This window comes from Chionomys nivalis, chromosome 11 (assembly GCF_950005125.1).
Source record: "Chionomys nivalis chromosome 11, mChiNiv1.1, whole genome shotgun sequence".
NCBI lineage: Eukaryota > Metazoa > Chordata > Mammalia > Rodentia > Cricetidae > Chionomys > Chionomys nivalis.
Genome location: NC_080096.1, coordinates 14,054,315 through 14,197,467, shown reverse-complemented (window position 1 = coordinate 14,197,467; position 143,153 = coordinate 14,054,315). Strand labels below are relative to the sequence as shown.

The window sequence follows — 143,153 nt, the reverse complement described above, 5'->3', positions numbered from 1 at the left end:
ATCTGGCCAGCTCTGCCTTTATATCCTTGAGCACCAACCTCCGTCTCTGTAGAAAGGGTCCAAGGCCCGTTTCCTGGAGGAGTGAGTTCATAAGGCCATGGAGCAACAGAACCAGCTTGAATTCTAGTTCTGCTCAGTCGAGCTGTGTAACTCCAGGCTAGTGATGTAACCTCTCTGAATTTTAGCTCCCTCGTCTGCAAACTGAGGGAGATGGAGCTTAGTGGCATGGGGGTAACTGTGAAGACCAAGTGTGAGGATAGTCACAAACCACAGAATAGGGGCTTTCCCAAACACCTGCTGTGATGACGGAAGATGGGGTGGGGGCTGTGATATGGGCATGCATCTGCAGCCGGGACCTCAGCATTGGCGAGAATGATGGACGGGAACTTTGCCTTCGTAACTGGAGCCTCACACTGCCAGAAGAGCTGAGGGTCCCCCGGTGTCTGTTTGCCCGATTCTTGTTGAGTTGGAGGGAGCTGGAGGCTGGGAAAGTGATGATCTGTGGCAGCCACGGGACACATGGGATGCATTCTTTGCTGAACAGCAGTTTCCATCTTGTTATCTTAATGCTATCTCACAACAGCTCTGGTGATTGTTGACTCTCTGTTTGGAGGGGGAGATGAGAGCCCAGAGATGTCAGCTGACTCCAGGTCACTCAGCACAGTAGCTGCTAGGGGGAGGCCAGGCAGAGGGTATCTATTTCTAACAGACGGATGGTGACAAGCCTTCCCAGCACCTGCCCATCTCTTGTCTCCCTTTTTGCAATCTCTGTCTATTGGTCCCGAAGACCTCAGACTATGAGCCAGATACGTAGGTTCAAATCCTGGTCTTGCCACTTCCCAAGTCTGCATGTTTAACCTCCTGGGGTCTGGGTTCTTTGTGGGTCAAATGGAAGTGATGCTTGAGTCTGTTCTCAGGTGCTGTTTTGGGGAGTTGTACAATCAGTCCATCAGTGTGTGCCCCTACCTGGGCCTCAGTTTTTCCATATGCGAAATGGATGCTGTTGACTGATCACTGATTTGGACAGGATACTTGGTGGTAAAAATTTTGTTTAGTATCCATAGCAACCAATGAGTTTGGACTTTTTAGCTCCATTCTCTAGATGCTGAAACTGAGGCTAAGTGAATTGACATACCGAAAGCGACCTGGCTACTGGGTCCAGCTCACACTCATCCCCCAGGTCTGCAATCTACAACTTCCAATCTTCTCACCTCCCCTGCCTTTGCAGGGACCCCGTTAGGGGCATTCCACTAGCCTCGGCCTTTGGAGTCCCCGCCCTCTGCTGAAGAGGTAAACCCACTCTCATGTGTGGGGTTCCAGTCCTTCTCATCTTCAGGCTGTGGCAGGACCTTTACTGGCCCCCAGACCCTGAGTGCTAGGGACCAAGTCTGTTTCCTATGTGAGGCCTGTGCCCAGCCCTGCTCATTTCTGGAACCTCCACGTCAGGCGGCAAGAGCCGCGGGTTACATAACGAGCAGCCGGTTATGTAAGAGTGAAGTAGGCCCTGGGGGGGCTGGGAATAGAGTGGTCCTTAGCTTCCAGCTGAGGCCCAGCAGTGAGCCTGGCTTCCACACCCACGGTGCTCAGCTGTCCACCCGGGCCTGGAACTGGGAGTGGGCCTGGTGCGAATAGGAAGCCCAAGCTGCTTGGTGTCAGGTGGCCTGGTCAGGAGCCTAGAGCCCTAGTTTCGGCCTTGCTCTTCATGACTTTCCTTTCTGGGCCTCTGTTAGGTGGCCTGGAACCCTCCACTACCCCTCCCCACTCTAGGGGTACAGCACTTTTATCTTGGAGAAGAGGTTTTCATCCATAGATTCTGGCTCCCTCTCTGGGCATTGTCTTCTCCAGGGCCCACTTACCCAGAAAATAATTCAATGCTAGCTTCTCTGAAACTGGGGTGCCTGGACTTTGGGGTTCTGGAGGTTGGCAAGAGAGTGGATGTGGCACCTCATCTCCTCACCTCCAGTCACACCTGGATAAGTTTTAGCAACAAAGACTGCCAATGGCTAAGTACTTCCCCCAGCCAGGTGCTGCAGGCACTAGCCCAGCTCTCCCGAAAACCCTACAAATCCATATGGTCCCTGTCCTTATTTTACAAGTAGGGACTGATGCTCAGAGCGGGAAGGTGGCCAACCCAGACTCACACAGTCAGTTCATGGCCTTGCCACGGTGTGTTTTCGGACTTGTTAGGCTCCGGGACCTATGACAGAAGCTAAGAACAGACTCTGCCTGGTTCTGTCTAGGGACAGAAGTGGGGATGGCCAGATGGCCTAAGCACACTGTTCTGTGGTCTGAGCTCTGAGGAGTGTCCATCCCCCTCTGGACTCACCCTCCCCTGTGTTCCCTTTGTGCTGCCCACAGTGGCCCGAGAGCATCTGTGGAGTGGGCAGCACAGCCTGTGGGCTGAGTGGGCAGCTGGCAAGAAGGTCCTCAGACACTTGTATTTTAAACCCAGTCTCTGTCAACCCCTGCAGTTGGCTCAGGCAGGTGGAGGCTTCTCCTTTGAGCCTCTCTGAGAAAAGGCTGGGCCATCTCAGATGCTGGAGCCCCCCAACATGCATCCATTTGTGTGGGGGTCTTGGGGGAGTGGACTGCTCAGTATTGGGCTGGAAAGGGTACTGGGGGTGCTGGGGGACCTAGCAGCCCAAGCTAAACTCATACAAGCTATGTGCAGGTCTGGGGCTACAACTCAGGAGGTGAAAACCGGGGTGTAATTAGCATCGGGTGGCAGAGGAGCTTGGGAGGGAGGACTGGGCAGAGGCAGAGGCAGAGGTGCCCTGGACTGGTGGTGGGAGGCCCTTAGGAAGCAGAGAAGCCATTCTTAGATCAGGGAGAGGAAGTGAGTTAGTGGCAGAATGAGCACCCCGAGTTCCTTGTTCCAGGGAGCCATTGCAGACCACCTTTCTTTCCAGCCTGGCCCCAGGGCAGTGTTGTTTGTGGGGGCTCTACTCTTGGATAGGGGCTTTACCTGTCCTGTAGGAAGGCTGAGGAGGAGGGAGGAGGAAGCAGCAGAAGGGGAACAGGAAGGGGAGGAGAGAGAGGAAGAGGGAGGGGAAGCAAGGGGAGATGGAGATAGGGAGAGATAGGGCCCTGTGTTCTATGCCACCACAGGAGACTCCAAGAAGGAACGGGATCAGGTTTCATCGTCAAGGCTACCTAACTGTGTGGGGAGAGTGGAGTCTTGGGGTAACAGTGGGAGTGCTCCCTTCTAAACTGGGCCCATTCGCCAATTACCCTGCTCAGTCTCTAGCTCTGGGAGATGTACGCAGGAGAAACACCCTGAAAGATAGGGGTGACTGTCAGGAGAACTTTTGGGTCTCGTTTTCTTTACTTACCACACTGGGGAAGTCATTAGCTGAAGCACCATTAATAAAAACTCAGAGACTGATATTGGGGTTCAACCTGAAGACCAGAAAAACAAGGCCTTATCCTCAGGCAAGCTTTATTTACTAAAATACAAATGAAATGCCACTACATCATCACTTAAAAGTCCTCATTTCAGACTGGGAACAGGGAGCAAACATACCCTTTCAATGTTATTTTGTTACCTTCACAACGGGCCATTTTTTTTAAGGACTTACCTTTAATCATATATAGGTGTGCATCTGTGTGTGGGTATGTCCATGTGCGTGCAGATACCCTGGGAGTCCAGCAGTGGTCACCTGATGCCCCGGATCTAGAACCATAGGTGGTTGTGAGCCTCCTGATGTGGAAATGCAACTTGGGTCTTCCGCTAGAGGTGCACACCCTTAGCCTGGCCACTGAGCCGTTTCTCCCAGCCTCACGTTGACCCATTTTTCTGATGAGGATGTGGAGACTCAGGGGATGAAATGTGATTCAGCTGATAAGTGGCAGAACCTGGGTGTCTTCAGAGCCCAGCACTTAGCCTGGTGCTGGTGCCTCCACCTAGGGTGCTAGGGCTTTGATGAACCTTAAATAATAGGAAGAGAAGATGACTGAGTCCGTGCACAAGCAAAGTTGTCAGTGTCCTTCCGTGTTCTCCTCCCAGGACCTCCCTGAGGGAGCTCCAGAAACTTCCAAGCCCCCCACTTCCACTCGTCCTAGCCTTCACAGACAGAGGCAATCACCCTGCTCCTAACTTGAAATTCTTCCATTTCCCCTTCGGCCTTTGGGTCAAGCCCAAGCTTCACATCTTAGACTGAGGGTCGGCCTCCCTCCCTCCCTCCCTCCCTCCCTCCCTCCCTCCCTCCCTCCCTCCCTCCCTTCCTCTCTCCTTCCCTCCCTCTCTCCATCCTTTCTTCCTTTCCTCCCCATGGTTTTAGATTTTAGGAACAGCACTCCCCAAAAAGGGGAGAGAGGAGAAGAGAGAGGAGAGAGAAGAGAGGAGAGAGGAGAGAGAGGAGAGAGAGAGAGAAAGAGAGTTGAAAGAGGTCCAAAAATGACTTGATAACAGAAAAAGGAGATTTAAAAACTGATGCATGGATGTAATGATATTTAGACTTTTTGCTTGGATAAATATTTAGTTCCATTTTATTATTCAGTAGCATTCCATAGGATGTCAATGTCCTTCTGTGTTCTCCTCCCAGGACCTCCCTGAGGGAGCATCCAGAAATAGGATAGGATATACAATTTACTTAACTAACTGCCTATCAGAAAATATTTTACTTTTAGTTTGGTATCCACCCCAAAAAACCTCCTATATTACTTTTACATAGCCATTCCTACTTCTTTTTGATAACTATAGACATATATTTTCTTCAATATTTTCTCTCATCATGCCTTTATTATTAATCACTATATTGATCTGTATTTTATTTCACATTGCTGTAGATTAAGCTCAAGGCTGAAAACATGCTATGTCAGGGCGCTACTGTGGAGCCACATACCCTTCCTTACTGTTTTAGTTAAAGTGAATTTCTTGTATACAGTATATAGTTGGATCATTTTTATTAATAAACTACTTTGCAAATTCCTGTCTTTTAGTGAATGCATTTAGACCATTTACATTTATTGTAATTGGTTTGGTTGGGTTTACCTGCCACTTTAATTTTTTACTTTCTGCTTATTCTCTGTATTTAATTCCTGCTCTCTCCTTTTTGCTTTCTTGTGGGTTATTTGGGCATTTCCTAGAATTCTCTTTTGGTATCTGTACAGTGTATTTGAGTACATCTCTTTGTACACTTTCCTAGGTATTACTTTTTGTGTGCATAACTTATTGTCTGCTATGGTTGCCATGTTACCAGTATGAGTGAGGTGTCAAAGCTTCTTCCTTTGAAGTCTCTTTCCTTCCTAATTGAGAATTACAGTTATCCTCAGTATTTCATTGCATCTATTGAGACAATGTTACACTGTTTGCTTTAGTTACCCTATAACTGAGAAAACCCATGAGGAAAAGGTGTTCATAATGCATACCTATATTTCTACTTTTTAGGTTTTTCCTTCATGATGTATCAATATTGTTTTCTCTCCCTATTAGTCTAAGAAGGCTCTTCTCAGTCTCCTATTTTTCTTTTGCCTGATAATGTCTTTTTTTTAAATGATACTAAATATTGATACTAAATATTTACCTTGTTCATACTAGGTAAATACTCTACCGGTGAGCTGTACCCCAAGCCTAGTCTGATGTCTTGACTTTTCCTTGATTCCTGAAGGGCAATTTCACCAGGCATAGAATTTAGGGTTGAAAGGCTGTCCCCCCGCTACCAGCATTTGAAAATGCTGTACCATGTTCATCTGGACTCTGTGGTTCCTAAAAAGCCAGGATCATCCACACCACAGCACCCAATACCACTAGGATGAATAAGAGGTGTTGGAAAGATGAGGAACAAGGTGGTTTTTTTTTTGTTTTGTTTTTAATTGATTTTGGGGGGAGGGATGTTTAGGGGGATGATACAGAAGTGAGGGGAGGATATAGAAGGACAGGGAGGCGAGTGGGATTGGGGGTACATGATGTGAAATTCACAAAAAATCAATAAAGAATTGTGTTATAAAAAACCATGGCCATCTGGACTATCTTTTCCTAGTTATTTCATCTTTTTGCTTTCAATATCTTCCCTTTTTCTCTCTTTTCTCCCTCCCTCATTTTCTCCCTCCATTTTTTGCGGTGCTAGGGATCAAGCCTGGGACCTGGGATTCACTAGAATGGTGCTGCTCTACACATTCAGAACTCAGCATCTTCTCCATTGTCTCTCGTTTATTGAAGTTGGATTTGTGGTTTGTCTTAATATGATTTCCTTAAGCTTTTGATATCCTAGCTTTTGAAACTATAGGTTTTATTTTTGACCAAACTTGGGAAATTTTCAGTCAATCTTTTGTTTCTGTCACTGTCTTTCTCCGTCACTGGCTCTGTGAAGGTCTGCTGTAGCTCTACAGACCCACGAAGCTCTCAAAATGTTTCTGAGTTTGGATGTTTTGCCTGCGCGTGTATCTGTGCTCTGTATGAATGCCTGGTGCTTATGGAGGCCAGAAGAGGGCATCAGATCTCCTAGGACTGAAGTTACAAACAGTTGTGGGTGCTGGACATTGAACCTGGGTCCTCTGGAAGAACATCTGTCTCTACAGTCCCGATCTTATTTTTGAAGCCAGTTTTTCTCTTGCTCAGATTGGGCCAACTCCATTGTTGTGTTCGAATTCATTGATTATTTCACTTCTTTGTCCATTTTTCTATAGAGCTCATTGTGTGTGTGTGTGTGTATGTGTGTGTGTGTAGGGTGTGGGGGAAGTTGGGATGCATATGGTCAAGATACAATGTGTACATGTGTAAAATTATCAAAGGATAAAGAAAGGATATTTTAAATATTTTCTTATTTTTTTCTGAGACTCTCAGCCCCCCCCCCCATCTGTCTCAGGTGTGTTTGACAGAGCTTTGTTAAAGGATGTTTTTAAAAGAATAACATAATTCTTTATTAATTCTTTGGGAATTTCACATCATGCACCCTAATCCCACTCACCTCCCTGCCCCTCCATATTAGCCCCTCACTCCTGTAGCATCCCCCCCATAGGAACCCCCTCCCAAAATAATTAAAAATCCAACTTGCTCCCCCATCTCTCATATGTCTTTGGCCCTGTGTCTCTATGTTCATCACGAGGGATTCCTGCTTGCATTTGCAGTGTTTGGTGCTCGGTGGTGCCTAGCAAACTCATGAGCGGGCAAATTCCATTTGTCAGTAAGCACTCATTGAGGGCCTGCTTTATGCCAGGGACTATTCTGGCAGCTTTGTGTACTCCAGTAGATGAGACACATTCTCCATCACAGGAGCTTGACTTAGTATTTCTTGTGTTTAGAAGCATGCCAGCGAGCCAGGAATCCCACCATATGCACACTGAGGGCCTGGTAGGTGGGAGGGTCTGGAGTCTCTGGGTGATGCCAGCGATCCAGGAATCCCACTGTACACACATTGAGGGCCTGGGAGGTGGTAAGGGCCGGGACTCTGAGTGATGGTGTCTTGGGAATAGGGCTGAAGAGAGAACAGTACTTAAGAGAGGTACCAACTGCAGTGGAGATCCCAACCGCCAGTTACCAAGTCCTTGTCCCAGCCAGCGCATCCGTGGTCTGATCCCCTCACCCACAGGTCTTATGTCTAAGGATTCATAGGAAAAATATTTGGAAAAGTTGGTGCCAGTATTGAACATCATGTGAACTTTGAGCCTTTCGTGATTCTCTGAACGATGCAGTTTGACACCTGCTTGCATAGCTTTCCCAGTGCAGCAAGGCATTATAAGTAACCGAGATAATTTAAAGCACACAGTGGGATGCGTGTGGGTCATAAGCGAATACTGCACCATTTTGTATACCTGCCATCTGCAGATTTGGAGGTCTTTAGGGACTCCGAAACCATCAGCAGATATTCAAGGCTGAATATGTTTTCCACTGACACTGTGTACCCCAAGCATCCTACGATATAGTTTTATTTTTTAAAGATTTAATTTTTAATTTTGTGTGTATGTATGTGTTTGGCAACGTATACATGTGAATGCAGTACCCAAGGAGACCAGAAGAGGGAGTCAGATCTCCCGGAGCTGGAAAGTTAATTCCCAGCCACCTCCCATGATGCTGAGCAAGGGAACTTGGATCCTCTGCAAGAGCAGCGTACTCTGAACTGCTGACCCATTTCTCCAGCCCCCAACACTGGCTTTTTTTTTTTTTTTTTTTTCCCCGAGACAGGGTTTCTCCATAGTTTTTTGGTTCCTGTCCTGGAACTAGCTCTTTTAGACCAGACTGACCTCGAACTCACAGAGATCCGCCTGCCTCTGCTTTCTGAGTGCTGGGATTAAAGGCGCACGCCACCACCGCCCGGCTCCAACATGGGCTTTTAATTGGCTCGGTTTCACAGAAGAGAAAAGATACCGAGGCCCCAGAGGAGATGATGAACACATGATTTGACCTTGAGCACTTGGCTCCACTGCTGGAGGAGGGGAGAGAGGAAGGCACAAGGGTCTGCAGGAGCTAGTCCTCTTTGGAGGGCTCTGGAGCTGTCCTGGTGGCCGTCTTGTCTCTAACACCCTGCGGTCCCTGAATGTGGGGCTGTTGTCCCTGCCTTTAGAGAGGCATGCCACACCAGGCCTCTGGTGCCCTTTCCCCAGAAGGAGACCGAGCAGCACGAATTAGAGCTGCCCACACCCAGTATGGATCCTATGAGTTTACACAACCCCCTAAATGAAAATTACATATCACTGCAATTTATAATCAGCAGATGGCCATTTGTAGCTGCAGGGGGAGGTGCCGAGTGCTCTGGGAAGCTGTCAACAGTGCTGGGCCTGCTGGGCTCGGAAAGGGAGGCAGTCACTCAGCACTGACACTGTCACAGCTACAGGGCAGGAGGGGGACCTGGCTACGCGGAGGAGTCAAGCCTTGATTCCATCAAGCCTGCCCATCTGGAGGCCCCTCCAGAACCATACCCCAGGGGTGCTGACTGGCAGAAAGCCACTGTCACAGCTGTCTCCAACATAGCTTTCTCTTCAGTCAGAAGCCAGGCGCCAGGGCTCGGTTCCTCCTTTGCACAGCCACCCTGAGACAGCTACCTTCTTGCCCTCGATTTAGGAAGGCAAAAACAGGCTCAGTGAAGTGAAGCAACTCACTCAAGGTCCTCCCGCTGGGAATCAGTAAACACCAGGCTGAGAGCCACAGTGCTGTCCTGCCTGGACCTGCTTCCTTCTCCCAGACTCTTGAAAGGAAGCTTCTGAGGAGACACCATCAGCAGACTCCTGCAGAATCCCCGAGAACACCCTCAGGAAACAAAGATGTGAGAAAAGCCCCGAGAACACATAGCCGATGGTGGGCTCACTTGCATGTCCGTACGTGCATGTACCATGTGTTCTGCATGCTTGCAGCCTTACCCATATGTGTGCAAGTGGCCGGCCGAGGGCTTTTGTATTATTGCTGCTATTCATCACAGGCACGCGTGTGCTCGTGTTGAGTGTCTGTCTGGTTTTTGTTGGGTTCCTCCCGTGTTCTGAGAACAGTCCTGTGTGCTTTGCCAGGACCAGCTGATTTTATCAGCAGGGTACACTCATCTCCCCACACCAGGGGTAGGGGATAGAGGCAAAAGGAAGGCATCAGGTTACTCAGCATCCCTTCTTAGGATAACAGAGCTGTCATCTCCAATTATACCCATTCTCTCTTCCTTTTTGGTCCACATGGTTAAGGGGTTGGTTCTATGGCTTTGTCACACCAGGGTTAGCAGTAGGGCAAAGGTGTGGCAAGTCAGAGTCACGGGGTTGGTTGCAGCAGTTGAGGGTAACCCAGTGCCACCAGTGCCATTCAAAGTGCTGTGGAGTCCCGTCACTGGCTCCGCCCCAGATCTCAGACGCAGGGTCCCTGATGCTGAGATCCAGGAATCTGGGCTTCCACAGCCTCTAGGGTCTGGAAGAGGGCCCGAAATCCAGCTCTTCCATTCAGTAGCTATGGGTACTTCCGTCCGTGGTATGCCTCAATTTCCATGCCTCCAAAGTGGGACAATGGCAGTCTTGGGTTAGTCCCTATTAAATGCCTAGAGCAGCCTGGGGCTCTGCCACTGTCGTAATGCGGGACAGACATGTGACCCACTCCTACTTAATGACTATAAGCCCTGGGACTTAGTTGGTAAAAAGAGTGTCTCTCTTCATTGGGACAGGATGTGTGCCCCAGCTGCTGCTGACCAAATGCCACTTGGGGGGGGGGGAGGCAGTGAGCTTGCCTGACTGAGTATAAAGCTATAGGAAAGAAGCCACCGGGAGACTTGTTTGTTTTGTTTTGAACCAAGGTTACACATATCCCAAACTGGCCTGGAACTTGCTCTGGGGTTACAGGTGTGCTCCACCACAGCTGGCTTTTATTTGGTGATGGGGGATGGGGCTCATGGCTTGGTGCATGACAGGCAAGCACTCGGCAAACTGAAGCACACCCCCAGCTCCACCATAGACGCTTTCGGAGCACTTGGATCCAAGCCTGAAGCCAGCAGACTTGTTCAAACACAGGCAAGGGCATCTCACCCGAGTGGGCTCCTTCTGCCAGAAGTGAGGCGTTCTGCTGACGGTCCATTCTGTTCCTGTTTATTATGAGAGTGACTGCCAAGGACCCCAAGACTGGTCATTGACTCTGGACAGTGCTCCAACTCCTCAATACCAGACTGGCACCTTTTCCTGCTGTCATGTCCTGACGAGGGGACTTGGGACCTCGATGCCACCACCGGTGCTGGTCCTTGTATAGGTGTCTGGAGATGGCCCTGCTCCACTGCCATAGCTGTAAAGTGGTAGTGATATGCACCCTGTAGTCTCATCATTGGTTGCGGTCCTGAAGCTGTGTGGGGACTTTTTGAAGGCTCCATCACTGACCAGGCTAAGACCCTCAGCTGCCCCTTGGGAGTGGATTGCGATCAGACATTGAAGGCCTCAGGGACAGCGATTGTCCTCTTTCTTATTAAATTAAGATGTGTACTAGCATGAGGTAGAGCCACTTTCTGCCTCAGTTTCTCCAGCTTGCAATCTCTGGCTTCCTGCTTCTTTACCTAGACTAACCAGGTACCCCCTACCTGTCCTTAGGACTTGCCCAGTATCTGCTCTTATTCCTCACCACTCCCCGCACCTTCCCTCCTTGCCTTGCCATTTCCGCCAAGTTCCTTCTTCCTATAACCCTCGTCTGCACCCATCTGACTCCCTCTCAGGCTCACAGCTCACCCCTATCCATGTGCCTCTCTCTCCCCAGGTCTCCTGCCTCTGGCAGCAACCTCATACCTGTCTCTGTTTCTCCCTCCCTCTCCTGCAGGTGGCCTATGCCTGTCGGGTACCAGCCAGGTTGCCATAAGAACCAATGAGCTGCTTAGGAAGCTGCCATAGATCTAATCACAGGCTGTGAGGCTTCAAGGAACAGCTCCCTTTCTGTAAGAAGCACCACCGAGAGCCAATTAGGTGGGGACTGAGGGTGGGGTGGGGGGATGTGTGGAGGCTGGGAAGGGGAAGGAGCCATAGAAGATGCCAACCAAGGAAGAGCCAGGCCTCCTAGTTGCCTGGGGCCAGGTGACCCAGCCCACACTGTCAGTGCTTCCTTGTCATCCTCAAGCCCCCTGAGAAGGTATCAGTGACGTCTTCTGGTACCCCTGTCATTCCACTGAGTCACCGATTTTCTCCTTTAGTCACTCATAAGCCAGGCATTCCTATGGGTCATGGTCCCCAGAGACCTGCCAGACAGATGCTTATGTGGAAAGATGCTCTGAGCAGCCCCAGCATCACCGGTTGGAGGCACACAGGCTTGGGGATGACCTGAGATGGGCAGGAGACCCTGCTGGCTGGAGAGAATAAAGGACCTGGGGTAGTTAAACAGGGTGTCCTTGAATTGTCTCTAGGAGAAATAGGAGCATGTTAGTCAAGTCCCAAGGGGCCTAGGCTCCATTCTGCAGGTGGGCATGGCATCTGTCTTTGAGGGTGCATCCCAGGGGATTTGAACAAAATGGGGTGAGGCCTAAAGAAGCCACTGTGGGTAGAGACTCTTTATGGCACCCATGGTCCCTGGAGTCAGGAGAGCAAGAGTGGGGGAGAGGATATGGGCTTCCACCTGGGAACACTTCCTCCACTGCAGGGACACAGACAGCTTCCTAGGCCAGAAGGGGCTACAGCTTGGACCCTTCCCAGAGGGCTCTCCCTGAGACCAGGCTTTTAGTTTCTCCCATCCCAACCAGAGAATGTGTTTACATATAATTTGCATACATTTGCATGCAGTGTCACAGGCCCCAGCAGAACGCCTGGAAAGCACATTCTTCTCACCAGGTTGCTTTCATTCTGAATCAGAGTCCTGGTGCAAAGAGACCAAGGCTCTCCACCCTTCCCTGACCTGGCCTCCTGCTCCTGAATTCCTCCCCTCACCTCAGAGGCCCCTGCTCCCACCCAGCAGTCAGCAAGGAAGCCAGGATCCCTCTGCCCCTGGAACTTCGTGTCTCAGTGTGACTTGGGCAGGTTGCTTTTCCTCTGTGCCTGCACCCATCCTCAGTGAGTCTCGTGTTTATCACAGGAGCAGGATGGAGGGTATCATCCAAGTCTATTCAGCCTATGAGTATGGCATCCCAGGCCCCAGCATTTCAAGAAGACTGGCTTTTATCAAATGATCACGCGAGCTGAAGTACAACTGCAACCTGGTCAGTGCTCCAGAGTGGCATCTGTGCCACGGGGGAGCTCAGAATGACCCTAGAAGGTCATGGGGGACTCCCTGGAGAAAGTGTCATTCGGTTAGATATCATCTAAGTGAAGAGGGGCTAGAAAGGCCCTGGGGTAGGCAAAGCAGGTGGCTGCAGAAGGGAGAGGAAGGCAGCGTGGCTGGATGGATAGGGAGTGAGGGTAGAGCAGATAGGAAGGGCTGCAAATCCCCAGGACCTTTCTGGATGGTTGTAGGGTTTCTTTCCTTTTCCTCCCCTTCCTTCTCCCCCACATTTCCGTTCTAGAGATGGGGTCTTTCTCCATAGCCCAATCAAGCTATGGACTTGTGATTCTCCTGCTTCAGCCTCCCAAGTGCTGGGACTGTAGGCATGGATCACGGTATCTTGTCCTTGGAAGATGCTCTTTAACCCAGACACCTTTGTTCTGGGAGCAGTGGGGCTATGAAGCAATGACGTGATGAAGAGCTTGCGGATAGTGGGTGACGAGCAGGGGCTGAGGGGCGGTGGGGTCACAAGGAGGGAGGAGCAAAGGCTTGACAGGCCACATCATGGAGCTAGAGGGACAGAAAGAGGTGAATCAAGTGGTGACCTACTTAAACAGTGCATGACAGGCCACCAAGAATGTGTGTGTGTGTGTGTGTGAATAAGCCTGGATCTTGAATAGGAAGGTGAGCCTCCAAGTGGAGTGGCAGATAATGGGCCAGGGAAGCTCAGATTGGGGCAGAAGAACTGAGATTTAATTATGATTCTGTTGGGTTGGCACAGCCTCAGAGGTAGCCTTACAGCAGCTGGGCAAGAGTTTGGATGACAAGAAAGGGCAGATATGGGTGTTGGGTCCTATTTACTTATTACAACGACCACCACCACTACCACCACCACCAATACCACCACCACCAATACCACCACCACCACTACCACCACCACCACCATCACCACCACCACCGCCATCTCTACCACCACCACTGCTGCTGCCACCACTACCACCATCACCACTGCCAACACTATCATCACTGATACCAATACCAGGGCCTCTGCCATTATCACCATCATCATCACCACAGTCACCACAAATACCATTACCAACCAACCATTGCCATCATTACTGGGACAGCCCCTACCACCGCTGCTGCCAGCACCCTGTTTAATGCCGTCACCACCACCTGCCACAGAAACCGCTCTCATCCGGTACTCTCTAGAAGTGTCTGGCCTCGCTTGTCTGTAGTTAAGACCTGAGGCTGATTTCCAACCCCAGGGCAGGCAGGATGTTGGTGATGTCACCATTGTTCTTGGGGTGTTTAACCGTCTCCCTCCCCCAGGCTGTAAGCACCTGAATGACTGTCCTCTCTCGGTGCTGACCCCAGGCCTAAGACATTAGCTGGAGTCTTGAGCGAGTGGCCGGGTGTCAGCATTTTGCATTAAATATTTTGCTTTACCACCCTACACTGTATTTGGCTTGGGTTTCCCATGCACCTGGGCCCTTCACAGAGTCTAGTCTGCACACAGTCGGTGCTTAATAAACACCGTGGTTTACTCCTGTACACAGCCCTGTCTCCCACAAGAAGAATCCAGGCTAGCATTCCGGTGTGGGGCTGCCGGCCTGTCTGGTGTAATGGATATGTATTGCTCACTGCCCACGTGTCTCCCCTTCCCTGCTAAGCACCGTATTAAATGACTGTTCGGCAGCTTGAGTGCACACATATCCCTTTCAAAATTATTACGTTCACCTTTTGTTGGCAGAACATGCCACACGAAACATCCCAGCCTCTTATTGAGTGTGGGTGTCTGCTTCCTGCTGTTGCCTCCACCACCGTGCGGAGGCCCAGAATCCTTGTCAGGTTCCAAGTGCCTACTAGGCCAAGGACGGGATGGACCCAAAGACTGTGAGGGAGTCGTCTGGATTAACTGGCGCTGACCCAGGCAGAGAAGTCATCGCTGTCGGCATCACGGTCTCCACCACCAACACCAGCATAACCACCACGGTCATACCATGGCTATCACCAACTCCGTTACCTCTGCCATCAACACCAGTACCATCATCATCACCGCTGTGACCACCATCACTGTTGGGTAGCAGTTTCATTCCAGAAGAAAACCTTCCATCTTAGAGGAAAGCTCCTTAAGACACAGGACATCCAGCAGGGTGGTGGTGGCGCACACCTTTAATCTCAGCACTCGGGAGGCAGAGGCAGGCAGATCTCTGTGAGTTCGAGGCCAGTCACGTTTACAAGAGCTAGTTCCAGGACAGACTCCAAAGCCACTTAGAGAAACATTTCACCCTGCAAGGAAGTTCCTTAAGCTCAGGAAGGAAACAACTCAATGACTTCAGGGAGTTCCTGAAACTGACCAGATGTACTAGGTAGTAAGAACTGTGCTTGTGGAGAGACTCTCAGACAAACTGAGCGACCTGAGAAAGACATGCTCCAACCGATTGAGCTGCCTGCAGGCTGTGCAGTGAGCTATAAAGGTTTCCAGTTTCAGGGTCTGTTACCCTTGCCCAGGGTAGGCTTTGGTGATGTAGCCCTTGAGTCATTTCTGTCCCTGGGAGTAACTCCTCACCCGTACTTCTCTAAGTAACTCCAGTAAAACTCACCGGATCACCAAGCTGGACTTTGGTGGTGTCCATACTTTGGTGTGCTGTGATGGAGGAGGGTCATCTTTCTATCTGTTGCTTTCATTGGTTAATTAATAAAGAAATTGCTTGACCTCTGATAGGGTAGAATTAAGATAGGCAGAGTAAACAGAACAGAATGCTGGGAGAAAGAAGTTGAATCAGGCAGTCGCCATGATTCTCCCACCTGACACAGACGCAAGTTAAGATCTCCCTGGTAAGCCACCTCGTGGGGCTACACAGAATATCAGAAATGGGTTAGATCAATATGTAAGAGCTAGCCAATAAGAGGTTAAAACTAATGGGCCAAGCAGTGTTTAAAAGAATACAGTTTCCGTGTAATTATTTCAGGTAAAGCCATGCAGGTGGCCAGGTGCCGGGGATGCAGCCCCGCCGCTCTTATTACAACAGTGCTGTCAGTTCCTTACCTGGAGCAAGTTGGCATTTGTTCATGTCTCCTCAGGAAGAGCATCACACAGCCCCACCATTTTCACCTTCCCCCCACTCCGTCCACCCTATCACCGCCACCAACTTGACTGTAGTGATTATCACTGCTACCTGCCACGATCACTACTACCACCATTGCTAACTGTCATCGTCATCATCATCACCACCACCACCACCATCATCATCATCGTCATCAACGTCGTCATCATGGTTGTACCACCCATCACAGCCGCAGAGTGCTGCCAGCAATTATTAGTGTCGCTGCTGCCATCTTTATCTGTGGTAGGCGTGATGTCGAGTGCCTCCTGTGCACACTTTGATGGAATCTTCAAATGACCACAGAAGCGGATCACTCTCTAGCAGCATTGACTTTTGCTTTGCTTTCTTCTGTTTGGGGCAGCCTCGTTGCTGCGTAGCTCAGACTGGATGTGCTACCCTCCCAAATGCTGAGGTTATGGAATGCTGGGGTTACAGGAGTGTACTGCTGCGCCCAGCCTTTTGTTCTTGCTTTCCGGGAGAACAAAATCATAGAAGTTACAAAGTTTGAGCATCTTGGTACTTTTGAGCACTGGCTGAGGTTAGTCTGAAAACGAAACAAAGTAAAACCAAATGAACAAACAACCTCTCCCTGCTCCCCAAGAAACTCCATCACCGCCAAGTCTCAAGCCAGCAGCCGTCTAGAGAGAGCTTACTAAGAGGTGCAGTGCCTTCTGTTACCAGGAACACAGAAATGAGAGTCTCTCTCGGCTATGAGGATCTTGACAGCTCTCTGAGGGACATCAGACAATGCAATCAACACAGAACAGCCTAGAGGAGCATGTCCTATAAGAGTTATAAAGTGAGGTAACCCCAGGGCCAGGAGAAGGACATCATTTGTGGAGAAGGAGGAGGCCCTGTACACATAATTTTGGAAGGAACATTGTTCCAACTTTCGGTTACCTAACAACCTTCTTGCTTTCCACTGTCCGAGTCCAGTCAGCTGAGGGGAAGCCAGGCAGCAGTTCTAACTCTGCACACCCTAGCCCAGGTGGTCTTTTGCATGTATTTCCCAGTCCAGCATCTTGGTATCCTCTGGGAAAGGGAAACAGGATGGTGGGATCCCGTGAGGGGCAGATCAGTTGTGGGCTGAGAGTTCCTCTCAGTTCCTGACAGGCCCTCCATTGTCAAGAGTGGGAGGAGGCCTTGTTAGCTGGATGGTGTAGTAGACTGTGGCAGTTGCGGAGGCCTGACTCCATGCTGTCTCTTCTCCCCTGATGCCTCTCAAGGCAACTTCAGGGTAGATGCGTGGACCAGAGAAGGAAGAGGCCTAGACTCTTGGTTTACTAGTCTATCAGGTGTCTACCCGCCTCGAGGCTGACTAGGTGATCCTCTCTTTAGTGGGTGAGGGTCCCAAGCACACATCTGGGCACCCAGGTCAGAAACATGGGCCAGCAGTTTCAGCCCAGCCTCCTGCCCAGAGCAGCAGCTGGCCTGCTTCCTGAGAGCCCGCGGCAGGCAAGAGGGAGAGCTGCAGGGCTGGAAGCTGTTTGGTCTGAGTGACGAGCGTAACTCCCACCTTTTGGCGTACTCTCAAGAGACCACAGCACAGCAGTTAATGTGCCTTTTGAAGGTTTCTTTCCGAGACTGAGGTTCTTCTGCTGTGAGTCATGCCCAGGTTGTCTTCAAGGAGGAGGCGAGATGGCCTAGCTCCAAGCTCTTATGCTTGACTCGTTCCTTTACTCATTTGACAAAAGCTTTCTGACCTCCTCTGGAAGGACCAGGGCCTGTGCTGGGAAGGGACCCTTGGGAGAGGACAAAACAGAGGCAGATTCTGTCATCACGACAGTGAGGGGCGGTCCCTTGGATGCTGGAATTATGGACAATTTGGGGCCCTCCTCCATAGAAGCAGGGGCTGCTAGGAGAACATGAAAGTGACTTGGGGTATCACAATGGCAGTGCTTAAGGACAGCTACCTGGTGCTGGATGGGCTGAGCTCTACCCTGAGAATGACTTGCCGGCTTGATAACTGGTACCCATGTTCTCTCAGTTATTCCTCTTGGATCACCTCCAAGTCCACACCCCCTTTAAGTGCTGTCTTTTTGCTTACAGACTCATCCGTTTCACCCTTACCCCGAGGAGATAAGAACCACCATTATTTCATGGACCGGGAAACTTAGGCCCAGAAAGACTGAGTGAATTCATCTGATGATATACAGTTGGTAAATAGTGGGGTGAGGGCTGGAACCTAAACATGTCGGGAAGTGGGTAAGTTCCCAGTGGACAGAACAGGGGTGCATGGACCCTGCCTGATGACTAGAAGGAGGCTGAGCATTCACAGAACCAGATGAGGCATACAGCTGGTCACAGGCTCTAGGAACAGCAAGGTAAAGGCAAGCCATTAGCAGGGCACATGTGTTGAGATTTTTATTGGTTTAGGATCTTGTAGGGGCAAATTCTGGGTCCATTCTTCCTCCTGTGTATACCCAGCCCTGGGTACGTGGCCTGGCACAGGATAGGGGGTATCCAGCTATCACCTGCCGACTTCCTCAGTTCCCACTGGGAAACCAGTGGTAATAGCATGGGGTTGGGGTTCTGGCCCTCAGGCACTTCCGGGAGCACATTGCTTCTGGTCTGTCTCAGTGTGGCCAGCACTGAAAGACAGTGTCCTGGGCTTGTTCATTGCACCGTCTCCTGACTTGAGGCTGTTGGCATCAGTTCCTGGACTGCATCTGGCCACCCCTAAACACAGACTGGATCATAATTAATCTTGAGTTTTGCGTGTTCTGTAGACTGCCTAGAAATCTGTTAAAAATCAATCAACCAATCAATTAATCATTACTTTACCAATTAGCTAACCCAGAGAAGGGAGGGGGAAGTGGTGGGGGATGATGGGAGGAGGAGAATCAAGAGAAGAGATGGAGGGATTCTGGTGGTATGGCTGGGGTGTAGTGTGGGGGCAGGGCAAGGGGATAGAGCAGAGCACCAGACAGAGGCTAAGGGGGAGGATGAGGCCCACAGAAGGAATGCGATGGTCCTCAGGCCTGAGAAGTAACAGCGCTGGGTGTCTGACAGGAAGACGAGGCAGGCACCATACACCTGCTTTCCCAGTACTTGGGAGGATTCAGAGCTTGAGCGCAGCCTGGGGCTGCTACATGGTGAGACTCTGTTTTAATAAAAGAGAAGGAAGGAAGGAAGGTAGGAAGGAAGAAAGGAGGGAGGGAGGGAGGGAGGGAAAGAATGGACTGGCCCTATGCCAGCCATTCTTGATGAGTTACAGGAGAACGATATAGCTTACAGGTGCGGAGGGAGGGGGCAGCAAGCCTTCCTCTCGCTCCTTCAGGGTTCAGGGTTCAATTTCTCTGAGACCCCTGAGCTGTTTCTCACAGTCAAGGGGTGTGAGGATGGCTACAAGAGCCATTTGCATCTAGATGTGAGTCCTACTTCTGCCATGTCCTGGCAGGGTACCGTTAGGCAAGGGACATACCTCCTAAAGCCTCAGTTTCCCCAACCTTAAAGTGGAAGTTACCAATGTGCCTGAAAGCAGCGCCAACAGCAAGTACTCCTGACATGATAAGGCCATCCATCCCTTTACCCCAGGCACTCCAGGCCAGTGCCTGCTCACACGCTTGTCTTCTGCCTGGATGCCGCTCCCAGCCGTGCCCACTGCCCAGAGCTCTCAATCTTTACCCGACAGGTTTCTCCTTCAGGAGGGAAGCCTACTCTCTCAGAGGGAGGCCGAACCTGGATCTGCTCCTCTCTGCGTGGCTAGAGGGAGGAGAGGAGCTTTGTCATGGCCAGAGTGTGGACCAAGGTCCTCGTACAGCGTGGGACTCAGCATGGAACAAGAACCAAAAGGAAATCATTTAAAACAGTAGGTTAAAAAAGGAATGGATAATGGGAATAAACCAGTGAGGGGGATAAAGAGAGAAGGGAGAGGGTAGGAGGGAGGAAGGAAAAATGAAAGAAAAAGAGGGAAAAAAGGAGGGAAGGAGAAATTCAAAGAGACGGGTGGGGCAAGAGGGTAAGGGAGGCTAGCCTTGACTCATGCCTTCATGGTGCCCCCCACTTCATAGTACTGGTATCCTTCAAGCCTGCTTCCTCTCCCCTCTCTTCTTTCTCCCCCTTCAACATCACTCTGCCAGGTAGCTCTTAACAAAAAAATATTCATTGTTCTCTTGCCTACTCTGCTCTTCTCTGCGTCTTAGGTGCCAAGAACAGTGGAACTATCAAGGGAAAGCATGTCTGACACCAGGCCTGGCGGGGCTGACTCATTCGAGGACGCTCTTCACCCTCAGGCTGGGGTGCAGAGCCTGCTGAACGGGCTGAGTGTGCCCGGATGTTCCTGGCTTCTGGCAGAGGGTAGCAGCCTGACCCAGAAGGCAGCGTAGGTTACACTGGTTTGTAAAATGCAGTGATAGGGGTCAGAGAAGTCTCGGCCAGGGTGGAGGGGACAGAACTCCTGGACATTGAGGGAAGTGAGAGTTGGTTCAGCCGGTAGAACACTGACTCAACTGGGAATTCTGGATCCACTTGTGAGCGGCTCCTTGGGCAAGATCAGGGGATCTCGGATGTGGAGGATGGGCACAGGTGGCAGAGGAGGGAGGGGCAGACATTCCAGATGGAGTGGAGGCTGGCCAGGAAAGAGGAACAGAGACAGACACACAGAAACAGATATACACATAGAGACGGACATACAGGAAGCTATGGACACATAGAAACAGACAGACCAACACACACACACACACACACACACACACACACACACACACAGAGAGAGAGAGAGAGAGAGAGAGAGAGAGAGAGAGAGAGAGAGAGAGAGATCCTTTGCAGACTGAGAGGTAGAACGCCAAGGTCTAGGAGAGCTATGAGGTCTTGACCAGCCCTAATCTCACATGATGGCCAAAAGAATCAGCTAACAGCTGCCTTTTCACTCCTATGTGTCAGGGCCCATGCTAAGTACCTACTGTATGTCTGTCCAGGGTCCATGCTGAGTACCTACTGTCTGTCAGAGTTCATGCTGAGTACCTACTGTGTGTCAGGGCTCATGCTGAGTACCTACTGTGTGTCTGTCAGGGTCCATGCTGAGTACCTACTGTGTGTCAGGGCCATGCTGAGTACCTACTGCATGTCAGAGTTCATGCTAAGTACTCTAAAACCTTGACTCATTCCATTCTCACCCCAGCCTTCTGCTGTAGACATTGATACAACACAGGATGGGGAGGTCCAGGAGATCCTAAAGTCCATGACTGAGGATGAAAGTCAAGATTCGAATGTGGAAGTCAGATCCTCTCTCTCTGTGGCCCATGGGGGCCTTCTGTCCTTCTGTGTAGGCCTTACGAGCTTTTGTAAAATATAATAATACTTAAAAAATGTTAAGTGAGAGTAGTAGAGACGGCTTAGTGTTTAAGGGCACTGACTGCTCTTCCAGAGGACCCATGTTTGGGTCCCAGCACCCACTTGGTGACTCACACACATCTGTAATTACAGTTCTGAGGAGTTCCAATGCCCTCTTCTGGCCTCCGCAGGTACTAGGCACACATGTGGTGCACAGACATACATGTAACAAAACACCCAAACACACAAAATATAAAAAAACTTAAATGTTGGAAAGTAGAGTTCAAGGGGAAAAACAATGTTTAAATGAGTTTTTTTCCCCAGACAAACTTTTGCTTCAGATTTGATTTTTCTATGCTTTTGTGATTCCTGGACATACATAGAGGCTGGGTCAAACCAGGGCTGGATTGAGGAGTGGGCATATGGCAAGATAGCTTGGGGTCCTGCCAGTCCACTCCACAGAGGATGATATCCTTCATAGGAGCTAGCTGATGTTCCTGGCTTCTGGCAAAGGGTCATGATTTAAGCCAGAGCTGCTGAGATGCCCTGTTGACTCTGCCCCCTGCTTAGAAAAGAGGTATTTCTTGAGAGCCTTTCATGCCTTCAGCTTGCTTCTGTTCTTTCGGAAGCATCGCCGACTCTAAGATCCTGCCTGGCACTCAGGTCTCCCGTACCCCAGCTCGCTCAGCAGGTCCGCCATTTAACATGGCGGACCTGCTAAGGCCCAACAAAGGTGTGTGTGTGTGTGTGTGTGTGTGTGTGTATGTGTGTGCACACGCACATGTGTCTTTCTGAGTCCCTCTGTTTTGAGAGCAACTTTGCTCTTTCCATAATGTCAGTTGCTTTGCGTGTTTTAGATTCCAGGTCATATAATTCCGTCCCCTGAGCATAACGAACAGCAATTTCTGGTACCATGGTTGCCATGGCAACACCATCTTCAAATTTCCTCCTAGAGGGGCTAGAGAGGCCTGTGGCGAGGGTGGGGGTTGGTTTAGATGGGTCTGGAGTCCACTGGGTTTAGGACATTGGGATTATATTATCCAGATGCCCTCAAGGAAGTCCCGAGGCCCAGCCCAGAGCTTGAACTGTCACCAGGGATACTCAGTTCTGTCCCTGTACCCATGCTCCCATATGAAGAGAGGCAGAATCCAGTGTTCATTTTTTTTTTTTTTTTTAAACTCAAAGATAGAGGCAGAGCCGAATCCTGTGCAGACGGAGCCATCTGACAGGCGAGGGATGGCTGCGGAGAAATTGTGTCAGGCTCCTTTGAAGTTCCAGGCAGGGGACAGGAGAGTGGAGGCTGCAAGTGGTGGTGACAGGAGCAGTTTGCTTCCCAGCCGACAGCACAGAGAAGTTCCTGACAAGGAGCTGGGCCAGAATGGGGGACCAAGGGAGGGAAGGGCTGTGCTCACAGGCAGGGCCAGTCTCAGAACCATCTCCAGGCACCCCGGAAGAGCCCTGCACTGACGGTCTCACCTGTTGCTGTGAAGGACACTCTTTAGCTGCTCTTGGCTGAGAAAACAAAGCTGGGACAGGAAGCGTCCCGAGTCTCTGTGACTCAAATTCTCTCTTTTTCTTTTGCATTTTCTTTCTCTCTTGCCTCTTCGTTCTCTCTTCATGCATCTTCCTCCCTACTCACATTTCTCTCTTCTTCCTCCTCCATCCCTTCATCTCCCCCCACCCTCTTTTCACTCTTCTTGTGGCTTCTGTCTCTCCTCTCCTTTCTCTGGCCCCCATCGATTGATCGGAAGCACAGCAGTTCTCCGTGTCACGTGCCGCAAAGCCAATCTTAATTAAAATTAATTCATTAGTTCAAAAGCCCACAGGGCTCCTTCTACCTCCCGGTCACCATCTGGTCCTACCTCCATTTGCCCATAATCTCAACATCAACCCAAAGGAAAATTACAGGAAAAGAAAAAAAAATCTATTACTCAAAATACCCAGAGCTAAGCATACATGCATTTAGGCCAACACTTCCCACACTGGCTATTATTCTTCAAGTCCTGGACTTGAGAGAGGCAGTTGAGCCAGGCTGTAGAAAATACAGACACTGGAGCCTGCCCACCTGGGTTCATGTCTCTGCTCTGTAGTTCATGGAATGTGTGACTCTGGGCAAGTCCTTTGTTCTTTTTACCTCAGTTTTCCTCTCTGCAAAATGGGAACAGTGATAGTACCCACTTCCTAGGAGAGTTACAGCGCCTGGACCTTAAGGAAAATTCACTACATGTTATTTATTCCTATAATTATTCTGTGGGAGGAAGATTGGGAACACCAAATACTTCCCACTCATGTCTCAGAAACAATAAACACACAATAGCAACACATCAGAGCGTCTAAAAGTTCTACAGGAAAAAGGCCCCTTTGACTTCATCTACCTCTATAATCCTGACTGATTTTAGCTACAATTCCCTTTTTTTCTTTCTCTGCCTGCATGAAACACCAGTCTTGGATCACTCCTGTCATGGAAGTCACAGTTTGAGGAGGGCAGGTTTGAGATGATTCATTTGTTCGAGATACTGATGAGTGAGGTAGGTGGAAAAAGTGGCTCTTGCTCACTGAGCAGATCCAGGACCAAATATGCTGCATGCCAGTTTTCCCCTCACTGACCACAGGGCCCCCAGAAATGTCATGGGCAGGCCCAGAGAAGGGAAACGAGAACAGCATTCCCAAGACTACACTGTCACAGAACGCGAGAGTGTTCCGGAGGGTGTCCAGGCCGAGGCTAGTTCATCTTATCACTCTTTTCTCCTTTGTTATCAAATAAACACAACTTTCCCCTCTCCTTTGAGACGTGAACCCGAGCAATCATCAAGAATGTATCTTCTTTTCTGCCCACTAGAGAGGGATGTGAGAAGCCCCCACATCTCCCCCACTGTTGGTTTACTTTCTAAAGAATTTAATTAAATGTTTTCGAGAGAGGGTCTCATGTAGCCCAGGCTAGACTCCAGTGTACTGTGTAGCTTAGGGTAACTTTGAACTGATTCTCCCAACTCTACCTCTCAAGTACTAGAATTACCTGTGTGTGCCCCCATGCCCAATTTATATGATTCTGGGCACCAGATCCAGGACCTCTTGTGCATGCTCGGCAAGCACTGTACCAACTGATCTATGCTCCCAGTCCTATTTTTATTTTTTTAAGAGCCCCCTATATTGCCATAGTGATGGTTTGCCCCTACAGCTAAGACCATCTCTCTGTCCATGGTGCTGAAACATCATGGCTCTCTGTGCAGCGGCCTCCAAATCCAGTGCTGACTTGAACAGCTGTAACTTTGGGGTGGGTGGGTCTTGGAGGGGGCATCCAACTTAATGCTTTGCCTCCCAGACTTCACATCTCACCCCATGGATCTGAACCCTAGGGTTCAGTGCCTGTCTCTGGATGCTGAAAATCTTTTATGGGTAGTGGTTTTGAAACCCGCTACCTTGACTGGTGTTTGTGCCTCCCAGCCCTAAGCCACATCTCCCATGGACACTGTTTGCAGGTGATATTTATTTCCTATGAATGGCTAAAGGCACAGATTTATGGGCTCTCCCCTTAGTTTTATAGTAACAGCAACTTATTCGTATGCTGGGAGCTCCCAATTCTGTGAGACTGGTCCTCTGAGGTCCCCGGGAGCTACGTGAGGCAATTCCTGCGCCACTCCTCTCCTTGGCCTCCAGACCTAGCAATTGGGAGCTGAAATGTTCTAGTTTTTCCTCAAGTGTTCCCTGTCCCCACAGTGCACTACCTCATAACTGCACAGGAAGGTGCTAGGTTGGTATTGACCGTAGACTCTTCTTTCCCAGGGGGCATTGAGGAAAATTCTCTTTTGTGGAGAAAGAGCTGTGCTGAGCTGTCTACCAAGAAGGATGCTATGGAATGGGGGAAGCAGGTTTCAAAAGCCTGGAAGGAATCTCCTATCTCTAATGCTGCAGAGAACAGTAAATTCCACTGTTGGGTCCTGTCTCATCTTGCTGTCTGATATCCCAGAGCAGGTACCTTTGAGGTTACAGGTACAAACTTGGAACCAGACCCAGGTTCAAATCCTGGATCTGTCTTTTGCTGATCCTGTGTGGTGGGTTAAATGAGAATGAATGGTCCCCATAGTTTGTCCCCATATTTGAGTGCATTGTCTCTAACTGGTGGAACTGTTTGGTGGAAAGGTTAGGAGGTGTGGTCTTTTTGGAAGAGGTGTGCTGCTGGGTGTGGGCTTTGAAGTTTTTAAAGCCCACATCAGGCGCAGTCTTTCTCTTCCTGACTCCAACTTTTGGATCGCAGCAGTAGCTCTCAGCTACTGCTCCAGCACCATGCCTGTTTGCCTGCTGTCCATGCTCCCACTATGATAGACATGGACCCACCCTCTAAAATTGTAAGCAAACTCCTGGATCAAATGCTTTCTTGTATAAGCTGCCCCAGCTGTGGTGTCTCTCCACAGCAATAGAAAAGTAACTAAGCTTCCCCGTGAGCCTGGAGAAGCTTGTTCCTGCTTCCTGCACCCCGCTTGTCTAACGCACACAATAAAGACAGCACTGTTCATGCCCCCTAAAAGGCTGATGCATGAGAAAAGAGATGGGGAGACAGGAGTGTCTAAGAAAGGGATAGCATGGCTTCTAAGGGCTCAAGGCATAGAAGCTCAGTATTGGTCATAGCTTATTATGGGGTATTAACTCTGCTTCCCACTGCAGGTATGAACTTAGGTTCCCTAGAGCCTCAGACGTCAAACAGGAAGAATGACACAAAGCGTTAACCTATGAACAATCATAGCTGACTATAATCCTATAAGTGAACTTTTACATGATATTCTTGGAGTTCCGCAAACTTTCACAGTGTTTGATGAGAAGGAAAACCAAATTTCTAAGCATGAGCTGAAGCCAGGTGTCTGAAGTAGAGGTAAGGCAAGGCTGTGTGACCAGAAAAGAGTATATTGCTCACTGCTCTATTTATGGCACCTTCCCCGGAAACTGCTAAAGGGTAACTCAGTAATGAGGGGAGGAAACGAGGGGCTGGAGAAGGTGTCTGAGACTCTCTCTGGTACTTGATACACGGATCCTGGACCAGCATGGGCCTTGGAGTTGGCATGAAGGAGTAGAAATGCCTCAGATAGGAAGATGGAAGCCCAAAGTGGTCCAAAGACTTTGCAAATCCAGGGTGTGCTTTTCATTGCCCCATGGGGCTTGCTAGGCACCTGCTACCAGTCCAGCGCTGGCATTAAAAAAAAAAAAAAAGACAAAGGACTCAGGGAGTAGAGGCTCTGGGCTGGCCATAAATAACAATGGGTTTCCACGTTACTCCTTTCTACTCTTATGAACTTAGGCCCCCTAGAGCCTCAGTTTCTCCATCATGCAGTGGGACTAAGTTCTGTGAGACAGTTGTGGTGATATCTGCAATGATATACTTCGGTGTGGTGTCCCTTCCCCTGCTAAGCTGTCCAAGTGAGGAAGTAGAGGGGTCACAGGGAAGTGGGCATAGGCAGATGGTGTGCAGAATTGGACTATATGTAGTCATCCATCCAGTGGTGGAAGGCGCTGTCTGTGTGCCAGTGAGCTCCCTGTCTCTGGAGGTGAGCAAGTCCCTGGTGAAGGTGCTTCTCAGAGGATATGGGCATCAGCAGGAGAAATGGGCCAGCACCTGGATGTCCAACAATGCCCATTGTTTCCCCCTCTCAATGCCCTGGCACCAGCTCGCTGGGGGCCTCTGTTTTCCAAAGCAGCAGGCAGCCTGCCTGGTAATTACTTTTGGACTTATTAAGCCTAATTATCCCCTAATCGCACACAACCAGTAATTACTGTGGCTGTTACCAGGGGCCTACCCATGCAGTGCTGCCGGCAGCACCAGGGTCCAACTCCCAGCTGGGGCCTGAGGTGGAGTTGGGGCTCCATGCCCCAGGGTTGGGGGGGTGTCGGTAGAGATGTTCCATTTCAGATCACCAATCTAGCCCTCTGGAGCCTGGGTACCAGGTTGGTGACAGGATGGCTCACACACTTCAGCCTCGGAGTTATCTCTAACCCCATCGGGTGAGCATCCTTCCTAGCCCTGCTCACATTGGGCACATGCCCAGGCCACCTGGCCTTTGCCCGGTGCTCTTCCCTCCCACCTGGAGTCTCTTATCACCCCCCCCCCAACCTCCATTCTTCTTCTCTTTCCTTCAAATTTGCAAAATGGGGCTTTACTTTGATGCCATCTGGGGAATGTTCCAGAGAGAGGGAACACCCAGTGCCGGCGTGCTAGTGTGGGAACAGGTTTGGCATGGTTGAGGAACAGGGAGGAGGCTGGCTGGGGCGGGGGGGAGGCGCTAGAGCAGGAGAGTGAGGTCAGGCCTGGAGGGTCATTTTAAGGACAATTGCTTTTCCATTGCACTAACCCGCTGAGTGAGGTCTGGTCCCCGGGCTCCTTGTTTTCATAGCTCCACAGAGAACCAGAGAGAGGTCAAGGTGGGAGCAGGGAGCTCAGGGAAGGCCTGTCTTGACTGAAAGAGCTTTACTAATGCCAGGCAACAGAGAAGGAGTAGGGAAGATTCTGGAAACATATCCAAAGCAGAGATGGCTAGTTTATAAGACAGGCTGCAAACCAGGTGAGAGGAGAGGCATCGGTGGTGGCGCACGCCTTTAATCCCAGCACTCGGGAGGCAGAGGCAGGCGGATCTCTGTGAGTTCGAGACCAGCCTGGTCTACAAGAGCTAGTTCCAGGACAGGCTCCAAAACCACAGAGAAACCCTGTCTCGAAAAACAAAAAAAAAAACAAAACAAAAAAACAAACAAACAAAAGAATGAATCTAAGGTTTTGGTCTCAAGGGTAGAAAGGGGGAAGCCACCCATCTACTGAACCCAGAAAGGAAGGTGTTCTTCCTCAAGTCAGAGGACCCAGGTCTGGCTGGAGGTGTACATGGGAGCCCCTTAAACCATGGCATTTAAAGCCGGAAGCCTTTGATGGCTATCCATTGTGTACGACTTGAGAGCAGCCAAGAGCCCCAAAGGCTAGGGCTAAAAGTCTCCTTATGCAGAGTCTAGGCAGATGTCAATCTAGACCGAGGAGGAGGGAAGAGGGGGATGCTGGCCAATGAGAGTCACTGATTCTTGTCCCCTCCAGGCCTTCCTTCCACTCTCCCTTGCACCAGTTCATTCCATTTTTGTTTTGATTTGTTTTGTTTTTGAAACAGGATCTCTCTACGTAGCTCTGGCTGTCCTGGAACTCATTATGTAAACCAGGCTGGCTTCAAACTCACAGAGATTCCCCTGCCTCTGCCTGCTCAGTGCTAAGATTAAAGAAGCGCGCCGTTATCCCTGGCTTATTCGTATTCTTTTTTTCTTCTTCTTTATCTCTGCCTGCTTTATCTTCCTTGGCCTCATTCTCCATCTCTGCTCATGCCCTAGCCGTAGGTCTCAGGCTTTCAGGGTTCGGGTATCCCTGGCAGTCGCAGGCCGGTGCCAGTCTCCAGAGGTGGAGGCGTCGCCACCGGCCTCTGGGTCCTCTTGCCTCGCTGCGCCTCCTGCCCGCATAATGCGCTCTAATATTTATTTACATGCCTTTCTGACTATTATTTATTAAGGTATCGCTGCCAACTGTGCGCGGGCTAATTGCTTTTAATGTGCCCCCTTCTGGTTCCCACGGCGACGTCTTTCGGGCTGCGGGCTGCCGAGCCAGCATTGCTCCAAGCGGGAAAGCCAAGGACAGAGCATGGGGACTTCGAGGGACCAGAGTGCAGGGGTACTCAGAATGCAAAGTCTGGGTGCAGAGGGTGCAGCCTATAGGGTGGGAACTAGGGCAGTGCTGGGTGGGAGTCTCGAAGCTAGTGCTCACATCTGGGGCACGGTTTGCAGTCTTGAGGCAGATCTGGGACAGGGTCTAGATCCCATGGGGGGAGGGGACTTTGGAGTCAGGAGTGGCTTGAGGTGTCAGGTTGGGGTTCAGGAAAGATGGAAACCTGAGAATCAAGAAGTAAATCAAAGAATCAGATTGGTGCCCTGTGGGTTTGGGGTAATTAGCGAGTCAGCAGGAAGTGTGGGGGAACCAGGGCTGGGGACCTAAGGACCTTGTGGGTGACACGGGAGGTCTTATGGGTATGAAGTGCCCCTCCTTCACCAGCGCAAAGCTGGAGGGAATAAGGTTCAGATCAGCCGTGCCTGGGTCTCAGCAGGCTCCGGTGTGGGCAGAGAGGGACAGCAATGCATCCCACATCCCCGCAGCATCCCGGGGAGCAGGCGGCTGCCTCTCCCCGCTCCACCCGCGTAGGCGGCCTCTGCGTTCTGTTTTTCCCCACGTCAGCAACCGCCGCTGGAGCCGGAAGGAACTATTTAATTGGCAGGATTTTGGGTTAAAGACAGCTGTGGATTCTCTGGGTTCTGAAGGGAGCGCAGGCACTGGGGTGGGGACAGGAGGGGGAGAAATATTGAGAAAGAAAACCCTGGCCTGCAGAAACTCTAGATTAGGGGTTCACAACCTTCCTAATGCAGCCACCCTTTAATTCACTTCTTAATATTGTGGTGATGCCCCCCACCATAAAATTATTTTCGTCACTACTTCATAACTGTAATTTTGCAACTGGTAAATATTTGTGTTTTCTGATGGTCTTGGGTGACCTAAGGGGTCTCGACCTACAGGTTGAGAACCACTGTTCTAGAAAGAGGGGGCAGAGCAGGGGTGGGTGACCAACTGGGAGAGAGAAGCAGATGAAGAGGGACAATGATGGACAAATGTCAGCAGGGGCAACTCTGGTGTGAGTGGCCGGTGCAGGTTGGTTCCTGCCCAGATCTTCACCCCCGATGGCGTGTACCGGGGGGAGGCCTTCCACAAAATGGAGACTGACAAGATACATCTGTGTGGTCCAGCCTTTCTTTTGCTGATTTCCAGCTCTTGATCCTGCTGAATCCTCCCACCTGAGCATCTAGCTCCTGCCATGGCTCCTCTGAAACACCCCACTTCTAGCCCTCATGTGTGAGTGCATATCCTCCACGACTGTCCAACACTGTCACCACGGGGTACCTTTGGTTCTTGACCTCAGAGAGAACAGCTGTTTGGGGGGACCTGAGTAGCTTCGGTCCAGGCCCCACCCTTCCTGGGGCCGCAGTATCTCCAGCTATAGTGGTATGGGAACCTGGAGGTTTCTACCCATCATCTCCATTTCTGACAGCTTAAAGCTGCCCACAGTGGGAGCAGCTAGGTTCAGAGTTCCCCAAGCCAGGGCCTGTCTGCTGCTTCCTTTGCTTGGGAAAGCAATGGGAGCAAGCACTGGGTTCCAGGGAGCAGTGTGTGATGACCAGGATGAAGAGGAAGATCATCGCTGATTCTCTTGTGTTCTGAACCTCCTGGTCCCAGATGCCTCCCCGTGGGGGAAGAGGATGGGGTGGGTTCTGTTTGTCTTCCGGGGATAGTATAGGGAGTAGAACCCAGACCACTTGAGACTGAGCCTCCACTCCTAGTGGGCAACTTTTCTTTAATTAAACTTGAGAAAAGGCAAAAAGCCTATTCAAAAGGCCCCCTTCCTAAAAACCCAGCCACTTCCGCCCATTTAGCTGAGCCGAGGAGTGCTCACACATAGGTGGTGTGGAGCAAATGCTTTGGAGGACATGGGCCCCCAGGGATGGACAGACCTGGGTTTGAATCCTTCCCACATAGATTTCTAGCTGGACGACCCTGGACGGAGTATACGATGTCTTTATATTTTTAAGCCCTTAAAAAACAAAATTGAAGAGGACATCAGAAAATGGGACGCTCTCCTGTGCCCTTAGGTAGGTAGAATTAACATAGTAAAAATGGCAATTTTAGCCAGGCAGTGGTGGCACACACCTTTAATCCCAGCACTCAGGAGGCAGAGACAGGAGAATCTCTGTGAGTTAGAGGCCAGCCTGGTCTACAAGAGCTAGTTCTAGGACAGGCTCCAAAGCTACAGAGAAACTCTGTCTCAAAAAAACAAAAACCAAACCAAACCAAACCAAAACAAAACAAAAAAAACCACAAAAGACAATCTTACCAAAAGCAGTCTACAGATTCAATGTAATCCCCATCAAAATCCCAGCACTATTTTTCACAGACCTTGAAAGAACAATATTAAATTTCATATGGAAAAACAAAAAACCAGGATAGCCAAAACAATCCTGAGCAATAAAGGAACTTCCGGAGGCATCACCATCCCTGACTCCAAGTTCTATTACAGAGCTACAGTAATAAAACCAGCTTGGTATTGGCATAAAAACAGTCAGGTGGACCAATGGAATTGAATCAAAGACCCTGATATTAACCCACACACCTATGAACACCTGATTTTTGACAAAGAAGCTAAAATTGTATAATGGAAAAAAATAAAGCATCTTCAACAAATGGTAACTGGATGTCGGCATGTAGAAGAATGCAAACAGAGCTATATCTATCCCCATGCACAAAACTCAAGTCCAAATGGATCAAAGACCTCAATATAAATCCAGTCACACTGAACCTCATAGAAGAGAAAGTGGGAAGTAGCTTTGAACACATTGGCACAGGAGATCATTTCCTAAAGAAAATACCAGTAACAGACACTAAGAGCAACAGTTAATAAATGGAATCTCCTGAAACTGAGAAGCTTCTGTAAAGGAAAGGACACAGTCAATAAAAAAAAACATCTGCCTACAGAATGGGAAAAGATCTTCACCAACCCCACATCAGACAGAGTCTGATCTCCAAAATATATAAAGAACTCAAGAAACTAGACATAAAACTACCAAATAATCCAATTAAAAATGGGGTACGTATCTAAACAGAGAATTCTCATCAGAAAAATCTCAAATGGCTGAAAGACACTTAAGGAATTGCTCAACATCCTTAGCCATCAGAGAAATGCAAATCAAAACAACTCTGAGATACCATCTCACACCTGTCAGAATGACTAAGATCAAAAACACTGATGACAGCTTATGATGGAGAGGATATGGAGTAAGGTGAATACTCCTCCTTTGCTGGTGGAGTGCAAGCTTCTACAGTCACTATGGAAACCAGTATGGAGATCTCTGAGAAAATTAGAAATCAGTCTACCTCAAGACCCAGCAATATTACTTTTGGGCATTTATCTAAAGGATGCATACTCATATCACAAGGACATTTGCTCAACTATGTTCATAGTAGCATTATTCATAATAACCAGAACCTGGAAACAACCTAGATGCCCCTCAACTGAAGAATGGATCAAGAAAATGTGCTACATTTACACAATGGAGTACTTCTCAGCAATAGAAAACAGTGACATCTTGAAATTTGCAGGCAAAGGGACGGAGGTAGAAAAACCCACCCTGAGTGAGGTAACCCAGACTCAGAAAGACAAATATCATATGTACTCATTCATAAGTTGAAATCAGACATAACGCAAAGGATAACCATCCTACGGTCTACAACCCCAGAGAAGTTAGAACCCTCTTCCAGAAACAGATGGAAGCAGATGCCGAGCTAACTAACCTCTGGACTGAGCTCCTGGAACAAAGGTATCAAGACCATGATGGGGAAACCCACAACATCAGCTGCCCCAAGCTAGTGGGAGCCCACTGATTTTGGACTGACAGCTGGGGACCCTGCATAGCACTGAACTAGCCCCCTAATGCAGGTGAATTGCAATGGTGTGGATTGGGCAGTATATGGAGTCACTGGTAGTGGGACCAGGATCTAACCCTAAGGCATGAACTGACTTTGTGGAGCCCGTTCTCTATGGAGAGATACCTTGCTCAGCCTAGGCATGGGGGGTTATTTGGTCTTGCCTCAGCAAGGTGATGGGACAGACTTAGTTGCCTTCCCAGGGGAGGCCTTACCCACTCTGAGGAGCGAATGGGGAGTGGGGAGGGGGGAAAGTGGGGGTAGCGGGAGGAGAGGAGCGAGGGGAAACTGGGATTGGCTTGTAAAAGAACAAAAAAAAGTAAAAAAGAAACACTAGAAAAAAGAGAATATATGATGCCTTTGAACTTCAATGTCCTTGTGTATAGCACCAGATGATACTCCTAGAGCCATGAGGAACAAAGGTGATGAGCTTGGGGCCACACCTGATCTCCTGACATTTAGCATCCCTCAAATGGTACCTTGGTTATTGGTTTTTACTGAGGAAAGATGAGTGGGTTGGCCTTGCACTTGGCCATCAAACAGGTCTGCCTTAGCATTCTGCCACCCTGTTCCTCTCTTACAGTGCTTCCATGAGCTGCCCCCTAGGCTTTGTCCTGAGCTCCAGGTTGCTTTCTGTGGCTGTGACAAGCACCACGACCAAAAGCAACTGGAAGAGGAGAGGGTTTCTTTGGCTTACAGGCTGTAATCCATCCCCAGGGGAAGTCGGGGCAGGAATCTCAAGTCAATAACTGAAGCAGAGATCACGGGGAACTCTGCTGACTGTCTTGCTCCCATGGATGGCTTGGTTTGCTTTCTTGTACTATCCAGGGCCATCGGCCTGGGGCGGCACTTCCCAAGGTAGTCTGGGTCCTTCCACAGCCATCATTAATCAAGAAAACTCCCCACAGGTTTGCCTACGGGCCAGTCTGATGGGGTCATTTCCTCTTCTCAAGCGACACATGCTGTGCCAAGTTGACAAAAACAAACAACACAAAAACCCAACAACAACAACAAAACCCAAAACCTCACTAGGACATGTCGGTATATATTTACTTGATTTTATATTGGTTGTCTGGCTCTCTTTCCTAGAACATCAGCCCCATGGAGACAGTGGACAGGTGCAATGCTGTTCTCAATTCTGACACTAAAATTCTAACTTCCAGAATGAGACCTGATATGGAGATACGTTCTTATGTTTTCCTTCCATTTTTTTGGCATATGTATGTGGTATGTATGTATGTATGTATGTATGTATGTATGTATGTATGTATGTATTCTGCTAGCATATGTATGGGTGCATGTGTGCATGTATGGCTGCATGTATTTGCGCCAGATTGATACCAGGAATCATCCCCAATCATTCTCCCACCTTACTGAGTTTCTCTCAGTCAAACCAAGTCTGATCACTCTTGTGAATCTTGCTAGCCAACTGGCTCTAAGAACCCTCTGTCCCCATGCTTGGAGGTTGGAGGGCCACCACATCTACTCAGCACTCATGTGGGTTCTGGGGATCGAAACTCTGGTTCTCCAGTTTGTAGAACAAGCACTTAGCGACCGAGCCATCTCCTCAGCCCTGAGACAGGGTCTTTAGAGTGACAATGTAGGGCCAGCAAGAGATCTCAGTGGGCAAAGATGCTTGCTGTGCAAACTGGACAATCCAGATTTCATCCCTGGAGCCTGTGTGATGGCGTGTGCATTTTCCTTTATCATGCATGCACACAAACATGTGTGCACACACACGCTACTGTGAAACAACAGCAATACTAGTAAGTTGTAGAGAAGAGGTAATTTAGCTAAAGGGAGGTTGTCTGAGTGGGTCCTGACTCACTGTCTTTATAAAAATGGAGTAGTGGGGATAGGAACTCCTGGGGGCATGCTGTGTGAAGAACGAAGCTGTGATCTTGGACTTAGGGGACTCCAGAGCTGTGGGACAGTAGCCGCCCGTGTTAAACGCCGCTGCGTGGTGCTTCACTGTAACACCCTACCTAGCATGGCAGTGCAGGCGGAGATTTTATTTTGCTTCTAGCTGTATCTCAAAGTTTGTCATGGACCCTGTGGTTTAGAAGCTAGTGTGGCTTATAGATGAAGGGGATGGCACTCGGTATGACGATGCAAGAAGTGACAAAAAAAGTGAGACCCCCTCCAGTCTTTGTGAGAGATCTCGTATGTCAGTCAGTGGATTTCCCCTCCAGAGGCAGTGGGAGCGGGCGGGGGTGTTTGAGGTTCCCCTGGTGGCACTGTGGAGGCTGCATGTAAAATGTCATCTGCGGGCAGGGAGAATAGGTGGCGTAGGAGTACAAGGGACATGAGTGGAGTGTGAGGTGACAGTGTGGTCGGAGGGGGTCTGTTAAGGAAGAGCGAAGGGTGGCGCCTATAAGAGAATCAAGGTCTCCACTCTTAAAATTCGATCTGTCGCTTCCTTTTCTCCCCTGACATTGGTGATATTGTATATGTCTAGATTCGTATACTCAGTGTGCAAAGCTCATGGGACTTGGATCCCTTCTTGAGTGAGTGACAGAGAGGCTGTCCCCAAACGGATCTGTGCAGACCCAGGAGCAGTGGGAGCTACAGAAGCTCTGCCTTGAAGGAGGCACAGTTTGGTGGAGGAGACAGAGAGTGCTGTCTGATGGGAGACACAAAAGCCTTGCCCCTTCCCAGTGGAGACCTGGGAAGCTTGTCAGAAAGAAACAGGCATTGCATGGTGTTGTGGGGTGCAGTGCAAACCTGGTAGAGGAGAAAAGGAGGGGTGGGCCAAGCAGGCAAGGACCACATGGCCACTTTGTCCTTTCCAGGCATAGGTGAGCCAGCCTGGGGTCTGAACACACAGCTGAGTAGGAAGACTGTTAGCAGGATCAGTTTGGGTTGTTGGCCTTCATTCCTGTGCTTGTTCCTCAGTTCCTGCATCCAGGCCATACACAGCCCTGTTCTGGGAAGGCAGTGCACACCCACAGCGCCCTCTGCTGTATATCAAGATGGCAATGCCAACTTGAATGTCACAGGGGCCTGGTTTCCTGCTGTGGAGCCCCAGGTTCAGCCCCAGGTGCTGGGTACAAGGGGGGGGGTAGGGGAGTGGGGGGGTGTTGCGTCAGCCCCTGGGAAGATGCATATCTGCTCTCTGGAAGGTCTGAGAATCTTTCTGAGACTGGTTTGTCTTAGAAAGGCTGAGAAAGCCATAGTAAACCACCTCCCTACTGTCCTCTGAGCTGAGTTTAAGAGTGGGGTCTGGCCAACATCCTAGATATCTGGGATAGGAAAGGACCCCTTTTCGTCACATGTCACTAAGATGACTCAGGCTTCATTGTACAAAAGAGGATGTGCGGCCCTATCTTCTTACAAGGCCCAAGATCTGGGCCAGCTGGAGTTTGGGTGTGGGTGGGCTGGGTGCTCCCAGGAGAGGGGTCACAGTGGGGGAGGGAGTGCCACTGGGGATTCCAGCAGTTTGATGGAGGTTGACAGCGTGGGATTGGAGTCCACTCAGCAGACCAGGGTGATGGTGAACTGAGAGCCCCAGGGCAGCCCAGGTCGTGGAGTGACAGGGCCATAGTGCCCTGCAGGGACAGGCTGTTGCAGGACAGGGGATACAGCAGACCCAGAATCCGGGGTGTGGTCACTTCCTGTCTTACACCGAGTTCCTGGAGCTAGCCCAGGGGTCCCTTTTATCCATCAGCACATCCTTTCCAGTGTGATGGACTAGGAGGTCCCTACTGCCCTCCTGGCTTTTGCAGGAGCGTCCCAAAGGCAGAGGTAGTGTCACAGGGGCCTCTAGTAAGGGCAGGACAGTGACAGGGTTTGTTGGTCACACTGAAAGCTAGCTCTGGGCTGGCCAGCAGGGTGTTGATGCCTGCTTTAGCTCAGCTTGTTGGCATCCCACACTATCTGCAGGGACTGGTAGTGTCTTATAGCGATGTTTTGGGGGCTGATGGGAATTCCTATTTTAGGCAATCATTTCTTCTGTAATCTGCAAAGGCTCATATTGATCACGTTTCCTTGCAACCATGACCAAAATACCTGACAAGAAGCAATGTTAAGTGGGTGGGGGGAGGCATTCTTTTTGGCTTACAGTTACGGTTGATCATGGCAAGCTCAAGGTTTTTTATCACTCTGGCTCCCAGAATTCCTGGTCAGAATGAGGTTCACGGCCACGACAGTAACCTGAGCAACAACATTCTCTTTATCAGGGGTCCTTCACATGTCTCTGTTGGGTGGCTGTTTCCTCTGGGTTGTATGTGGCTGGAATCTTGAAACCATAGCAGCAGCGATCACCCCCCAGGTGGGCCTTGTGTGATCGGGAGGGGTAGGGAGGCGTGGGAGCTCTTCCCAAGGCCCCTCCCTGAGGTTATATAAAAGGGAAACTATTGCCTGGAGAGCATTCAGAAGCTTAAATGTTTCGAGCTTTCCGGGTGCAGGTGGCACTCCTCAGTGGCATAGCTTCCCTGTGAATCACCCAGGGGACTTCCCCATTGTCATCTGTGCATCTGTAAGTAACCCCAATAAATTCCTTGGTTCATTGAGGTGGACTTAGAATCTTTTTTCCCCCTCTTCCCTTTTCTGGGGTGAATAGACATTTCTGTACGTTTCTTGAAAATATACCACAATATCCCATTTCCTTTCTTACCTCTCCCAGGCTGTTTCCTGGGATGCCCCATTAAACTATGTATGTGCACACAATTTATCCATATCTCCAGCTCTGCTTCTGGGGAACCAACTTCTGTTTCACTACAACTGTCCAAGTTTTTCAGTCCTTTCAGTCCCAGGCAAACTTAGACCATTCATTGGTCCCCTTAAGAGGCACCCTCGCTAAGACATACACAGCTCACTAAGGAAGGTGAACCCATCCCTGTCCTGCTAGCTTGGGTTCTGAGAATAAAAACAGCAGACACAAGTATAATCTTGTCACATGGACAGTTTTTATGAGCCAAAAGCCTGGAGGAGGACAGGAGACACCGTGGCAAAGCAGCCATTCCTTTGAAAATAGATACACACACATAATCCCAGGGTAGGCATGGCTAAGTGTGGTTGGAATCAGACAGCTGGTATCTAGGACCTCTGCAAACATTAGTGTAACTGGCTACACCAGGCAAGCTGGCAATGTATTTTCCAAGAAGCAGGAAGTATCCCAGGCACTGTGGGGTCATTTGGGTGAACAGAGAAAAATACAGGGCAGCGTGTGATAGGCACTTGAGGCTTTGACAGGGACAAGCACCGGCCATGCCACATGAGCCAAAGCCACCTGAGCAAACAGTTAAAATGATACCACATCACCACACGAACGCACGGAGACAGGCGCTCTGCCTTAGAAGCGGCTGTAAGCCCCGGACAACTGGACCAAGACTCTGGGCGAACTGCAGCGTCAACAGGAGACATCTCACAAAGGAGTGTCAGGTCATCTGGGGAGGCAGCGCTGGTGTGAGGCTAGAGTCACCAGGTCAGGGCAGAAGTGGACACAAGGGTCAGGGCACTCCCCACTAGGGAACTGTAGTACTGACTGGGCAAGGTCACCAAGTCCACGCCATGGGGACAGATCTCTGTGGATCAGGTTACTCAGCTGCACAATGCCACGCATGGCCCTGTTACCTTGGGTGGCATTGTAAAGAGAGTTACAATGTTCCAGTGGAGGAGCGTGTCTCTTTGTTGCCTCTGCTGTCCTTAGTTCCTGCTGTAAAAAAAAAAGCCTCCTCCCATTGCTGAGGCAATGGACACATACCTTCCCTCCCTGTTGGGGTGGGGGGGCTAAGATTGCAGAATGCACTTCCTCCTGGGGTTACTCTGAGATGTTAATGAGTCAGAGCAAGACAAGATTTAAAACCTCAAATGACAAGTACTGGGGTGTCATGCTTATTCCAGCCAGGCAGGGTGATGGGATAGCCAGTCTCCGGGGAGGAGGCCACTGTGGTCAGGTACAGCAGATTCTTTTCTATAGTCTCTCCTTTAAGAGTCCCTGCCAAGGGAGAGGGTGGGGGCAGTGACCAACCGAGGAATTTTGGCCCTCAAATAAAGATGTTGGTGTGTGTGTGGTTTCTAGGAGCTTCCTCCAAATCCTGCCTGCACCCCCCCCCACACACACACCATCAAACAGAGGCCTGACTGGAAACCAAGACCACAAATTCACAAGTGCAGTGTGAGCCAAGTTACTCAGTGGGAGACTGAGCTTCCTTGGGCTCCAGAGTCAGACTCCTCGACTGAGTGGCCTTAGCGACACAGTCTGCCTAGGGCAGGCGGTAGATCCAAAGGACACTGAGCGGTCCTTTCTGTGTTACTGTGGCCAGTTGTCCTCATGCCAACGAGAATGTCCAAGTGCCCAGAGATCTGCCAGTTAGGGTCAGCAGTGTTCAGACAGTGCAAGGCTGAAGCTACGCTCACACACGGTAAGACCATGGCACTGGAGAATGGTCAGTCAAGACACACCCAGCCCTGGACCAAGGAGTGCCAGAGGGGTCATGGAAGCGCTTCCAATACTCTTTGCTAGACTCCCAAGGGACAGGGATGGCCCCTGGTGTGCCCACAGAGGCACTTCGTATGCATTCCATACAGCAAGCACTCTATAAAAGCGGTTTGGATGTCAGCACCAACCCAGGGAAATGCCCCCCCCCCCAGCATTTTTTCAGCTGGGTACCTTTGAAAGAGTCACCTTCTGGGTGACCTCCTTGGAAAGTGGTGGTGCCATTAACCCCTTAGCTTCCTTGCCTGCATATGTCTGTTTTCTGAGGTGTCCCCTGTGTGTTTGACAGACAGAAGTTTCTCATAGGTGAGTAACAAGCTTGGAAGCGGGTGCGTAGTAGAATCCTATTGTTCTATAAAAAAATAAAACAGGGCCTTGGAGGAAGACAGCAACTTGCCAGAAGTCGCACAGCGCAGCGGTGGCTGGGTTGGGTCCAACCCACAGGCTCCTCAGTTCTTGGCCCATGTTTTTACCACGAAAAGCAGTGTAGAGGTTGGCTAGACAGTTTCAGTGGGCATTTCTTCACACGGCGAGGACATCAGTGTCCCTTTGACATGACCTGGAAAGCGAAGCTGGCTCAGCAAATGAAATGAAATGAGTTCAAGTTCACGTAGCTCGCAGGAACAACAGTGTGCCCCTCCATCTTTGTACCACTTTAGTTTCTCTGCATGTGCTCACTACCTAGGGCTCTGATCTTTCCCTTAAGGTCCAACCCTTTGGCCATCTGCTTGGCAAGCTAAGCAGTGGTTACCGAGGCTGCAAGTCGTCGAAATACCACCGGAGTGGTTTTTACGAATGCCTCTTGTTTGGGCACTCCCTCCCCTAGTCCTTGGGTTACTGGATACCAAGGGATCTGCTCCTTGGTTCTATGGTCCTGGGAGGGTGAGTTCAGGCTGCAGATCAGTGATGACTTCTGTGTCAGACACACTGATGAGCTCTGGCAGCTGATGCATGGATATAGTCTATCTCTCTAGGCAGCCCATAGAGCTAATTCCATGCTGGACGAGAACTGGACTGCTCCAAGCCACGGCCATTGTCTTCTCCAGGTTCTGAGGTTCTGGGATCAAGCTCACGGGCAGGTGCCGGTTAGGTCCAGTTTGCTCATTGCTAGAGGAAGAGGGAAGTTCCAGGGTGCTCAGACATCATCTTCAAAGTTACTGAGAAGTAGAGCAAGTCCAAGCTTACCAAGAGGGAATCTGGAAACGTTAGCAGGAAGAAGTGCATGGACTCTAAAATGCCAAGAGAAGGGAGGGAAGTCTCTCGCTGTCTGAGGGAGCATTGGGATCGAGACCCAACGTTTTGACTCTCAGCCTGACCATTTTCCTCTCATGATGACCAGATAGGGGACACTATTCTTGTCATCCTGGAGAAACAAGGGTTGCTGGCCATGGAGCTGAAGTAGTGGAGTTTTTGATGGAGCAGGGGAGTTGACAAGTCTCTCCCATACCTCCTTGGGACCTCAGGCAAGACAATCTAAATCCCTGTCCCTCTTGGGGACACTGATGCTAAACCAATGCCCAAGATTTCATTCTGCCCCATCTGAGGTCAGGAGCTGTTTCTCACCAGAGGATGAGCTGGCAGCGGAAGCATTCAGTGAAGTAGGGACTAACCTCTTCAAAAGGGTCGCTCAGACAGCGAGGGGCTCTCTGGGAAGCTGCAGCAGTATAGCCGGAGGCAAGGCAGGACCCGAGGGCAGGGAGCAGAGCACCCAGGTCCTGTTGGGCCTGTCTCTTGTCCCTTCACTCAGTGGGTGTTCTGTGGAAGCGTCCCTGCCGCTAGCTCCCGATACAGACTGGAATCTTGGTGGAGCTCTCCGCCAACCCACAGCCCATAGCCCATGGGTTGGCTTAATCAAGATTTGTCTCACTGAAAAGGAAATGCTGTAGGACTTCATATCAGGGACTATTTTTTGGAGACAAATATGACATGTTAAGACCTTAGAAAGAGGTGATTTTATGGGGTCCCAGATTCTGTCTAGGGTCCTGGGCTAGTGTCCTTCCTTGGTGAGATCTAGGCACACTTCTGGGGAAGTGTGAAGGGGAGGGGAGATACTAGACAGTTTGACACCAGTTCAGGGTTATCACATGGTGTTCCCGGATTGGCAGAGGGTGGCCCATAGCTCACGCCTTAAAGTTTCAAGGCCTTTCTATCCCCTTTCATCTCCAGACACATTGCAGCCAAACCTGTTCTGTGGCTGATGTCAAGTTTTCTCTCTGCCTGAGAATGTGGTACGGCCACATCTCACTATCCCAGAATGCAATGCACACAGAGGCACTCTGGCCCCTCTGTACCAATGGATGGAGAAACTTTATCCAACAGTGGAAGGCATGGAAATAAGTCTGGTTTCTTCACTGACTCCTGTGAGCTTGCCTATTCTAGACCAGTTCTGCAGACTGCAATCTACTATTTTGGCTGGACAGGAACTATTACTGGTTGTGCCCTCATCTTCTTAGACAGGAAGCCAAACTTAGTACCTACCATGCAGTACTCAACTACCAGGAAGAATTTCTTGCAAAGTCTTGGGAGGGATGGTTCTTTGGTTGGCTTCCTAGTGGAATTTGGAGCCCCTGGACTGTTACCATGGAGACACAAGCCTATCCCACAATGCAATAAACAGAGGAGGTCTTTTGGTGCCTGGAGCAAGCTTATGGTTCTGGTTGCTTGTCTTTGATGGATTTTCTTATCTACCTTTTATTGGAGAAGGCATTGCTCTCTCTAGTGTGCACCAACATGGTCTTTCTCCAGGGAATACTTTCCCCCAACCCTGTGTGTGTGTGTGTGTGTGTTTCTCTTGCCATTCCCCAGTAGCAACAAGTTCTAGAGCTTGAAAGTCTGAATGGAAGGAATATTGGGGCCATTTAAAAATCTAGTAAACAGCCTTCTCTCACCCTCCTGTTTCGCAGATAGGCAACGAAGGCCCTGATGGGACAGTGACTTATCTAAAGTTAGTAGGTGGTAGCAAGGTTGGAATTGAATTCAGGCCCACCCACTGCCAGTGTGCAAGCCTTTTTCTAGTAACACTATATTGGCTACACTTTCAAAAAGTTCCCCTACCAACCCAAATGCCCCGTCCCTCTCCTCCTCCCTACACATAATTGGGGTTGTAACAGAGCATATTGAACTCCAGGTTCTCATCCCAGTGTCTCAGGAGCACAAACAGCTGGCGGGCAGTGGCCTTGAGTGTGCTCGGCGTGCGGCCCTCGGGCACCTTCTGCTGCTCCAGCCACGAGCTGGCCTTAGCAGCGATCAGCTCCCACTCGATGAAGTAGGAAGCCGAGCTGTGTTCCAGCCATGCGAGTGCCACCACGGTGGCCCACAGCTTTCCCGTGTGCTCCAACAGCAGGCCTGGCTCCAGGTCTGAGCTGCCTTCAGCTTCGGCCTCCAGGGGGTTGTCGTCATCGTAGGGTGGGGACGGAGAGGACAGACTGATGCTGTGCTGTGGACTCTGGCTCTTCGAATCGTGCCGGCGGGTGGTGAGGGACATTCGGAGGGCGATGAAGGGTGAGGTCCACTTGAGTTTCTCCATGGGGATTTGGATGGCATCACAGAAGGCTTGGTTAAGCAGAAAGGCTCCTGAGGCCAGTTGCAGAGACACCTGTGGGCAGAGAAGCGTCTCAGTGGGCTTCAAACCTCTCAGGCCATGGAGCTCCCCGCCACATGAAATCCAGATCCTTATAGTCTGCTCATTCATCTCCTCCTGCCCACTCTGCCTATTTTTGGGATACCCCAAGTCAACAGGGCATGGCTTCATTTTATCCTTCAGCATTGTGGGTCAATCACTCTCTAAGCTAAACTCACTATCCTGGCTCCAAACCTGCCTCTCACCCCGTGGAGGCTCTGCTTGGCCACTGGGATCGTTGAGGCCTGTCCAGCAGACTCCAGTCTGCTCACCCCTTTTCCTGCATGTGTGCTGGTCACTCTCTACGTCCTAACAGGCTGCAGCCCACTGCCTGCCTTCTCACACATTCCCTGCCCCTCTCTCTTTCCTCCTCCACATCTGTCCATCTGTCCTGCACTCAGAGGGCCCTCCCTCCACAAAGCCTAGGAAACATTCTCTGAAGGCCCGGACCAACTTCCCACTTACTCAGTTTTCTATTAGACTAAGTCCAGTGTGTGATTTATAAAGCCCTGCATCACCTGCCCCCCTCTTTTTTTTCCTGCATTTCCACCCCTCAGCTCCATTCTCCAGATACCAAGCTATCTCCTCTCAAGGCCTTTTTCCATGACTCCTCAAGAGTCAGGTCTTGGCTCAACCACTGCCTTCTCCAGGAGTTCATTCTGTCAGCACCCCTGCCTCAGGCTCCAGGGCCTTACCTGTATTTCCCACCAAAGCAACCCCCCACTGCTCCCAAGGGGTCGGATTGCCCGGTTCCTGGTCCACCTTCTACTGGATGCTTCATCCCAGGAACTACATTTATCTCCCCAGGATCTGCACTGAGCAGGCTCAGTTAACCCCTGCACAGCAATCATATATGTAAGTGCTCAGCTGACCTGGACTTTTGGGGATGCCAAATGATGCCACACACACACCTGGGTGTGGAGGGAGGGAGACCTGAAGTGATGTACCCCAAACTGTGCCTCTCCTTCAAGCGCCCCATGAACTCCAAGCTCAGGGACACTCAGAGGTGGTAGGACCTGCTCGTCTTGTTCCTTGACTCAGAGCTGCAGGCTGAAGAGCCAGGCTTCTCTTCCCATCGTGGCACCCTGGGCCACCTACAGACCTGGAGGTGGGCATGTCCTCTGGAAGCGACTTTTACTCACCTGCATGCCATTTCAAGGCTTATTTTTATGTACTGAGAGCAGGCAAGTGGATGAGGTTGTAGGACACTGCCAAAGTCCTGCGAACTTTTCAGGCAAGGACAGTCATGTGTAGAAAAGCCTCCTGACACGGGCACTGACTAATACACACACCCCAAGCGGGAGCTCCTGCCTGCTTCCTCTGCCTTGGTGGCTGCTTGCATGGGGAGTTGAGGAAGCTCAGGATTTCTTTGGATCGGAGTGCTGGGAGGAGAGCCCCTTCCCTTTGAAGAGGGGAAGGCATCAGCTGGGGGCTGAGCCGGGTAGGAGGGGTCTGAGGTCTGGAGCTCACCAGCGGTATGTAGTCCAAGCTCTGGCTGCCCGGATTTGGCTCTGGGGTCTTGGCCATTGATTTGCTGAGAAAGCCTTTGGCGGCTCGGGTTAGCAGCCTGGGTTTGTTGAGATTCAATCTGTGTCGACAGAAACAGGTTCTCTGGTCATGCCAGCCCTCTGGTACCTGCCCAGATGCTGCTGAGCCAGCACAGCCAGAAGGACCTAACATATGGTGTTTCTCAATCTCCTCATTGACAGCCAGGGAAATGGAGGCCTGGAGAAAGGGGGCAGGTCCGTCCCTACCTCCTCTGTTAGCAACAATGGGGCAATGAACGGGTCGGTGTTTCCCATGGCTGTCTATGGGTACCGTGTCCATCTGAGTCCAGGGGTGGGAAGACTCCAAAGATAGTTGTGACAGTTAATACTGTCAACCTGACAGGCTCTACAATCAATGAAGAGACGACTGACTCTCTGGGCTGACTGAGGAGGAAGGACCCGCCCTAAATGTGGGCAGCACCATCCCATGTACTGGAGTCCTGGACTAAAGGAAAAGGAGAAGCGAGCTGAGCCTCAGAGTTTGTCTCTCTCGGGGTCCTTCCTGTAGACGTGATGTGACCAGCCACCTCACGTTCCCGTCTCCATGGCTTCCCCACCGTGATGGACTGCACCCTCAACCAGATAAGCCCAAGATGCACCCTCTGGAATCTGCTTTGCGTGGGTAATATTTTCACAGCGAAGACACAAGTTACTATTTATTGGTCTTCCAAGGTGTAAAGAGACCCAGCCCATGGTGGTGGCTCTAGGTAGCGGGGCTTTGCAGCACCCGTGGGGTGAGGCTGGCTCTGTCTTTGATGGGAAAAGGAAAGAAGCATTTTGTTCCCAGAGGAAATTCCACTTACTTGGATCCAAAGAGAGCCTCAGAGGCCTTCAGGGAGGACAGGTTGTGAGGGGGACCTGGGGAGTCACAGAATGACAGACTTAGGCTTGATGGGGGACCTGTCCACTTAGTCACCTCCCATCTGGGGAAGCAGGCTATGAGTGGGGCAGGAGTTTGCCTATGAATAGATGGCACCAGGATGAGAACTGATTGTTGGGTAGCTGCACCCCAGGTGCATGGGCAAGGGTGGCACAGGCAAGGGGCAGGTGACAGACAAGGGTGACACAGGTGAGGGACAGGTGCACGGACAAGGGTGACACAGGTGAGGGGCAGGTGCACGGACAAGGGTGACACAGGTGAGGGGCAGGTGCACGGACAAGGGTGACACAGGTGAGGGGCAGGTGCACGGACAAGGGTGACACAGGTGAGGGGCAGGTGCACGGACAAGGGTGACACAGGTGAGGGGCAGGTGCACGGACAAGGGTGACACAGGTGAGGGGCAGGTGCACGGACAGGGTGACACAGGTGAGGCGACAGTTTCAGACCAACGGCACCGTTTCTGGGTTAGACACTGAGCTGACAATCCTGTTAGAGGATGTCATGCTGGGTGCAATGGGACAATGGCCTTCAACGGAAACTCTAGGCCCAACTCTGTCACGAACTTGCTAGGTGACATCGGGCAAACTGCTTCCTTCAGTCAAGTCTCTGCTTCTTAGTTCTTAAACTGGGGCAGTCCTCTCCATCTCTTGTGGCTGTCTGAGACATCAGTGACATTCTGGATACTCTGCTGATGCTGAGACACCTCCCTGCCCATGGTACCTCTCCTATTCCGTCAGCGCAGTAAGAGGTTCGACCCCGGCTGCCTGCTTACCTTCTGCGGCTGTGTCCTTCTCATGGGTAGGGGACAGGATCTTATTGAAGGTCGAAGCAGGGCTTTCTTCTAGGGCTGCAACAGAGGATGCCAGGGGGCCTGAGCACCCTTCACCCCTCTTTCCTTCCTACCTTGCTGGGCTCCAAGACCTAACACCCCCACTCACTAAGCAGTGGGCTCTTGGTAAGGTCACTTTATCAGTTTACACTGTAAATCGGGCTAAGGTGTCTTCTAGTGTCATTGGAAGGACTCAGTGAGACACCGCTCAGATAATGCTTACTGCGTCACCAAGTGCTCAGTGAAGCCTCAGACTACAAACCCCACAGGGAATCCGGGGCAAGCCTGGAACGGGGGCTTCAGGATGGGAGTCAGATTCTGGGTGCGGTGGTATCTCCCAGGTCTATGCCCACTGAGATGTTCCTTCTAGGTCCCCAGGAGGCACCAGGACATAGCCCCGACTCATCAGAAGGCTTTGAGCCTCAGTTTCCCTGTCTGTAAAACAGACATGAGAATCATGGTCCATAACCATCCTTGCTGTGATTTAAATAAGAAGTCTCCCTCATGGGCCCATGGATTTGAACACTAGGCCCCCAGTTTGTGGGGGAAGTTTAGGGAAGACTGTGGAGCCTTTAGGAGTCAAGCCTAACTGGAGATGCACGGCATCGGGTCCGGATTTAGAGTTTTGTATTCTTACCCCACTTCCTGTTCTCTTTCTCTTTGGCTGCCTGTGAGTGGACAAAAGCATCACCTGCCGACTTTCTGCCCCACCCCCACCCCCGGCCCCGCCTTGTGTTTTCCTCTGCTCTTCTGACTCCACAACGGGCTCCCTCCCTCTGGAACCACCAACCACAGCGAACCCTTTCCTCCCTCAGTTGCTATTCTCGGGGTCTGTTATCACAGTGACAGGGGAGTCACCAAAACCATGCTGAACCAAGGTGACGACGGTCAGGATTGTCACTTCTGGGGTCAGACTAACGGGACAATCTGACAGAAGGGAGGGCCTAAGCTATAGAAAAGAGGTGCATGAACAAACACGTTCAGCAAAGCCTCAGTTTCCCCAGATGAAAAGGGGCTCTCATTGCCATAGCACTAAGCCGAAGGACAAGCTAGAGATGGAGTGGCTGACTGACTGAAGCAACCAGGAGGTGACCACAGTGCTACTTAATGTCACAGTTCACCACCAAACCCTGAATCCAAACCTCGATTCTACCACACACTGTCACCCTGAGTGAGTCACCTAACTTCTCCGGGACCCATTTTTCTCCTCTCTTGACCAAGGGACAGAAAGTCTCTTGAGGTGCCTGTGAGGGGTTCATAGTAGCGAGGAGAGAGCTGAGCACAAGGGGACCTCTCAGTAAGGCGGCTCACTGCCTTCGGTAGGGGCAGCGGGAGAGTTGAGGGGCTGGGGATGTGGGGCTTGAACAAAGGATGACAGGGAGGAAGAGGCTTGCATTGTCAACGGAAGCCTCTGCCTGCTGAGGGCTGAGACGTAGAGAAGGAGCAGTTGGACTGGAAAGTTCCAGAAACTCAATGGCTGGACTCAGTAGGTCCCCTGGGGCTTGGGACACAAAGAGGCCAAGACCTTGTCCTTAATTCTGAAGAACGGCTCTGGGCATCCGGTACGCTAGTCTTTCTTTTGCTATCTCTTCCCTCTGATGAAGCATTCTTACAGTGTGGGTGGCTGACGAGGCTCAGGGCGTGGCCTCTGGTGTCCTCCCCACGTTCAGTGGAGGGCAGGGTGTGTATAGAGGGTTGCAAGGGAAGGGGCTCGGATGAGCACAGGCTCTCTGTGGAGAGCCAGAAAGCCAGGCATAGATGACAGATGTAGAGTAGCCATCCTGTCAATCAGCTCAAGGTCACTCAAAGGTCATGCCACAATTCTCTGAGCACCAGGCAATCAGGTGAAGGCTGAAAGGGAGCTGCTAGGAATCCAGAAAATGGCAGATGGTGGGCTCCGGACAGATGGAATGGCCTCTTTGCTCATCACTTGCTCCTGTTCGTTAGGTTTCCCAGAACTTGGCGTCTGGGAGAAGCCACAGGCTGGAGGGCCGGCAGCTGAGGGCGAGAGGGGATGCTGCCCAGGAAGGCCTTGGGGAAAGCTGCCTGCCCTTTCCTGTTTCCCACCTCTGTATAAAGCTGTGTACTGAAGTTATATCAAACCCCTGTGCCCACGCTAGTCCCCCAGAACCCGGGAGACTTGGCCTTGCCCTCTCCTTGCTTAGGGGTCCAGGACTGCAGACTCAGGGAGGGGCCCTTGAGGCCTTGGACATAGGGGTGCCTGCGCTTCTGGGCACAGGAAATGGCATTTACCTAGGGTCTGGAATTTGCTGTCTCCTGCAGCCGAGGCGTGTTCTCTGAGCATGGTCTGGGACCTTCCAACACCAGAAGACGAGCCTTTCCACTGTCGGGTCAGGTTCCGGAAGCTGACCATTCGGAGCATGGCACCTTTGCAGAGGACAAGGAAGGTCAAGGCATCAGATGGGCATGAACCTGTTGGTTCCTGCCCTTTTCCCAAGGCTGACAGCAGCCAACAAATGGCTCTCTTGTCTTTCAGTTAACCTAAGGTAGGCAAGCAAGGCACAGCAGAAGACTAAGAGCCTTGGGGCCGGAAAGATCTGGGTTTGTACTCCAGCCCCATCCTGCGCTAGCTGGATAGGATGTGAACTCTGAGCCTCACTTTCCCCATCTGGAAAATGCGGATAACAATCTCTATCACCAGGTGAATATAACTGCTGACATACTGGGAAATGTCCCATGTCCCAGCGCCCCTCCCCCTACACAGATCCTTGAAGCCCCAAGCACTGCCGATGGAAGGCAGAAGGGTGAAGCCAACTCCCTAAAGTGTATTTAGGAGGCCATATTCTCAGAGGTCATTAGCCTATCTGCTGTTTCTTAAAAATAAGAGTTGTGTTTCTGGGAAGACGGCTCAGTCAGTAAAGCGTGTAAGGACTTGAGTTTGAGTTCCAGAACCCACGTGAAAAAAGTTTGGTGTGGTAGTGCACACTTCTGATACCAGTGTTGGGGAGGCAGAGGCAGGAGGATGCCCAGGACTCACCATCTGTCCGTCCATCCAAGTAGCCTATTCACTGAGCTTCCAGCCAATGAGACTGTCTCAAACAAATAGCACTTGAGAAACAACACTTGGGGTTGACCCCTGGCCTCTATATGTGGGCACACACATACGCATGCACGCACACGCACACACACATGCACCCATATGGTCACACACCTACAAATATACAAATAATCAGAAAACAATAGTCTCATTGGGGAATTCATTTGGAAAAGCTGTAGATCCCGGTCTGTTCCCTGGCATCTTGATGTGAACCAACACTTTAAGAGCTCTGAGACCTCCTGCAGCAGAGAAAGCCTCGGGCTTTATTTAACCCAGGGTCCTTGAATGCACTTCCTGACTTGATATTTCCTATTTTTTGCACTAGACAGCTATTTACAGGCTAAGAAATAGGGGCTTTGGTTTCTTAGCACAATATGGGAAGAGCTGGGCTAGACTGCAGGGGCTTTAGGATTTGGAATACGTATCCTGGGTCCCCCATCTCTCAGGCTGGTAAGTATCCTGGGTCCTCCATCTCTCAGGCTGGTAAGCATCCTGGGTCCTCCATCTCTCAGGCTGACCACAGAGTCAGAGATGGGTGAGGGGAAAGAGGGGAGCTTCCCTAAAACAGGAGTGAGGATACAGCAGGGCCACAGCCTCTGGTCCAGTTTTGGTGGACTGAGCTGGAAATGGGGAACTGGGAATGGGGGATCGTTTTGGAAAAGGGCAGGGGAGAAGAAAAGCGGGGTGTGTGTGAGCATGTTTGGTTTCTAAATATCTTCGTGGAGGTCTGGTCAAGGAAAAAAAGAACTGCTGGCCTGAAGCTGTAGCTCAGGGGTACAGTGCTTGCCCAGTCAGCCAGGCCCTGAGTTCCATCCTCAGTAAGACTAGCAAACAAACAAACATACAACAACCAAGGATAAGGCCCTGAAAATGCCAAGAAAGTGAAATTCAGAAAAGGAAAACCCCAGAGTTACAAAAACAACACCAAACAAACGATGAAAACTGTCCCCTACACCAGCTGTTCTCATCTGGGGGGTGAAGACCCCTTTGGGGGTCAGATGACCCTTTCATAGGAGCTGCTTATCAGATATCCACATTACGATTCATAACAGTAGCAAAATTACAGCTATGAAGTAGCAGTGTTAATAATTTTATGGTTGGTGGATCACCACATGAGGAACTGTATTAAAGGGTCATGGCATTAGGAGGGTTGAGAATCACTGGTCTACACAGACTCACAGACATGCACAGAAATGTCACAGATACACACAGACATTATAGATATACACAGATTAAGGCAGATACAGAAACGTCACAGATACACAGAGACATCATAGATATACATAGACATCATAGATATACACAGATCACAGACACACACAGAAACATCAGACACACACAGACATCACAGATATGTACAGACCTCTCTCTCTCTCTTTCTCTCTCTCTCTCTCTCTCTCTCTCTCACACACACACACACAGACAGACATCACAGAAACACACAGACACCACAGACACACACAGACATCACAGACACACAGACACACAGACACACACGTGAGGGTCAGAGTACAACTTTCTCTCCTTAAACCATGTGGGTTCCAAGGAATCACACTTAGCTCCTTGGGTTTGACAGCAGACATCTTTGCCTGCTGAGTCACCTTGCCAGTCCCTGGTTACAATACATTAAGAGACAGAACAGAGGCAAGAACCCAGACTGGACCAAGCTACTGGGATTCACAGCCTAGCTCTGCCTGTCCTGCTCTGTAACCTCAGGACATGTAATCTCCTCTGCCTCTGTGCCCTATCTGACAAATGGGGCATTAATGGAGTCACTTTGCAGAACCTGTTATGGGGGTTAGATGATCAAAAATATGCTTTAGAACATGGATTGAGTGTAAAAACAAAAGACATCAGTTCTAGGGACTGACCTTGGGGCCTCTCACACTAGGCAAGCACTCTGCCGTTGAGTTATAGCTCTGGCTCTCTTTTTTACTTTTTATTTTGAGACAAAGTCTTGCTAAATTGCCCAGGCTAACCTTTGAGTGTGTAGCCCAGATAGCCCTTGAATTGCATCCCTGGGCATCAATCTTCTGAGTAACTAGAATGACAGGCTTTTGTTAACAGGCTGGGCCTGATGGATGATGGGAGCTCCCTGCAATGGAATACACTATATTACAGATAAAGCATTTAAACGTTTTTTCTGGGATAGACTATTTCACACCCGTATTTTGGAAACAGTGTGTGTTGGTATGATCTAGCTCCTGTAACCTTATGTGTTGCTTGATTTCTCTCCATGTAGACACCTGCCAAGAGAAATCAGGACAGGAACAGCAGGGAGGTACAAGCTCCCCTTCCTGGGTGGCTGCCACTCTGACCCATCTGTGCCTAAGTTGCATCATTCCAGACATTTTGGGACTCTCTGTCATTCATTGTCCCTCCTGAGATAAACCAAATACAGTAAAGGCATTTGCTCCTCTCCCCTTCAGTGGCCCAGCCACCTGCTGGGAGCCTTTCTGCTTTCTCATGGCCTTTCACCCCTGTCTGCAGGGCTGCCCTTTCCGGCCATCTCAGCCCCTCCTCAAGTCCATGGCTCCACCCTTGAACATGCATGCCTTACCGGAGTTGGGGTACTTCACTACCGAGGGCAGGTACCGCCTCTTGTTTATGTCCACAGGCACGAAGGCCGTGTACTTGCTGATTATGTTGCAGGCCTTGCTGGTATGCACAGCGTTCACCTGGTACCGGCGATTGGACCCTGGGGAAGGAAGAGTGAGGTTCATTGCTTGGGATCAGAAAGTATTGTTTGGAGACTCTAGAAGGAGAGTTTGGCCATCAGACTCCATTTTTGGAATCAAATAGGTCTTAAATGTACTAATTAAAGACATCCAGACAAGAAAAAGATCTTCATTTCACAAAGATAAAGGATATTCTAATGTAAAAAATTAAGTCATTATCTTAGAATAAAAGATAGCCAATTCTCTTAAGTAGCTTGTGTTATTTAAGAGGTATTCTATGTTGTCTGTATTTTGTATTTGAACCTTGCAGATGACTAATGGGGACCTTGTTACAGGGCTTCGCGGTTCGGGAACGGATGAAACCTATGACATTGTGGAGAGGATTGAACAGCTGCGGCTGGGGAGAGGCTCCACCTACCTACTGGTAAGAGTGCTTGCTAAGAAAGCATGAAGACATGAGTTTATATCCCCAGTGGACAACTACAAGGCTGGGTGTGGCCATGGCCAGCTGTGACCCCATGCTGGGGATGCAGGGAAAGGGAGAGAGGAGGACCCAGAGGGCTTGCTGGTCAGTCAGCTTGGCTCCAAAGCCCCAAGCTTCAGGTTTGGTGAGATACTCTTGTCTCAGGGGAACAAGGTAGAGAGTGGTAGAGGGGCACACCCAGCATCCTCCTCGGACCTCGGAATATACCTATCCACTACCACTCCCACCTCCACCCGAACACACACACACACAGACGCACAGACACACAGACACACACACACACAGAGATACACAGACACACATAGATACACACAGACACAAACATACACACACACAGACACACACAGATACACACAGATACACACAGACATAAACACACACACAGACACAAAAAGACACATACAGACACACACACGGACACATACATACAGACACACACACAGACACACACAGATACACACAGACACAAAAAGACACATACGGACACACACACAGGTACACACGGACACACACAAACACACATACAGACACACACACACAGATGCACACACACAAACACATACATACACAGATGTTCTCTCTCTCTCTCTCTCTCTCTCTCTCTCTCTCTCTCTCTCTCTCTCTCTCTCCCCCCGTCTCTGAGATTTAAAACCAGAGAAGGAGTCCATGGAGGGTCACACAGCAAGTTAATAAGGACCCAAGGTTAGGATTTAGGATGACCTGCCCTGGAAGATGGGCCCTTTCTACCAAGTGGTGAAGCTTTCTTATGGCTTGTTGCCTTCTGGGGACTGTTCCAGAAGCCAGGGAAATGAGGGCTGGGGAATATTCATGGGAAGAAAAAAGTATCACGCATTACCCTGAAATACAAATGAAATATAAGTCACATAGTATGCAAATGAAGCATAAACTTAGAACAAAGGAATTGTGTAACTCTTCTTGGCCCTTGTCTCTGTTCTCCAAGCAAGTTTCGTCCAGATCTCAACAGTCATGTTCTGGGGAAAGGCTGCCCCAGTTCCTGAACTAAATTTGCTCCTGAACGATCCCTCTTGTACATGGCTTAGATTCATGTGTTTCTGAACAGCACTTAATTAATTTTCTGTGTAATTGTTTTGATTAATGCTGGCCTCTGTTAGCCAGTGCCAGGTGCTCCTGGGAAAAGATGGGTTTGCTCTGTTCTATGCCAACCAACCTTCGGAAGCATCTACAGGACCAAGCACCTAGCCTGGTCCCCAGCCGGGTCCCCAGCTGATGGTCAGGAAGTAAATGGGGCTGATGAGAGAGTGCGGGATCTCGGCTAGGTCTAGGGACCTTAGTTCCTATCATTGTTGGGTCTCCAGAACCAGGCATGGGACGCTGCAGGCAAGTACTGGGTGTGAGGGAGCATGGGGATGAAGGGATGTAGGAACAGAGGTAGGAGAGAAGTCAGGAAGAGAGGAGGATGGAGGAGGCCAGGGTTGAGGAAGAGGGCACCTCAGGTTGAGGATAGAGTCCCAAGTGCCATTAAATGTGTGGGGAAAAAGGTGTGGTGGAGTGTAGGCCCCTGAAGACAGCTAATGGCAGGCAGAGAGCCTTGGCCACTGCAGGGGTGTTGGGAGGGGGTAAGCGATAGAGACAGAGGAGGAAGAATGATAGTGGAGCCTTGAGCAGAACAGGGATCCTCCACCTCTAAGAGAGGGCAGGGTATGGGGTGTGGGGTTTCCATGAGAGAATGGGTGGATCTAGGAGGCAGGCAGAGTGCTGTGCCCCCGTGGGCAGACCTCGAGGCTGTGGGAAGGGTTTTTATGAAGGGCAGGGATGAACTCTTTTTTGAGGGGGGGTGTGGATTTGGCATTAGGACGTGCCATAAAGAGGAGTGGGCATATACATACACAGCATGGTGGGCAGGACACTAGGAGATTAGAGGGAGTTCCACGTGGTATGGGCAAGGCTTTGGTAAGAGATGGTGTGGATATTCAGGCATAGGAGGGGACACTGGGTAGAGCTGCTCTGTAAGATGGTTAACCTAGGGAAACGGCTGAGTTACTGGGACCCCTAGGGCTTTGGGGTGTAGGCAGATGTCTGAAGACTGAGGAGGGGGATCTTGGGCAGTTGATGGGATCCTAGCTGCTAGAGGGCAGGCCTTGGGCTGTGGGTGGGGTACCATGCTTCTAAAGGGCTGGCTTCTGGTAGGGCATATGGCCCCCTCCTCAATCCTGGGTGCTCACCCAGCTCGATCTCGTCCTCACGCTCCGCCAGCTGCTCAAAGTCACGGATGATGGCGCGCGCTGCCAGGTGGTGGAAGGTCTCACTCCACATGTCGGCATCCTGCTCGTCCTCCCTCTTCAGGGCTGGCGGTTCCAGCTCAAAGTTCACCTCCCACTGCAGACGCTGGTTGTCGCACAGGCCTTTGACTAAGGCCTTCCCCTGTACAGGGCCTGGGGTGGCAGGCCTGCAGGGACTGACTTGCTCCTCCGACTCAGCCATGGGCTCCCAGTCTGAGGACATCTCAGTTTCAAAGGTGGAGGGGTGGCGGGGTGGCTCTGTGGGTGGAGGGACAAGAGGGCTGAACCTGAGGCCAGAGACAGGGAGCCACCCCGGTAGCAGTCACTTCTAGAAAACACAAAGCTAGCCTCCCTTCCCTTAAGACGCTGAAAGCAGCTTTCTAGTGGACTAGTGCAGCACAGGTGGCCTGGGTTTGTCCCAGAGAGGGACAGACAGATCCACCGAAAGGAAGCTTGTCCCTGAGGGGCTGGATAGATGGGGTGGTACAGTCAGGTTGAGTGGAGAAGGTGGGACTAGAAAGCAAGAGTTTTTTCTCAGAGCAAGAGTTTGACAAAGACACAGAGGCAGCCACTGGTCCCCTGACCCTGTCACCTGAAATTGGGCCTTTTTGTCCCCTCAAGTCTTGGACCTTGGACACTTACCCAGATCCTCTGAGCTTCGGCTGTCAGGGGCAGACTTAGGGCTGGAACCAGGGTCCAGCTCCTTCATAGGGTTCCAGGCCTGGGGCTCCTGGCCAGAGAGCAGCAAGGGCTGGCAGCCTGGAGGCAGTAGGGAGGGCCTGCGGGCCCCTGGGCCGTGCAGTCTAGGGCCCTGGCTCAGGTCATGGCCACTGCTGAGTAAGGGCTAAGAAGGCAAGAGAAGTGGAGGGGAGGAGGGGTGATACAAATGGAGGAGGGGGAGTGGGAGGAGAGAGGCAAAAGGAGTAGGAAGAGCGGAGACGGAGAGAAAGATGCAAAGATGCAGAGGTGCAAGAGGCGGAGGAAGAGGGGAATGGCAAGGAAGGGAATGGGGATGGAGAAGAGGAGGAAGGAGGAACGGGAAGGAGGGTGGGGAGGATGAAAAGGGGATGAGAAGGAGAAGAAAGAGAAGAAGATGGGGAGGAGGAGGAAGGGAGAATGAGGAGGATGGGGAGGAGGACAAGCGAAGGTGAGAGGAGGAGGGAGGGATGAGAAGAGGAAGAAGAAGAGGAAGGAGGAAGAAAGGAGGAGGAGGAAGATGAGAAGGAGTAAGGATGGAAGGAGGAAGAGGAAGGGGGAAAGAGAAGAAATGAAGGAAGAGGTGAAGCCAATGGTGGCTGGTGGCTTGAGCCTCCCCATTCCCTCTCTCTGTTCCCTCCCTCTCTCTCTGCCCCACAGCTCTTCCCAGGGCTGTCACCGCAGGACCCAGGGACTCATGGCTTAGTCTCCACCACCCATGAGAAACAGAAACCAGAAAATTTCCAGGCGCAGGTCAACTCTGAGGCACTGAGAACCCTGAGCCATGGAGAATTCCAAACCCACTTTCCTTTTTGGCATAAAGCTTCAAACCTTTTTTGTGTGTAGTTAAAATTACCAGCCCTTCCCTTATGTCTCCCCATATGTTGTGCTTAAGAGGTCTTTCCCACCCCCCCAAAAAATCTTCTAGAAGTTTTGTTATTTTTGTTTGTGTGTGTTTAAGTCTTTGATTCATATGCAATTTATTTTCCCAAAAGGCGAGAGAAACCAGCTTTCACTTTGATTTTCCAAATGGTGCAGATCTCAGCACTGTTTACGGAACACAGTGGGCTCTCTGTGGCTTATCAATTCGCTACACTAGTCTTACAAAGCTTGCATGTGTGTTTGGCGTTGTTTACGAGCTTTTTGGTCTGTTTTGATTCTCATCTATCTGTTCTTGGGCTTGGTATAAACAAGTATCTGAAAGCCAAGGGGTAAATGGGAAATATCCTTGCAACACATATGATGAGTTCTTTTTTTTTTAAAGGAAATGTTCTTGGTATTTCTTGGGTTTCCTGAGAATTCAGGATCCTCTAGGCTAGATCCCACCCAACCATTGACTTCTGTAAGAGCATGTGTTTGTTAAAAAAATGCATTTTCATTTCCTTATCATATGTGTTTGTGTGTAAAGCCATGCCATTGAGCATGCGTGGCCAGAGGACACACACGGCACTTCTTCCATCATATGGGACTCAGGGATCCTGACAGGACAGCATGTCAGGCTGACGTGACCCCAGAGAACTGCACCCCAGCGCCAGGTGATGTTATCCGTGGACCAGGGCTACCCTGATTTGCATGGCAGAGACTGACTATATGCCTAGATGGTATCCATGGTGACTCATGCTAAGATCCTAGGATCACTCACCAGCCAATCTGAACTGCCCTCCTCCTTATGACACAAACTATCTGCCCAGAAGCTACACACAAGGAAACTTCTTTCAAACACAGGAAGACACTCCATCCCCTTGCCTTGTGTATCATTGCCCTAAGGGGCAGGTGGCACTGTACCTACTGCCCAGCCCATTTGCCCTCTTCTGGTGTACTCAATAAACAATTATCCTTACCAGGGTCTTTAAAAGAAAAAAAAATCACATGTAATTGGAGGGAAAAGACAAAATTAGAACAGTGAGGGTGTTCATCCACAGCGTTGTGAACTGAATACACCAATAAGTGAAGCGGGCCTGTCCAGAGCCATGGCAGTTAAAAAAAGCCACCTTTGTTCATATTGGAGATCGGTAAATATCTAAATGTTTGGTTGCAATGTGTCAGCATCTCTTATGGATGATAAGCAGGAGTGGCAGGGGTACAAACTGGGACAATGGGCTGCCTGTCACCAGCTGAAATCCTCGGGCTACCTGAGACAGCGATTTTTACTTTTACAGATTCAACCCTGTGGGAACCATGGGAGTGCCAGGGTCTCTGGTCAAGCCTTGTGTATTTATTTGTTGCAGTGTTGATAATCTGAGTCGGGGTGGCAATGCCTTTAACCTTAGCACTTAGGAGGCAAGGGAAGCAGGCCTCTGTGAGTTTGAAGCCAGCTTGGTGTATACAGTGAGTTCCAGGCCAGCCAGTGGCACCCTGACTTAAAAAAAAAAAAAAAAAAAAAAAAAAACTCTTCTGGAAACTACATCTCCATCAGTATGGAAGAGTGAGTTATAGTATACCCACGTAATGGAGGACCTCACAATACTGAATAAAAGGATTTCTTCATACTCCTGTGAGAAGGTAGTTGAGAAAAATTACCTTAAATGTTACATTATGACAGATCTGTACCCCAGTGATGACAAAGAGTAAAGTTGGCGATTGTCAGCCTCAGAGAATTGTTCAACAGAAAGAGTGATTTTACTGTATACAAACATGAATTCGAAAGCCATTAAGAGAGTCAGTGAGATGTCTCAGTTGGTAAAACCACTTGCCGTCAACCCTGACACCCGGAGTTTGACTCCCAGGAATCTCCCTCTAACCTCCACATCGGTGCAGACACATGCACGCCCACTCACCCATCCAAACCTGTACACAGTGGAAACAAATGTGATAAAAATGTATTTTAAAAAAGCACTGAGGCACTATGTTGGGGGGCAGTTTGCATAAGCAGCTATTAAAATATGCCTGCGTTCTGCATATACGTGTATGAGCATGGTATTTCTAGAAAGACGTACTCAGAATCAAGTGCGCGTTGGTGTCGGGAGGGAGACTTTATTTGTACTTTATACCCAGCGGAACCGTTTGAAAGGTTTAATTCCGAATGCGGTGTAGTTCGGATGACTTTTGTGAGGGGAGAATATTAAGCTAAAACGAATTTCCAGTTTCTTAGACCACACACATGACCTGGCCGGAGAACAAGATGAGAAGACAAAACCCCTTAGCAGGCATCATGTAATTTGGGGGGATATCAGTAAACCTTGGGGGGTCTCTTCACACTATTAAGTATGTATTTTTGTTGACATGTGCCTCCCACAAAAGGGCTGCCTTCCTGTCTCTATGGTTCGAAGCATGGAAAGAAAGGAGAGTGGATGCCCAACTATGACTCCCTGACCCTTCCACTGAGATATTCTCTCCTGACCTCACCACCACCCATGCTGGGTCAGAGAGAAATGGACTCTGCTACAGTTTTCATGGTAACAGAAGCATCTACTGGCTAGCTTTTTCCCCAGCAAGAGTCTCTGGGGAATCTACATACACGGAGTGGAGTGCCGGGGAGAGGCACCGTCTCCCCAGAAAGTCAGACAGGAGAGGAGAAAGAGATGGAGCTAGATAGGAGGAAGGAAAGAGTTAGCTTGCCTGGAACACTCAGTGAGTAGAGCTGCCATTGAGGAACACAGGCTACAGCCAGGCATTGGGCCAGGACTGGACCCTGCATCCCCTAAAGCCTGGAAGCCTCCTCCGTCTGGGGTCTGCTTCCATTCTGTATCTGCTAGCGGATGGTGGCTCACCATCTACACTCACTCCATCTTGTAAATGAGGCAGCGGGGCTCAGAGGGGTTCAGAAATGTATGAGAGGAATGCCTAACTCCAAGATTATCGTGTACCAAGTACATCGAGGGTCCCTGGAGAAGCCTGGAGAGTCAGTCCCCAGGGGCCAGGTAGTATGTGGCCCATGCATATGTGGAGATTGGGAGAGAACGTGGCGGGGAAGTGGGAAGGTGCACTGGAGGTGGTGGGAAACTGCTTGGGCCCACATGCTTAGGACCAATGATTTCTGTCTTGAGGAGAATGCTTAAGTCATGATGTGGTTTGGCATAGCTGTCTCAACTAGATGGATTTATCCCCCTGGCCCCAGAGATATTCTATCATGTCCAGGACCAGCTCCTACGGCAGAGCCTTGACAGCAATGATGCTGAGGTTGTTGAGGGATGACCTAACAGGACACTGGTGGCCTTTCCTGTGGTGGCTCTGACTCCTATTTTCTTTGCCTTGAATGACTGCCCAGTCATGGGAAGACAGCAGTGTGAAGGAGGAAAGCAAGAACCCTGAGGGCCAGGGTTTCCTGGTCAAATCCACTGTGTGGTTCTGGGTAAGTTGGCTTACTTTTCTGACCTTTAGTTACCACATCTGTATCAAGTGAGGGTGGATGGTCTCCAAACTCCCTCCTCTCCCAGGTACCATAAAACTTAATGACAAGAATCTATCTATACAGTGTTCTGTGCCAATGGGGAAGTGCTGTGTACAGGGCTCGGGCAAGCTCACCAAGCCAGAGATGACCAGTCTGAGGGGTCATCAATGTATATGAAAACTAACATCAACAGGAAGCTTGGCCTTAGCTGGATCTGGATTCTGCATTCTACCCGATACTCCATGTTCTTGTGTTGATAAACACTCCATCTTTGTTGTTATGTGTAAGCCATAGCCAAATCAAACTCCTCTCAGCCCCTCCCACCCAGCCCTGCTTAGGTACCTGCAGATCAATCTGCCACCGCTGGCTCTCTGAGCTGCCCTGATTGGCAAGGTCCTGCACCTTGGCTTTTCGCAGTGGGTGTCTCTTGGCAATCCCAGTGGGGTCGCTGGCTGTGGTGGGCCTTGGGCTGGTCTTCTGGCTAGAGATCTGGTTGGTGCTGTATGCCCTCCGTCGTCGGGAGACATCCAGACCTGGACAAGGGTAATAAGAGGGGCTGTTACCAGGGTGGAGGGTAGTGGGGGGAAAGAAAGGGGCTAACATGCCACTTTCCTGTTTGAAATGTCTTAAGTTCCCGTTTTCTTACAGCAATATGTGCACGTGTCTCATTTAGCATCCAAAGCCTTGCCAGGTCTGGTCCTGGTCTAACTTCTCATAACTGTCCCTTCTATCCTCTTCATCATGTATGTGTGTGCTTTTGTGTGTGTGTGCATGCACATGCATGCTTGTGGAGGCCAGAGATGGATGTGAGGTTTCTTTCTCTATTGCTGTCTACCTTGTTTCTTTTTAAATTTGTGTGTGTATGTCTGTATAGTGTTCATGCATCCGTGTTTGTGTGTGTGTGTGTGGTGTATGTGGTGTGTTATATGTGTATGTGTGGGTAGTTGAGCACGTGTGTGTAGGTAGGACCCAAAGTTGATGTCAGGAATCTTCCCCAATTATTTTCCACTCAACTCATTTTAGATGGGTTCTGCGGAGCCAGCCTCTGGCCCTCTTGCTGGTGTGGTAAGGACTTGATTCACCGAGTCATTTCCCTGGCCCACTCTTAGGATTTTTACTTTTATTTGCATTTATTTCATGTTGAATTTACTCAGTGCTATGGAATGTGTCATGCATCTGCCTGTCACCTTTGTGTAGGGGCCATGCTAATCTTCCCCGCATCGTCCTAATTTTAGTCCATGTGCTGCCAAGGTGAGCAGGACGTCCCACTGACTGGAGCTTGCTGATAAGCTAGATTGACCAGCATGCCCCTGGATCCTCCTGCATCCTCTCAACAGTGGGCTTTATGCTAGGGATTCAGACTCGCTTTCCCATGCTTGCTCAGCAAGCACTTTCCCCAGTGAGCCATCTCCCTGGTCCCTCCTGTTGCCTTTTAGGATGCTGAGTGGTCAGAGGACACTGGAAGAGATGAGTAGCCAATGGCCAGTGCTTTCTATGTGCTACGCCTCCATGGCTTTGCTTGAGTGCTTCTGCTCCCAGGCACTTCCTCTCCCTTCCCATGACTAAGAACCTATCCTCAGTGGCCTGTGATCTTAGGTAGATATGCTCTTCTCTCCCTGGGGTTACCACAGTTGTGGTCTTTGTTCCTCTGCTTTATCAGAGTTAAGGTCAATTGTGTCTTTGTGTCTAAAAGGGGGGATCTTGAGGACAGGTGTCAGATGAGAGCCATCCTACTCCCCCCTCACAAATAATCAGTAAATGCTTTTTGAAAATGGCATCAAACTCTACAAAGGCACATAGGTCTAGGTTGACCCCCTCTTTAGTATCCAAGAACTTAGCCAGTTGCTGAGATTCTGTAGTCTCTGTCTCCCAGTCTGTTCCGTGGGTATCAGCATGTCCACCCCCATAGCTGCTAACTGGTCTGTACTGTGGGTATCATTGTATCTACACGCACAGCTGCTACTGGTCCCAGAGATGGTTTTTATCAAATGCTTAACATGTAGTAACTGGTCAGTATAAGGTACCAATCATCACCATTTCCAAGGAAAAGAGAACATAGCAGCAGAAAGCAGAGGACCAACCGTGATGGGAGGGGGAGTCTGGATGGGCATCTTGGGTCTGCCCTGGGTTGAAGATTTTGGCACAGTTCCCACTGGCGGGACCAAGTCCCTCATCCTGAGAGTGATAGAAAACGGAGCTGCTGGACTCCTGAGCTTGCAGCGTGCCGTACTTTCGCCTTTTGTCCTGGAGAGGAAAGATGGGTGAGAGAAAAGTTAGGTTCAGTTAGGACCTCCGTGAGTAGCAAAGGGTGTGAGGGGTACTCAGGTGGGTGTACACCTCTGGGAACATAGCAGAATAAGGAAGGAGTGCCTGCTGGTTTGTTTGGAGAACTGGGGTGAATTTCTGGTTAAGAGATGGTGAACATGGAGCTAGATATTGTGGCTCACAACTGTGATCCCAGCACTCAGGAACTGTGGTACAAGGCTAGCCTAAGCTACATAGCAAGTTCCAGGCCAGCCTGGGCTACAAAGTACAAGTCTGTCTCAACAACACAACATTAAAACAAAAACGAGAGAGAGAGAGAGAGAGAGAGAGAGAGAGAAAATAGAATTTCTTCTTATATTATGGTAATATTTAATTATTGACTTTGTACACTGAAAAAATTAAAAATGTAATTCTAAATTTCATTCTTGTTTCCTAATAGATAAACCATGTGTCCTTTCATTTTACTCTTCATGAAACATACACATACACAGAGTTCACACTTTCGGAGGTCATGTTTTATTTTACAAAAACCAAACCATGAACATTTATTAGTATCTTGAACTTTGTAATTGAAGCATTCTTTCTGCTAACCATTGCCTCTAACATCTGGTTGTATAATATTCTGCTGCCTTTTGTTGCGAAGCACTTGCTTCATGACTGTTTGTCTTTACTACCGTATGCCCTGTGGTCATCTCTGGGGAAGCAACCTAGGAGTGACATTCCTGAATTGGAAGAGTTGTGTATTTCTGATTTCATGAGTTATTTCTTGATGGCCTTCCAGGAGGGTAATGGCCAGTCTCATTTACGTCCACAGCAGATGAAGGTGATGTATATCTGACATCTGCCGGTAGCAGGAGACAACATGGCCAATCTCATGGGAGAAGAACACAGAACTTGAAAAAATGGTGTGTGTGTGTGTGTGTGCATGTTCATATGTCTGTTCATATCCATGAGACTGTACATACATGGGTCTATGTGTGGAAGCCAGAGGAGACAACCTTGGATGTCATCTTCAACAATGCCCATCACTGTCTACCTCCTTGGGAAAGGGTCTTTCAGCGTTGTGAGTTTGTCATTAGGCTCAAGGTCTGGCCAACAAGCCCTAGGGATGGATCCTCCTGCCCCCACCTCCCAGCTTTGGGATTACAAGCAGGTGCTACAATGCTTTTCAAGTCTGTAGGTTCCAGGGTGAAATTCCATTCCTCACATTTGAGAGGCAGACACTTTACTTTGCCTGGACTATTTCTCCAGTCCAAGAGGAGAAATTGGTGACTTGGTTGGGTTCCTCTATAGGAATGTGTATTGATAATCTAGTGTCTTGCAGGAATCCGAGTATAATTAAAATGAAATAAAACATGGACCATGAAAAAGAAATGTGGGGACAAAAAAGAAACATGGCCAGTATTTTGTTTAGAATTTTATCTGTGTAGTTGAATAGTCCACCTTCTATAACACATTCATATGAGCCATTAAAAATTCTGGACATTTCGTATAGCATTCCAATTATTTCTATAAGCACATTCAGTACACGGCCTGTGTCTCAGTACAGAAACTTTTCAATACTGTGAATGGAGGCTTTCTAGTCCAGTCAGGTGAACCCTAGGCAACTGGACATGTTTCCCTCTGCTCCTTTGGCCTTAACTAGGAGTTCAGCCATAGCTGCTCTCCTTCATGGCTTCCCTCTTTCATTTTCATTTTAATACACATCTACTTTACAAGCAAGTGAACATGTGTGTCCCTGAGGGCATGGGTGCACATGTGCACACATAGATATGAAGGCCAGAAGACAAGTGCATATCACTGTACTTGGCATTTCTATACAGGAGACTGAACTCAGGTCCTCTTGCTAGCATGGCAAGCCCTCTACTGACTGAACCATGCCCCCGGCTCTTGTCTTTTAAAATACTAAGTTCGTTTTCTACTTAGCCACCTCAGGGATTGAGTTTGTAACTCCTTAAAAACCAGTCACGATGAGCGTTGGGAGAGGGGCCAGGAGGCAGCCCTCAGACGATCTCCCACACGTCTGAGGTACTTACGGGACTGGAATTGGAAATGTACAAGGAGGCGTCGTACACGATGCCATAGCCCATCAGCCGTTCCCCAGGGAAGAGGGAGCTGGTGCTAACAGGTGAGATCAGGACCTCTGTGGTCTCAGGGAAGACCCACTCCACGGTCACGTCACTCAGCACTGGCGCCATGGCCTTCTTCAAGGATTTGATCATCTGTTGCGGAGCGTCAGAATGGAGTGGATGATGTGTGTGGAGGACATGAAGAGATGAGGAGACAAAAAGATGGTGAGAATGTGATCTTAAGGGGAGGAAGGCACAGCAGGCTTGGGGCAGCTGATCCAGCGGTGGACACACCTCTGAACTCCTTAGACTCTTGGAATGGATCTTGGCCATCAGCTCTGAGTTTAACATTTTATAAAGAAGAAAACCAGAGGATCAAAGTATGGCTGTGATGAACTCAATGGCCCAGCATAGAGCTCAGCTTTGGGCCTGTCTGGGCTGCTGAAGCTGCAGGACTGGGAGATGCTAGAGGTCCTTCTGTGTACCTTTGGTTGCAGCCGCTCCCCCTCTGTCAGGAACTCCGCACTGCCCTTGGATACAGACGCCAGTCCTTTCACCAGTCTGTAGCAGACACTGGGTCCAATCCCAAAACTATAGCACCTGGAGGACAGGGACAGGAAGGTAGCTCTGGGTCACTGTCCCCAGTGGACTAAGAGACAGAGCATAGTCCAGCAGAGATAGCTTAAGGATGGCTCTGCCTTCAGGTAAAAACCTGGGGAGGAAGAGGAGTTAACATGGACGGACACACACACACACACACACACACACACACACTACAACAAACTCCCAGTCAGCACTGGCAGTAGTCTCTAGTTCCTAAGCTGTGGACACCTCATACGAGAGAGAGAGAGAGAGAGAGAGAGAGAGAGAGAGAGAGAGAGAGAGAGAGAAAGAGAGAGAGAGAGAGAGCACACATGGAAAGCATCTCCTCTCAGCATCCTGGAAACAAGCATTCTGGGAAGTGTAGGTGCTATCCTCTCCCTCTGGTACAGTGAAAATTCGTTCTCATTTGGATTCCCCCAAACTCAGGCAGCCTGGGGGTAATCAGACCCTAGACCCGCAGGTTGGGCTGACCTGGTAGAAAAGGCGTGATTCCGCACCAGCTCCAGAACCTTCCCTGTGTTGCTCACAGCCCCGTCAGTAATCAGGAAGAGTAGCCTTGGGTGGCCCTGGTGTACTGGCTGCCGCAGGATCCACTTGAGAGGGGAGAGGATGTTGGTGCCGCCCATGTCAGCCCGTATTCTTTGGATGCAGTCACATGCCTTGGCCAAGTTTGCCTGCAGGGAAGGACCATGGCAGGGCAGACAGGTCCTAGGTTCACCACGTGCCTCCTGAGGATGAACTCTCTTCTCTAGCTCTTAGTTCAGCCATATACCCCTGTCCTCCCATTCGGAAAATTATCAGCCACTGATGAAATTCATCCCCGGTCAATGTCTTGAAATATCTCCATTTGCAGAATAATGACAATATTGTCCTCTCTGCATTCTTCTTTAGGGATATAAGCACCCCCAGAAAAAAAATGTGGACTTTTTGTGCTCTTAACTGCTCAGTACAAGTAATCTCCCTGCCTGGTAAGGGAAGCAGGGGGCACAGAGGAAAGAGCACAGTACTGAGCATCCTCAGACATGAACACTGAATACGACTCTGGCACTGACTTCCATGATACTTTGAGAAGACAATTGCTTCCCCGGCTTGGGCTCCGGATCCTCTCCCTCCTGAACCGACCTGTGGGGACCGGCTTGCCAAGTATTATGGACATCAGATAGATGATATTGCAGTAGGGGTTGATTCCCTCTGGATTCAATCTCCTGCCCCTGGTTCAGGAAGATTCTCTTCCTATATCCATGTTTGGATGAACTTAGAAGGACTGGTCAATACTGAAGTTGGGGGTGTGGTTCATTGGTAGTATACAGGCAAGCCCTGGGTTCCACTCCCAACCCCATATGAGCAAGCTGTGGTGGGGCATGCCTGTAATCTGCTCCAGAGGTGGAGGCAGGAGGACCAGAACATCAAGATCACCCTCAAATACGTGTAAATTAAGTGTCTCCCTAGATGATGCAAAACCTTCTCTTAAAAAATAATAGTAATGGTCAATATTGTCAATATCAAGTCTTATGATGAAGACATAGCTTTGAGTTCATCCCAGGAGACAGGCAAAGATGCATAGGAAATCCATAAGCAAAAATGACTAAGTAGAAAAACATGGAGGCCACAGAAAGGCCAGCTTCCAGGCTTTGTAAACAAATCAATCCCATTCTGTCTGTGCCATGGGCAGGCAGTCATTAAAATGATGTCACAGATGGGATTTATTTGGCATGAAAATATGCTCCTGATAGACTGGGAAAGTAGGTCGTGTCCCAGGACCTAGTCCCTGTCTTGAAAATGTGTGGAAACGCACAGAAACACACAGAAGGTGACCTGGAAATATCACTTTTCTTTGTCATTTTGTTTTTGTCATTTTGTTTTTGTCAAGGGAAATTCAAACATTTTTTTTCCTTTTGATTATCTAGATCTAAAAATTAGCGATCAAGGGCATTGTTATTCTTGCTTGTTTGAGACAGGATGTCATGTAGCCCAAGCTAACCTGAAACTCGTCATGTAACTGAGGCTGACCTTGAACTCCTGATCCCCTGCTTCCACTTTTCCAGCGCTGGGATTGCAGATATGAGCCACCATCCCTGGCTCAACATGTATTTCTCTTTTATTCTAAAAATCCATCCTTTACTTTTAGTAGTAAGTAGCCAATGCTGTTCTTCTCCTTCCTCACTCTGTCTGCCCTTCCCCCATCTTCTCAGCTCTGAATAGACTGGCACAGTTTTGCTGTTGGGGCCAGAGTCCTTTTGTTCCAGACAGCAGATTTCGCCTTGTAAGGACCCCACAACCACTTTTAAAGCCACTTGGCCATTTAATTGTTCTTCTGTCTACTGCCATTTATTTCTGTAGCTCAGCCTTGGATGAACCCATGATCCTCAAGAGATAGGGGCTGTGGTGGGTGGCAGGCCATGGGCATGACAGATGTGTCTCTATCCTCTGTCCCTGCTCTCCATGTCCATGATCTCACAGACTTTACTGTACGGGGCAGAAGACTTCTGAAGGCATCAGCAAGCCTCGTGCAGGCAGCTTCTGAGGCTGTCCCCAGTGTGACCCCTTTGCTGTTCCCTTCCCCTTCCTGCTCACCACTGCCCATCACCCACCCAGATCCAGATTTACCTCTCCTTACCTCATTGTAGATCTGACTGGAAGCAAAGACGGTCTTAAATGTGGATCCAAACCCAATGACATTGAAGAGACAGGCCGGCATGAGGCTCTTAAGAGCCACCAACATGGCCTCCTGCCAGGCAAGAGAAAGGATTCTCAGAGTTCAGCAGGGGCTACTGCCACTCGGCCACCACACACCAATGCTGCCATTTCCAGCATGGAGCCACCTCCACAGGGACCTGTCACCCTACCTGCACCCAGCACTCCTCCTCCATGTATCTTAAAATCTGCCACCCCTGGCCAGAGGCTGACCCATCAAAGCTACCAGCATGTGACCCCCAATCCATGCACAGGCCTGACTCATCATGAGCACTCTGCAATGGCCTCGGAGTCCCCATCACCTCTTGCTGACCTTGAGAGGTGAGAAGAGCAGGGTCTGCCCATTCCCCTCTGCAAAAGCCAACGTGACATTGAGGGAAGGTCCCATTGTTGATGCTCATCCAAGACCCCTGCATCAGCACCATCCTATCACTGGTGACTGATCCCCAAGGAAGTCTCTTTAATTCATATTTATTAGATGCAAATGGTATACTTCAAGTGTGTTGCCTTGCTGATCAGCCTCAGCAACAGGCTCATTGTTATCCTCATTCTTCAGAGAGGGCAAAAGATTGGCTGAGCATCCAGCTAGTAAACAACGCAGCAAGGATTCAAGCATGTCTCTTGACCTCCTGAGTCTGAATATTAGCGTTCCTATCTTCTGTAAATGTGCACCACCAGGAGACCTTGGTAAAAGTGCTAACCATAATAGTGTGGGGATGGAGAGAGTATGAGTATTTTCTCTGCAAATATGAGGGCTCAAGTTCAAACCCCCAGCACTCAATGAATAAGCTGAGCATGGCTGTGGATTCATGTAACCCTGGCAATGGTGGGTGGAGACAGGCGGACCATGAGAACTGGCTGATAAGCCAACCTAGTTGGAAAGGTGAGTTTCAGGTTCAGGGAGAGATTCCATATTAAAAGCACAAGGTAGAGAATGATAGAGGAAAGATACCCAATATTCTGCTCTGGTTTCTACATGCATGGGCACGGAGGCATGAACTTGCATTCTCACATACATGCAACACACACACACGAAAGGAAAGAAGGACAGAAGGAAAGAAGGGAGAAAAGAAAGAGAAAATATGAGGAAAACCAATGAAGTTGGGTATGGTGATGCATGTCCCAAATCTCGGCACTGGGGATTTGAAGGTAGGAGAATTACTAGCTCATGGGCAGCCTGGGCTATGTAGGAACTTCCAGACCAGTCTGGGTTACATGTGTATCTCAACTGTATACCAAAATCTAGAAAGGAAGCAAGCAAGGAAGGAAATCAGCGGAAGTGATGGTGGGAAGGAAGACTGGCAAGAGTGATGATCAATACCCCGCTGCTATGGCGGGAGGCCACAGTGTTGGACAACCTCAGTTAACAACCACATTCCATCGCTATCACACAGAGTATAGAGCAGTGGGCCAGAGAGGCAGCTCCAAGTGGAAACCCCATCTTCCCGTTAATCACTCAACTTTGGGTCTGCCTGAGCCTCAGCATGGCACAGAGGAAGCCATACGTGGAGCTGTTACCAACCCAGTGAGGTCTGTGTTAGTACCGATGCCCCTAGTTTGTAGGGAAACAGGTGGAGGCTCAGGAAAGCTGAGGCATTGTTCTGGGTCATAAAACCTGGGCCTCTGGCTTTGATGTTCACAAACCCAGCTCTGGGTCTGGCGAGATGGCACCTGCTGCCCATCCCTACGACCCACATGGTGGAAAGAGAGACATGAACCCTGCAAGTTGTTCTCTGGCACCCCCACACACCCCAAAATGTCCACAAAATAAATCAAATCAAAAGAAAAAAATTCCCTAATACAGCTCTGAAGTCTTCATTTATGTTGGCTGTGCTTCAGCCCAGAGGCGGAAATGAAAGGTCTTCCCCTTTACCTCCATATTTATACTCCCCATTCCCTGGCATCTCAGCATAGTTTCAGAGAAACAGACCATAATACTCTAGAACATAGAAGCAAACATTGCCAGTTGATTCCGGCAATTGCCACATCATCCAACAGGCTAAGCGCCACAGCCCTGCAGCCCTCTTCTGTCCCCTTCTGCAAACACTCACATTAAATGCTGCCATTAATGTCCCCGCTGCCTCTCTGCACAGCCTGTGTCAATACCATTTGGTGTCTCTACAAAAGAAGTCAATATCTGCTTTTTTTCATTGGCCACTAATGCATATTCCTGCTGGCAGGAGGCTCTGCTGATCCATACAGATCGCCTCGACTCACACCTATTAGAATTTTTTTAAAGCCCTGCTTTTGGCAGCAAGTGGTAGCTGAAGAATGAGGCCAGCTGCCGGAAATTAAATTGCCTGAACTTTCCCCTTTGGCGTGGGCTGTTTGGATTTCTACTCTTTCCCCTCCTCCCTCAGCCTTGCGTTCCCTAAAAGTTCTACCCGATGGACCATGATGAATGACTCAAACATCCCCACCCCACCCCCCACCAGCCTTATCCTTGGCAAGGCTTTCCCCGAGTAATTTCTGTGCCTTTCTCTGAAAGGGTCATGCTTAGCTGAGTGGACTGCACGGGCGCAGAGCCATTTGTGAAGGGGATGACCTTGAGCCCAGAGAATGGAACTAGAAAAAAAAGCAAGGGGAGACTCCACGGGGAAAGGGGACTGAAGGATGGACTAGAGAATGTCCCTGCCAGAGGTTTCTGAAGTGGTAAAGGTGGAGAGGGCTGCAGCTAACGAAGTGAATTCCTGCTCATAAACAATTTCATTTTAACGATAACAACTTCCTGGAGAGGTTGCATGAGGAGAACGCAGAGACACAGTCCAGGCTTAGCAGGGGTGGGGGTGGGGTGGCGGGGAAGGGTCAGGATCAATTACTGATGTCTCCGTAGGCAGAGGAGCGGGAAGCAGAGGGCCACACGACATACAATTGCCCTCCCTGAATCAATCGTTTCTTCTCACCTCATAGAAAAGATGAATGAGGTCTACAGTTGAGAATCAGTTTGTCTAAAGCCACATAGCAATTGTGACAGAATCAATTCTGGGACCCCAGGATTGCTCCTTCAACCATGCCACACAGCAGAAATGACATAAACAAGAGAGCTTTATAAAAACCAGATGCCATGGCTCGCTTCTCCTAAGCAGCACAAGAAAAATGGGTGCAGATCTGGAAGGCTCAGCCCCTCCACCAGCCCTGTGATACTTGGTAAAGTATTTAACCCCTTAAGGATCCAGTTTCCTCACCCCAGATATGAGGGACAGGGTATGCACTGCTTTCCAAAGACTGTTTTCGGTTTCTAATGCTGGGGCTCTTTTACGTGATCAAGGGGGTGTCTCAGTGTGGGTGTGGAAGGGGATATAGAAAGCCACACTAGCTACAAGTATACTTCAGCACTCCAGAAAGCTCGGACAGCTCCCCGCCTGGGTAGAAGAAGGACCTCTCCAATCTCACATCCCTGTGTCAGGATGCCTCCAGAAGGCTCTTGGTTCTCATCTATGATGCTTCTGACCTTATTCAAGATGCGGAGGAACTAAGGGGAGTAGGAGATTGCTGGCCTTGTGGATTTCACCTAAGTTCTCCTCTCTTTGTTGAGTCTGTTGCTCTGGAAACAAGAGCTTGCTCCCACCCCCTGGGTGAGGTAAAGAGGAAGGATGGACTCTCTGGTGACAGGAGAGCCCACTTTCTTCTGGTTTCCCTTCTCTCATTCTCCTGAGCTACAATCCATCCCTCAATCCAATAAATAGAATGAGGGTGTTTTACGTAGAAGTACAGAGCTAGGCCACACGGGGACAGATGAGGACGCGACAGTTCTTTTCCCTTAATGAGTTCATAACTCCAGATGGGGAGACAGACACCTGCAGAAGTCACAATAAAAGGGAACATTGGATAATTCCATAACAAGCTTAATGATTTCCTGGCAGGGAAGAGGGGATTTGTGGTGGTTAAGGAAGGCTCTTCTTCTGTATTTTTTTTTTCTGGAGCTTCTGAAACAGGGAGACAAAAATCAAACTCCCAGGCCTTCTGACTGGCTATTAAGCCACACCACACTTGACTGTGAGCTCTATGAGGTACTGACTATGTTAGCATCTTGGGATTTTTTTCTCGCTTCCTAAGATGGCTTTGTCCACCATCAGTCATTTGGGAGAAAGAATAAATGTTTTTATTTGTGTGTGTGTGTGTGTGCATGCGCTCTCATATGTGTGCACACATGCAAGCACACATGTGTGCATATACCCATAGAAACCAGAAGACAACTTGAGGTGCTGTTCTCAAGGTCTACCACTGAACCGGAACCAGCTTGCTAGGCTGACTGGCCAGTGAGCCGCACAGGTTCACCCGTCTCTGTCTCCCAGTGCTGAGATTACATATGTGCACCACCACACCTGAAGACTTTTTTTAGACATGAATTCTGAGACTCTAATTCTAGTCCTTTCAGGCACTTTACTGAGTTGGCTACCTACCCAGAGCAAATCCAATCTTTTCTCTTGGGTTCCACTTATAGGGGCCACGTCTAGTGACTCTATGATGTCAGGTGGGGTGGGGGGCAGTTAGGCAGTCACTGGTTTGATCACAGATTATGGATAACTGACCACAACTCTCAAGAACCATTTCTTCATGTGGAGACTGTGACGAGAGGCACAATCTCTTAGGATATTTGGATTATAAACCAAGACGCACTTTGAGGGGCTGCCTGCACATTCCAGGTTCCCAGTACATGCCCCCCCCCACCCGTGCCCCTTCCCACTCAGAACCTAGTAGAGTGCTTTACCCAGCGCAGGCTTACAGTCCAAGTCTGCAGAAAGTGAAGGACCTCATGCCTTGCAAATGGATAGCTTCTCTGGTTCTGTTTCCATCACTTCAAGGGGTTATTTTGGGAACAAATTGAGTTTAGGTGTCTCTGCTTAAACTGATTTTGAACAAGTGGCTTCTTAGAACAGAAAGTCCTTGGGAAGCCAGGTGGAAGGGAGCGCAGCCGATGGACTTGAGCCCTGGCTCCCAGGGACAGGGTCCCACACACGGTACCTTGACGCACTGGATGCTGGTCCTGCTCATGCTGCTGCTCCTGTCGATGAGAAAGATGAACTCCCCGTGGGTCTTTCTCAGGTTGGGCTGCACAGACTGGAGGTCGGGACAAAAGTTGAGCATGATGACCGAGTGGTGGGGAATGTCTTTGTGGAGACGCTTCCGGATGACTTCTGTCTGGAGGAGAAGGGAACACTCTCAGATTTGGTGGGGTGTAGCTGTTTCCTTCTAACTAAAACATTTCCTCCTGTGGCAGGGAGGCTCCTTAAGACCCAGGAGGGAAATTAGACTTACAAGCTCAAGAAATCAACACAAGTCACAGGTCTCAGGGAGTTCCTGAAACCTACAGGATTCACAAGGCACCTGCCCAGGCCTCTAGACTTACAAGGCTTGGGAAGTCAACACAAATCATAAGTCTCACGGGGTTCCTGAAACCTACAGGATTCACAAGGCACCTGACCAGGGCTCTATACTTACAAGGCTTAGGAAGTCAACACAAATCATAGGTCTCACGGGGTTCCTGAAACTTACAGGATTCACAAGGCACCCGCCAAGGGTTCTAGTAGCAGCATTCACTGCTGGGAAGAGAAGACTCTTAAATATGTTCAAATTGTTCAGGGAGCTCCAGGGACACAGCTTTCTTGAGTCATTGCTCACTCTCAGTTGGACTGTTTATTGAGGCCTTTGAGTCAACCATGCTCCTGTAAGTAACCCCATGCTCTTCAGTTCACTAATTTACATTTGAAGTGGGATCATTTCTTTAGTTCATTGTTAGTGGCCCACCTGGGGTGCACAGACACTTGTCCACATCACCCCGGAAAAAGGCATGCAACATTTGGGCAATTGAGGAATCCTGGGGACTCATACCAGTGCCCCATCACTCGCCAAACATCACCTAGATCCAACTAATACTCTGTGCCGAAAGCTTCCAGGCTGGCTGTCCCTGGATTCTGTGCCTACTAGAGGATAGCATGCAACAGCAGTAAGCACAGGCTTTGCATGTTTCCAAGTTTGAACCCCAACTCTGATGCCATGCAACCATGTGGTATCAGGTAAGTCCTTCCTCTGGGCGTCTCCTCACATGCACAGCAGGGTGCAAACACTGACCTCTTATGGTGGTCCTGAGAATGAGTTACATTAACACATAGAGGGGGAACCCCCAACTGAGTAATGACCTTTTGTGTTTACAGTGGATGCAAGCCCCTCTCTGGCTCACCTTGGTCACCATTCTGCTTACTGGATCCCTGCTGCCATCAAATGACTCTTCTCTATCACATTTTCCATGTTTGCAAAGCCTTCCCCACCCTTCCACGTGGATATATTTGCTTCTATGAAATGAGCACGCGTGTGCCTGCCTTGTGGAGTGGTCGTGTGGATGGATGTCACACTTGTGACCATGGCTGCCGGGAAGAGTCAATGTCATTATCATTGCTGCGGCTGCCCTTGCTCATCCTGGGGGATTCAAGCCCTTCTCATACTGAATGCAGCACTTGCTCTGCTTGCTGCCTCCCCTCTAGCTACTGTGCCTCATCCTGGTCTCTTGTATCTCCAGGGAGTCCTGTGGTGTTCAGTTAAGCGATGAGCAGTGACAGTCAGGAAGGACAGCGACTCTAAGGCTTTCTATTTGATTTTACCTGTGTGTGTGTGTGTGTGTGTGTGTGTGTGTATGCACGTGGAAGCCAGAGGTCAACTTTGAGTGTCTTTCTCAATTGCCCTCCACCTTAGTTTTTGAAACATGATCTCTCACTGAACTTCATTATCACCCATTCGGGTAGACTGACTAGTCTGAAAACCACAGGGATCCCCTGCCTCTATCTCTGCTTCCCCAGTGCTGGGATCACAGGCCTGTGAGCCTGGCTTTTATGTGGGTGCTGTGATGGGACTCAGGCTTCATGCTTGCACGGCAGGCACATTACTGTGTTGTTATGAATTTTGCTGTTGTGTGAGCATGTGCATGAGGATGTCAGACGAGAGCTTGTAGAAACCCGTTTACTCCTTCCACCATGTTGGCTCTGGGGATTAAACTTAGGTGTCAAGCAAGTGCCTTTATCTTCTGGCCTGGTTTTTTCCTTTGGGCTCCGGGCCTGCCGCAGGCTCCACAGGGCTACAGAATCCTTTTCCTGACTCTCTAGCCAGCTCATTCTGAAGTGGATCTGTTTCCTCCTTCCCCACTCCCTCCACCACAGGCGGTCTGTGTCCACACATCTCTGCGTGTGTGTTTCTCATTCTCCTCTCTCTCTTTTCCATCTTAACAGTGGGCATAAATACTCATCCTGTGCTCACACCAGAGACGTAGCAGTTCCTCTCTTCCAGACCCCTCCCAGCCCATTCTCCAATAAAGACTCACACTCCCTACCTAAGAGATCCCTGAACGTGTCCTGCTTGCTGTCTCTGTGGCACTACCCAAGTTTGGGACAGGCTTTTCTCTTGCCTCCCCAGACACCTCTTGCTGACTCCCTGTGGTCCCTGTACACACAGTGGCTGGCAGCAGCTTCCCAGTACTCTAAGGCATGGAGTCTATGCTGTGCTTTATGAAGTCCCACACGTCTGCCCACTACTGGGCTCTGTTTCAACGGCATCCTGCTCTTCTGCCTGCAATCCCAGGGGCTGCGCTCTCTGCCCACTCCTCTCCCCGTGGGCCTCTGCCAGTCAGATCTTGTTCTCAAATGGGCATTTGCTTGACACCTGGCTAAAGAATGCCTGCCATCATATTATCCTGTCCTGCTTCTCCCATGGTCTCAGCCCCCTCCCAGTCAGTCTTGCTCACTTTGCTGGTCTTCCTCTTCTAGGCTATAAGTTCCTTGAGGTAAGGAATGTGACATTTCCGGGGCTGTTTCTCTAGGACTGAGAACGCCTGGCATCAGTTGGGAGTTTAGCGTTTGCTGAATGAATAAAAGAGACACTGGCTCTTTCTCTCTCTCCAGCCCCGCCCCCTCTCTGTGCCTTGTCTGCTACTGGCCTCTCTGCCCATCTTTTGGTTAGTTTGTTTCAGTCTCTGTCTCTCTTTGGACCTCCATCTCCTCCATTCAGCACGTCCTGCCCTTTCCTTGCTAAATCAGCCATTGGCAGTTCATCACCCATCCTTCCTGAATGATGCTCGCCTTCTGGATGCCCCTGACCTGACTTCTTTCCCACCCGTGAATCCCACTCTCCCTCCTACCCAGAACCCCCTTTGCGCAACCTCTGCCAGCCACAAGGAGCTCCTTCTAGCAATTCTCGCAACCTGATTCCGCCTTTCAGAGGGACAAATGGGTGCCTGGCTCCGGATTCCCTAATGGCTCCTCAAGCTGCCATTATCCAATTACAATAAACTCATCACTTCTGAGCAGCTGCCTCTTGATCGCCGTCATTCTCAGAACTCCGTGAGGATGTAGGCTATTTGCATAACGAACCCAAGGTAGCATATTAATTCTCGTTAGCCACAGTGGTCCCGGAGCTAATTGATTTGAGGCCTGGCAGTGATGGCAACCACCTCCAGGCCTGGGAGGGGGAGGGGTGTCACCCTTTCCACAGCATCATTTGTTCTGGGAGCTTGATGGCATCTTTGACATGCCACACTTGCCGTCATCTTTGAGACCTGACTCAGGTTCCCTTTCTAGCATATTCATCTGCAAGGCAGTGCCCCTGCCTCCCTCTATAAGCAGAGTGATGATACTAAGCCCTCTGAATCCCCCATCAGGGGTTTGCACTGGAGTCTCCCATCGTGGGGTTGGCGAAGGAGTTAAGTGACCCACATCTTCCTGTCCATTTCCCCTCCCACTGCCCTGTACCAGCAAGGGCAGCGAGAAGGTGAGGAACAGCTAAGTGCAGTAGCACCGCACCCCACTCTAGGAGAGTTGCCGGTCCTCTAGCCTCGATACCCCCAGATCTAACTCTAGAGGTAACACTGGGCACCGGGCCTCAGACCGCTTATCAGCAAATGCGCCCATGGAAAGAGATGTGCCTTCACTCTTGACATTCAGGATATGTGCTGTGTGGGGCACCATGTGTGGAAGGGAGATCACTGGGCTCAATGTGGGGCTGCGGTTTCACCCTCTGCCCTGCCCCTTCTGCAGTCAGTGCCTCTTTACCCTTCACTGTCGGGGCTGGGGAAGGACAGAGGAAAAGGACCTTTTTCCTGGCCCTTCTTTCATCCATTTTATCGCAGATAGTAAGGACTCCAGATGATGGAAAAACAAGGAACCTATTTAGCAGTCTGAGGCCTGGAGGTGAAGAGGGGGCTATAGGGCCGGAGTGGCCTGGAGAAATAAGGCCAAGATGGCATCTGTACTTAGCCGCAAGCCAAGGCAGGCTTAGGAATGCTGGGGAGGGTACTAGGAGAAGCTGAGCCGTCAGGGAGACTGGATGGGGTGATCCTTGCATCTGAAAGTCCACACCCGCCTTCCCTGAGGTATCTAGGACCCCAGAAGGAAACACCTCTCACTTGTTGTACAGATATGGCCACCAGCCTAAGATGTGACCTCAGGGGAGGCATGCCCTCCACTCCAGGCTCAGAGGCCTCAATGGTTCAGCGAGACAGGTCCCCAGGGTGCCCCAGCTCTGCCACCTGTGGCTCACCTTCCGCTCGGCACTGTTGTCCTTCTTCATCCCCCGAATGAAATCCGCTTTTCCCTGCAAGTGCTGCTCAAACTCCTCCAGGGTCATGTCCCCTTTCTCCACCAGGATGTGTGGCATGTGGGGCTCTGCACAGACGAGATCAACACTCAGCCTTTGCCTGGGTGTGAGAGGCAGAGCAGGGGCTGTCGCTAGGGGTGATTTCTTCATGGGGGATGGGAGTAGGTACTTAACTGGAGAAGAGGGTGACATCCCTGGGTGTGTGAGGCAGTAGGGGCCAGGGGAAGACTCCTTAGTAGAGGAAGCCTAGTACCACCTTCTTTTCATGGGCCTCAGTTTACCCTTATGTCAAATGGACTGATGCTGAGCCAAATGCCTGTGGCATCTTTTCAGGGCCAGACGTTTTGTGAGCTTTTAAGGGGGCAGAGAATGGCTCGAAGAGTTTACAAAGTGTCAGAGCAACTTCTCAGCGAGCACAGGGGTTCAAGCACCCCCCCCCCCAGACAGGTGATCCCTGGGGCTGGGAATTTGCTGAATAGAGACAGACTTCCCTGGGAGCAAGTCTTTGGTCTCTTCTCCCATCTCCATCTCCCACCCATCCTAATTCTTTCCCTGACTATATGTTTTCCACGAAGGCAACAGAACCCCTCCTGGGGTACCATACCACTAGGGTGGAGGAGGATCTCCACTGGCCGGTCAAAGGTGTGTTTGTTGGCCAAGGTGATGATGATGCTCTTGGCTGAGTGTGCAGAGGGGGCGGCGTCTGCACGGATTTCATGAGTGGGACTCTCCACCCCTGAGTGGCACAGAAAGACAGGACAGAGGAGGGACAAGAGAGAAAGGAGCTTAGAGGGAGACTGAGACCTAGGCTGGAGATGATTGGCAGGCTGGCCCTAACAGGGACACATCTTGGTGTGTGAGCATGGATACCCTCCTCAGCTTCCCCACAGTGTAGATTGTCTTTCCTTCCTGACCACAAGATCTAACTTGCTCTTGGGGTATGGGGTGTACCCACAAATGTTGCTAAGCAACCAGAAAGAGCTCAATGCTCCATGGGTGGGGCACTTTTATGGGTGCTCTTTGAGAGCTCCTTGCATTGCAATCAACACTCACTGATAAGAAACCATGCCCTGTGTCCTTTAAAACCACAAGATGGTTGGGAGGGAACCATCTAACCCCAGTTCTCAGCCCTGGTTACTTGTTGGAATTATTTAGAGAATTTTATAATGTTCCACTACCAGAATTCACCCCAGAATCTCTAGGGTGAAGCAAGGATACAAGGGGGAGTTGACTACTTCCCGGGAGGGAACCAGAGCTCAGTTTTATAGCCATGGCCTTCTGGAGAAGGTTGAGCTACCTACCACTCTCTGAAAGATATTTCCCCAGGAAAGTCGCAGGGTAGGGCTGGGTTAACGTGAAAGATGTCCTGGGGAGAAGTTTATCTCAGGACAGCTTGCGCATCCAGCTCTGAGTTGTTCAGTTTTGACTTCTGTCTGGGTTAGGTGGTCTTTGTGATCTCTTGCTCCCCCATCTCTCTGGAGGCTTTGGGTCAGAAGCCCCATCTCCTTTGTTTCTCTGGGCCTGGGTAGCACCCTCTCACCTGCAAGCAGACACGGCCCACGGATCTCCAGTTGAAAGTTGAATTCATATTCCATCGGGTTGGTCACCTCTGTATCCAGGAGGGTGGCCAGACACAGCCCATTCCAGGAGTCCACAGTCTGGATGCCAAAGCAGTGTGGGTCTTTGCTAGAAAGGTGTATGAAGGACGAGGGAGGAGGGAGGAGGAAAATGAAGTGAGGAGAGGAAGAGGACGAGGAGGAAGAGGAAGAGGGGGAGGAGGATGAAGCCCAGACAGAGGAAGGCAGCATAAGAAGACTGAGTCTCAAATAACTCAGCCTCCTCCCATCCCAGGACCTCTGTCATCACATTCAGCCTGACTCCAGGGAGGGGCTGGATGCAGAGAGAAGCCATAACTATTACTGGGGAATACCTGGGATGGGCCAAGATCCAGACATGGGTTCCCAGTGCCTCAGCCCTCATCATTTGCATCACAAACCCAGAAGGAAGACATTAGAGTCCAACACTTCCTACATGAGGGTCTGAGGCCCAGCAAACAGAGCAACTCACCCACGGGCTTGGTTAGGATTTGGCAGAGCTGGCATTCCGGCCCAGATTTGCCTGGTTCTGGTATGAAATGACTTGCTGCGTCACATGGCCTTGTGTCCATGATCTATCATGCATCTCAGTGATGCCCTCACTTTCACTGTCTGTTCTGCGCTTGGTCCACATGCTGTCACTCAGAGTTCCTGCTGGTGGCTGGATGCCACACAGGGCTATCCACTGCCAGACACTCATTTCCTCCCTGTGCTCACAAATACCACCCCACCACTAACAGCCTTGCTGGGTCTCTTTTGACCTTATAAAGAGTGTTTCTTTGGGTCCCCAGGTAAAGGGCAGATGCTAATCATAGTTAAACGGTTTTCCTGGCTTGTAGTCTAATTCCCATTTTTCCTGGCAGTGAACGGGAGCCCCCTTGTTTCCTAATGGCTTAGCAAATGCTGCATCAGCTGGCTTTGGGCAGCTGTGAGGTTCATGGGGAGCTGATACAGATGTCTCAAGGACATAACTGTCAACTCTGCCAGCTGGAATGAGGGGCTAGCTCACCAGGGGTCTCTGGTCTCCTAAAGTCCAGAATGCCCCAGTCAGATTCTGCCTTTCAAACCCACACTGTAGCCCCATGGGCAGGACTTGCAAAGTGATACAGGGGGTTGATGGTACCCGCCCAGGTCAGCTTTGCCACCTGCTCCTGGCATCTTCAAGATCTACGTGATCTGTTCCACCACCCTGTGAGCTCAACTCCTCCTCTTACACTCTGCCGTAGTCATTTTCAGCCCAACAATAGCCAACCAAACCTGCCGCAGCCTCAGGATCTCTGTATACTCCCTGCCCCTCTGGAATGTATTTCCATAGCTTCCTGAGCAGTAGAGCATTCGTATATCGAGTGTAAGGGTCTGGGCTCCATCCCCAACAGCTCAGGAGGAGGGGGCGGGTGGAGAGGGGAAGTGGCAGGAAGGGAGAGGAAGAAGTGGGAGGAGGAGGAGAGGGCAGAGGAAGAGAAAAGGAGGAGGAAGGAGGAGGAAGGAGAAGAGGAGGAGGAAGATCATAGCTGTTGTTTAATCCTGGTTTGCTCTATAAGACAGCAGCTACACCATCCTCTCCTCTTTGTGTCCTCCACACCCTACACACTGTCAGCACTTGTTTTCATAGACAGTGGTCTCAGCAGGTACCTCCCAGGCCATGGCACCCCCCTCCCTTCCCACACAGTAGAAGGACCCCCTTTCGCCCAGCTGGAAACTCACTAATAGCTCTTTGCTGCACTAGGGAGATGCAGAGTCCGCTGGGCTCTCCTAGCCTTACAGCCTGTGCCTGTGTCAGCTCCTCCCTAGGCCCTGCCCTGTCCTCACTGTCAGGGTCTTTATGAAACCTGGCCTGGCCTCTGGATACCCTTTCTTCATCTCCGTAGCCCAAAGCTTCTCTCAAACCACAGTTTTCACACAATTAGTTATGCATTCAAGCCACAGACATAAAGAATCACACGGCTGTTGCATGATAGTAATGATCTCTTCGCTTCAAATTGTTGCTTGGGGACAGGGTCTCACTATGTAGTTCTGGCTGTCCTGGAATTCACAGTGTAGACCAGGCTGGCCTTGAACTCACAAAGATTCATCTGCCTGCCTCTGCCTCCTGCATGCTGGGATTAAAGGGGGCATGGCACCATGCCTGGCTTCCCTCTGAGTTTCCTTCCTTCCTTCCTTCCTTCCTTCCTTCCTTCCTTCCTTCCTTCCTTCCTTCCTTCCTTCTTTCTTTGTTTTTGGTTTTCAAGAACTCTGTGTAGTCCTGGATATCCTGGAACTCACTCTGTAGATCAAGCTGGCCTCGAACTCAGAGATCTACCCAATTCTGTCTCCCAAGTGCTAGGATTAAAGGTGTGTGCCACCACTACCCAACCCCTCCAAGTTTCTAAGCAGCATGAATCATGTTTTATCCCTAACACTGAGTCCTAGGGCTTACCATATAGTAAATACTCATAAAAATCCCTCTTAGGTGCATTGAAAAATAACCCCTGGGAATTCTAAAGCCTTGCACTTCTGCCAGTGCCAGAACGAACATTTCCAGTAGATTGTTCTGGAACTTTGAAAGTAAGAGGGCCCAAATGCTCCCCTGCCCCTCCCTGTCTCCTTCCTGCTGCCCCCAATCAGGTCCAGGTCTGGGCAGGGCCTCCTTACCCTTGAGCCTGTTGTCTGGAGGAGCCAGAGCTGTGAGAGCAGAACTGAGGCACAGTCGGGGCACAGATAGCCGGCAGGAGGACCCTCACAGCCCCGCTGGGCAGCGTGAGGAGTTCCGAGGAGGTGCTGATGAAGATGGTGACATTCTCCATGGGAGCAATGGTCCCCAGGTTGACCACGAACAGAATCCTCTCCAGATCCTCATCCAAGGCCACCTTTCCCGGTGTGCAGGAATGAGGGGCGATGGGAACCCCATCTTGTGGAATGTTCCCTAAGTGCCAGGTTGGCGTCAGGTGCAGACCTTGTCTCTGGCCCCCTCTTAAATTTGCTATGAGGTAGTTCCCTTTTTGCTTATGGGAAAACTGAGGCCCACCATTAAGGGTCGGCTTGCCTAAGCTGCTCAGCCAATTATTAGCTCATTGGCTGGATTCTGTACCCTCAGGGTCTGAGTAGAGGCTGTGGCTTTCCATTAGGAGACTCAGAACCATGAAGAGAACCCACCAGAGGATCATGTGCCCACCCCACAGACCCCACCCAGGCACCAGCTGATGCACACCTCCTTCTTCTCATGGCTTTGCTTTCATTTGAAAGGCTCAAAGTCCCACTGGCTAGTCTCACCCATCCATCACCTCCTCCCCCACCATGAGAGCCTCCCTAGTCCCCAGTCAAGTCTCTCTCCTCTCTTCTAACAACATCAGCACCTTCCCAAGCACAGGTACTTTTGATGTCACATCATGGTCATTCCTGGGAATGTTCTAGCAATTTCTCCAGGCCACAAAAGATCACCACCCTCCCACACACCCCCACAACCCCCAGAAGGTGCCACTCATGAGTGCTGATTTAAAAATCTGTCTACATCTGGATGCTCATGTTGACATCTTCAATTTCATCTGACAATCAATGGTCCGATTTGCTTACATTGTGTGGTACTTGGTACAGGCCAAGTCACTAACATGCTGTGTGACCTTGAACCTGCCACTGCCTCTTTCTGAGCCTCAGCTTCCTTACTAGCAGGAATCGCTAGCTATGCTGCCAGAACTTACGGTGGCATAAGTTCTTGGTAAGCACTGATTAGCACTGAGTGGCTCTGATTACTTATTTTTATAGATGTGTGTGCATGTGTGTGTGTGCATGCATGTGTGTGGCTGAGTATGCGTGCACATCTGTGCACAGGTGCACACACCTGTGAGTACATCAAGGCCAGAGGGCATGCTGGGTGCCTTCTTCCATTTTGCTTTCCACTGTTCGCTTGAGGCAGGGTCTCTCACTGAACCTGGAGTTTAAGGATTTTTGGCTAAGCCGGTTTATCAGCAAGCGCAGGGATACTCCCGTCTGTGTCTCTGACCCCTGTCCGCATTCAGTGCTCGGGGTCCTAAGGACAGACAGTCACACCCAGCTTTTTATTTGGATACTGGGGATCCAAACTCAGGTTTTCACACCTGTGCAGCAAGTTCTCTTACTGTTGAATCATCTCCCCAGTCCTCAGACAAGATTTGTTTTTTTTATCTAAGCTCACATCACTCATGAAAACTAGGCTAGGAGCCAGCCCGTGGTGTGACTCATTCCACATGGTCTATGTGCTGGAAAGATCTGGGACCTGCTCTCTTTGAATCCTCATTGCGCCTTGAATATGGAAATAAAGACAGTCCCATGCTGCCTTGCCATGCGCCTGAGGCTCTGGTTCGGGCGGCCTCCACCCAGGTCAGCCTCACCACGCTCCGCGGGGACTTCTTACCCGTGACAGTGGCAGACTGGATATCCAAGTGGCTTCTGTCCAGCTTGGCTTTGTCTTTGATTTGTATGGTGACAACACGGTCAGCAATGACTGCCTCAAAACCAACCACTGTGGTATACTCGTCCATCGGATACACGAACAGACCTGGCGGAGTGAGGGCCAGCGTCACAAGGTGCTCAGCCCCATCCTATATGTCCAGCTCCCAGAGAGGGGTCAGCCTGGAATCTGCCAAGGCTGTACTTGGATCTGTGGACCGTACTCACTGGCCCTCGAGGGGACATAGGCGACCGGGGCCAGGGCCAGGGCCAGGCAGGTGAGGGCAGCAGGAGGCAGCATGAAGAAGTGAACATGTCCAACACCTGCCAGCTTTCACCCTTGGATGTCTGAGCTTCAGGGGCCAGAGAGTCTGGTTTCCAAGCAAAATAAAAGCCTGGGCCGTCGTGTAGGCTGTGTCTAGGCCTAGCGGCACATGACTGGGTGGTGGATTTGGTCCAGGGTCACTGGCTTGCCGCTGGCACCGTCAGTAGGTGGGGCTGTGGAAGAGCTAGAGAAGGGCTCAGATCCAGGCCTCTCATGTTTCCTAACCGTTACATCGGACAGGATACTCATCTCTAAGTCTGGTGCCCCACCTACAGCAAGCCTCATGGTGCCTGCATTAAGGCATGCACCACACAGCGGGTGTCACACGTTTTTATGTCCTTACTTCTCCTGACGTTCTAGGGATTGAACCCAGGGCCTTTCACAAGCTAAGCAAGTGACCTACCTCCGAGTGACAGTCCCATCCCCTCTTGTTACTTCTTATTGTGAGGCAGGGTCTCACTGAGTTATCCAGGCTAGCTTTGAACTTGCTGCATAGCCCAGCTAGACCCTGACATTTCAATGCTTTCGCTGCAGCCTCTGGAGTAGCTGGGTTACCAGTTAGCGTCCACACACCTGGCTGTTGTTTTAGAGCTGAACTTCTTTGGCGTGAGGAATATGCGAGTTGTCTGGAGGTTGTTGGCGTTTGGATTTGAATCCCTGTGGGGGCAGTGCCTGAGAGCCTGCATTTCTGTCAGCTTTAAGTGATGCTGAGCTTGAAGATCTCAATTCCTTTCCTCTAACATGGAGATAGCACAGTGCTGAGACCGTGGTGAGGCCTCCACCTCCACAAACCCTGACTTCCTGTCCTTCAGAGCCTCAGTTTCCTTATCTATAAAATGGGACCCTTGTCCCTCGTGCAAGAGGAAAGCTGGTCATCTCACAACTGTTCATCAGTGTCTCGAGGGTCCCCAGGTAAACCCGTTTTCAGTCTCCAGCTCCAGGTTCCCTCGAACTGAGGAGCAAGGCCATTTGTCCAGTCCACATCCCCGAGAAGAAAGTTCCCATGTAGGTTCCTTTCAGGTACTGCTAGCCCCCAGAGCAGGACTGGGGCGGTGACAGAGTTTGGACACAGGGCCTGGGAGAATGGGTTAGCCATTAGGAGACTCCATCACCCCGAATAAGAAGGCGGTCCAGGTCAAATGCGGTGGCACCTGCCTGCCATACCAGCACTTAGCAACTGAGGCAGGAGGATTGCTGAGGGTATGTGGTCAGCTAGGATGACATAGTGAGTACCAGTTTAGCCAGAGCTATACAGCAATACTCTGTCTAAAAACATAAAAACAACAACAACAAAAAACCCCAACCAACTAATCAAATAAACAAGCAAACACAAAAGGGGTTAGGGGAGAGAATCCTGCCCGCAGTTAACCCCTGGGCAATGTCTGTCAGTCCCTTGTTTGGGGGAAGGAGAGGTGTGAGACAGCCAGGCCCTGTCCTCTACCCCAGTGATGGGTCCTATCCACACTTCCACCCATTCGGCTCCTTGTCAGGTACTGCTACTTCAGCAATTCCTCCTTACAGAACCCAAATCTTAGCTCTCCCTGCTTTCTGTTCTCCTTCGCTTCAAACCCGTGGGGCCGTCCCAGAAATCCCACTTTGCAGAGGAAGGAGCCCAGCAGAAAGGAGCCCAGTACCAGCCAGCTAGTGAGCGACAGGACAAGGGCTCAATATGGAGGAGGTGGTTCCAGGAAATCCACGCGGGGTTACCTTGGAAGGGTTGAGCCTCCAGGTTGCCGTAGGTGAGGGAGGCCGTGAGCCCCAGGGCATAGCCGCTGACATAGGAGGTGACATCAGACACAGTGAGAGGCAGGTTTGCCCCTGTGATGCGGTTCAGCAAGCCAGGCATTCTGTTGGCTCCTCAGCTCAGGGCCTGGAGGAGACAGGGCAGTTGGGTACCGAGGAGAGGCCCATAACCCTCCAAGCCTAATTTCATTTGAGTACCCTAAAAACTGCAGCCTCATGGTCTTTGCTTACCTTGGGGACTTCAGAGTTAGTGAGCATCCCGAGAGCAGGGGCCTTGGTCACTGACGTCTCATGGCACAGGTAGAAAAGCTAAAAACTCGATGGCACCCAGAGCTAGGGCCAGCACTGAAGTGACCAACCAAACAGTTTGGACTTACTTACCCCAGCCCCCGGTTTGTACGTGGGTGGGGATGAGGGGCTCACTTCTCACCCCGTCCCTATGTCTCCTGATCTCTGAGCATCACATTTTCTCTGCAAAATGAAGGTATTGACTGCGGCAGTTCTCCAAGTCCCTTCCCCTGGCTGCAGAAAACCAACTCGCTGCAGTCAACACTTGGGTTGTTAAGGATTAAAAGTCAGCTGGGCGGTAGTGGCACATACCTTTAATCCCAGCACTCGGGAGGCAGAGGCAGGCGGATCTCTGTGAGTTCGAGGCCAGCCTGGTCTACAAGAACTAGTTTCAGGACAGGCTCCAAAGCCACAGAGAAACCCTGTCTCGAAAAACCAAAAGTGGGAGAGGGGTTTAAAAGTCACCAAAGACCCCAAAATCAGGATAGTTGCCATTCTTCCAGGTGGGTCTTTTTTTCCATTCCCCATACCCGACCCATGTCTAGGGCTGGGACTTCTCTCAGGGAAAGTTCTCGACTCTATCCATGGCCTTCCTTCTCTATCACCAGCACACAGGTTCCAAGGTGACACCTCCACCTGGACTTTATCTCTTCCTGGCTGAAGCCAGTGGCCAGCTGGCCCATTCCAGCACACAAAGTGAGCATGTCCCCATCATCCCGGCCACTCTCTTTTACCTACCAATGGCCACCAGAGCCCTTTGAATGCAAACTGATTCAGGGCCCATTCTTCACCTAAGCCCCACCCCTTAGCAATGCAGTTCAAACACTAGGGACTCAGCAGCTTCCTCTTCTTGCCTCTGTGTTGCCATGCTGCCTGCAAGTCTGAACCCACTCCTGTTTTTGATGGAGAAGATTTCTCTTCCTCCTCCTCCTCCTCCTCTTCCTCCTCCTCCTCCTCCTCCTCCTCCTCCTCCTCCTCCTCCTCCTCCAGAATGGTCAAGGGCAGACTGACTATCTCTGCCCAGCATCCTTCATCCCTCTCTCCCACTCCGTCTTCTTTCTGCTGTCATATTTCTACCAGCTCATCTGAGCACCTTTAGTCCTGCGAGGTTATTTTGCAACTGTTCTCTGTACGGAGATGTGGGTAGGACCTAATTGGTTCTCCTTTGACCCCTCGGAGCCAACTGAGTGGAAAGAATAACAAATGCTTCATCTTTTTACCATCTGGATCTTCCTGGAGCTGAATCTTCAGGACTGTGAATGGAGACCTAAGGAGTCTCTGAGGACCCCCCACATAGCCAGATGCTTCTGAATGGTGGGGAGCGAAGGTGTAAGTGGGGGTTTCCTCTCTCTGTCTGAGCCAGGCAAAGCTCCCGCGACTGGTGACCTTTTCCCATCTGATGGCACTATTTGCCAAGTGCTGAGTACTCTGCCTCTTCTCGGGGAAGGCTGTGCTTCCAGTTTCGGTCCTAGTGTTTTCTCCAGTGAGATTCTCAGGTGTCTTCCCCCCCCCCCCCCCGCCCGCCGGCCCGGCCCGCGTCATCTTTTTAATTATCTTCTCCCTTGTGACTGGAGCCCAGACAGCTCTGCTGGCCTTATCGCCTGACAGGCTGGCTGATAACGGAAGGCGGAGAGCTGGGAGCACACCGCTGGCTCCAGTGCTTTGTTGTCTGTCTTGGTGACCAGAGCAGAGGCCGGCCTCTTGCAGGAAGCAAGCAAGGATGACAGACTTCATTTCCTGAGTGAGCCGCATCCCACGCTATCTGTGGTCCTCTCTCTTCCTTCTCCCACAGTTTCTCTACTGTCCAGAATGTTGATGGGGAAACCAGATGTGCTGTGGACTTGGACTCGAGCCTTGGTACATTCTGGGGTAGACTAGTGTGGCACGGGCATCTTGTCCAGCCCACTCTTCCCATACTATGCCTCACACCCAGAGAGTGGGTATGGATGGGAGGTTCTGCAACCTAGGCCAGACTGGCTCTAAAAAGACCCTCTTGATGCTGGCCCACAGTAAGGTCAATGATTGACAAATGGGACTTGTGAGATTTAAAAGCTTCTGTATAGCAAAGGAAACAGTTACATGAAGAGTTGGTCAACAGGATGGGAGAAATTCTCCATCCATCTGATAAAGAGGGTTAGCATATAGACTGCGCACGGAACTCAAAACTAAACGACAAGAAATAAAATGAGCCAATTGATAAATGACTTAAGGAAATGAGCAGTTCTCAAAAGGTGAAATGCAGATGACCAAAGCATTTAAAAAATACTCAACTTCACTAGCTACCAGAGGAATGCAAGTCAAAACCGTGCTGAGAGCCCATGCCACCCGTCAGAATGGCAGTCACGTAGAAAATGAGGTCTGTAACATGGTGGGATGTTTTAGATTCCTCAGGAAGAATGAAGTCACCATTTGCAGGGAAACGCATGCAGCCAGGGATAATCACATTACAGAAACCGAGTCAGCCGCAGAAAGACAGATCCCAGGTTGTCTTTCCCTTGTGGTTCCCAGATTTCATGTTGATACACATAATCACATATATGTTTGCGTGTATGCTCATGCATGTATCGTGAAAGTGGAAGCAAAATTGTTAGTGGGGGACAGTGGGGACCAGGAGGAGGAAGACAGGTGAGAAAAAGGAGGAGCAGACGTATGTCTGATGCTCAACAGTATATATACATACAAAAGCTTGAAAACCCGGGAGAGGTAGACTTTCAACCCCAAGGGCCCTTATTCACACACGTTTGCCAGCATTGATAAGTCTCTGCTATGTTTCAGATCCTCTATAGCCTCTGAGGAGACGAAGATATAATCTTGTAACAGATGAAACTGGGGAGTCAAGAAGACACCGCGAATGACAGCGAGAATTTATTAAGCGATGACAATGAGCCAAACACATATATTGTCTCATTTACTCTTTGCAAAATGGATAAGGTGTTAATCTTTTGCTGACAGGACCCTGAGGCCTGGCGAGAGATGTGTTTGGTCCTAGATGTGAATTTGGTGGCAGCTGAAGGACGTGCCGACACAATGGCTGCCGTGTCTGATGGTCTTTTGGTAGGACCCTGATGTCATTGGAGAGCAATTATGTTGGGTGTCCTTTCTTCTGGCTCCATTCCTAGCCTGGGCCTCCAGTGAGCAGCAGGCTCTAGGGAATCCTGAGAGACAGTGGCAAACCCACCCATCTCCAGATCTACACATGAGAGACCCTGTTCTTTCCTGAAGATGGGCTCTAGTACCAACTCGAGGTTCAGTACATCACGGTTGATAGTCGGTTATCTTGGTTAGGTTAATTTTAGGTGGGGGAAGACCCACCCTAAAAGTGGGAGGCAACATTTTTCAAGCGTGAGTCCTAAACCAAATGAAAAGGAGAAAGCCTGCTTCACACGAGAACTCCTGGTTTCTGTGAGTTCAAGGCCAGTCTGACCTACACAGAAACTTCCAGGCCAGCTAGAGCTTGGGAGATCCTGTCTCAAAACACACAAAACTTTTAAGAGAGACTGAGGAAGGCAGGCAGGAAGGTTTAGAGAAGGGGTGTTCTGAGTGAACCTTTGTTTGAGGTTTCATGTTCCCTGAGGAGCAGATGGAATGATGGGAAGGGCATGGGGTGTGAGACCAGTTTCCCCTGGATCTCATACTGAATGTGGTACCTGTATGAATTCCCTGTGGCTTTCTAGGGCATCAAAGGTGGCCTCTGGTGGCTTAGAAATGCCGAATCTCAAATGATGGTCTTCTGCCTGCTCGGGACGCTATTTGTATTTATGCCTGGCTCAATAAATATTTATAAAGTAAAAATGAACGAGTGACTATCAGCTGCTGCAAGGACGTTAAAGGACACTTGGTGCTGGCTTTCTGGGGGCGGTGACAAGGCAGGGTGTGGCTATAGATGGTAGCGCAAGGGACAGACAGCGAGACTGCATGTCTAGAATCTGACCCACTCGTGAACTTCCACTCCATGGTTCCCTATTCTCAGAGAAGCAGTCACGACCACCCTCTGAAGGTAAGGACCCAGTCATGTGACTGCCAGAGTAAAAACTCCCTGATGTGGTCCATGGATCTTAAGGCCGGCGGACTGATTTTCCTTGTGAACCCCTTCCCCGCCCCTGTGGTTTCGTCTCTCCAGCTCTTCTGTCTGAGGTCTTTCGCACGGGATGTGCCCACACCTAGCCTTCTCCTGGTTGTCTGCATGGCTCGCTCCCCTTTCAGGCCTTTGCTAAGGCAGGCACATACTGACGTTTCATTTAAGCTGGCAACCCCTCCCTCAGCCTTTTCCTCCAGGACTCGCTTGACTTCCTCTTTGTGCCTTCTGTAGCAGCCTTGCACGCACATTAGAAACAGCTGTTTATTCTGGCTGTCGTTCAGCATCTGCTTCCCCTCCACGGGGCAGGGACAGAGCCTGGCTTTCTCATGGCCAAATCCCAAGCCCCTTGAACCAGCCTTGCACTGATAAGGCAATGAGGAAGTATTCATTATTAATTCATCCTCAATCCCAATAGCAAGCCAGCTGTTGGTTCTCCTGAGGGAGAGGAGTGGCTACCGGATTCCTCAGCGACTCCTCTGAGGAACCCTGTAGACTGAAGTTATTAAGTTCCATTCCTATGTGTGACACTGAGTCCCTAAACCTTCCTTTCCTCCCGCAACAAGACCCTATTCTCTTGTAACGATCCACAGTTTCATAGAGAGGATGCTTGACCATTCTAGGTGCCTGGACCAGCTCCTGGCCACGGCCCATCTCCCCGAGTCTCCCGTGCCTGGACCAGCTCCTGGCCACGGCCCATCTCCCCGAGTCTCCCGTGCCTGGACCAGCTCCTGGTCACGGCCCATCTCCCCGAGTCTCCCATAATGCCACTACAGCCACCACTCCTTGTATCTCATTCAACTTCTGGGACTCTGTCTGCATCCTGAGTTAAGATGAACCTAACCTGTATAATCTGCTGATTTCCTGGGTTGGTACCTCAGTGGCAGGGTCAGATGGATGCCTTGCTTGGTCCCCCTTACTGTTATGAGAACACCCCGTGTCCTGGAAAAATTCTCCCGGGGAGCCCCAGTGTTGGGAGCAGTGAGACCCCAGATCCTGAGTTTCTTGTAATCCCCTGATCTGAGTGCCTACAGCTTCACTGAGCACGAGAACTTCAGGAGTTCCTGATGGCAGGAGAGTGGTTTCTTGTGGGTTTGGTTGGGGCGTGGCTATCCCTATATAATCTGCCTTTGAACACAATAAAAGGGGGCATTCTTGGGAATTCAAGGATGACTCGTGTCGCTGTCTCTCTGTCTGTGTGTGTCTGTGTATTTTAACCTCCAGCCCCCTTGCCCGAAGCTCGCGAACTGGGTGCCAGCGCACAGAGTGCAGACACGGAGGCGCGGTGCGCGGCACCCCAGTGCTTGTTGGCTTGTTGGCCTCTTTCTATTGCCAATCACACATTCCCTTGCCCCTGCCTCAGGGCCTCCCTTTCCAGCCCTGCTACCATCCTGGCTCCAATAGCATCTCTGGGGATAATGCATCTGCTCCTGCATTTTTTTCTTGACCCAGCATCCTTTGCTCTTTTCTTGCTTTGTCTCTATCTCCACTGAAGCCTTCAGTTTCAGACCCCACTGGCCATTGCTCTGTGGTATTACCCACAGCTTCCCAGACTCCCCTGCTGTGTCTCTTCCTTGTCACACACACCTGTTCCAAAGTCTATTCTTTTTATCTTGTCTAACGTGTCCCCGCGCTCTTCTAGAGTATGAGCCTACGAGGGTGGGATTGTGTTTTAGCTTGTTTGCTGTTGTATCTGTTACCGAGAGAACAGCGTCGCCCACAGCAGATGCTCGGCGAATGGATGAAACCCACTCTGAGTGCCGTGAACCTGTAATTTGGCAACGTGCATGAGAGGCAGCTACTCTTCCTACCTTTTGTTAAAATCTCTTGCGCTTTATTTACTGTGCGTGTGCATGACACAGCATGCCTGTGGAAGTCAGGGAACGGCCGCAGGGAGTCAGTTCTCTCCTCCCACCATGCGGGCGCCAGGAATCAGACTCGGGTGGTCTGCTTTGACCGGAAGCATCTTTTACTCTCTGGGACACCTTACTGGCCTCTTTCTATCTCTCTTTTATAGGCGAAACACTGAGGTTCAGGGAGGTGAGAGGATTTGTTCAAGATCCCACAGCTGGGAAGTGATGAGGCGTGGAGACGAGCCCTAGCAGTGGACTGTGGAGTCCACATGCTTCACCGTGGGGACCCGCTGCCTTCTTTCTTCACTAAGTTTTCTTCTAAGCCTTGGGGGGTCTCCCTGAGTGTTCTCTTGTCTCCACATCTACCTAGTCCTGTTGCTTATTGCTGTCCTCTGGACCACCCCAGTAAGTGGTCCTTCAGCCCAGTCTGTTTATCGCCATAGACACACATGCACACATGCCTCCGTTTCTCCTTAATTGACTTCCATTGCCTTTGTCCAGTGGGGCAAAGCCAAATTCCTTGCATCTTCTTCAAGGCTTTCCCCGTGGGCCCTCATCTCTGACCAGTGTCACCTTCAGCCAAGTCCTGTATATCAGCCTTCCTCCTACACTCTGATCTCACCGAGGCTCAAACACGCTGTTTTTTTGTTATCTTGGAACCTTTTTTCTGGGATAATGGCTGCCACCTTCTCTGTTTTTCAAAGTCCCATTCATCATGCAAAGCCTATTCTCCTGTCCCCTCCTCTGTTGGGTCTCTCCGTGTGTGTGTGTGTATCTGTATGGAGTGTATTGTGTATACATATATGGTGTGTGTGTATACATGTAATATGTATATATGTATATTGTGTTGTGATGTATGTATGTGTATCTATAAGTGTGTGTGTATCTGTATGGAATGTGTGTGTGTGTGCACGTATGTATCTGTTTGGAATGTATGTATGTTTGAGGGAGAGTGTGTGTGTATCTGGAGTGTGAGTGTATGTATGTGTGCATAGCTGTATATATATATATATATATATATATATATATATATATATATATATCTGTATGGAGTGTGTGTGTGTGTCTGTCTGTCTGGAGTGTATGTGTGCAGGTTCACATTCATGTGTGTGGAGTCCAGAGTTAACCTTAGGTATTATTTCTGAAGACACCGTCTACCTTATTTTTTCAAGACAAGGTGTCTTACTGTTTTGACTGGAACTTAATGATTTGACTAGGTTGGCTGGCCAGTGAGTCCCTGGGACCTGCCTGTCTGCATCCCCTCAGCCCTGAGATTTTGGATATACACCACCATGCTTGTGCATTTTCTTCATGGGTTCTAGGAATCAAAACCAGGTCCTCCTGTTTACATGGCAAGCGCTCTACTGGCTGAGCCATCTCTCCAGCCCCATGAAGTCTTTCTCGACACTCTTGATGTCTCTCCATGGCTTCCGTATCCTGTGGCACCTTGTCTGTCACATTCCATATCCCAAGGCATGGCAACCATCCATCTGTTGTGGACAGGCTGACAAGTTCTCTATGAGCACTGGCTGTGACCTCTGTGCCTGTCTTAGTGTCCTCTGTCAGGCTCTCTCATGGGGGTGCCTTCATAGGCCCTCTGTGCTGACTGACACTGTTAGGGTTTGTACCTCTGCGCCACTTCACGAGTTCAGACTCACAGCTCTCCAGAGGCCAGCCTCGATGGGCACTAGCCCCTCCCCCTTCCGCAACCTTGTCCCTGTCCTGAGCTGCTTCTTAGCTTGTACTGCAGATGGGAGACAGAATAGGGATAGAAAGGAGCAGGCAGATAATTTCTGGAATCGGCATCTCCAACTCTCACAGGCAGGATGGGGAGCATCTATGTCAGGGCTTCTGGGGCCTGGGGTTCTCTACACTTCTTTGCTAGGGGACTTTGGCATTGTAAAAACAGATTTAGAAAGAACTGGGCTACAGCACATTGGTAGAGCCCTCGTCCAGCATGTATACAGGGCCCTTTGATTCCTAGAACTGCCCCAAAAGAAAAACAAATAAATGAAAAACCAAACAACCAAACAACCAACCAAACAATAACAACAACAAAAAAAGAAGCACAGAGGTAGGACCTCGACCGGTGTGGCTAGGCCTGTGTTCAGAGGAATGCTGGAGACTTACTAGGCGTTAGAGCACAGAGAACTGCTATCAAAACAATAGGCCCCGTCGTTCTGGTGCTGTGTGCCTTGAATGCCCGAGTTAGTGCTCCAGGACTTAGCTTTCTGCACACCCACAGAGTAGAGAAGTTCCCATGGATTTCTGCTGATCAGATTTCTGATCAGGGTCTCATTCAGGAAATGAAATCTGTTTAACTGTCTCAGACATGGCCGTTTGGCTCTACCCTGGCATTTTGGAAGTCTCCACCCCCAACCTGGCCAGATCCCCCCATCCCAGATCATGTTCAGCAGGGCTTGTACTAGACAGAGTACAAACTCATCGCTTGAACCTGGGCTCAATCCCACCCTCTTACCTCAGTTTTTGGGGTCCCATTCCTTCTGCTACCTCTAGAAAGTCCTTTCACTTCTTGAGGGAGCTCAAGACCCAACCACAGTCTGGCAACTCAAACCTTCCATCAAAGTGGTCCACAGTGAGTAAGTTCCCAGAGTCTGAGTCAATTGTACTAAGCTTCTAGAATTCTAGGGTTCCCACATTCTGGTTCCCATTCCAGGATCACCCATCCGTGGGCCAGATACCCACCTCTATCGCATTCATCTCATCCTGCAGCTCATCAAGAACTACCCCCCCACACACACACACTGTTACTCTGAGCTCTGTCTTCTGGTGTTGCTGCCTTAACCGGGGCCCTGGAGGGAATCTTAGCCTCTTTCAAGGCCCAGCTCAGAGGCCCCCATTTCCATGGAGCCCTCCAAGTCCTTCCTGCAGAGAGAGCCAGCAATTCTCATGCCTTGTATTTCCTTTGGGTGTGCTGTATTTCATCAGCAGATGCACGGGGCATGCCTACCGAGGGCTAGAGTCTGTGCCAGGCCCAGCCGATGGCCAGGGACAAGACAGACATGGTCCTCGTTCTCATATTTTGTGTCCTCTTCCTCAGTCACCCAACCAGGACCCATTCCCGTAGAACTGGAGGCAGAGACTCTGTCTATAGGCACAGGCAGGGCTTTTCTGGATAGGATCGCAACAGCACAAGAAAGGATTGTAAGTATTGACCAACAGAATTACATAAAACAGTCAGCAGAGACAGCCTACACGAAGGGAAAGCATATTTGCCGCCTCCACACCAGATAGGAGAATTAATATCTAGGATATATAAAGAACTGAAGAAATAAACACTAAAAACTAAATGAACCAATCAGCACACAAGCTAATGAACCGAACAGACAGCTCTCATGAGAAGAAACACAAATGGGCAATAAACAGTCTTCAACATATTCAACACTCTTAGTTACCAGGGTACTGCAAAGTAAAGCTGTTTTGAGACGGTCTCACCCTAATCAGAATGGCTGTCATCAAAAGGACAAGCGGTAGCTAACGCTGGAGAAGTTATGCGGAAAGAAGAACCCTCCACGGTTCCTGGGAATATACACCTGCATAGCCACAGTGGAAATCAATACAGGGCATCCTCAAAAGGAAAAAAAGAAAAAGCAGAATTCTGTACTGTACAATCTAGTCATGGCGTTCCTGGGCATTTCCCTGAAGGACTCCAGGTTAAAACATCACAGAGACACTTGCACACCCGTGTTAATCGTTGCACTACTTACACTAGCTGGGAAATGACGCAAGTCTGGATGTCTACAGACAGATGAATGGGTAAAGAAAAGGGGGCACATAGTCACAGCAGATGCAGCCATAAAGAAAAGCGAAATCATGACATTTGTAGGAAAACGTGCAGAGTGAAAAATCATGGATGTTTAGTGAAATGAGCTAGGCTCAGAAAGACTACCACACGCCCCATCTTCTCACAGATGCAACCTAGGTTTAAAGTTACGTATGGGTGTAGGTGTGTGTGTTTCTGTACGCATGCGTGGAGGTCATGAAAGCAGAAAGGGGTTTCTAAGAGGCAGGAAGAGATCTTAATGGAGGTAGGAAATAGAGTACAATAGAATATCCATGGGTTATGAAAGCAGCGAGAAGCTGGATGTGGGGCGAGTGCACCGGAGGCAAGGGGAGAGGGTCAGGATGAGGACAAAGTATACCAGCACATCTGCATGAAGATGCCTAGATGCAGCCCGGTACTTTGTATGTGAACCGACCAAATTAACTAAATAGTAAAATTATCTCTGTGGTCCCCCTCAGTGTGGGACCCGTAGTTGATACTGGTAGGAAGTGCTGTCATATGCCCGTAATCCCAGTTCTTTGGAGACTAAGGAGGAAAGAGCATAGTTTGAAGCCAGCCTGAGCCACATACCAAGACCCCACAGAGCCGGGCAGTGGTGGCGCACGCCTTTAATCCCAGCACTCGGGAGGCAGAGGCAGGGGGGATCTTTGTGAGTTCAAGGCCAGCCTGGTCTCCAAGAGCTAGTTCCAGGACAGGCTCTAAAGCTACAGAAAAACCCTGTCTTAAAAAACAAAACAAAACAAAAAAACAAAAAAGACCCCACAGCAAACAAACACAATGAATGGATGTCATGAACTCCCTTTGTGGGTGAGTGAGTAGGATAGACTATATTATCAAGGGGTCAGACTAAGATCTTGGCTGTGGGATCATCTATAATAGTAGAGACATTTTTCTCCTTAAGCCCAAAGCTCATAGCACCCCATCTCAGAGGCATCCGTAGTCTTTCCTGGAGAAATGATTAAGCAGAAAATGCCCAGCCTCTCTGTCCTTGGTGTCTGCCCCCTTGCCTGGGAGCGTGGAGTTCGGCCAGTGCTGATGTCCAAGACAGTCACCTCCAAGGAGGCAGAGGCCCAGGCTGTCCACACTTCTTGAACTTTCTGGCTAAGAGGGAGTGACCGGCTGGAGAAGGGAGAACCGAGCAGGTGGCACCTATAAACTCCAGAAGAAACAGGATCTCCATCAACATTCTTAGCTGCTTGGAGGTGTGACTTAAGTGCCTGCAAATGGTTGCTGACTGGCAGGTGGCCTGCTCCCTGGGGCCCCAGGGAGATTGCATTGCTGAAGTCTTCTCAAACAAGGCCACGTGTTGCTAGGAAAATTGGATTCTGTTTCCACAAATTCAGTTTAAGCCACCTTTCTGCGGTACCTTTAAAGGTGAGCCTCCCCTCCCCCATCCCTGAGCTGCCTGCATCCCTGGAGACCCGTGGAGAGGCACTAAATGGATTCTTAACATGGCTTCCAGTCCATGCCTACCTGCTTGCGGAGGAGTACACAGGATGACGGATGGAGAAAGGGCTACTCTGAAACTGCCCTGGAGAGGGGGCTTTTTGCACAGGTTTAGTGTCTGTCTTTGCCTAAGATTTCTAAGAGAGTGAGACCTAGGGGTAGGAACCAGAGATGCCATTGTCTTTGTTTTATTCCCAGAATACAGAAAAATGTCCAAAACAGTTAAAAAAAAAATAAAACAACAATACACAGATGCAATGCCAGGTATAACCCCAAATGCTTTCTTTGAGGAGGTGGGGGTAATCCTCAGGCCGGGCCAGGAAAGCGGGCATGGCTATTAGCCTACCACCCCCATTTTACAGGCAAGTCGATTGAGACCTGGAAAGGCTCCAACCCCTGCCAAAGGTGACACAGCCTTGGATGGTGGGGCTCCGGCTTGGGCGGTCACTTACTGAACCCTATCACCCTTCAGTGCTTGTTTACAGAACGAGTGAAAGAGTGACCAGGATAGAATGAGCCCCACCAAGCCGTGCCCAGGCCAGACATCCACAAGGAAAGTAAATGCCAGGCTTTTTTCCTTAGTGGGCAGTCCAGGGACTGAGGGACTTTGGAGACAAAGGACAGGTCAGACCAGAAGCCACGCCCTGCATTGCATCCCCACCACCCTGCCCCTTTAAGGAAACTGCTTGTCCACTACTTAGTCTGATGGTCAGACTGGGGGCAGGTTTCTGGAGGATTCTCACGCTCTCGTTTAATTTCTGTAAGACAGATTATCCCTTTACAGGGTAGGAAACCTATATCAGAGAGGTTAAGCAAGCCTCCCGGTCACACAGTCGCATGGCGATAGAGGCGGGATTTGAACCTAAGTTTGGGAACCTACAGTTTGGACCATGGCTCTCTGCTGCTCGCTGCCTTCAATCAGTTCATGGCTCGTGACTCAATCAGTGCACCTGCAGACAGCTTGCTCTTGTTCAGATTTTCCTGGATTCTGGGTGTGCCTTCGGGATTCCTTGCCACCCTGGTTCCCGTCCTTGGGGTGGGGTGAAAGTTTCTTTTTTTTTTTTTTTATTTTTTATTTATTTATTTTTTTCCAGACAGGGTTTCTCTGTGGTTTTGGAGCCTGTCCTGGAACTAGCTCTTGTAGACCAGGCTGGTCTCGAACTCACAGAGATCCGCCTGCCTCTGCCTCCCAAGTGCTGGGATTAAAGGCGTGGCGCCACCACCGCCCGGCATGGGGTGAAAGTTTCTAACCAGCAGTTCAGCCTCTTTACTCTCCTGCCATCAGCACTAAGCACATGACCTCTATGGGCCAGTGACCGAATGAAAGGGAAGGAGCCATCTCAATGTAGCTCTCTCCAGGCACTGGCACCAAGCAGCAGGAGAACCAACCTGGAACATGGTTTGTTGTGCCCCTGGGCTTATGTGAACCCTCAGAAAGTTAATAAGTCGTAGGTGGGAGTCACTGCCTTTGGGATGCTGAGCGCCCCCAGTGTCAATTGGGCTCGTGGAAGAAGGATTTGTGGACGCAGAGGCCTAACTCCAAACAGAGGGCAGTGGAGTCAAGTGTTGCGTTAATCAGCATGCTTGGATTATCACCCAGTTTCTCGGGACTCTCTAAGTGTGAGCATCCTTTTGTTTTGATTTAGAGATGATTAGAGGAAATAGAAGTTAAGAAATCCACCTGGGCCAGGGAGCTTGTAGTAGATGATGATGTGGGACCAGAACCTGACAAAGCCATGTCCCTGTTTTTCCTACAATGCCGTAGCAACAATCAGAGATAGGGGATCCTTTAGCCACCAGAAAGCCCTCTTTTTGAGAGGCCCCGATACCAACCAGAGGTGTTAGCAATGGAGACTAAGCCAATCAGAGTCCTAGATGAGAGAGGAGGTAGCTGCCATCCTCCTCAGTCGGCCTGGGAGCCACACGCTCTTGCCTTAGATTCCTGATAGAATTCAGCTTGAAGTCAGGCTCTGGTGTGTACCACCCATGACATGGCACATTACTTCATGTGGCTAAGCCTCTGTTTCCTGACCTGTGCGAAGGGCACAGAACTTAAGCCTGCTACCTAGTGCCATCAGAAGGAAGTGCAATAGGCCTGACACACAGCGACCAGCTCCCCGTCCCCCCAGCTTTTTTTTTTTTTTTTTTTTTTTTTTTGGTATTCACTATATAATACAGGCTGGCCTCGAAGTCACGATCAGCCCTCCTGCCTTATCACTCTGAGTGCTGAGAAGGGAGGTGGGAACCTCCATAGTGAGAGTTTCGGCTGACTTTGGAAGGCATGTTGGTGGACTCTTCCTATGTAGGGGTCGTAGGAGAACTTGGCCAAGGTAGCCAAGCTCAGACCTCAAAAAGGGCTTGCGCATGATCTCTTTAGCATGGGCCACCTCGGAAAAGTCTTCGGTGGCTTGAAAGAGTAAAAATGATGTAATTAAAAGTTGTCCAGGGAGCTTTTAGCCTGTGACCAATTAACATTTTCAAATGCAGCCATGAGTCATAAAAGCACCTCTGTTCATTCATACCTCACGCAATTTGTAATCAGGGCACCGCCACATCCATAAACGTTAGAGCATGAAGAGCCAGGGGAGAGGGAAAACAAGAGACAAAAGCCAGCAGCCCTGTGACTCCCTCTTCAGGATCAGGGAACCTGGGCTTAGATGGAAAGCAAAGGAGGGTTGAGTCTTCTGCTAAAGCTAACCTGCTGCCCTGCCTAGGGGTGGGAGTTTGACTCTGCTGATTAGAGCTGAGAGCCAATGACTGGGGTTGAGCTAAGACCCTGGACGCGGCTATTCTAGATTAATCTCTCCCCTCTGCCCTATGTCCTGTGAGTGTTCTGACAGGCTTCCATGTTGTTTTGGTTAAACCTAGAGTGATCTCCACACTGTTGAGCAGATCCGAACTCTCCTCATCATAGAAACAGGGCAGTCTGTGTGCCCCTGCCCCCTTTAAAACCTGAAGTGTGTCTTACTTCAGTCCGTGAGTTATGCAGAAGTGAAGCCCTTTGCTTCTGGACTGGAGACTTTGAAAGCCAGTGTGTGCTTAGCGATGTCCTGTTTCCTGTCTGCCGTAGCAATCTTGGAAAAACGGGTGTAGAAGCGATGGCATTCCTTGATGACATGTGACCTGCTTGGGGCATGTGGCATGAACATGTGCTTATTGTTACTGCAACACAATGGAACCTAGCTAGTGAAGCTTTGATTGCTCCAGTCTGTAAGCTAAGATGATGGTCAGGGGCAGAGACTAGGGCGTGGCAGAAAAGGACACTGGCTAGTGGTCGCACTATGGAATAAACTCCATGAAGGCAGAGTTTTCGTTTTCCCAACAGTGTTCAGGAGAGTGGCTAGCACCCAGGAGATGTGCATTAAATATTGACTAAATGAGCAGAGGATTGAGGTGTCGTGGTGGACAGCGTGGAAGCAACAACCCAACAACGGTTGAAAGTTCCCAGTTCCAGCAACAGCTCCCCTTTCTCTCCCCTTCCACTGACTTACTCAACTCCCAAGTTTTAAAGCACAGACTCCAGAAGGGCTCCTTATCCTGTCCCCCAATAACTGGATCAGAGATAGACCCTAGATTCCACTTAAAACAGGGACCAGGTTTCATGGGAAATGGTGAGGAAAGTTTTCAGTTGGGATTTTATTTTGGAAAAAAACAAGATTAAAAACCTGAAAACAGAATTCTATATTGAGTCAAAATAAGATTATAAGTGTATATTAAAATTTTCAATGAATCTGGGTGGTGGTGACACACCTTTAATCCCAGCACTCGGGAGGCAGAGGCAGTCAGATATCTGAGTACGAAGCCAGCCTGGCCTACAGAGCAAGTTCCAGAATAGCCAGGGCTACACAGAGAAACCCTGTCTCAAAAAACCAACCAACCAACCAACCAACCAACCAACCAACCAACCAACAAACCAACCAAACAAAACAAAACAAAAATACTAAAACAAACAAATAAACAACAAAAAACTGTAAATAAACAAAGAGCAAATTAAGTATTGAGTTGAGTAGGCACAAGTTTTCTAGAGAATTCCTGCTTAGCTCACTGTTAGGTTTCATATTTCACTGCTGTCAATTTTCTCTTTTCCTGCCATTCATTGGCCTGATGGCCAGGTTCTCCTTTGTCTATGGCATCGCTTGGATCAAAATGGTGTGGGAAGTCCTGCTGTCTGTGTGCTGCCCTTATTGGTTAATGAATAAAGCTGTTTCAGTCAGTGGCTTAGCAGAATCCAACAAGGTGGGAGTTCCAAGCAGATAGAGGAGGAAAAAAGGCAGAGTCAGTGAGAAGCCGTGTAGCGGCAGCAGGAAACAGACGCCAGATGCCAGGTGGAACCTTACCGGTAGGCCACAACCACATGGCCACACACAGATGAACAGAAATGGGTTAATTAAAGATGTAAGAGCTAGCCAATAGGAAGCCAGTGCTAATAGTCTAAAAAGTGATTTAATTAACATAGCTTCTGTGTGATTATTTCGGGTCTGGATGGCCGGGAAATGAACAAGCAGCCTCTGTCTACAACAAAATACCCAACATCCCTTCTAAATCTCCTCATTGAATCTCATGGCTTCCACGAGATTTCGGTTCCATGGTGTAATCCTTTGGCTTTCTGTGACCATCGCTTCTCCTCTGAGACACCGATGGACATAGGTGCCAACCGATGGGCGGGGATTGACATGGGCCTTGAGTAAGGGCAGGTGCTTGTGCTGACCATTTGCGCAAGGACTCAGTTCATTAGTACCCTTCTGTGACACGGACTTCGTGTACGCGTGCAGGGTGTGTGTATGGGGTGTGTGTACGGGGTGTGTGCAGGGTGTGTATGCAGGGCGTGTGGGGTGTACAGGGTGTGTGTATGGGGTGTGTGCAGGGTGTGTGTACAGGGTGTGTGCAGGGTGTGTGTACAGGGTGTGTGTGCGGGGGGTGTGTGGGTGTGTAGGGTGTGTGTTTGTTAGTTTTATGTCAACTTGGCACAAGCTAGACTCATTTGGGAAGAAGGACTCTCAATTGGGAAAATGTCTCCGTAAGACTGGCCTGTATACAAATCTAATGGGTATTTTCTTATTAATGATTGATGTGGGCAGGCATAGGCCTCTGTGTGTGGTTCCATTCCTGGGCTGGGTGCTATAAGAAAGCAGAATGAGCAAGCTGTGAGGAACAAGGCAGTAAACCGTGTTCCTCCAGGGGCACGGTGTTAGCTCCTGCTTCCAGGTTCCAGCCTTGAATCCCTGTCCTGACTTCCTTCGGTGACAGGGTGTGGCCTGAGAGCTAGAAGCTGAAATAGACTCTTTCTTCCCCAAGTTGCTTTTGCTAATGGTGCTTTATCACTGGAATAGAAACCATAAGAGAGCGTGTGTGTGTGTGTGTGTGTGTGTGTATGTGTGTGTGTGTGCATATGTGTGAGTGAGTACATATATATGTGTGTAAGTATGAGTGCATGTGTGCGTGTATGTGCGTGTGTAGGTCAGAGGTCAATCTTTGGTGTCATCCTTAGGAATGCCATCTACCTCCTTTTGAGACAGGGTCTTTCCCAGGCCTGGAGCTCACCAATTAGAGAAGACTGGCTAGCTAGCGAGCCCTAGCGATCCACTGTCTCAGCTTCTCCAAAGCTGGGATTACAATCACTTTCCGTGACACTTGGCATTTTTAAGTGGGTTCTGGGAATCTAATTCAGGTTTATGAGCTTCCCTCCAAGACCCTGATGGGGACAACTTTTAAGCTTAGACTCCAACGTTGAAGTGTGTTGTCTCAGACAGTAGATTAGGCAGAGGTCTGCAAGGTGCCTGAACAAAGAAGTGAGTATACAATATAAACCTGATAGACCGCCCCTTTCCTGGAGCTATGCCTGCTTGGCACCATTGTAGGCTGTTCTCTAGCTCCCTGCTCTAGCCTGGTTTCTGTCATAGTCTCCTGAGAAGAGACTCTGAGCAGTCTCCAGGCAGGAGTCTGGGTCCTAGTGCAGACGCAGAAAGAGGAAGACTTCACAGTCCATCACTTAGCAATGGGCTTCAGAATAGATACAGGACCAAGATCCTCCCGATTTCTCCAGATCCCATGGCGGATTCAAGAGCCCTGATCCCATAGACCCTTTCACAGGCTCTTATAATATATGCTTGTTCCCAGCCCTGTCATTAGTCCTGACTCTGTGCCCTGGACTAGTCTCATTCCTTGACTCCGAGCCATACCACCCACGTCCGGGTTTCTCTAAAGCTACCTGCCCTGTTGGGCTCTTTTAAGCCCTGCCTCCTCTTCCATGAAGTCCAACTAGATTCCTCCTCTGAGCTATATGTAAGAGCTGCCATTCATGGAGTGATCTGAATATCTCTAGAAGTAGCACAAAGACCCTTAGTGTCTCTTCTCACACATACCCGGCCTGCAGCACCTACTGAGGAAACGCTAGGCTACTTGCCGCAACTCCAGCCTCACTCTAATAAAATGGCTTTGCCGTTGCACCAGGGTAAGGGTCTGGCTCAGTCGCACTAGCCACTGGCCTCCTCTCCAACTGCTCCCTCTCCCACTCTGCGAGTTCATCCCTAGGGCCAGGAGACAGCGAGGCCAGTGGCTGGAGGTGAATGTCCCTAAAGCTCTTATCTCAGGCTGTCCCCCTTGCCAGGTCTCTGCTCTCTCTCACAGTGGCTCAGTCTCTCCTAGCTACAGTGAGCAAGCGGACAATCCACGGATGTCTACAATGGCTTCTGAGCCCCAGACTATCTCGGCCCTTCATCCCTGGCTTCTTGACTGGCTCCTAGAGCGCAAATTCAAGAGCTCTCCTTGTGGGTACTAGTTGACATAGGCTTAGGAGACAGATTACCACCCTCTCCAACTTGAGCTCTCATTTCCTCGAGAACAGAAACCCAACACCCAGCCAAGTACCTGGCATCAGGTGGCATCCAGTGACTCAGTGACTTTCATTCCTGTCCCTTTCCCTACCCACCCTGCCTGATCGTGCAAACTGACTCAACACTCTGGGGACCAAACCGTTCTGTTCCTTCTCCACCCATCTACATAGCCTGCCATAGAAAAGACACTTCCCTGCCTCTCTTTTTCCACAGGGCCTCATGCCTCTGTGGCTTCCTCCACACACCTGCACTAACACCCTTGACCCCCAATCTTAGTCCTTGTCCCTCATTGAACACTCTTGACCCCAATCCCCTTTCCATAAAGAATCCAGGTATACAGAGGGTTACAGGTGTCAGCTCTATGGCTAGGTGAGTGCCTGGAGGTGAAGGAGAGAAACTGGGTGGAGTTAACAAGACTGAAAGACTTGTGTACTCCCACACACCTTAGGCTGGAGCCACGTGCGGTTCACTGACTCTGCTGATCTGTTTCTACCCCACCTCCCTGCTGCTAGAATGTCACCTGACATTGCTTTGCTCTCCCCAGTTTGGCTAAAGAAAGGGAGCCTATGAGACCAAGACAGTCTATAGGGCTTGGCCATTGGGCTCTGGAGTTAAGTCTTTGGAGGCCCTGTGAGAAACCACAGCACACAGCCAAACCTGAACCGAGAAAAAGGCCAAGGCCACGGTCTTTGTCCAGGACCCCAGGTGCCCCTTCTTCAGACTCTTTTCCCCCAGGATGTTTATACAGATGTCTTCCCTAAGGCTACAGTTGACATCACCTGTCTGGCCCTGAGAGAACAGCCAGTCAGAGGAGGTACTCTTTGGAAGGAGAACAGTTATGAGAGGCAGACAGCCAAAGCTGACTAGGTTAGCTGGGAAGGGTATCTCGGTAGACACCCAAATCCCCTCCAACCACGGCACATTGTTACCATCCAGGTGCATCTCCCCATGACCTGGACAACTTAACCCACAGCCTGATGACCAACAGCTAGGGACCATCCTGAGAGCAACATCTGGTCCAGGTTTGGGGACAGTGGTTATGACAGGAGGCTACAGGCCCCTGAGCTTCCCAGCTCCTAAAGCTATGGTGGAGGGATACTTCTAGCCCAAGTCACCCCCATGCCAGGCATCTTGGCCTGTCTCAAGCCTAAAAAACAGGGGCCCCACGGGCTATCCAGAGGCGCACAGTTCCCATACTGTATTGAGTCATGGATTATGATCTGAGTTGGGTTAGAAATGGTCCAAGCACTGCCCCTGGAGATGAATGAGCACCCCAAAGCTGAAGCACATTGAATTTATATGTCAGACCTCAGGGGTCCTGCTTAATCACCCCATGGTCAGGCTTAACCCACAGTCTTAACAATCTTAATTCACACACACACACACACACACACACACACACACACACACACACTCTTAATTCCCTTCGCATCACTGGTTAAAATCACACTGCACATACATTCCTGAAATGTGAACATATTTATATACATGTACCATGGTCCACTTCATCTACTCACGTGACTTGCTCCATACACATCATCTCCCTCCAGAAATGTGCCTCTATATGCATCCCCAGTACATATCCCACATACATCATGTACCTCTGGGCTCAGTCCCCCAGTCTGATCCCAGTTAACTGCAGGAGTTCTGTGCCCTTGAGTGCCCCTCCTCCAAGTGAGAGAGCTGCAGGCCACCCTGTGCCCTTTGGCTTCTGCCCAGTTCCCATGACTTGCTTGGTTTAGATAGGTGGACACAGAAAACAGGCTTAAGTCCCAGCAGAGGAAGTGAAGGAGAAGGGTATACTGTCTGAAGAGAGAGAGAGAGAGAGAGAGAGAGAGAGAGAGAGAGAGAGAGGTGCCTGTTGCTCTTCAGAGTGGAGGAGGGGCTAGAGGCTTCTAGCCCCCAACTCCCAAACCTCCTGTGCCACTGGCTGAGACAGGAGCATCAGAATAAAATACTAGGACTTCCTAGGACCTCCAGAGCTGCGGCAGGAGATATGAGTGGACTTCCAGCAGGGGCTTGGCACGTTAGCAGAAATCACCATTCAAAGTGCCAAATACCCTGACCCCCCCACCTCTCCCTACCCAAGGATGTACCCTCTCTGTTCAGAGCCTTCTTACCTCCAGGATCCCAGGATGTGAGGGCTCAGAGAAGAAAGCACACTCAGCCAGCGGCTGTAGAGACAGTCGCACGCCAGGCACCCAGAGGGCAGCAGGCACGAGCCTGGAGCTTGGCAGCGAGGGTGGGCAGACCGCGGAGCACTGACTGCCCTGGAGCCCTAGAGGACAGATTAGAAATGATGGGGACAGGGAGATGGTGGAAAGAGGTGGCAGGGATGGGAGGCTGAGACAGACAGATAAAGAGAGATAGAGACAGAGACTTAGGGAGGAGATGCTGACAGAATTACACACAGAAAACAGACACTAAGGAAGAAAAGGGAGAAGGAGGAGAAGAGACAGAGGGAGGGAGGGATGGGTGAGAGAGAGAGAGAGAGAGAGAGAGAGAGAGAGAGAGAGAGAGAGAGAGAGAGGCAGGCATGGGAGCAACATGTGGTTACATCCTCACTTCTGATGCTGGAACCTCCTGAGCCCCTCCCCACAGAGTGAGCACACAGTGCTCAGTCACTTCCATACAAACTCCCCGTGCCTATACACTCATGCGCACCCTCTGCACTTGGGATGAGGTCCCTTGTCCTTGCACTGCAAGGCACTGGTTGCACCAACCCTTACCTTGTCCCAGAAGCAACATGTGTGAGGGCAAACACTTCTCCCCACAGCCGCAGCAGCTGCTTCCCTGTGCCCAAAGCTATTGGAGAGGGCTCCCAAGCTGGGCGCTGGTACCCGAGCCCAGTGCCTGGCTGCCCTGGCAGCTGGCTTGATCAATGCCAACATTGCGATGGCTGTTTAGGTGGCCTGCAGGAAGCAGAGCCATTTGTTTTGTCAGAGCGTAACCATGACAATCACCCCAGGCTCACACGACTGTGCAGCCTTCCCCTACCCTGCGCCCTCCCTTCCCCCTTCTCCTAAGCACAAGAGGAAGCAGGAGGCCACTTAGCAGGCTTGGCTAACCCCTGCAGGGACTGATAGCAAATGTCTGGCTCCCAGGGACAGCAGGCTTTTGGGCAGCCCCTCCCGGGGGAATAAATCACTGCACCTTGAGGCAATTCAATGCTGGACAGAGCTCCCAGGGTCCTGACTCTGGAGCTAGCCTCCCCCAGACCCCAGTGTTGTTCCTCTGCAAGTTCATCTGTGAGACAACTGTTCCAAGCTGTCACTCCAGTTCCCCCCAAGAGGCCATGATGCAGGCAAGCAGATGGCCCTGGGTACTGTGGTCCCAGGCAGTAAGCGGATCTGCCAGTGTCTTTGGTGGGTCCCAAGCCATCACTGGTTACCCAGGGCCAGGCCAGTCATGGGAGAAATTTCTAGGCAGCTCCAGGAAGTGGGGGCTCTCGGGTAGAAATTTGGGTGACTCAGAGAAGCAGGGGCTTTCTTAAGATCGGGCCAGGCAGATCTAGAATTCTCATGGTCAGACAAGTAGAAATACCAAATCTAAACTTCAGGCCCAAAGGTAAAGGTCCCAAAGATGAGGAGACACAGGGTGGGTGCTATTAATAACACAAGATAGCCAGGAATGCAAGGTGGAATGAATAATGACTGTGTGCGTCAACTCACTTATTCCATAAGGAAAATTCCAAGAAGAAAGGGTTCCCCCCTCCCAGTGTTATTGAGAAACGGTACAGAGTGGAGCAACTTACCCAAGGAACACCCGCAAGCAATGGCAGAGCAGGGCTGCACACGCTCACCCGTCAGACCCTCTGCTGGAAACACTGCATTCTGTCCTCTTAGCCTTCAGTAGATAACACTATGTGTCAGGCCCCATATGCCAAGCTGGGGAGCCCTGAGTTCCTAGCAACACTGGAGGTAGCTGCTACCCTCCTCTCGTGAATGAAAACAGAGAGGCGAGGCTCTTAGTTGAAGGCACAGAAAAGGTTGAGAACTGGGATTCACACTTAGGTCTGTCTGTCTCCATGTCTCTACCCTGCCTTCCCCATCAGACATGTTCCCGGATTTGACTTAGAGAAGGCGGATTCTGGAGGTATACGAGGGGTGGTGAGTATTATGCACCATGGATGCTCTGGTGTAAGGAAATAGACATTCCACAGTTTTCTTCCTGTGGTCATGGGTGATCTGGTTTTACCCAGAAGTCCTTGAGCCAGTGATTCCACATTAGACAGCCACAGTAGAATTCCGAGAGGACTTTCATTAGATGTGCCGCTTGGAGCCTCAGGTCTCATCCAGCTTCATAAGTGTGGGTCAGCTGAGGGTGACCCCCCAGCAGAACTCTGGAGAGCAGTTTGGGGAGGGTTCGGAGAACTGCTGGGGAGATGCAATGGGTCGGGGCTGGTTTGGGGGTGGGTGAGGAGAGCCTGGTATGGGACACAACCTGCTCAGAATTGATTGCTTCACCTGGGTTCTCCTTCAAAGTCTCTGGGGTGGGGGCCTGACTTCCACAGAGCAGGAAGCTGCTGTCATGGGAGAGGTCAAATGGTCTGGAGAAGGGAAAGCGTCCCCCTAACCTCTGAAGACAGGCCGAGGCACCAGACAAAGTTCACTTCCGGCTTCTTTATACTCTCCCACCGCAAACCCGTCTGGGCTGGTGTTTGATAATAAACAGCACAAAGACTCCCAGGAACCTGGGAGAGGTAATGAAGCACTGGCTACCCAGCATGCTTCTCTGCCACTCGGCAGCTCCCTGTAGCCAGGCTGTTGAACCCTCATCTTCATCTAGTGTAGAGCAAGCATGAGAAGGTGAGAAGAGAAATCTGCCCCAAGTTCCCAGCCAAGAGAACCTACCACAAACAAGGTAGAAGTCAAGAACCAGCACCAGAGGTTGACCCGAGTCTTCCACATGTGTGCTGGGGTGGCGTGCCTTCACTCACAGCCACGGATGGACACATGCCAAGATCGAGGAGAAAAAGAAATACCTGCCTGAAAGGCAGGAGAGACAGTTCAACCCACAACACCCATTCAGAGGAACTAAAGAAAGACGCAGAACACCAAGGGGCCTTGTTGCTGTACTATAGAAATTCGGAGAAGACGGGAAGCAAGGCGGTGTCATACACACCAGGTTAGGTGTGGCCTGGTGCTGCACTGCTTCAGTTCACCTGCTGATACTGACATTCTCCAGCTGTGTGCCTTAGGGAAGCAGCCTGCCCTCTCTGTTCTGCAATCTCCCCGCTGTTGATATTTGCAAAGCTCTCAAGATAGTAGGACGCGTCGTATGCACCATCTGAATGTTTGCTAAACACCAAATGTTCCTTCCACAAATGCTCATGTTTTATAGGTGTGAATACTGAGGTGCCGAGTGGGGAGGTAACTTCCCCTGGTCGTCCAGTTGGACAGGGAGGATACGGGGAATCCACGCTCCCTTCCTCCAGTCTCCTTTCCCAACAAACTGAGGTCATAGCCTGGCAGGGCAGCAAGCATGGGAGGTAGGTGGGGGTAAGTACAGAGGAGAAGTGGGGATCCCCCAAGAGAATTCCTTCTGCCTGGGAATGCACACCTCTTTCCCCACCCACCCTCTCCTTTCAGGACTGGAAGCCGTGCGCTTGTCTCTGCCCACACAGGAAAGGGAGTCTGGGGAATGTGTGATCAACAGAGACTCCGTGCGAGAAGCTACTCCTGTGGAGGCACCTTGGTGGGCCAGGGCAAGTCTGGCAGAGGATTCAGGGCAGTTCTGGTAGGGCAAGTGGGAACACAACGTGTGTGTGTGTGCGTACGCACGTGTGCATGTGTGTGTGTGTGTGTGTATGTGTGTGTGTGTGTGTGTGTAGTCCAGGGTAATGGGAAAGGGCTCTTCCAAGATACTCCGAGCATGAAGCTGACGGCACAGACAGTGTCCCTCAGAAGCCCTGCTCTACTGTGGTTACTGAGGGTGTTCACTGAGTGTGAATGAGGGGTCTGCAGAGGCCAAGACTGTTTTGCAGGTAGTTGAACAGATAAAGGTCACTGACACGCTGCCTTCTACAGCGCCTGCCTCCTGTATTGCTTAGTTACATCTTTAACCTTGTCCTGGCATCAACTCCAGCCTCCTAACTGCTCCTTGCTTGGTCTCTCTGTCTCCAGTCTAATGGGTTCCGATCTAGTCTCCAAGCATAGCTAGGTCTGATGGTGGCTGCCCCCAGTTGTCACTCTTTCTCAACCAGCCACAGGCCCTTCAATTCCATGAACTTCTCACAAAGCTTCACTTACATAAAATTCAAGGCCTTTTGATAGCTGTTTAATCCTTTCTCTTAGATCTGGTCCCTGTCTAGTCCTTTGGGTGGGCCCTTTACTCCACCCATACAAAACTACGAGGATTCTGGACGCGAGTTGTTTTGTGCTCCTGGGATTTTACCCATGGTGCTCCCTCTGCCTTGGCAATGCCCTTCTCTTCTCTGTATAGCTTTCCTCCATGTGTCTTGCAGAATGGAAGTACCACATCTTTGAGGAAGCTTGACCAGAACCATAGTATCTCATTGCCAGCATAGGGTAGCTGAGGTTTTGGTGAAAGGGACCTGGGGAAGCTCCAGTGCACATAGCTTGGGTCATGATGGCTCATATGCTGGCTGTAATGTTGGTGTGGTACTGCAAAGCCACAAGTGAGGCACAGGACATGGCAAGAAGGCAACAGCATAGGATCAGGATTCTCGGTGGTGGGATGCTGAGTTCACACACTCCCTAAGGTCCTATCTCCTCATGGCTGTCACTGGCACCTTTTGACTTTGACTGAAGACTTAGCATGGGTGGAGGAAAAGCTGGTCAGTCAGTAGGTACTGACCAGCCTGGTCATCAACAGAGCATCCAGAGACTTAAGAGAAAAAAAAAACCAGCTCTGGTTAGGGGACACTTCTTACTCAGAGTCACTCAGACCTCACTTGAATAATGGTGCCTGATACTGGTCAAATCTCTGTCTCTCAAGGCTGAATGCAAGTTCTGTTCCCATTGCTGGTTATACGTGTGGACTGCTGATCTGTAATGTCACTGTATATGTCTGGCAAATAGCCTCTCCTCACTGATGTGTGTCCAGCCACGCCTTCATCACCCTCATTTCTTTTGCAAGAGTTCCTATAGCCTGTCACCTCCTGTGTTCTCTTGGGAACCTCCAATCTCTGCACACTAACCAAAGTGAACCTTGCTCAGTACCCTGTCATACCTTACAAATACCAATGAGACCTGCATGTGGCTTCCTGGGGCTCAGGAGGACACAACGCCCTTGGCCTCAACCAACAGGGACCCACAGGTCTTACACCACTGATGTCTCTAGTCCCTTTCTCTTACTAGCCACCTACTCTACAACCTGGGAAACAATGGATTCCCCTGTGGTCCCTGGGCTTTGTCCTCAAATAGAACTGTTCCTTGTGCCTAAATGTTCCTTCTGGCTGATCTTCAGTTAGCACTTCTACTTCTTTGGGTGTCAACTCAACCATCTATTTCCCATGGGGCCTCAAGCTCACACCTTTCATTGCAGATCTCTGGATCTCTTGGTATCCATCCTTTATCGATTCTATAGCATTAATTGTGACTACAAGTTAACATTTTATTATGAGATCATTTGATTGATGTCTTTCTCCCCTGCCCCAGTGCAAGCTCACTGGAGGCCAAGACCTTACTTACCTCTTGGACTGCTAGGTATCTACTATGCTTAGCTTAGATCCTAGCAGAGGGTGAGCACATGGAAGAACAACTGAGTTGATGAAACCAAGTGAACCCGTGATGAAAGAGACCTTTCTTAAAAATCAAGATAGGCACTCATTTAGAATTATTACTGTACCTACTTTATAGATGAGAAAAGAGGAGGTCAGAAAAGTTAAGGGACTTATCCATTTCCTGGTTAGTGGCCGAACAGAGAGGCTGGAATCTAGGCATAGCTCCTTGTACATTAAAGGGCTTATTCCATGCCTACTGAGCAGAACCGGTTTACTGCTAATTCCAGTGCCCATTGTCAGTCCCTCACTCTCTCTGCAGGAGGCAGGCTGCCTGGGGTTGCAGACAGTGGCTGACAGGGGTCAGGGCTGGCAGGAGACAGCTGTGTGTCTGTCAGGTGCTCGTTCCTTATTCATGATCTGTTGCCATGAGTAGTGCCTGGGTACAAACAAATAAGCATTGACAACTCTAGACTTCAAAGCAGTCCTGGAAGCAGCAGCACAGCTGGCCTTGTTCAGGGTGGGAGCTGGCAGCTCACTGCAGATGGAGGGATGAGGCAGAGGTGGCTGTCCCAGAACAGGTGGCTGCTGGGAGCAATAGGACTGAGGCGAGAGGCTGCTCGGGGAGCAGAAAGGGCCAATCTCAGAAACTGTCAATCTCATGCCATGCTCCTCCAGGCTTGTAAAAATAGACATGCTGCAAAAGGGGTAAGGAGGAAAAGAGAGAGGGAGAGACTTTCAAATGTGGTGCGGGAGCACCTCCCATTCCTTGTGTCTTGTGTTTCTTCCTGGAAGGGAAGGATAGTACATTTCTAGTCTTCAGGTCATCCGTGACACACTGTGCCTGTGCTGATGACCTCCAGTGTACCCAGGACGGTGCCAGGCATTTTGATCCACACTGACTCAGGTCATCTTCAAAACGGATCTGGAAAATGTTTGTTGTCCAAATTCAATAAACACAATTTTTCCTTCGGGGTTCCAGCAGCCCACAAGATAACACTTTTCCTTCCATCATGAGTCCCGTACCATAAAGAGGCGGATAGATATTATAAAGGAAATCATTTGAGTAAAATGCTATGGTCACTGGGCCATGGGATGGCCTATTGGGTTAGGAAATCAGTGGCAGCAGGAGTGGTGGTGGTGAAGGGTGGGGAGCCTGTTCAAGAGGGAGTGGCCTGCACGATTAAAAGGGAAGGCCTGGGGTCTCACTTAGTTCAAGAACAGGGCAAAGTAGAAATATTCAGAACCAGGGGCAACAGGTGCAGAGAGTGAGAAGGGCTCTCAGAGCCCAGCAGGGACGGGAGCTAGAGCAAAATAAGTGGGGTCCACAGAGGGTGGTCATGAGCAAGAAGTAGCAAGGAAGCATAGGGGTCCCTGGGAGACTTGAAATGTATTCTTTTGGGAAAATGTAGTCGCTGAAAAGGCCTAATAAGAGGAGAAACACGCTTTGGTTCCATCTTCTGAAATTCTCCTGGCTGCTGTTCAGCGCAAGTTAAAGTATGGTGAGGAGGCCCACAGGGAAGACACTGTTGCAGAGAGAGGATGGGGCATGGCGGATTGGATGAGGGGAGGCGAGGGGGAGAGAGAAGACCCAGCGGTGCTTCCTAGGCTAAGGGCTCTGCACTAAGGTGGTGAGATAGATGGAGGAGGACCAGGTTGTGTGGTGACAATAGAGGGCAGCAGTGGGGACCAGAGATCTGTTCTGGGCATCACGAGTTTATGGCAAAGCATGTATCCAGGTTTTTTGTTTGTTTGTTTGTTTGTTTTTAACTCTTTGAGGACCTACCACTCAGCTCCCAAATAAATACACAGAGACTTATTCTTACTTATGAATGCCTGGCCTTAGTTTGGCTTGGTTCTAGCTGGCTTTTCTAACTTAAATTATCCTATTTCTCTTTAATTATGTTTTGCTTCTGGGCTTTTACCTTTCTTTATTCTATATATCTTTCTTTACGTCTTCCTCCATGGCTGGCTGGGTGGCTCGGTGGCTGGCTGGGTGGCTCGGTGGCTGGCCCCTGTTGTCGTCCTCTCCTCTTTTTCTTGCTCCTTGATCCTCCCCCTAGCCTAGATTCCTCCTCCTATTTATTCTCTCTGACTGGCAGCCCCACCTATCTCTGCCTAGCTATTGGCCATTCAGCTCTTTATTAGACCAATCAGGTGTTTTAGACAGGCAAAGTAACAGAACTTTACAGAGTTAAACAAACGCAGCGTAAAAGATTGCAACACATCTTTGTATCGTTAGGCCGATATTCCACAGCATACATGAATGTAACACATCTTCAACTAATATTCCACAACAGAGCCTAAAATTGGCCATGGATTTGGTGCACAACAGATACCAAATGGGTGTAAAGGATTGGTTGAGCACCAATTGCAAGCCCTGAGGGCTGGGAGCTTGACCTGTTCTGCTCATTGCCCAACACCTGCAATCCAGCCCATAACACGTGTGTGCTCGGTCCCTGTACAACACCAATGGAGGCAGACGAAGGCAGACATAGCATGTCCTCTTTCTTTAGGGATGCCTTATTATATGAGGCCGCATGGAAGCAAAACAGAGTCATATGATCAATTTAGAGTCAGAGTGAGATGGAGATGCCACTGGCCTTGACCTCACAGACCCTAGGTAGCACAGCACAACTCCCAGGCTAGAGATGCTTCTGAGGGAAAATGTAGAGAACCTGAGAAATATTATTTTTTCCATCCCTTAGAATGCATCTATAAATTGGGCATGGTGTTACTTGCCTGAAATCCAAGAACCTGAGAAGCAGAGGCAAAAGAATTATGAGTTCAAGGCCACCCTGGATTATATAGCAAGACCCTGTGACATGCTGTTGACAGACCTCCTCTGATGAACTGGGGGACAATTTTTATTTTCCTGGAGCATGCTGCATCTGACTGCTATGCTGCCTTCCCTTGGCTTGGTGTTGGTCTTAGCTCTCCATCTCCCTGCCTGACCCTTGCTTACCATTCTCCAAAATCCCAGCTTTGTGAGGGTGGGGGCTGTGTCCATTTTATGTTCCTGGCTTCAGAGGCTGGCCAGCACTTCACAATACTTACCAGACAGCAGATGCCCGTGAACAGACGATAGAGACTTGCTGGGTTTAAGAAATTAATGAATTCTTAGCTATTTATTGAAGAGAATTCTCCTAGGATGCCTCCTAGGTAATGCTTCTCGGAAGTGCCCTGAGTGATTGAACGGTTCTACATTTGTGGCTTGAAAATTCATGGAATGGGGACTCTGGGATCTGGAGTCAGTCTCTGGGTCTCTCAGGCCTTCACTTCTGTCCATAGCCTGGAAATGGTCCTCACTGTCCAGCGTGGGCCTGTATCGGCCATGGAGGCAGGTCCAGCCTCTGCTTGGGAAAGGGTAATTTTATGGAAGAAGCCTTGGGAGCCAAGACCTGGGTTCAGGGGAGGTGTAGAGTGTCTGCCCTGAGCTTAGACACATGGACCAGGTCTGCATTGTGTTGATAAAGGCCTTGAACTAACAGGCATGTATTATGATAAACATTGCATGTTTAAGTATTCATGTGACGTGTGTGTGTATGGATGTTTGTATGTCTGCGTAGGGGCACATGTATACGTGTACATGTGGAGGCCAGAGGTTGACATAAGGTGTCTTTCTCCATTTGTTAAGGCAGAGTTTCTTGTTGAACATGGAGTTCATTGATTCCAGGGATTCCAGTTCACTAGCCCAGGGGTCCTGCCTCTTCCTTCTGAGCTCCTACCGGTGACTCGTCAACATCACCATGACCCCTTGCTCTCGGTGGCAATCAAATGGTTCCTATTTAGTAAACACATCTGTATCCCTTCCATTCTTGCATTCTTAAAGGGGGATCTAGACTCAGCCTACACTTCTGGAGTTGGCTTAGGCAGAGACCAGGGTTTCCAGAAAGCCCCAGAATTCCCTTCTGGAGACTAAGGCACGAGCACAGTTGACACTCAGCAGCATACGCCCCGCGGACTGGAAGCCGGGCATTGTTGGCTGCAGGCTGTTTCTGGCCTGTGCTGAATCTTCGTAAGCACGGCAAAGACAGGGTGGTGCCTAGAAGTGAGAGGTGTCTCTTCACCCAGATGTTGTCCTGGAGCATTCTGCCAGCAACTCTTGCTTGTTCGAGGTTCCACATTCCTGATGGGGACTTGGGGGAACCGCATGGGCCCGCCAGTACAGTCATTCAGGCAATGGTGATCATGCCAGAAGCACTTCTGCCTGTAACTGTGGCTTTCAGGCCGAGGGTGGCTCACAGTGGTCCTTTGTAGTCGGTGGGTGAGCAACGTCAGTGGCGTCTTCATGGTTGATTTGGAGAGACTGACTCCGTGGCTGACAGCACAGGAAGTTGTTTGAGCTCTCTGGCCCTCACCCTCTTGCTCTGGAAAGTGGTTGTTAAGAAGACTCAACCCCCCCACCCCCACCAAGTCTGCCCAAGACTTGAGAGACTTAATTGGATAAAGCCTCCTCTGCTAGGCCACGTGAGCCACACTCAGCACCCAGGATAGCAATGTTTGGTTCCAGCAGTTTCAAAGCCCAGGCAGGCCACTCTCAGGATGTTGCTGACTCAAGGGGGGGACTCTCCAGATGATAGATGACGTCACACTCCATCTTTACAGTGTCCTGCACACAGCAGCAGCACCCAGGCAGTGAAGACAGCCGCGGGCCCATGCCTTCCGTGCTCCAGGGCGCTCACCCGAGTAACAGATCCAGGCCTCACAGAAGCCCCACAAGAGTCTTGGCTTTGATCTCTCCTGTGTCAGTGAGGACCCTGAACACAGGCAGGTGGAAAGGCGTACCCACCTGTCACTACGACCCAACCTAATCTGTGTAGAGGAGATGAGCCTTTCTTGACCTATTCTAGGGTGTGGCTCCTTCTCCCACACTGAGGAACCTCAGGGCCCTGAACGAATGTCTCTGTGAACAGGTCTATGGTTTGGGCCAATGCATACAAAAGTGGCTCCATGAGTTCTCCCAGGCAATCAGTGGCAATGATGTTGTCTCAGAAGTCTGAAGGTGCATTCAGCCCCCTCCAAGGCTCTCATCATCCTAAACTCAAACCCTGGGCCAATTTCCGGAGAGCAGAGAAATCTGGTTGGCTATTCCCGGGAGCCGTTCTGGGCCTCTGAGGAGTCGGCTGTTGCCATGGTGTCTGCGTTAGCTCCTCTCTGACTGGGTCCAGCCGGCATGGCTCAGGTAACATCAACAGGTCATGCCTGGCTGCTGTCGATGTTGCCAGGGGATGCCAGCCCCCAAGAGGCTCTGGGGCTGCTGATGGTGGGGGTAGGCGTAGGGTCCATAGTGGCATCTTTGTTCTTGAGGCTGATCTCTCATTTTGAAAGAGTCCCTGCCTGTGTCCTGCACAGTGTTGAACACAGCATCTGGCTTCAGTGCGGCCCCGATGGCTGCACCCGTTCACCTACCTGGTGCTTAGTGTCCAGCACTGTGGCTATGATGAGGGAGTAAGGAACATCCCAGGGCCTGCCATCATGGAGCTTCCAATTCAGTGGAAGAGGGAACTCCTAATTAAATATGCTAATTGATGCTAATTAACGCCGAGAGTTACCTGGTACTGGCTGGCCACAGAAGTTGCCCTAACTGAGAAATCTATGCAAGTTGAGGCCCCCAGTGAGTGTGTGTTGACCAGAGGAGAAGGAGAAGGAGAAGCTTCCTAGCAGTGAGGAAAGCATATGCAAAGGCCCTGTGGTGGGATGCATGGATGGACAGTGTGGTTGGGGCAGAGAGAACAAGAAACAACATGGAACAGACTGAGGAATCTGACTTTAATCTCAAGGGTCATCAGAGAGCTTTTAAGCAGAGAGATGTGGTCTGATCTCTTTGAAAATGATCAGGTGGCCGCCAAGGGAAGAGCTGGAGGCATAGAAGGTAGGAGGCAACGAAAGCGACCCTCAATAAATACTTGAACCCTGCATTTCAAATCCACCCCCACATCCCTTCCTACTGCCTCGGCTTCACCCAGGTCTCTGCATCGCGTTCACACAGCCCTAACCAGCCCCCAGCTGGACTGTGGCATCTGATCTTGCCCTGATTATCATCTGCTGTGCCTGAGGTGGCAGAGTTCCCGTCAAAAGCCTGGCTTTGATCGAATACCACGGAGGACAGGCTGTGACCACCTGCTTACAGCACAATGTGCAGACTGAGTAGTCACAGTCCCAGCTCTGTCCCCTTCCTTCCAGCTTCCGGAACACACAGTGACTTAACTCCCCAGGGCTGCTTTCTATCTGAAGCCTGTGCCTCATCCTGCAAGGTCCACCTGAGAGCAGGGGCCTCTCTGGCTCCCCAGCCCTCCCTCAGGCCTCTCCTGCATGTTTCCTGTTTCCTCTTTAGGGCAAAGGGCAGATGGACCAGAGTATCTCCCCAGACCAGGGTCTTGATTTAATTCTGATGCCATAGTTAATATTGACTGTCAACTTGCCAGGATCTTGAATCACCTAGAAGACAAGGCTCTGGGCATGCCTCTGAGGGAGTTGCCTAAATTTGGCTAATTAGGTGAATGGACCCACCATAAATGTGATCAGTACCATCCCACGGGCTGTGGTCCTGACTAAATAAAAAGGAGAGAGAAAGCTGAGCACAAGTGTCCAACTCTCTGCTTCTTGACTGCAGTTTTCTATGCTCCTACTGTCATGCCTTTCCTGCCCTGATGGTCTGTGCACCCTTGAACTGTGATGGACTGTGCACCCTTGAACTGTGATGGACTGTGCACCCTTGAACTGTGATGGACCGTGCACCCTTGAACTGTGATCCAGAACAAACACTTCCTTCCTGAAGTCACTCTTGTCAGATATTCTATAACATCAACTAGAGAAGTAGCTGGTCCACCTGGTGTATTAGTTGAGGTTTTCTGAGTGGGCACGTGGGGAGACACAGAACCAATAGAACAAACATATATTAAAAGAGGATTGATGAAGTTGAATTACACAGCACAGTGAGAGTCATCCAACAGTGGCGGTCTCATACCTGAGAGCCTGAGAACCTGATGGTTGCTCAGTCTGTGACGTTGGATACCTCAGCATCCAAATATGGTGCTAGAGACCTGGAATGCTGTGGTCTTCCGTCCATGTGGAAAGCTTGGAGGCTGGTTCTGAAATCAATGAAGGGATTAACAATGACAGCAACAGGGTAGATGCACTCCCCAGCCAGAGTGAAGGCCAAGAGAGCAAAAGGAGAGGCTTGTCTGTTTATCTGAGTGGTACCTGAAGGTGCTGTCCACATTCATGGTGGGTTTTCCAAAATCCGTTAAAGCAATCAAGACAGTTGAGGAATGTAGGCAATCCTTCATTGGGGCCATCCTCAGAATGAATCTACTGTAACACCTGGTTAAAAAAAATCATATAGAGAGCACAAAGTCATGTCCATTTTATAGATGAAAAAGTGAAGCTCAAGTTGAACCAGCAGGAATGCAGCTGAGCTGGGGGTCTCTACCATGCTTTTTACAATATAGCCACTGTGTCTTCCCAAGGTGGGTGGGATGGGGGTGCCATTTGGTCTCCTGGGGTTCCCTGGGATCCTGAAGGGAGGGCATCAGGAAACAATGCAAGGAAATAAAGACAAGTGTCTTGCTCTTTCTCTGCCCCAGATAGTGATATTAATAGTCGGTGTCTGTGTGTTATAAGGTGTTTGTATTATGAATGAAAGTGAATTTTGATTGCACATGGGTACCTGTCAGACTATGCAAACTGCTTAGCTAGCAGTATCTGAAAAATATTCTAAGACCCTATAAGGAGGTATCATATCTATATTCTTGTTGTGGGGGAAAAACAAAGGCTCAAACCCCCATTTAAAATGAACCAGATGGAGCTGGGCTAGTTCACGGTCCCTACCTCTCTAACAATCATCTTACATGTGTCCAAACAATGACTTGATCTGGGTCTTAAGGTTCTCAGGAGCCCACTCATGTCAAAATCATAGCCTTTCCCAGAGCCCACATTCCACTGTGCCCTAAGGCCAGGATCTCATGTGCAAGTTTCACTTGTGTTCTCCATATTCTGACCATTCATTCATCCACCTATACATCTATTCATCCATCCATCCATCCATCCATCCATCCATCCATCCATCCATCCATCCATCCTCACACACACCCACCCACCCATCAATGTCCACATCCATCTCTCCATTCACCCATCTACACACCCATCTATTTATCCATCTATTCAGACATTCATCCATCTACCTACCCATTCATTCATCCATCCATCCACCCACCCACCCATGCATCCATTCATCCATCCATCCATCCACCCTCACACCCACCCACCCATCAATGTCCACATCCATCTCTCCATTCACCCATCTACACACCATCTATTCAGACATTCATCCATCTACCTACCCATCCATCCATTCATCCATCCATCCATCCATCCATCCATCCATCCATCCATCCATCCATCCACCCATCCATCCATTCATCCATCCATCATCCTACCCATTCACTCAATCATCTATTCAGACATCCATCCACCTAGTATTTATGAATACTCACTCTGTGCCATGCCCTACTATATAGTAATGAAACCCAGTACAAAGGGTAGGCACCTTACAGAGCCTGAAGACCGGTGCCACTCTCTACAAATCCCACCCTCAAACCAACCAACCAGTCAATCAACCAAGCAAACAAAACACACGGAAACCTCTCGGTGCCTTGGCAGGAAGCTGCTATGGAATCGACTTCTAAGAGGCCCCATTAACTTGTCACAGGCTGTCAGCCTAAGGCATGGCCCCCAGTGACCTCACTCTTTAACTGTCGGTAAGGGCTGGGGCAGATGCTGCCGAGTGATGGGAAGAAGAGCGAGCTCAGCTGTCGCGAGTCCCTCAAGAGCATCAGCGATCAGGAAACAACTGGCAGAGTCTGGGCAGATTGTCAGGGCTGGATTTCCCCGGGGCCAGGCAACTTGCTGAGAGTTTTTTCTAGAGACCGACCACTACAGCTCCTGCTCAGGAGGCATCTCCCAGCACTTTGCTCTTTTTAGTGTGGCGGGGAGTTGGGGGGTGCTGAAAGACACAATGTTACCTACCTGCAAAAGCTACTGGAACAGCTGGTATTTGTTCTGTTTACTTATACATGATGGCCCCATTCCCCACAATGATCCAGGAATGTAGCCAATGCATACCCATTTTATGGATCGAAATACTGAGGCTGGTGGCGTGAACTCTCACACCTGGGCAATGGCAGTGCCTGCATCTTGAAGTGTCATAGTTTCCCAGTCAGGCTGCCTGGTTTGGGAGTCAACACTATCAGACATCTAAGTTTCTGATCCTTTGGCCTCTGGGGTGTTAAGATGGGCTCAGAGAGAGGGAAAGGGAGGCTTCCAAGTACAGATCACAGGGTTCAGAGCTTGGAATCTGGATTTCCCTGGCCTTTTGTAAGATGGTACCTGGGTTTTCAGACAGGTCACCAACACTTCTGCCTCCTCAATACTTGGGGGCACTTAGGGTGTCAACCTCAACCAGCTGCCACCTGGAACTCTGCAGCTGAAAGAACTGTACGTGGGGTTTGCTCATGACACAGATGCCCCAGGCACAAAAGTAGCACTTCAAAGCTTCCCCCAGAAGGCAACGGTAGGAGGTGCGCTCTTTCCCTGCAGGAACTATGCCCCGTGATGAACTAAGTCTCCCTTCTGAACACCAGTTACCAGTCCCCAGCCACAGATTCTTAATAGGCACTGGCAGAGAGAGAAGGGGAGGGAGAGGGAGCGGGTAAGGAGCATGGAAGGCCAGGAAGCAGGCAGCATAGAAGACTGGAAGAATGACTTTGTTCATTGGTCGGGTGACATGAGGGCAAAGTTCACAGAAACACAAGGGACCAGAGGGCTCATGTCTGTTTGTGGGCTGTATGTGGGTTCCACCAACGTAACTTTGCTTTTTCTTTGTAATTTTGTTTATTGCAGGCTGATCTGTCCCCAAGATGAGTTCTGGGTCAAAGCAGGTGGTCCTGAGTGTCCCTAGGAGAACAGGTTACGTCAGCAGCAGCTCCACGGGCCCCAGCTGCCGTGTAGCAGATCTGATGCTCATACCTTGTGCGTGGCTCTTTTCTATCCTCCAAGTCCCTTTGCCCTTTGCTGATGGCAGAGACTCTGTCTGGCAGACAGGCATCGCTGGGTGTTGCCATGGTGATGGCTATGATGTCATACAGGAGTAAATCAAATTTCAGATCTGAGCCTTGAGCAGCTCTTTTGAGAAATGCCAAGAGTTGATGCAGGAGCTGCCTGGTGCCAGCCTCCGCCTTCCGCCTTGCTTCCGTATCTGGATGAGGCTCATTCGTTCACTTCATTCATTCACTCACTCTCGTCCCAACACCTACAGTGTGTTGCACACAGTAAACGGATTTGTGATCTCAGAGTGACTGTGCAGATATTTAGCCTTATAGGAGAGACAAGAACACACAATTGTGCAACCACTGTGATTGCCACTGTGATCTGGGCTCTGACGGAACATTCTAGGAGTGTGCTAGCTAGACAGGGCTGGCACCCCAAAGTGTCACAGACTGGAGGGGGTTAACAAAAATCTATGTTCTTATGATCTAGAGGCTGGAAGTCTGAGATCAAGGGCTACAGGGCTGGCGTCTTCTCTCTGCTTGGCGTATAGATGGCCTCTTTCATGTCGTCGTTTGGTGCTCCCCTACTCGCTCTCTCTTCCTCTCCCCCCGCCGTATGCACGTGCATGTGTGTGTGCGCATGCATGTGTGTGTGTGTACACGTGCGTGTGTGTATGTGCATGCATGTGTGTGTGTGTGCAAGCGCCCTAATCACCTTCACTTTTATATTCACCGGTCTTCCTGCATTTGAACTCTCCCTAGTGACCTCATTTAAATGGAATAGTTAAGACCCTTTCCTCCCAATAAAGTTCATTCTAGGTTCGGAGAATTTGTGGGCAGCATAGTCTAGCCCACAACAAGAAAGAGGGATTCAGGGCTGTGGGTGAGAAAGGGGTCGGTCAGTCCTCCCTGAAGGAATGGCATCCTCGTAGAGTCTAGAAGGATTCAAAGAGTTTTCCAGGGAGGAAGGGGTGGGGTAGAAACAGGCATGGATGAAGAGAAACGGAAGTGCCAGGGCTGCGAGCAGGCAGCCTCCTGCTGAGCTCGGGTCATCACGAGCCTGGCATTGCTGGAGTAAGGTGTGCACACACTAAGACTGTGCAGAACTCTGAAGGTGGACCCCAATCGGGACTGTCCCCAAACAGTTTAGATAGGAAATCAACTGGATCAAAACTGTCCTTTGAAACATAGCTAGTCTGGTACTTCTGGGAAGGCTACTCTTTTCCCAGTGGGCTGCCACAGTAGCTGAAGGTGGTATTTTTGCCTTAGGTTCTCCCCTTTTCCTGACCCCTGCTATGGCTTCCTTTACATAGAGCACATTTTCAAGACTTGCTATATTGCTGCAGTATCAGCAGACATGATATAAGAGGAGCCTTCAGAAGCACTGTGGGCTGGGGAGGAGGCTCTGTGGTTGGTTTTGCTGGGTGAGCAAGAGGACAGGCATTCAGATGCCCAGAACCCACACAAATGCTGGAAGGGCAAGGTGGTTTGCCTGTCGTTCCAGCCTCAAAGGGTAGAGACAGGACATCCACGAGCAAGCTGGTCATTGAGACCAGCAGAGCCGGCGAGCTCTGAGTTTGACTGGGAGGGCCTTCCTTAAAGAATAAGATGAAAGAATCATTCAGGAAAACTCCTGAGATCAAGCTTGGGCCTCCACCTGCACATGCACACCCCCGCTCCTGTCCACACCCCTAAAGAGAGCAAAAGCATTTGCAGAGTCTGGTTGACATTTAAGGAGATCAGAACTCTCCCTGCAGCCTGAAATTTTAATCCAGACAAATCACAAACCCATTAGCAAGAAAAACAAACGCTCATTGCGGCAACTCATCTGGATTGTACAGAAGCGTTGCTTGTTACGTAGCATCATCCTAACCATAGCTGACTCATACAGTGAGCAGGAGTTGCTTTGCTCAGATTAAACCTGGTCTTATTAATTTGACTTGATCTGGTTTGTTGCATCGGTAGAGAGACTTAATATTGGGGTACAGAAACCTTTCAGATGGCAGTAACTTGACAGTACTGTTCAGGTGCACACTCCACATCAGTCTCCTCTCTCTCTCTCTCTCTCTCTCTCTCTCTCTCTCTCTCTCTCTCTCTCTCTCTCTCTTTCTCCACACCCTGTCCCATCTCAGAAAGCCCACTGTTTGGTGGTTCCTCCCCCAGAGATGCTCAAGACCACACCTACAGGGTATTTAAACTGCCCCCAGGGACTGCCTATGCATTTGTCCATCTCTTCTCCCTGCCCTCTCTAGGGGCTGGAGAATTTCCTGGGAGCATTTTAACAGCAAACCTGGACTTTTAACTTTTAATTTGATTTCATTTGAATTACTGCATCAGCAGGGAGACTTAATATCTGGGTACAGAAACCTTTCAAGTACCTGTCTTAGTTTGGGTTTCTGTTGCTGTAAAGAGACACCATGATCGTGACAGCTCTTACAAAGAAAACATTTAATTTGGGGTGGCTCCCTTACAGGTCAGAGTTTCAGCCCATTATCATCACGGCAGGGAGCATAGTGGCATGCAGGTAGATACGGTTCTGGCTACATTTTGGCTTGTAGGAAGGAGGGAGTCTACTGAGACAGTGGGCAGTATCCTGAGCATAGGAAACCTCAAAGCCCGCCCACACTTCCTCCAACAAGGCCACACCCACTCCAACAAAGCCACACCTCCTAATAGTGCCACTCCCTGTGGGATTATGGGGCTGATTACATTCAAACTAATACATTTACTGAAATGTACCTGGAGTTTAAAGGGAAGTCCCAGGAAGGCAGCGGCTGGGTGAGCATTATCCATCCACAGATCTGAATGCTTCCCGTCTGTTCTAAGGTCTGGTTGGTTTGTTCCACTTTTTCCTCTGACCTGGAAGCTTCCTCATCCCCCACAGTGAGTCCCCTTCCTTCTGTTCTTTCCTCATGTCACAAGCCCCAAATTGCATGATTAGCATATACGTGCTGTACAAAATGAGAGGTTCCACTGCGACATCTCCTTACAGGGAAGGCACACACATTGGTCATACCCACCCACCCCACCCACGCCAGCCTTTATTGTCCCCTCAGTCTTTCTGTTCATCCCCTTCTTCTATCCAAAGCATCCGACTTCCACTTCCACGCCATATATAAAACCCAGAGTTCACACAGGGAAGAAAACATGTGACATTTGTCTTTCTGAGTGTGGCTTGTGTGTTTAACATGACGATCATCAGTCCTGTCTCCTTCCCACAGGTGACATAATCTTCCTAAGGCTGACTCGGGTTCCTTTGAATACACATCCAGGAACCGTACAGGTGGACCATGTGGTAGTCCCAGTTTTACTGGTTTTCATTTTCGTACTGATTTCTGCAGTGACTGGAAGGATCCACATTCCTGCCATCAGTGGATCAGGATCCCTCCCCCTCCCGTTGGCCCTGGCACCGCCACCAGCATCTGTCGTCTGCTTCCTGGATGCTAGCCCATCTGACTGGGCTCAGGTGGAATCTCACTATGGTTTTGATTGGCATTTCCCTTATGGCTAATGTTGTGGATTGTTTTTTTTTTTTTTTTTTTTTTTGGTTGTTGTTTGTTTGGCCTGTACCTACTGGCCACAGTATCTGTTTTGTTGTTGCTGCTGCTGCTGTTTTTGTTGCTGTTGCTGTTGTTGCTGCTTAAGGGACCCATGTTCTCTCCCACCGTCTTAGCTGCAGGAGTCGGATGCAGCATGTTTATATGGAAGCCTGAAGAGGCTGTGACTTGGGAAAACCTCTCTGGAGGTACCATGTCCTTTCTGGGAAGCATTCAGAATGTTCAGGGAAGGCGACTTAGTGAGTAATGCGCCATGTGAGCAGAGACCCTGAGTTGGGTTCCCAGACCCCACACAAAAGCCAGGTGGATGCTATCTGCCACCCCAGTGTGGGAGATGGGGCGGAGACTACTGGAACTCTCCGGCTCCAGGTCCCAGAGGGACACCTGTCAACCAAACAAGGGGGATAGCTCTTGAGGAACGACACTAGGGCTGACCTCTGGATTCCATATGTTTGCATGCACACACACAAACAAACCTACACACACCACATACACCACATACACATGCATACACCACACACACACACACACACACACACACAAACAAAGTCGTGCTCTTTGAAGACATGTGGCATGGCTTTCTGCCCTGCAGCATCTTGACTATCTGGACAGAAAACAGACTTCCTGTCTTCTAGTTGAGCTGGAGAAGGAGGCACGGGACAGTCTCAGACGTCTTCTGTCTCCGCCTTCTTCCTACCTGCTTTTACAAAGAGCAGACATCTGCGCTGGATCCCAGCGGTCAGTAGCTAGCCGAATGGACTCACACAGATACTCCGATCTCTGTGGATCTTGGTTTCCTTATCTAAGCGGAACTAAATATACTGACTCTTTTAAGCCGGGTATGGCAACGAGCCCCGGGTTACACGGAGGGTCTCAAAACAAAATACACCCCCCAGCAAAGAATGCATGAAAACGAAATGAAAATAAACACCAAGCCGGCCCCTCAAAAAATAAACTCCTCAATGTGGCTTCTTTTCTTTCTTTTTTTCTTTTTCCCTTTTATTGAAAATGGATTTTTTTCTCACATAATATATCCTGATTACAGATTCCCCTCCCTCTTCTCCTCCCAGCTCCTCCCCACCTCCCCTCCCATCCTGATCTACCCCATTTCTGTCTCTCATTAGAAAATGAACAGGCTTCTAGGGGATAATAATAAAATAAGCTAAAACAAAAACCAATCCATCAGAATTGGTCAAAAAACCCATAACCAAACAAACAAACAAAGAAACCCAAAAACAACAACAAAAATGTAAGGAAAAGAGCCCATGAGAAGACACAAGAAACAGAAACCCACTCGTTCATACTCTTGGGAGTCCCCTAAAAAAATGTTAAGCTGGAAGTCATAATAGATATGTAAAAGACCTGTAGGGTAAAAAGAGACAGAAAATATATATTTTATAAATAAAATAAAATAGTCCTTAAAGGGTGGATGGGATTTTGAGAGAGAAGGAGGGGAAAGTGCATCCTGGGTTAAAGGACTCAAGAGCAAGAACACGGGTGGAAAGGAATGAGTACTTTGTCAGAGTCTACTGCAAGGCAGTGCAAGCATGGGCTGGATTGTGTCCTCAAATTCACACAACAAAGTGCTGACACTAGTGCTTCAGTGTGTGACCTTGTCTAGACAGTGTCTTTCCAGATGCCATTAGTAGAGCTGAGGTCCTTCCGGGGTTGGCGAGCCCCTAGGCCAGCATGACAGGTGTACTTATGGAAGGGAGACATTAGGGTGCAGAAGCGCTCAAATGGGGAGATGGTTTGTGGGTGGTGCTTCGTTGGGGCTGCCCTGGCAAGCCCGGTAGGGACACTGGGTTTGTGCTGAGGTGGCCCCAAGGGAGAAGGGCTGCTGTGTGCTTGGGGACAGATCAGTCACAAGTCACAAAAGAGAATGAGTGAGGGATGACTGCCTGGCTCCAGAGGAACATGTTCCCCCTGGGGACCTACCTGGGGCCAGGTTAAAGCACTCCTTGCCTGGTGTGGTGGTACATGCCTGTAACTCTCACACTTGGGAGGTTGAGGCAGGAAGATCACAGAATTTAAGGCCTGGTGGGGCTAGATAGCAGAACCCCATCTCAAAGGGAAAAAGAAAAAAAGAAAGAAAGAAAGAAAGAAAGAAAGAAAGAAAGAAAGAAAGAAAGAAAGAAGAAAAGAGAAAAATGTGACCAGGGTAAGAGGCTTCCGTTTGCTTAGAACAACGCCCACATGAAGCCAAGGCATAAACTGAGCACTTCTAAGTACTAACGCTGGCACTCCGAGCTTCCCTCCCTCCCTGAGGAGGCTGCAGGAGGAAAGTAGGCCACAAACTGCAAGGAGCTGAGCCCTGCCGTGCAGGACTGTGCCAGGCACTTGGGTTTCATTTCAGACCCTCTGCACCCTTGGACTCACTTCAGAGGGAGAAACTGAGGCTCAGAGAGCTCAGTGCGCTTGGCCAAGGCCCCCCAGATGGGAGCTCACACAGCCAACAATGGGACCCAGTGACCTAACTTCTGTCCCCCCCCACCTATGGAGTGTGTGCGGTGATGGGACAAGTGACCCAGGGTTGGGCCAGGTGTCCAGCATGGGCGCGAGCCCAAGATGAGGAGGCTGGAGAACAAGTCCACCCACAGAATTCTTAGCACTTGAGCTAACAACCCCCTTATTGTTCAAGCTACATTTAGACGGACCTTCTGTTATTTGTGAGTGAGCACAACTTAGTGGAACCACAGTTTAAAATGAGCCAGGCCTTTAGGTGTGAGCTCTACCTCAAGGGTCGTAAGTCAGAGGAGCCCCTAAACAGTACCCCAACACCCCCAGGCGCATTTGGAACCAGCGAGTCCGAGAAGAAAGCAGATGGAGGCCTGACTGTCGCCTCCAATAAGACAAAGCCACCGGTGGACAGAGTGACTCCCTGTGCAGAGAAGTAGGCTGCCTTCTGTTGGGCTCAGAATAGGCAGGCTCGCCCACCGTGTGTGGGCCGCGCTGGGCCATGACAGGGACTGGAGGAGCCAAACAGAACTGGGTTCTCTGTGGGCAGCTCACTCCCCAGAGAGACTGGCGATGAAGGGCTACAGAGGCCCACTTCCTCATCACAGGCTTCCCCATGATGGGAGATGGGTGTTCTGTAGGGGGGACACGGAAAGGGTGAGGAGAATTTGACCTGTACGGAGTGGTCATGGTTGTGGTCATGTACAGGGGTGCGGTTTGGGAGGAGGCTTGTGTATTTGAGAAAGCCAGATGTTGATTAGAGGGTATGAACTCATTTCTGCTTACTAATGGAGAAACGCTAGTACCAGGCATTGGAAAGCTTGTGCCCAGGCTGTCAGAGGGGTGAGCTAGAGAAGAGAGGCAAGTGGCTGCGAGGCCCTTGACCACTGTCAGCTGCTTGTCCTGAGGGAAGCTCTGCTCACCTTCGGGATCCCTCCTGGGACCTGAGACCAGTCACAGATCTGGGTGAGCTGGATCTGGACAGTGAACACCATGTGTAGGTGCTACTTAAGAAGCCCAGTAGGGTTCACAGAGGAGGTGGTGCAGATCGAGAGGCCGAGGATGCAAATCAGGGCTCCCCAGAGTGGTTGCCAGGCAGTTGCTTGCTTCCTTGCTCCCTGGAAACTCTAGAGATGGGGAGCCTACCCTGAGCTTCACGGAGGCGGAAGGCCCATCTGTAGAGTCAGAACTACCCCGCTCAGGTTCTGTGAATCTGTGGCCTTGAGCAACTCAGGTTAACTTCTGTGGTTCTGCCATCTCTCCGTACTGAGGTTCAGAGTTGAGAACTCATGACCTGGGGCCTGGAGAAGCCTGCGGGTTCTAGTTAGAGCCGATGTGTATCAAGGGTCTAATTGTTATGCCTCCCCGGGATATTGTCTCACTCTGCAAGCACCCCAGGAGGCAAAGGCAGAGATCCTCCTAGCTCTGCCCCCCAGGTCACCATCACTGGGCCTACAGGTGCACACCACCTCGTCAGGATTTTGTGTGAGTTCTGGAGTCCAGACTCAGATCCTTAGGCTAAGTGCTTTAGCAGCTGCGCCATCTTGCCACCCCCTCTTCCTGTGTGCTTCCTGTGGCCTTAAGCCACCTTGCTCTCCGCGTGTAGAAAGCGGCACCTGCAGCAGTCTTGAGTGTGCCGATTGTCCTTGGCCAATGAACTCCATGCAGGCTTGATTGCCTGACGAGGAACACTGAGTGCTAAATCTCACAGAAGGACAAACAGTACGTGTTGTAGCGTAATTTCTAATTGGTCTTAATGATAAACACCCGGAGATATTACGGGGCGAAAGCTGAAAGATCAGAGAAGCAGAGAAGCCAGTTACTAGTTCTACGAAATTCTCAGACCGAAGAGGGCATCTATCCTGTTTCTACAAGTCTTCAGACTGAATGCCTGAATGCCTCTCTCTGCCCAGCCATATCCCTTCCTGTCTCCATCTTCCTAGTGTTGGGATTAAAGCCTGTGGCTCCCGAGCACTGGGATTAAAGGTGTGATCCACCACCACCTAGCTCTGTTTCTCTTTGAGACTGATCTACCTAGGGTAGCCCAGGGTGGCCTTGAACTCACAGAGGACTGTCTGCCTCTGCAGCTGAGTGCTGGGATTAAAGGTGTGATCCACCACCACCTAGCTCTGTTTCTCTTTGAGACTGATCTACCTAGGGTAGCCCAGGGTGGCCTTGAACTCACAGAGGTCCAACGGCCTCTGCAACCTCTGCAGCCTGAGGGCTGGGATTCAAGATGCGTGTCATCACTGCCTGGCCTCTGTGGCTAACTAGTGGCTAGCTCCACACTCTGATCCTCAGGCAAGCTTTATTTGTTAGAGCACAATCAAGATATCAACACAATATGTCTTCCATTACCTTGCCTTAGATTCCAAACCCACTTTTGCTGGGACTTTATTTCTGCTCTTTGAATCCGTTTCTAAACCATCTGTCCCTCCAGGACCTGGCACAGGAGCTGGTGGCCCAAGCGCCATCAGCGCCCTGGGACTGGCTGATTGGCTGATATTTGCGGCTGAATGATTAGATGTTTTCAGAGCAGCTGCTGGCAGAGAGAAGTTCTAAGTGTAAAGTGTTATTATTAATTATCACGATTGCTCCATTCAGCTGCGGGCACTGCGTCCGCTCGGAAAGGAGAGATAAGGCGAACGTCAAAGAAAAAAAAAAAAGACTGATTGACATGATGGGTTTTTTTTTTGTCCTCCGAGAGAAGGTTGCAGAGAATCATTCACTTCCTAATGACTTCTAGACTAGAATTTGAAGGGGAAAACAAAACAAAACAACAACAACAAAACCCCAAACAAGTTAGATTTGCTACCTGGCTTGACTCATTGCTGTGTGACCTTGGGCGAATTATTTAACCTCTCTGTGCGCCAGGCTCTTCACTGCTTAAATGAATTAAGATAAAGTAATTATGATTCCCTTTGACAGTTCCCTGGAAATTCCAGGTCGTGCTGGGTAGTGCAGGAGCAAGGCCTCTACTGACTGGCTGGCTGTGTTCACCCATCCTTTCTCCTACAAACAAAGTATTTGGTTTTCCTCTTATCCATATTCTGTGTGTAGTATGTATGTGATTGTGTTGGGGGGAGGTGTGTGTGTGTGTGTGTGTGTGTATGTAGGGGGTCAACTGCACTTGTGCACATGTCCACGTGGAGGCCAAGGCTGATGTTAGCCGTCGTCCTCCAGCCTTTTCTACCTTATTTGCTAAGGCAGGGGCTCCCAAGCAAACCCAGAGCTCTGCTTGCTCTGATGACCCTGCACTTCCCTTCTGAGACTGGAATTGTAGGGGAGCTACCACGCCCACTGGGCATGGGCTCTCGTGCCACAGAGGCAAACCATCAAGCCATCTCCCCAGCCACATGGGTGCTGGGAACCAAAACTTAGGTCCTCTGGAGGAGCAGTCAGTGCTTTTAACCACTGAGCCATCTCTCCAGGCCCTGGAACATCCTTAACCACCAGTGCATGCCTGTCTCCCTGGTTGACAGAATATGGGGTTCTGTTGCTATGGCTGGTGGGACAGGATGGTTGTGCTGCAGAGAAGTGACAGACCATGGCCATCTCCCCAGAGTCCTTCTTCCTCCTTCCCAACCCTCACCTCCTCCTGCTTCATCTTTGAGATCCTGATATACATGAACAGGGACAGCTCTAGCAGATAGCAGCTCCCACTGGCTGAACCTCGGCCTGGGACTTGGTGGCAATTACCACACAGCCCCTTACAGAGAAGACTCTGCTCCTTCTCCTGACACCTCAGGGAGGGTCACCCTATTCTTAGGTCTCCCTGCACTGATAAAGAATTGGGCACAGAGAGGGCCGGCTGTTGCTCTAAGGTCACACAGCTGGGAAACAGAGCGGAGGTTCACGGTTTGGAAGGATGGGCCGGGCCTCCTACACTGCTGAGCATGGAGTTTCCGGGGAAGCTGAGAATGTTGATGCCCCAGTCTCGAACGCCTTGTTCAGATCTCATGGGTTGGGGTGCAGCTGTAGAATGTTTGGGGGTTCTATTCTAACACTCAGCATCATTTAAGAACGATGAATTTTAGTCTATGCATTTTACAAGTGAGGGAATTGAGGGTCAAAGACAAAAGTGGGTTTATCCGTCTCCGCAGGTGGGTCTGCCCTACAGCCATCCCAGTAGGAGATCTGAAGAGGGGCACCCTGAGTTTGGGGATAGTGTCCTGCTCTGTAGGACCCCAGTCCTATACTTCTGGTTTCCCAGGGAGCTATTTAAAGCCCCGCCCCATCCTTTATCCTGAATTAGCTCCGTACAGTCTGCGGTAACTGGAGGTGGTGTGGGAAGGCACACTCCAGGAAAAGTACCGTGGCAGAAGAGATGGGGACCTGGATGGGGTCAGCCCTGGGGACTTAATTATCCTTTGACTTCAGGAAAGGCTTTGCTCGCATCCTGTCCGGCGTAGATTTCCTGGGCAGCTGGACGCAGGTTTGAACCAGCAGAGATCAGCAGCGATGCCCCCTCTCTTCTCCATGAGACACCCAGAAGGACATCCACTAGCAGATGACAAATCAGAGCTTTGAACCCAAGGCCACTTGCAGACGTCACCCAATCTGCCACCCTCTCCTGGAAACCTCGGTGCTCTGGGCAGGAAGCCTTCCACAAGGCTTTTGTGTGATGAACAGATTTCCCCAGGGGCAGTCCTTGTTCTCTCAGCACAGTGGCCCCCGCATGGCGAACCTGTGGCTCTTCACGTAGCTGCAGAAAGACAAAAACTGCAGCTGATTTCAGGCCAATGCTGACCCCACGGCTCCGCAGATTCCCCCCTCTGAAACTCCATGGATAGATTAGGAATGCACCCCAGAACAAGTCTCTTCCAAGAAAGGAGGGTACCCCTGAATTGTTGGGAGCTATTGGGGGCTGTGGACCCCCGCACCCTGAATTCCCTGTGAGTGGCTTGTTTTTCCTGTGCTTGCAGCTGCTCTGAGCAAAACAACTTGTTTTTTTCTCCTCTGAGCAGCCTGCAGCTGCTCTGAGCATGAGACCTTGATGGCAGGCTGGTGGGTCTGCAGCTGAAAGATCCCGAGAGCTGGGGCGTGGCCAGAGCCCTATATAAGCTGCCCCTGAGCACAATAAACTTGGCATTCTTGTATCAAGGGTGACCCGTGTCCATGTCTCTCTGTCTGTCTGTGTGTGTGCATGTGTTTTGAAGTCTCCAGGCTTAGTTCCTGACTTGCGTACTGACCTGTAGTGGCGTGGGAGCTACAGGCGTAGTACCGTATAGCATGTAGTACAGGGCCGTTTCGGGTTTTACACTGAATCTTTGTTTTACATGTAATGGGAGAGTGGTTGGGGAGAGGGCTCTGGGGGTAAAATGCTTACTTTGCAAACATGAGGAACTGAGTGAAGACCCCAAATATCCACAGATAAACCAAGGATGGCAGCGCGTGCGTGTGCTATGGGGTGGGAACAGGCCGGTCCTAGGAGCTCGTTGGCCAGTCCCTTAGCTGAAATGGTGAAATTCAGCTTCAGTGAGAGACCCTGTCTCAAAAAAGAATGCAGATGGGCTGGAGGGCTGGATCAGTGGTTAAGAGCACGTGATGCTTTCCCAGAGGACCCAAGTCCAGTTCCCAGCACCCATGTTAGGTAGCTCCCACCTGCCTATAACTCCAGTTCCAGGGCATCTCGTGCTTTGGGCCTCCTTAAGAATCTGCATCACACACCCACAGCCACACAGAGACACACAGGTACACATAATTAAAAATAAGAAAGACAAATCTCAATAAATAAAGTCAAGAGAGGTAGAGAAATATGCCCAAAGTTGTCCTCTGGTTTCCATGTGCACGAGCATGCATGAATGAACATCACCTGCACACACATGTACACATACATGGGCACAACACACACACATACACACACGAGGGGGCGGGAGAGAGGGAGAATATCTAGCCAAAGAACAAGAAGCCTAAGGAGTCCATTCAAGCGTGTCTTTACAAACCCTCTAGAGGCCACAGTGCCCAAGCTGAGCAGGCAAGAGATCTGGACATTGAACTGGGTCATCACAGGTCCCCGAGTGCCATTTATGATGGGCCACAGCACTAAGGAGTGCATTTAGCTACACAGAGCAGAGGCCCATGCTGGGTCACCTCAACTGGGGGTTGTTTTTATATTTAAAAGCCAGCCAGAGGGAAGGAAGCAGAAAGCTGTTACAAGCCGCACATTCAAGATCCTTCCTAGTGTTTTCTCAGCTGTGAGTCCTTCATCTTCAAGGGCATGGTGGGATGGCTCTGACTGTGTCCATGCAGTCAACACCAGAGGCAGAGACCAGTGAAAGTGGGTGGGGTACTTCCCCCCAAGACTCGATCATTTAACAGGGAAGCCATAGTTCTACTAAGAGCCCACCCTGTGGAATTCAACTTGAACTCATTTTGCAAAGTTGCATGGTATCTGAGATTCCAGATGATGTGACTGGTTTTGGTTAAGCTTGTCACCATACTGGGATTCTATTAGGCAGGGAGATAGCAGGAATGGGTGCTGGATAGGCCACTGGCAATAGGTGGTGTGTTGACTTCATGCTGGTAATGGAGAATAGAAAGATGAGCCACGTATCTTCTTTCCTGACACGGAGTACACTGCCCTATGGAAGAAGCAGGTTCAAAAGAAGCTTCATAGAACGACATGTATTTATCAAGAGAGTGGCGAAGGCCCAGGAAGTGAGGAGGAACAGAGAACATGGACTGATGGTGGGGGGGTGGCCTAGACATCCCAGAGAAGGTAGTGTTTGGGATCAGGGTCAATTAAGCTGGAGTTTTCATGTCAACGGAACAAGGACGGGGCTTTTACAGTCTGGATTCAAACACTGTATCGCCAGTATCCAGGGGATACCTGACTGAATACTTGGTACCCATTGGTAACAAGCTCCATTTTTCCTTCACTGTGGTTGGTCTTGAAGGATGAGTAGGTGTGTGATGGATGAGCAGGAGATGAACAGGGAGACCCTGTACCCCGGTGTATTGCTAGGTTTCAGCTCTTGGGTCGCCACATCTTGGGTGCCCAACCACGCTGTCCTTCCCACGTGCTCCATCCCCCACTGTATCTCCACACTCTCCCTCACGCCCCTCCCCTTTCCCTTTCTAAGATATGACTCTCCTGGGGAAGTGACTCATCCTCAGCCAGCTGTTTAGAGGGCGAGAAAGGACATCATCAGAGCAGGCAGGAAGATGGATGTCAGTCTAGCGGCCACAGAACCTGACCTTGTCGGATTCAGAAACAAGGGGGAGGGGTACAGCACTCTGTGAGTCCTGGCCATAGAGGAGAACGATTGGTTTGCCGGGGAGCCCCCTGCCAAGAGAGCCTGGGTGAGGACAGCCTGGGCGAAGACAGCCTTGATGATATGTAGATTTTTTTCTGCCCTTCTCACAGTCTGGAACTCTGCGTGTTCGGTGGTCTGACTACACTTGAGTAGCAATGAGTGACCCATGTTCGGAGCCTTGCCCAGTCAGTGCTGAAGACCATGATCTTTGCATCAAAGCACCAGGTCTTTGGGTGGCATTCCTCATCCTGGGCGCTTCCTTCTTCCTGAGTCTGGGGTTGCCATGTGGAGGTGGCACCTTCATCTGTTTAAGGTGAAAGGCTTCTGTCTTGAGTTTTCCTTCAGCTTTTCGTCCTTACTCAGAACTGACAGCTGTGGCTCTCAGTCAGAATCGAGGTGGGAAATAGTAGGGAAGGGCAGTTATCTGGGAAGGGCAGGGGCATTGCCGTGGCAGGGTGGCGACATCAGGGCAGATGGACTGCCGCTAACACTTCGGCCACTCAGCCTCCTGCCATGCCCTGGACAGCCTCACCACAGAATTACCCAAGTGACCAGGGCCGGCAGTGAGGAGGCTGGAAACTCAAGTTAGAGCTACTCTCCTGTATCTCACTGAACACTGAGAAGATTCTTTTCCAGAAGGTTCCATGAGCAGTTCTCACTGCACCCTCTCCTTTTTCCTTCATGCAGTGAAAAGCCGAGGGCACATCTGTGATGCTTGTGTTTCCCACATTCGGGGTGGGGGTGGCAGTTTTTTTGACCCATCTCTTATGTTCTGATTCAGCTTGACTCTGTTCCCCATTGTTCTGACTTGTGGAAAGCCTTGGTTCCAGACTCAGGCTGTCTAGGGTTCGAACTGTGAACCTATGGCTTACCCGGGGCATTCATGTAAGTCTCCCAAGTCTCAAAGCCCTCATTTGTATTCATATTTATATTTTATTTTACTTTTTTGTACCTGGAATGGATCCCAGGGCCTCATGCACACTAGGTAAGTACTTTTCCAACATGAGGCTATATCTCCAGTCTAGTCTTTATCTCTAAGATTAAGCTAGTTTGGGCTGGAGAGATGGATGGCTCAGTGGTTAAGAGCACTTGCTGTGCAAGCTCGAGGACCTGAGTTCAAGTCCCCAGCACCCGAATAAAAAGGTCGACATAGCTGTCCATGCGTGTAATCCTAGCCGTAGGAAGCAGAGACAAGTGAGTTGCTGGCCAGCCAGCCTACTCTAAACCTCAGATTCAGTGAGAGAACCAGTCTCAAGACAACAAGACCGAATGTGACAGAGAAAGTCACTTGATGTCCTTTTCTGGCGTCTGTGTGGACATCATGCATGACTGCATTCATGTGCATAACACACCTGCATGTGCACACACCCACCACACATGCACACACACATACACACAAACAAATGGAGCTAGCATGAATAGGGGCTGGGTATAAGTCAATAGGAGAGGGCTTGTCTGGTATGCTCAGTGTTCTGGGAGTGGGGAGCAAAATGGAGAGCACAGCATGGATTCTTATTAAGGCTTAATGGGGTCGGGCGGTGGTGGCACATGCCTTTAATCCCAACACTCGGGAGGCAGAGACAGGCGGATCTCTGTGAGTTCGAGGCTAGCCTGGTCTACAAGAGCTAGTTCCAGGACAGGCTCCAAAACTACAGAGAAACACTGTCTCAAACAAACAAACAAACAAACAAACAAACAAACAAAAAAGGCTTACTAGGACCATATCTGTTGATGCATTGGAGCGAGTGGGGGACATGCATGTGTGCTGGGCAGCACTGTCACTCTGAGCTCCTTGCCATCCCTGTTAGCTTTGTGGGGGCTTTGCTTTTTTTTTGGCTCTGGTTCTGACCATTTAGAAAGGCTTCTGCCCCGAGTCTTCCTCCAGCTTTTCACCCTTACTCTGAGCTGGCAGCTATGGCTCTCAGTCAGAATCAATGTGGGCAGTAGGAGGGGAGGGCAGTGGCTGTGCTCCCCTGGCAGCCGCTGGGGAGTCTCATATTGTAGTCCAGGTTGGCTGGGAACTTGCCATGTCACCCTCACACTTGAAGCAACCCTCCTGCCTACCCTCACAGTTGCTGGGATTACAGGCTCAAGTCACCACATCTGTCTTGAAACAAACTTCTGGAATGGTGGACAGGATAAAGACATAGAATTAGCTGCCTGGAGTTCTGATTGTAGTCTGCCCACTTGCTGGCTATGTGGCCTTAGTCTCTTTGTTTTCTTATCCGCAAAACAGGTGTCCTGGTTTGACTGTGATGTATTCCCTATAGGCTCATGTTCTGAATGCTTGTTACCCAGCTGAGTAATTATCTGGTCTCTATGTGTGTACGTGTGTGCACTTGTGTGTGTGAGAGTATGTGTGCATATGTGTGTGCATGTGTGTATGTCTTGTGTGTGTGAGTATCTGTGTGGTGTGTGTGTGTAAGTGTGTACATATGCGGTGTATGTATGTATGTTTGTATGAGTGTGTGTATGTGTGTGTGTGTGTGAAGTGGTGTGTGTGTGTCTGTGTGGTGTGTGTGAGTGTCTATGTGTGTGTGTGTGATATGTCTCACTTTGCTTTCTGGTCTGCTGTGATGTATGTGACCAGTCCGCCACATCTTCCCACCATGACAGAACGAAGCCGCGAATTAAAATAACCCATCTTCCTTTGTTTCTTTACTTTGGTTTTCTTGGGACAAAGCCTCATAGACATGCCACACTCACCATTTGTCCGAGGGGTGACCTTGAACTTCTCACTCTCTTGTCTTCCGCTCCTGAGTCCTGGAATCACAGGTGTGGGCCACCATACCCAGTTTCTGCAGTGCCAGGGCTGAAACCCAGGGCTTTGTGCTTGCCTGGCCAGCACACTACAGCTCCAGCCTCCTTCAGCTCACTTTGAAGTCAGGCATGGGACAGAGCAATATGAGGGTGAGCAGCGGAGCCAAATGGCAAGCTAACTACTTGTTACGCACGTGCAGATTGGGCAAGTTAATCTAGTGCTCAGTGGTTACTCAGCGTATACTAGTCGTCCGCTCTGTCTGTCTATGAACGGCTGGGCGTTGATAAGTGAGCTTCTTTGAAATATCTCTCATTGAGCTTGCTGGAGACCCATGAGGGAGCCATCTCTGCCCTCCGTGTACCGTCAGGGCTGGACCACCAGGCCGCACTTGTGCAAAAACCATCAACAAAACACTGGGGAAGTTCAGGGAGTGGACTTACGGGGTGCCGGTGAAGGGTCAGCCCTGACAGGACATTATGAAACCACAGTCTTAGACTATAGGAGGTTAGGACCAAAGTGGGTTAGCCACACAGGGACTCTGGGAGTCCTGCTGGTCACAAGCCCTGAGGGAGGGAGACTTGGAGTGGGCTCTTGCTTCCCTGGCCCCTTCCTGCAGCAGCTTCCTGGCAGGCTGATGGCTCTCTGAAGACCCGGAGCTTTTATTTTGGAAGGCCCTCTCCACAAGAAGTTGTCTCTCTTCAACTTGCTACTAAATGCTTCCTGCTCTCTCTCTGGCAGCCTAGGGTATTTTGCCCCCCCCCCCACTGTGACCACCCCAGGGCACTGCAGTCTTTACCTTGGCCCCACACTTCCCCCATTATATCCCCTCAGATTTCACTGTGAGGGTGCCTGCTGATTCTTGGACAGAGGCTCAAAAATCTGTGTCACAAAGGAAGCCCTAGGAGACAACATTTCTCTCCCTTTCCCTCCTGGCATCCCTTCTCTGGACCCTCATAAAACCCCAATGCAAGGCACAGAAACTAAATGCCTCTTCCCCAAGGCAGGTCCAGGAAATGGGAGCCTTTTCCCTAGTGATAGCCATAAAACTTAAGACAGCACACTAACGGCCCTGCCTTTCTGCTTGAGATTTTTGCCTTAAAGAAATCCCCTTATCTACCTGGTTTATTTATAAGTCATCAGACCCCAAATCAGGAGAGAACCTGCCCAATATCAGGGAAGTAGAAATGTCATACTAGTGGAAGAATCTGGACAGGCCTTGTCGGTCCCCTTGGTCTGCCATCATTAGTTCACACCTCTTTCAGCCAATCACGTTCCTACCTGGGGATTCATGTTGTGTCTCTAAACCTAAGCATTCGAGTAGACAGTGTGTGGGGGACCTCTGGTCTCCGATCAGAATGCTCCCGTGCCAGATAAAGCCACCATCAAATGACTTCATTCTGCTTTCCTCTTGTTAACCTGGTTTAGTTACAGAGTGTCACCATGCTCCTATACAATGGGCTGGGGCAGGAAGGGATCCCTTTCCCTGGGCTTATATTTGCCCGCACTTTAACCTGCAAAGGGCACAGACAGACACTTCCTCTGGGATTTTCACGCAAGTTCTGGGTACTCCCTGTCTGTGAGCTTGACAGAGCTTCTGAAACCAAGTACCCCAGACCTAGGGACTTACACAAATATATTTTCTCACCCTTGGGGAGGCTGGGGGTCCAATGTCAAGGTGTTAGTGGAGTTGGTCCTTTTAAAGCACGGATATGGAAGGATTCATTCCAGGCCTGCCTGTCTCCCTGGCTTAAAGATGGATAGCTTCTTCTTGTGTCTGCACTGCCCCCATCACTACCGGTCCATGTCCCAATTTCCTCTTCTCATCATATTGAATGAGGGCCCACTCTAATGACTTCATGTTAATTTAATTACCTCTTTAAAGATGCTATCTCCAAGTGCTGGTGCTTTCTGAAGAACTGGGGGGAGGGTTAGAACTCCAATGTATGATTGGGGGCGCACAGTTCAGCCTTTCACATGACTGAGAAATGGGAAACGTGATTATCAGGCAGGAAGAAGAACCAAGGAAGACATAAGGGCCCAGCAGTACTCCAGAGGATGTGAACACAGCTTCCCGGGGGTTTACATTCTAGTACGGTGTGATGGAGCACAAAGAAATTGATGAAGAGTATTGCCCCATCAGTGGGCGAGGCCACATGAGTCCCTGGTAGAAATGAGCTTTCCCTCGCAGGCTGGGATGGTCTCTCCGAGAAGGAGGTTTGAAAGCCAATACCTGAGCCTGGAGAGATGCTTTACCTACTAAGAGAGTGCCACGATGTTCAGACTTCAGATCCTGCTCCTATACACACATAATGAGCCAGGGGTGGTATGCAATTCCACCCACACCTGCAACCCCAGCCATGAGGGAGCGCAGAGGCAGGAGGATTGCTGGGGCTTAACAGCTGACAGCCTAGATGAAAAATGAGAGCTCTTGATTCAAAGGAGAGACCCTGCCTCAAAGAATAAGGTGGGGTGGTAGGAAAGGACCCCCAGTGCCCTTCTCTGGCCTCCTCAGATGTTCATAGTTGAATGCACCATGCACACATACATGTCCATCCACCACACAGACACAGGGTGACAGCCTTGAGTGTTTCATCGGGGGTCACGGAGACATTCCTGGTGAGCAGTCAGTCATGAGATGTTCTCATCTACAGAACAACTTCTCATGCAGCCAAAGAGCTTGGAGGCAGAGGGTACATATTTTCATTGTAAGTTTGGGGCAACTGGGCCACACCAGGGACGGGGTCTGCACACATGAGCCTTGTCTTTCTCGCTTCTTTCATGGCCCACCCTGCCTTCCCAGAAGAGCGGAGGGCAGAGGGTGAAAGAAAGCAAAACAGAGCGGATTCAGTCCTGTTTCAACCCCTTCAAGCCTGCCAGATACAGCTATATGGCTGCCTGTGGGAGCTGATTGGTGGTTTCCCCCACCACCCTGCCCCACCCCCGGCCCGTCCCCAACCCTGCTGCCTCTCCCACTCAAGTTGGCTTCCAGGCCCAGAGGATTACTGTACTAGAGCCTGGCTCATATTAAAATATTAATCTGCATTTTAAATGTTGCCGCTGAGCCCGTGGGGATCTCACCTCCATATGTTTGCAAGCACTCTGGGGCTGGCGGTGGTTGACTTTGTGTGCTTTCTAATGCAGGCTAAAGGTGACTCATAAGGAAGCCGAGTAAGCAGAGGTGCAGGAGCCAAGCCGCCTTGGTAAATATTGACTTCTATGGGCTCCCTTTGCCAGGAATGGCAGCAGAAGCTGTTGGCTTGTAAGGACCGCAGAGACCACCTCCTCTGATGGGCTCAGCCTCTCCCTGTCTTAAGATACCCTTCGCCCCCTCTCTTCTTCCTTTTCCCCCCAAAACTGTGTTGAGCTGACCACCCATATCTGTGTCCTCTTGCTGTTGTAACAAATGACGACATCCTGTTGGCTATCGCCGAGATATCAGTGGGGTTGCGTGGCCGCTAGATGGAGACTTTGTGATCGGTCCCCCTCATTTCCATCTCCTGGTTCTACTATTCTTGTGTGCACATGTATGCGTGCATGTATGTTCATGTGTGTGTAATTAGAGGTTATACAACAGCCCAAGGGGCGTTCTTTAGGTGCCGTCTAACTTTTCTTGGTGCTAGGGGTTGGGGGCAGGGTCTCTTACTGGCCCAGAGTTAGTAAAGTAGACTAGACTGGCTGGCCAAGCCTCGAGGATTAGTGGTATTGGTGATGGCGGTAGGGTTTGTGGTGGCAGTGCTGGCGGTGTTTATGGCGGTAGTATTGGTGATAGCGAACTTAGTCGTAGTGATGGTAATTAGGTAATGATAGTGATGGTTGTAGTGAGGGTGATGATGATGGTGGTGGTGATGGCGGCAGTGGTGATGGTGGTGGTGGTGGTGTTGTTTGGAATGCTGTGACCAATGCCACCAATACCACATGTCTCTGCCTCTCCAGTCACCATGCCCAGACTTTTTTAAAACATGGGTTCTGGAGATCAAACCCATGTCTTCATGTTTGCAAGACAAGTGCTTTTCGACCGAGCAATCTCCTCAGATCTTCTCTTATTTCTAGATGTTTTCCACCCTCCTCAGGCATTACCCCCCTTTCATTACTTCAAAGCCACAGTGGCCACCCAGGTCTTGCTCATGTTCTGTCATACTGACTGGAATTCTCCTGCGTCCCTCCTCCACTCACAGGCCCCTGTGCTGGCATCGGCTTACCCAAGGACTCCAGGGACCCTCCCTCACTGCTCCAAGCGCAGTCACATCCCTAGGGTCCCTATGCTGTGTTGATGGCACCATCACAGGCCCTAAGGCTAACACATGGCATCTTCATGACCATGGCTGTGCCCACCACACCTGCTCTCTGCACTTTCAGAGACAGAAAACTTGATTCGATGTCTGTCCCCTTTCGAAGCCAAAAGTTCTCTAAAGAGAAAGAGTGGAGATGTGCTGATCAGCTTGAGCATTTTCTTGGAGTTTCCTAGCAGCCAAGGCAAGAAACGAAGCCTTTCGTGAGAGGAGGAAGGACAGATAGTTACCGCTGAATGAGCCCTGGTGCCAGCCATGTTCTAAGAGATTTAAAACTAAGTCCACACTTAGAGATGAGCGGCTGTCATCTGACCCAAGTACCGGAATAGCTGGCCTTTGAAAACCATGGCTTCGCCCTCTATATCACAGAATCAAATACTTTAAGTAGGACTCTGCGCTGGAACAGAGGTCTGAGAAGAAGGGGAGGGATTTAGAAAGTACCCGGCAAGGTTTTGTGGAGAAGATAATGAATGAACAGGAATCTTTATGATTCTGGCTGTGGAAGGCAGAGGGGCGTGCCTGTAGCAGGAGTGGGCAGAAAGAATGGAGCCCTGTGTTCGAGGCAGAGGCAAGCGTAAGCAAAGCCCAGGCAGGAAGAGGGTTGGTGTTTTCTAGAAATTGAAGGGAATACAATCTGCTGGTGGGTGGGTTGATGGTAGATCTTGAGTGTCAACTTGGCAGGTTTTAGACTAGCCTAGGGGACATACCTGTGGTGGTTTGAAAGAAAATGCCCCTCCAAAGAGAGTGGCCCTGTTAGAAGATGTGGCCAGTGTAGCACAAATTTTAAAAATATTCAAAATCCAGAGACAGATATTGGGGGTTCACACTGAAGATAAGAAAATCAAAACAGCAAAGCCACTAGAAAAGTCTCACTTCTACCAAGGCTGGGCGACTGCAGATTGAGCCCTGAGCCCTGTCTTCTCTAGTCTTATTTTCCCCTTTACCGCTGGGATTAAAAGCATGTGACTCCCTAGGACTGGGATTAAAGGTGTAAACCACCACCACCTGGATCTGCTTTTGTACTGATCTTGTGTAGCCCAGGGCAACCTTGAACTCACAGAGCTCCATCTGCTTCTGTCTCCCAAATCCTGGGATTAAAGGTGTGTGATACCATTGCCTGGCCTCTAGTAGCTTAGTTTTGCCCTCTGATCTTCCGGCAAGCTTTATTTATTAAAACATAGATAAAATATTGCTAAAGGCCTTGTTGGAGGAAGTGTGTCACTGTGGATGCCAGACTTTGAGGTCGCCAGAGACAGACCACTTCCCGTTGCCTGCACAAGATGTCGAACTCTCAGCTACCTCTCCAGCACCATGTCAGCCTGCACACTGCCTTGTCCCACCACGATGATCATGGACTGAACCTCTGAGCTGTAAGCCACCCAATTAAATGTTTTTCTTAGTAGGACTTGCTGTGGTCATGGTGTCTCTTCATAGCAATAGAAACCCTAAGACAGCACGTCTGAGTGTGTCCCCTAGGATGCTTCCAGAGAGGACTAACTTGAGAGGATACCTGCCCTCAGAGTGGGTAACATCTTCTTACAGGCAGCCCAGATGTAAAGAGGTCTGAGGAAGGGGCAGTGTGTTTTTTCCTGTCTTCTCCTTTTCCTGTTCCTTAGCAACTGCCTTTTGCTGCAACCCCCCCCCCCCCCCACACACACACCTCATTGGCCTACACCTTCTTTGGATTTCCAGTGTGGATTTCACACCAGAAACTCGTCAGGAAATTCCAGGCCCTCAGCACTGTCCTGGGACTACCGAGGCAGGTGACTTCATGGACTGAGAAGTTGCTAGACTCTCAGACTCTATACTGTGCAGCCGGCCATTGTTGAACTGCCTGGCAATGCCAGGCAAGCCCCCCAGTACACCTATTTAATAACATATGCATACTATGCTGGAGGACCCTGCCCAGTGCAGATGGTGGGAGACAGAGCACGTGAGAGGAAAGGGGCCTGAAGAGGAAAATGGAGGTGCCACCTCTGGGGTACTAGGGGTGCTGTTGCTCATGCCTGGACTCGAAACAAGATCCCGAGAAACACTGGAGCCATTGAAGGACTCTGATCAGAAGGTTTCTATGAAAATATGTTTTCTCCCAGGAGGAGGAGATGCTTCAGGTTCTGGCTGCTGAAGGGAAAGTTGACAAGGGAGAGTGTGTGGTTGGGAGACCCAGGATTTCAGGACTCTGGTCCAGAACACTCTGAACTCTGCATCCAAAGGTCTCCCCAT

At 50.1% G+C, this 143,153-nt stretch overlaps 1 protein-coding gene and 1 non-coding gene across 2 annotated transcripts; both read right to left on the bottom strand.

The window, feature by feature from the left end:
* Positions 1-41,108: 41,108 nt before the first annotated feature.
* Vwa5b1 (von Willebrand factor A domain containing 5B1) lies at positions 41,109-105,107 on the bottom strand. Its single transcript, XM_057784750.1, has 22 exons — positions 104,995-105,107; positions 84,539-84,701; positions 82,472-82,615; positions 80,737-81,007; positions 78,051-78,196; positions 77,115-77,246; positions 76,454-76,578; positions 71,897-72,073; positions 66,855-66,965; positions 64,709-64,911; positions 64,120-64,234; positions 63,602-63,787; positions 61,382-61,544; positions 59,643-59,833; positions 54,917-55,118; positions 54,218-54,532; positions 51,412-51,549; positions 48,047-48,181; positions 45,737-45,811; positions 44,888-44,942; positions 44,008-44,125; positions 41,109-42,513 (listed from the first exon to the last, which is right to left on the bottom strand). Exons 2-22 carry the CDS (start codon positions 84,675-84,677, stop codon positions 42,004-42,006), a joined length of 3,651 nt encoding a protein of 1,216 aa, XP_057640733.1. The 5' UTR covers positions 84,678-84,701; positions 104,995-105,107; the 3' UTR covers positions 41,109-42,003.
* Positions 60,453-60,559, bottom strand: LOC130884569 (U6 spliceosomal RNA). Its single transcript, XR_009058087.1, has one exon. It is a non-coding gene; the product is annotated as a U6 spliceosomal RNA (small nuclear RNA).
* Positions 105,108-143,153: the final 38,046 nt, after the last annotated feature.

What these genes read in the sequence shown, in the direction of transcription:
- Vwa5b1 (XM_057784750.1), bottom strand. Translation starts at nt 84,677, where the DNA reads ATGCCTGGCTTGCTGAACCGCATCACAGGGGCAAACCTGCCTCTCACT. An exon ending in CCAGTCTGCCACTGTCACGG is followed by an intron (nt 81,008 to 82,471) that starts GTAAGAAGTCCC and finishes CCTGGCACTTAG; the next exon opens with GGAACATTCCACAAGATGGG. An exon ending in CCAGCATCCAGTGCGTCAAG is followed by an intron (nt 66,966 to 71,896) that starts GTACCGTGTGTG and finishes CTTGCCTGGCAG; the next exon opens with GAGGCCATGTTGGTGGCTCT.